At 47.3% G+C, this 101,505-nt stretch overlaps 2 protein-coding genes across 2 annotated transcripts in view; one reads left to right on the plus strand and one right to left on the minus strand.

Annotated features, from left to right (window-relative positions):
- LOC131207769 (T-box protein H15-like) overlaps positions 1 to 13,460 on the plus strand; it is a 51,666-nt gene extending 38,206 nt beyond the window's left edge. Inside the window, exon 6 of the mRNA XM_058200398.1 lies at positions 13,380 to 13,460. Coding sequence (XP_058056381.1) covers positions 13,380 to 13,460 — 81 coding nt within the window. The remainder of the gene's footprint in view (positions 1 to 13,379) is intronic.
- Positions 13,461 to 34,442: 20,982 nt separating this feature from the next.
- On the minus strand, positions 34,443 to 80,429 carry LOC131207771 (T-box protein H15-like). The gene is made up of 7 exons (XM_058200399.1): positions 80,270 to 80,429; positions 71,050 to 71,267; positions 70,855 to 70,985; positions 49,900 to 50,185; positions 40,675 to 40,919; positions 40,031 to 40,042; positions 34,443 to 35,004 (listed from the first exon to the last, which is right to left on the minus strand). The coding sequence occupies exons 1-7, from the start codon at positions 80,427 to 80,429 to the stop codon at positions 34,443 to 34,445; spliced, it is 1,614 nt and encodes a 537-aa protein (XP_058056382.1).
- Positions 80,430 to 101,505: the final 21,076 nt, after the last annotated feature.

Raw genomic sequence — 101,505 nt, forward strand, 5'->3', positions numbered from 1 at the left:
GGACAGACTGGCGCACGGGTCTCACCCGAAAGGTCGCAAATGTCCTCCAGATGACAGATCCTGCCACTGGAACACGTTTACGGTCCATTCATTCGGGGTACGGTAGTTGGTTTATGAGTTTCGGGGGGCACAAAATTCATCAACCAGATTTCGAGCAGCCGAGCGAATGATGAAAGGCACGATGCAAATTCGTACACCGAGCTGCACCTTCCTGCGGCTGGCTGCTGTCTTGCAAGATAGCAGAGGAACGCCCGAACGGGCCGTTGAAAGTCCCAACGGAGGGTATCGAGCGGAATAATTCGGCATTCTCGATGCGTCAACCTCAACGGCGCTGGATGTGCAATGAAAGCCCTGACAAGCATGACGAACAGCCCGACCGGAGCCATATCGTTCGAGCGTTCAGCGGATCGCCTATCGCCATCTGCCGGTTCAACGATGGGTGACATCCTTCTGGTGGTGGATGTCGCTGAGAGGAGTGCAGTTGGTTCATAAAATTATGACATCGGCAATTCTCATTAGTAGCGCGTGGTGTGACGGAAAATCCTGGGGCCCGCCTCGGAATCCGGAGCAGGGTACCCGGAACGGCCCGTGGCCGTTCAATAAACCCGACCCGAGAATCTGCTTGCGGGCGACGTGATTGGAATGCAGAACCATAAAGTTTTCCATCGGTCGTCCTCGGTGTCCTCGGTTTAGTTGGCAGGCTAATGACGACGATCGCCGGTTGTTGTCGGTTGATATGAAACCCGGATAATGTTATCCTCGCTGGAACTCGATGAGCCCCCGGTTTTAATCGCTTCCCTTTCCGGCCTAATACTTGATGGCCATCATCTCATCGCTGTTAGGCACAAGCGGTAGCTACCTCCCTCAGAAATCGGCATCTGGTTTCGCTTTCGTTACGATTCGGCTGAAGATCGTTATCAAACGATTGGTATGCAAATTGTTACGTGTATTGAAGATTATTGCCGTTTCGGTATAGAAACCGGCCGAGCCCCTTAATCAGGCGGGTTGGGCGTTAATCTAAGCAAAACACCCATATGTTTCAAATAAGCATACGTCTAAATGGGGCTGTAAATAGTGGGATTGCAGGCTGCGATATTGATTAAGTTTGACTGTTGCTTGTGGGAAACGATGATAGATAATGGTCAAGTTGTCTGATAAGATTGCCGTTCGTATTTGCGTATTAGGCATGCTTATATTTTTGTCGTAACAGTAGGAAAATTACATCAATTTACATGCTTTCTTAGAAGAGCTCGAAAACTTCGTTAGCCTTAAAATTGATTTTTGTACATTAAATCAAACGTTCATTACACCGAAAAGCGAACCCTAAAATAAAGCTAATAAGCAACTAGGAAGTCCGTTAATGTGCCACATCATACGAATCATACGGTCTGCGGACCTGCTCTACTGCCGAAACAAAACTGTTTAAATCACAAGCAACTTACGTAATCTTACAGTACTTAATTGTTTCAAAATTATTAAGTCGATTTCGTCCAACTTTTCTTGCGACAATAATCGCCAAACAAAATGTTAGCCAAACAAACCATAAGAAAAAGACGATAAAACATTGAACCTTTTGAACAGATAATTGAACCTTAAATTGGAAAATGGGTAAGTTTTATACAATGTAACGTTTTATAATAGTTGAAAAACGAAAATGCACGTATTGCAATGCATTTCAAAATACAATATATAAAGAGAACACGTATGATTAAAAAAAGGACATAACTAATAACATAGTGAAATGCTAGCAAAATAGTTGGAAAACCCAAAAAATACAGAAAACGGCTTGGCAACGGATAACAGAGATTGTCCACTGTCCATCTTAATACGATTTATAAAACGGTGGAAAAAATTTAAAACGATAGAAATAATAATAAATCCTTTCCATTCTACAGTTTTCCCATTCCATTCTACTCAATCTCGTGAGAATTTCACACGCAAATAAGCGTCACGTAGTCTTATTTTCTTCCGAACAATCCCACGCAAAGCAGCTGACCTAGGGCTTCGTTCCGGAAAACGAGCTTAATCAAGCAAAGTTCAGCAACGCCACCCAAAACCCGATCTCGGAGGACAGCCTTTCTGGTCAATCAGAAAATTCGAAGGCATTTCTCAACAGAAAAAAACGAGAACCTCGGCGCTGCCACAACACTCATCGGAAGCCGGCGTTCCGCCTGCCCCATCGAACGGGCCAAATCTGTTACTTTGTTTGTTTAAGGGTTGATTGGATACGCCATATTAGCCAAATAAATAAAGTCAACGACGAGACCAATCGGGGTTCAGCCGTACAAAGTGTCACATGCTCTTTTTCCGACAAGGCTCGCTATCTTTTTCCCTTCTCTCTCTCTCTCTCTCTCTGAAAGGACTTCATTCGCAATAACCTGGAATCGAACGGAAAAGACTGCGCGAAGGGAAACTGACCCGGCACGATGGCGGAACTGTTTTTGTTTGTGACGTTTCCGATTGTTTTTCACTTGCGGCGCTAAATTGGAACTGCGCCCCAAGGACCTGCGCACGGCGGTGAGGGTGAGCGATGACGGCGGGAACAGAGAAGGCTACCGGAACGAAACCATTCCTCTCGCAAAAGGACGAACGGAAAGAAAGTTCAGATCACTCAAGACGACACCGGAAAGACAATTCCTTTCCACCGAGCGAGCGGATTGGGAAAGAACGAAAAAGGACGAACGCTGGGCTGGGCTCGAATGCGGTGAAAGCACCACGTCCCGTGGTGCCGCCGAAGTGAAATCCGGGACCGGCGGTGGCGGATGGGGGTGCTATGCGAGCCACCGAGGCGGAAAAGCAACCCGGCCCGGCGTATGAAAAATGCTCCGGGACCGGGACACATGTGACGTATGTCAGGTTGATCTAATGGCTCTCTAATAAACCGTTCCGTTTGTCGAGATTGCAGTTTCCCTCCGACGGACGAAGCCACCCGGAAGGGACTTTTCGCTAGCAAAGCACAAACACAGCCACACGGTTTGACGGGCTTAGCGGGTTTGACATTCGACTCGGTTGTGTGGTCGGTGGTCGGCGTCGAGATGCGGGGTGTTTGTTTCATCTGGAGAGACAAACTGTCACCAGCGCGCGCAATGCACCCCAGGCGTGGCCGAGGAAGGGCCCGGGGACGGGACCACGGGTGGTCGCATCCTTCCTCCGGCGTGCTCACCATCCACCGAGAGGCTTCCCAATTGTCCTTTTTTTCTCACTTCTTCGCTCGGGGCCCGGGAAGGATAGAAAGGTCCTGATGGCGAAGGATCCCAAACACAGGGCAGGAAAATCAAAACTAACAAAGTCGAACGAAACACGCGGGTCGAGAAAAAAAGGACTCGCTGAAGCGGCCGCTCGCTCGGATGAAACGCTTGTTAACAATTGCCGGCTGACAGCAACAACAACAGCAGTGTGTGTGGGCTCCGGAGGTCCTCGCTCTGGTTGGCGTTAAATTTATGTTGCCCATTTGGGAATAGGTCCCCGGATCCTTCCTGCCCGATCCTTACGCTACGGATCGGGGCGTGATCGATATGCCTCCGGATGGCATTTGCCTACGCGAGGCGGCCTTAGTTTTCCTTTGCTTCGCACCTTCGGCAGGGAAGGTGCGGTCGTTTTTGGTCCCTCGTCGCTGTTGTCGTTAAAAAGGTGTTAGAAATGTAAATCTGTCACTGAAAAGAAAAGGCGAGACATGTTTGCAAATACACGGCCAGATAAGAGTGTTCCAAGAGCACGTTCCGCCTTTGACCCGCCGGCCCGGCCCGAGCTCGGAGCGGATGGAAAAGTTAATTACATGTTGATCCACACAACACAACGTGAAAGGTTCATTACTGAACAAAACGGAGGTGCCCCGGAGGGGGTGGTGCTCGGTTCAGGTGGATTTGGCCGTGATCCCTATCGAGCATTCGTAGGCGACAAGACGAGAGGTTTGAGCAACGATTCGAAAACAAAACCTTCAAATCATCTTTAATTTAGAGTTTTAAATATTTCCTGACTAAATTTATAGACATAGGCACTCCATTTCATAGAATTTTTCGGGAATAAAATAATGTCACGCCGATAGAAAGAGTAAAGATTTGGGAACTGTTCTAAGTTACTTGAAAGGATTTCATATAAATCAAACAATAAATTGCTGCCATTTTTTCCCAATACAAAATAGAAAGCGAAAAACATTTGGAATAAATCACGTGAAATGAACTTTAATGAGTGAACTAGATTTGGGAATTGGTTGAATAAAAATCACTGTAAAAAAGACTATATTGACAAAAACTCTGTTTATTATATCAGGAAATCTAAACGGTCAAGAATAAATCTAGACCGGCAAGAATCTATTACCCATTTTTTACGAAGAACCTATACGTATATCGTGTCTATTTTGGTAGCAGATGCTACAGCCTACTTGAAATTTAAATACCTATTGGTTTATAAGCTAAATAAGATGTTGGTTTAAACTATAATTCTTCCCTTACTTTAACAACAGATTACTTTTGTATCCTGTACATAGCGTCATTTAATGCAAACGAATTACGTTAAATGACAAACTGTTTTCGAATAGTTTTACGATTGACTTACTCAACATTATTTTGGCGCAGCTCAGAAACATTACGTCATTTCATAGTTTTTGTCTATAAACCAACATGAAATTATTGTTTCAATAAAACAACAGCTTAACAACGGTCACAAAATCAATTGAAACCGCCTGAATAAGGTGAAATATAAATAAATATAAATGGAAATTGAAGATACAATGCACTTATTTTGAATAGATAATATGATGAAAATTACCACAATTACTATGCGAAGGAAAGTAGAGATTTCACTGTGATGAGGATCAAATTCTAGCTTTATTCGATAACGTTTCCGTCGCATCGAATCAAACCAATCCATTGTAGAGAAAACGAAAGCATGGTTTAGACGTTTCATGAAATCTACTCCGGCCACTCTGGTTGAACGGAGCAATCGAAACGAAAATTGCAAAACTATACTGGGACATTCTGCCCTCTGACGGTACAGCCGTCATCCTGATCTATGGACGTACGTGAACCACTCGATCACGATCAATCTTCAAACAACGCTGCCCCCGAAGCGGGACGCTGCGAGGAAGCGAAGGTTCTTCGGGTCGGTGAATAGTTTAGGCACAAAATCGATCATTCGCCGGGCCGAAGATTGCCAATCAACCGGGGGCCACCATCTGCGCCACCTCGGTAGTCGTGATCCTCCGAGATTTCGGCCACTCCCGAAACTCCAGGTAGCGAAACGGGTTCCGAGGGCGCTACTCGAGGTGCCCAAATCCCGCGTTGCCCGTCGGACAGTTTCGGTTTCCTGTGACGAACGTGTCCAAAGAAACGCTGAGGCGTTTTAGAGAGGCTGTGGAAAAATGTCGCTCTCTCCACAACTGTCCGACATGGGCCCATCAGCCCGAAGGAATCATTCTCGCAGATTGATTTTCCTCCAAGAAACTCACCAGGCCCTTCCAGGCGGCGGTGCCCGCGGGGTTATTATTAATTCAGACCACCGTCGATGGCAACTGAGGCCTCTGGTGCGTGTGTCTGTGTGTGTTCGCGCTGAGAGATGCCCATGATTGATTAGGTATTTATCTCCACCTCGGACACCGGGGCTAAGCTTTACGCCAACCACATATGCCATCCATCGCACCCACAGCGCGCACGTCCTATAAGCCCACCTACTCCCGACAGCCATCGCGCGGAGCCCAAAATCCATCAGAACCGGGAACCGAAGGGGGGGATCAGCACGCCGGGACGAAGGCCTGACGACCGCCGCGATCGCGGAAACCACCCGGAATCCGCTGTCAGCTCGCGGGGACGAGACTTCATCTCCTTCTGGGCGTTGGAATTAATTGTTATCTGCGCTTCTCGATCGGCTCGGCGCGTCCCGACGTCTTGCAGCGCCAGTTGCGTGCGCAGTCGCGTTTGTCGCTTCCACCTTCCCCACGGCGAGCATCGAAAATTCTTCGGCACACCACGCCGAAAGGGCCCTGGCCAGCACAGAACAACACAATATTTGCCACTCTGCGCCACGCACGCGGCCGGACTGGCAGGAGTTACGGTATGCGCCACGAAGGTTGCCCGGTGATAAATCATGTTTTCATTGCACGAAACCAACTCCGGGAAAAGGGGTGGCGGTGGCAACCCCCGGCGGGTGGCGGTGAGGACTCACGTATCGGTAGAACAAACTGACGACCAACGATCCATAATCTAATGACAGGTTGGGGGTTTTTCGTTATTTTTTGAGCTACCGATGGTTGGCTCCCTGCCCGCCGGGGGCTCTCGATGGGACACTTGGAATGTCTCAACCCCCACCGATTCCACGCAAGGAACCTCGACGTGTGGTTGGCCCCATCGGCTTCCAGGAAACTCTCCATCTTGGATGGTCCCAACAGTGCCCGACCGACCACCTTGTTTTGCCTTCAGAGATTCATCACTCCGCTGACGATGGCTTCTGGTTTTGATTTGCCGGTTGATAGGAATTTCCAGCACCAAACGGGGCACCGTGAGGTAGAGGCCCTTTCTTCAGGACTTCTCAAGCTTTCTGGAACTAAACCCAGGCTCATGAAAACCGTTTTAGTATATTTCAATCGTTTTACAACGATTGGACGAATCAAGGTGAGCAATTTCGATAACAAGTTTAGATAATAGTAAGAAGACCAGGTTAATGTATCTATATCTTCGAATACCACAGTAGTAATATGAACAAAACCGGAAAACAAATTTGTTTGATTATCACGAATTCTGATGCCAAACTGTCAAAAAAGAATACTTTTTAAGTGTTTGATTATTTAGCACCACGTGACTTCTGGCTATTCGCTAACCGATTCGAGGCCATCACGAAGAATGTTTTGAAGGCTATTGCTAAAACGAACTTTTCGGATCGTTTCGAAAATTGAGACAAATGTATACTATAATGTGGGTAAATGTACTGCGTATAGTAAGAATGTTAATGATGACGACATAGATTTGGAAGAATTAACGAAGAATTTTTTATTTCTAACCGAATTCCCGGTATTGGAACGTATGGTTAAGCTGCTAAAGGATTCAGCTTCTGCAACAAAAATGCTGTCGATGTCCATAACGCAATTGAAGCATTTATTTAGAGACCAATATCTAACCTTGAATAAACTCATAGATTGTGGATTTTATGTACCACGGAAAGCAATTACTACAAGATTACTTAATTATGCTAACATAAGTTGTTTTTAACGTCACGTCAAGGAAACGCAACTCTTTACCTATATTATATTGACATTCATCAGCATGTGAATCGATTCATTGCATGTCGTATTCAGTGTAATCTATGGTGGAATTTCTCGCAAGATCGTACGTGAATCATACACAACAAGGCGATATACACAAGATCGTTTCGGTAGTAAACTAAAACAAGTAATGGCCAAGATCAGAAACAAAGCCCTTCCTAGACGAGCCACGCTAGATGTGCCATCCCTCATTTCTGCTCATCCTGCTGAGTGGTTAATCTGTTAATCTGTCTTAGCTTCATGGCCATAATCAACGCAGTCGAACCGTGAAAAAGAAACACATCAAAATCAATTTTAATAACTCCGCAGTCCGTACAGAACGGTCGTTCGGAACGGAGCTTCCTGTGGAAATAAATTCTCCGATTTTACACGCATTCGCGTTCTCCCATAACGGCTGATCGTTTCAACAAATCGAACCGAGCCAAGAAAGAGAAATACCGTCCAACTAGCCAACCCAGTCCCAGACCCAGCAGACAGCAGACAACTCATACTTCTGGAGACACTGAGGCCGAGCCGAGAAGCAGCGCATCTTACCGCACCGGTGAAATCACCGCTTTTTTTGGTATTTAAATTATTAACAAATTGCGGTCAATAAATTTGAATTTTACAAGCTCTTCACACAGAACCACGGATGTCCAGTGGATCCAGCGGAACGCCCGGGCGGCACCGGTAACGAAATGGCTGCGAAGAAAGCGCTCACAATAATTCAACCGAAAATTTATGATCTTCATAATCCACCGTGGAGATGTGAATCAGTGAACTCCGGGAGGCGAACCGATCTGGTCCCGGTCTGGCATTCCTCAACGACCCGTACCCCGTACCGTCTGGAGTCACATTCCCGGACCGACGACGAAGATCGGCCACGATCCGAAGGCCATGACCAGCAAGCAGAGCAATTGGAGGCAGAGTGCAGCTCTCTATTTTTGGGCGATACCCGAAACTTCTCTCCTAATCTCAAGTGCGGCTCAAAACCGCGAAGCCGCCATCTGTTGAATGTAGCGACGGAGAAAATGTAGTCACGGGAGAAAGTGGATCGTCTCGTTAGAAGACCACCGACAGCCAGGCACGCCACACGGAAGTGGCCTCTTCTGTCTGTCGGAAGCCCGGAATGCCTTCACGATTCGATTCAATCGATCCAGACCGACTTCCTGGCCGCAGTGCTTCCCCCGTTAGCAGACCTCGATTAGATACGGCCACAAATACGGGTTCTTTTGGGTTTCGTTGATGTTTTATGATGTTTTAGAAGCGAGCTGCGCACTTACACCGTAGGCACGCGCTCCGAACCGGGTGCGCCTGACTTATGGCCAGCAAACCTCCTCCAAATGCCGCCAGATAATGACAGGTCCTTTCCCCTTCGGCGCGTGTAGCGCGTGTGTTGAATAGTTTTCGATCGTGCCACACTCGGCCCGTCAATTTCCGTCTGGTTTCGGATTTGACTAATTCGAAAATTATCTTCCCTCCGCGCTTCCGGGAGCACATCCGGGAACATATCCCGTGGGTCGTCGGCGGACGCACTAAACGACGCCAAGCTGATGACGGTCCATCGGTCCATCCGGCGTAACTAGGGAATTGCGTGCCGGGGTCCTATCAGCGATAAACTTTACATAATTACTCGTTTGTTTATGAATGCTCTCTGGAGACCGATCCTGCCGGCGCCGGCCTTCGGTGGGCGGAATATCCTTCAATTAGCTGATGAACACGCGCACGGTAGCTAATCGGAATCAATTTGGTAATATTTCGGCTCGAGTTGAGTTTCGTCGTTGGAAGGCGTTGTTATTAATTTTGCGTTTGCGGGATGACTACACCGGGGACCGGAAGTCATTGAAGCACAATTTGGGAGAGCATTGAGGGAGGACAGGACCCATCGTGAGCTGCTCGTAGTGCGATAACCTTTGTCGCATAAATTTTCTCGAACGCTAACGGTGTTTTGTAACCTTCGTAAGCTTTGCACAGAATTTCTGTTTCCTTAATTACAGACAACAGTTTTCAATTAAATGTAAATGCTGGTCATAGGTCATAGGTCTAACAATAATAAGGTTAAACTACTGTCAACATACCCAATGTTGTAGCCGCCATTGTTCAGTAACTTTTACTTTGAAGCTGACTCCGCAATCCTGAGGCCTGCTTCGCTCATGTACCGAAAACAAACAGGAATAATCAAACACTTACTAAACCCCACCGACAAGGTTGAATTTAAGTCCATATTGTGTCACCGTAAGCTTATGACGTAGCAAACATTTCATTTCAACCATTTTTGGAAACTGTTAATGTTCGCATAAAAAATACTTTAAAAGGCACAGAAATGCGTAATATCTCCTCAATCCCGAACCGGTTCGTAGAACCGATCCATAGCCGGTTCATAATCAAAATTGTACTGGTTCGAAAACCTAACGGAATAGTGTGCCCTGAACGTTGCACAGTTTCGAGTTTAGATCAAACTTCAAAAAGGTGTTGCTGCCGGAAGAAGCCGCGAAGTTAACCCTTGGCTTAAGGTAAAGCAGTTTTCGTCTTTTTTTGTAGTGTCATAATTAAACCTATTAACAGGCTCAACGGAATGAAATTCCAATTCAATTTCTACAACGATTCGTTCCATTTTTCCTATAAACTACCTACGCTCGTGACAAGTGGTCAGAAGCCATCTGAGCCATCTGAGCCATCTGAGATTTAAATCCAATAGCAATTTTACGACGGCCGCGGCATCCGTAGTATCGCGTTAGAGTTTCATCCCAAAAGTCACCATAAGTCACAGAAATAACGACGTTCAGCGCGCGGCCGCACAGCATGTGACACGTCTATTAGTCCCGCTTCAGGCCGTTACTGGAGGGTGTGCCAGCACACAAACACCCTTTCGAGCGTGGCTCATCCCACTCCCATTATCATTCCAATCACTCGTCGATGCTGGCGATCCGCCGTTTTTCTTATTTAGAAAGTTGTACCAAAGTCTTACACTTCGCCCGTCGCGTTCATTCATAAAACTTAAGCCGCCATTTATGGGCATGAATGAAGCGCGCACGGAACGTGACTGAAGATGGTCAGATTTTTTCCTCGACCACCCCCCCCCCAACTTCTTCAATATGTTCCGTTTGTCAGGCTTTCAGGGTTAAAAAATCGAAGTCATTCAGCACCGCACGGCTCCGTTTTGTGGAAGTGTGAACCTAATCGCTTATCGATGGTCGTTATCGAGCGAGGCACCGATGATGGGCAAGGAAATTTAGTCATTTTCGTCCACAGCCGAAGAGGCTGCAGCACATTTTTCAAGGCGATCTACACCCGATCAGATCCGTTTGGTTGGTTGCTGACCGGTGGCTTTAATACACGTCGCACGTGGCTCAATAAGGGGAGAAGCAAACCCCGAAGGAAATCGATGTTTTTCGTTTGGATTTTCGAATGAAAACAAAAACATTGGAAACTTCCAAAATCTGCGTATTGAGAAAAATCCTAAAAATTGAGAACTATCCTTTTACTCGAAATAAGTATGATTAACCCAGTATTGTTCCGTTGGATGTGAAAATTCAGCCAGCCATATTCTGAAGACGTAAAAACATAGAAACTTGAAGATCCTAAAAACATAGAATTGAGTTAAAAATGCTGCTGGTGGCTAACGACCAAAGAAGTGGATATAGAAAAATTACCTCAGCTTGTGGTTTCACTTTACTACTTATCGGTCTCCTTGTTACTCCTGGGACAACGGCGGGCTGGCGGGCGATACTTTGGGGCCCCTGGGCCGCTCGTGTACCGTTTTGGGGCGTTTTCATGAATGGAGCTCCACGCGGGACTCGTGCGTTATTATTTATGAATGGATTAAAATATCCAAACAGAAAATGATCTCAACGATTTCTGGAGAATGATCAAGAATTCATAAGCCCCCGCGCGCCCACGATGATTCTTCCCCCCACCCGGGTTGGACTCCGGCTTGGCCGGACTCGCGGCCGATGCCCACCCGAGTAGCCGGAACCCGCGCCGCGAAGGGCATTTGCATTTTCGTTCGATTTTCGTCCCCACCCGAGACGGTGTTGATATTTTATTTTAATGTCATATTTTATAACAATTTCCATAATTTCTGGCTATTCGTTCGGGTAAAATATGTCTTCCGTTTTTGTCACGATCCACGACCGGTGTGTTTTATTTTTCTTTTTTTTCAACAGCTCTCCCGAATTGGCAATGTGCTCTCCGAGCGCAGAGCTTTCGCTGAAAGAGGGCTGAAAATTTCTTTTTAATAAACACCAAACACCCGAACGCCCCACCGGGCAGCGGGGCAAGTTATGGGCAACCGTTCCTTTGCCATAATTTTGTGACACACATTCCTGCCACCCCTCGTCGGACCCTCGACCAACCTCTCCGTAGAGCGCTCCCCGTTGCTGGTCGCATAAGTTATATTCTCGCACTATTTTTGGCACCTCTTCCTGGCTCCGTGTCCTCGCCGTGGGGGGGCGGGAGAGCTCTTCTGGCGCACCTCCTGGCAGCGGCCATGCGGGAATCGCTGGCAATCGAAATATCATATTACGGCACGATTATGATTATTAAATTATAATTCATATTTGCATCGCGTTTCGGGTCGAATTTCTTCTCGCTGGGAGTTTTCCTGTCTTTTCCTGGCCTTGCCAGAGACGCAGAGGTCTCTACTGTCCCGGGCATCGAGTATCCCGGGCAACCCCGCGGGGCAGACCAATGGCCGTTTGATTCATGGCGAGACTCGGGAGACTCCGAGCCGAACCCCCTTAAGAAGCTATTGGGACCGGACAGCAGGCGAGCCGGACTCCTGGGAGTAGGAAAGGTTCGAAGCATGCCGGGGGCCAAAGCTGTATAAAGATTGTTTGTTATTGTGCCGGAACATTCATTTTTAAGCATGTTTCAAACGAGTCTGGCTCAACGGACTCCATCGTGTACAGTTGGCTGATTAAGTATTTATTTCAGATTAAGGCAATGGGTCAAGCGATCTAGTTGACACAGGAAAAACTTGAAGCTAAAGTTTACAATAAAGACAGATCGGAGCCCAGAATCGGGATAGAAAACGTACAAACAAAACTAAAGTGCACGTCAGAAAGAGAAGAAATAGATAAAGTTTTTGCACTGGTTGAAGGACATGTCGAAGTTCAATACACATGAAACGCAATGATCTGGCTATATTTCATTGTTGGTGAGAACTGGTGGACGATTGACTAGATAACCCGCTCAGGTGCGCACAAGAGAACCTTGGCTAGTAAGAAGCTGCCAGCGATTTAAGGAGTTACAAGCTTGGTCGGTTAACATGGCCGGTTGTTATACTGGAAACAACAGGTCTTCGAGTTGGCGTCTCGAGTGAATCGTCTTCAAACTCAATCGCATCTTCCCAACAACGAATCAAACGATTTACACTAACTTTTTCAAGAATTGGGTGGACCAGATATCAAACGACGGTGGCACTGTTTTGGAGACACATTAACAAAAAACCACTACAAAACGTTGTCAATCTGAAGCCTTGTTTTAAAATGGCTTACAATCGGCGGGAAAGAGTTTCAAAATTGGGATCCAGCAGTAATCCCCACTGCAAGTCAACCAATAAATCCACCAGAAGATCATCCACGGCCCGTTTGCAGCCTTAAAATTATTACGACAGAAAAGTAACGGAGCTTTACGCAATTATTATAACTCGCCGTACTCGAAACGTCTGCTCCTGCTTATGGACAAACCCGTGGCTTCACGCTCCGCGGGTCGCCGAATTACGCCTTCCGAATTCTAATTACACATTCATCTCGCACAACACACAGGGGCTGGCTTTTCTCATAAACGACGGAGGATTCTCGCCTACGGCATACATCGGATCCTATGAGCAGTTCTGTTGCACACACCGGAAAATGGGGGCTCTTCGCTTTTCCGGCCCAGATGGAGGCTAATAACTCACCCAGCCAGCATCATTCGCCCGGCGCGCCCTTAATCTGCCGTCTTCTGAGAGTGTTGAATGGGAAATCTTCACCCGAAAAAGGAGAAAATTGTCAAAACGAAAACATTTAGATACGAATCTTTTCTTCGAGCTTGCGAATCCACCATCCTGACGGGATGGTTGGGCCCCGTTCCGACGCTGTGACTTACGTATTTCTCGGTTGTTAATCTTCACTAATCTGTGTAATTTATCTCTTGACTTTTACAGCCGGAAACCCTGTTCGGATGCCGGCGGAAGAAGTTGGGTTTGCGCCGCCGGGTGCCGGAGCCTTCGCCACTGCCGAAGTAGGAGAAGGCTTTGCTCCGCAAACTTTTCTGGCAAATAAAATTCCGTAACGATGAAAACATCGAACCAGAAGACCCGCTCGACTATCGAGGGCCTAGGCCCTCCGGGGGAAACCTAGTGAAACGCTGCACGATGGAAAGCTGCTGAGTTCGCAACCGCCCGGGTGTGCTGCCGATCAAGATTGGTGGAGGACGTCCTTTTCGAGGACAGTTTTGGGGGCATAAAACTTTCCGCCCATGCGATACGCTACGGACGGTTCCATTACCAGGGTCCGGTGTTGTAGTTCCCGAAGCCTTGCTCCGGGCGACCAAGACCAAGACGAAAGCTTCGCCCGAAATTAGATCCAGATTGGGGTGGAGTGTCTTCGAGTGTTCCTACTGGCTCAAGGTGGAGTTGGGTCCGTGTGGACCCAAAATACAAAAGTCCCGTTCGAAGGACTTACCATGTAGCAGCCTTACAGTGTGTCTGTGCTGGGTGGTAAGGCTTCCCCTGAGAAGGTGTAAAGTTCTTTGTTGCTGTCATTTAGATTCCTGACTGCCAAGAGAAAAAAAAACAGCGAAACAGCAACACTTCCGACGGGCTCTGGAGCAACCGGTTACCGATGTAACAAACGGCTCTGTGAATGTGTTAACAATTGTGACCCACAATTGGTCTTGGGAGATGTTTGAGGTGATCTTGTTTTGTAAGGACCTCGAATAAATGGATAACAAACGGAACCCAGAAGCTGAAAAAAGCGTTGAAACACAAGGCTCGTCTGCAAAAACATCTGGACCATAAAAAAGGGAGGCAGCCTTAATTATGTTCTAAACCAATAGTTTGACCCACAAACTGACCGAGCAGTGACACAGTTTTGATACACTTTATAGCACTGGCCACATGTGACTCAAAAAGCATTTGCGCACCTTGCGCCAGGCTGTAAACCTCGTCGAAAGGGCTTGTCTCACATACCGTTGTCCTACACGAGTTTATTGGCATCAGGACGTGATCCGATCCGATCCCGATGGATGTCCTAGTTTTAATTAATTCTTTACAACACCGCTTTATGGCGCAACCCTTTTCCGAACTGCCCGGGACCAGTTGAAAGTAGGACACGATTGGCCGCACGGCGGCCAAATCGGAACGTAAGGATATACGATCGATGGATGGCAACCCAATTGGCTAGCGAAGAAGCGCGGCGCCTCCTGTTTTGGGTAGGGCCGGCCGACATCCCGGCAGCTGTCCCGGCGTCGTCAAAAGCAACGCATGCCCAAATCAAGATCCTGGCCCTCGGTCCATAAATGTATTAAATGATTTTATTTGTTTAGCTACCATTCTAATTAAACTTAGACATTGGGGCTCCGTCCCGGTTCCCGGTCGGTCGTAAAATCCGGGGCCCCTTCCCACACTTCCGGGGACCACACCGAAACGTCCGAACGGAGGCGTTTCGGTCGCTCGAGTGATTTTCGAGCGCCGAGCGAATGCGAGATCTCCTTTCTGCGCCCCTGGCTCACCTGGAGCCTCCGGAGCCTACGGAGCGACACGGCTTCACGGTATAAAATGCAAATGATGCCGAATTTATGGCACTTCTTCGCATTCGACGCGTTTGGAAATTTATTATTCCGTATCGTAAAAGCCGTGTAAAGCCGGCCAGTCGCCGGTCGCCACTCGCGCGCGCAGGATTGCGAGCCTGCCAATTGCATCGGTTTATCGGGTTTATCCGAGCACCACATCTTCCTATGCTGAGCCCCTGGGCCGAGCGTCTCGAACGGCTAGACAAATGTCCGTGGCAAATTAAGCCACTTTATTTCTGTCTTTTTCCCTCTCTCACCCAAAGCCTCGTCGCCGTTGGTGGCATTTGACTCGCTGGGTGGAATGTTTCTGTTTTAGGGGATGGTGGTAGAGAAGGAGCCTCCAAAAAACCTACGGCTCCCTCCCGAACCGATAGTCGTCTGGTCAGGAAGTTTAATAAATTGGCTCTCATTAACCGCGTTGCATGCGATCGCCGCCGTCGGTTTTTGGGTCGGCTCTTCGGTCGCCACCTCCTAGACAAGCATAACCCCGACGAGAGCATAAAAAACGCACACCCACCGAATGGTTCGTAATTCAATAACGATTTCAAATGGCTGGCCCGAGCCCGGCGGCGCCCTTAATCAGCGGGTATCGCTTCCCGCGCATCTGCGTAATGCGCGCATGGCCCCGCAGGATCTCGACACCACGACCCTGCAAGACTGACTGACTAATGGCATTAATTTTTTTAGCTCTGTCAAAATATTTTCCATCGACCGTTGACTCGACGGGTTCGACGGTAGCTACCGATAGTTATTGGACCAGTTTGAGGACCTTCAGAGAATACTAACGCTGCTCACTCACGATCGTTCTAGTAGTGCGTAGTTCGGTGTAACTCCAGCCGAGTGTAGGCTCTTTTTCGGCTGATTCAAGGGAACGGTTTGGCCCAATTTAAATTATAGCCACCGATCTTGACCGTAACAAGTAGGACGTGCTACTGACTAAACGGATGATTGAGTGAGGTCGATTAACCCTAATCAGACGACTCACCAACCAGTTGCTACTCTGGCCGCTCCGATCTGCTCCATCCGTCGCACAGTTTGAAACTCCGTTTAATTTGGACAATCATACTGCGAGAAAACAATCAATCCTATTAACGAACAAAAAAAAACCTAAAAATCATCACCAGAAAAAGAGAAGAAAAACAGTTTGGCTTCATTTTGCTTTTTCTGTATGTTAGTTGGTTATTTTACATCGGTTGCGGTGGCTTTCGGAACGCAAATAAGCGTCGGTTATGCTCCTCATCGGGAGTCCCGCGCTCCGAGATTAGTGGCAAAGTTATTGTGAAGGTAAAAAACCAACATTGTCGAGTGCCACTTCGGTTGGCAATAAAAGTGAACGACATCGGCGAGGCGAAATAATCCCAATCCCAAGGACCCCAAGGTCCCCGTGCGCCCCTGCTGAGAGAAAGTTTGCCATTTTTTTTCTCGTTTGTGTCGAAAACTAATCGCCCCGCCAGCATGCTGACTCGGATAATTGCAAACGAATTTGATCGTCCGCCTCCGGCTCCGGGAGCGCGACCACATGCGTCACAACATAAAAAAGGGGACCGAACCTAATCGCCGGTGGGCGAATCACACCCAAACGTGTCCCTTTTTCGGAGCCGACCTGCTCGCCAGGCCAACGACTGCGCGGCGGCGGTCGCCGGAAAGGCAAACAATTTGCCGCTCCCTTTATGATGATCCTGTTAAAGTGATTATCATAAAAGTTATCATAATTCTATTATCTACGGAAGATTTGACTGCTCCGTTCGCCGTCCCGTTCGCGCTGCCCGCAGCCCGGAATCAGAAGGGAACGCACCGAGGACGACAAAAAATCGCGCAGGACCAAAACGCGCAGGACCACGGGCGCTGGGCTGGGCTGAGCTGGGCAATGTGATGAGAAATTACACCCTCTCGTTAAAGAGATAATAAAGAGCGGCGGCGGCAGCATAGGGACCCGGCTGGGACGGATTCGTTCTGTTACCCTTCATTAGTCATATCGTTTGGAACTGTTTTATGGTCGCTTCTGTGGCGGTGATTTCTGGGAATGTTTTCACGCAAGGGCAGCACGCAGTGGACAGGGCCAAAGCCATTCATTCCATACCGGTTGGCGTAATGTGCGGTCGTTGCGTTCAGGCGCCCTGGTTCGGGTGGGGAAAAGTTGAAAAAAAATCCCAATTTGTCGAGAAGCCGAATGTTTGTTTGTTGAAATATTGTCTATTAGATATTGTTCATAAATAGAGATTAGAGTGCATCGCAGTCCTTGGCTATGCTATAGGGCATATTTAGAGGCTTAGGTCAAGAGCTTAGATTACACCATCTCCTAATCCTATCGGAGTGTGTAATCAGTGGATGAGAGAGTGGTTTAACAACTGATGGAACCTAGTCCGCCTGATATATCAAACAGGATGAAATCATGAAAGGAAAATGGCTGCCGTCTGCCATCGTATCGGGAAGATTCTGCTGGTGGACAAAACATGACTGAAATTCCTTCGACCAAAAGACCGTGGACTTCGGTTGTACGTAATTGTTCGGAACATTTCACACATAATGTTTCATCCCTCCTGGCAGATACGGTACCGTTACGATCGCTTCACATCCTTCCCTCGAAGGCCGCCGTAAAATGTGCACTTTATGACTATTTAGTCAGTTCACTGTAAACATCAAATCTTGTAGAGTAATATCCTTTCCAACAGACTCGGGGGAGTATAAATAGCAAAACTCCTTTCATCTACTGCCGTGAACGGCGCCCGATGACGAAGGTGCACCGACCGCGCCCGGTACCATGAAGCACCACATAAACTGCATTTTATGGGTTCATTTTCATCATTAAAAAGGAAAAGCTTCGCCACCCACCCATCGGGCGCCATCGAGGACGCGAGATCAAAGGCGGAAAAGATGCGCGAATAAAACGCGGCAGCCATCGGCAACGCCACTAGAGAGAGACGCTGACGGTTCATTTATCGTTCGTTTATTCGTTTGCCGCTTTCCCGAAGACGTTTGGCCCCTTTCCGGCGGCCGAGCAGAGGTTCCGATTATTTGGCGTCCAAACGGCCACCGTTTGAAAATGTCGGCCGGTTTTACTGGCTTCGTGCGAGCACAATGTTCGCAACCCCCGACGGTGATTCCGTTTCGGCTAGTAAATATGCTACGGTTAAACTTTGTAGAAGTCGCTTAAAACGTTCCGAGGCTTACATGATTTGCTAACGAATTGGGCAAAAACAAACAACTGCTAAATCTGCTTAATTCGTGAACGATTTGCACGGTGAGCCGCGTATCTCACCGTTCGCAACTCACAACTCACTCACGTGTGAGATGATTTTGATTACATTTGTTCGAAAATATTTTTTTTTTTAGGACATCATTCCGTCATTTTCAAGTAGACAATTTTGGATCTGGGCAAACAACATTGATTCATGTTAAAAATAATTTAATTTAATTAAGTTTAAACGTTTATTATCTCGAAGCATTACTCAAAGAAACAAATGATTGCTCAATTTGGAGCTGATACTAGTCTAAAGAATGTAAACATAATAACCAGTTATAAGTATAACATTTAAGAAACTTCTTTGTTGATCGTCGATGAGTCAATTGCTAGTTGATTCTCTTCGCTTGTCTAACACTAACTATCCCGATTGTCGTTCAAGAAAAGGTTACTTCTTATTCAACATGTGTGATGGAAATGCTTGGCGACGAAGATCGATGGACGACGGCAAACGCTAATAACGGTAGCACTGCTGTAATTAAAACTCCATTTTCCGTACTGGAAGCCCCCATTGCAATTAAGAATCACATTGCAAAACTCTCCTGCGGGAGTTACGTGTGCGCGTTAGCTTAAGAGTCGGCTCAATTTAACGCACGTCACGTGAAATGACCAGTTTCTGAATGATCTTGTTGTGTTCGCTTGGCCGTTCGCCGTGTGTGGTCGCCGGGGAAGCATTATCCTTTGCGTAACAGGACAAATGTACCTCGCCACCTACGACGAGGTGAAAGAGCGAGAGAGCTCCCGTTTTAAGGCGGTTGTCACTCGGCTCGGCGTGATTCATAACAACTTGAGCTGACTCTGACGGCCCCGAGCGAAGGTCCCGTGTTTTTTTTAATCAGCCAGCGCGACCACCGATTGGCGAGGGAATTAATATCGCCGGACAAACAGACATGGCTCGGTGGCCACTCTCCTGGCGAGATACATGGGCGCGATACGCAGATTAACATCATTCAAAAAATCAGCCCAAGCAGAACTCCGTGCGCTGGTGGTGAGCATATATAATGAGGTGGGGCTGGTGTGAATGATTTCTGGCTGCCGGGACACACTCCCGGGTCCCCGGGTCAGATGGAATGTTCGAAAGTATAAATAAACTAACGCACAAATACGCCACCGCCACCAATCATCGTGACTGAAAAGCGTATCGAATCGAGCGACGAACCACAGCCCGCGGTGGGGGGAATTCGTGTCTTTCTTCTCCCGTTTTATGTTTCCAATGGGTCGGCTCAGAAGCACGATACGATTTCGTTGGCCACTTCAAACGAGCTTCAAATGGAACCACAACAACCAAAGCAACAGAACCGAATCAGTGTGCGGCCTTCAGTTTCATTCAACTCCACTCAAGCTTCAATCGTTCACGAGAGTTGCTTTCTTGTGTTTTGGGGCGACAACAACGAGGTCTTGAGTTTAGGAAAAATCGTTGCCACGTTGTAATCTTGAACATCCGTATGACGGATTCGGTTCCGTTCCCAGCTCACCGTTCACACCTCACGCCAAGGTGTGAAGGAACAAACGCGCTAACCAAACACCGTTTGCGGGGCTGCCCCAATTAAATCATAAACTATACTTCCCAGCACAGTGTGGCGTGTGGTCGGCTGTGGTATTATATGTTCCGGCCGGTCTGGGAAAAGAGTTAAGCCTCGCGATGGTGTCAACCACGGCCAGCCTGCTAAGCCGTCAACACGCGTAACGAATCCGAGACCTTGGCTCGATTTCCAGCGCCAAATGTTGGGTATGCCAGCATCCACATACACGCTGAAGGTGCCCTCGACACGCTAAAAACAAAACGCCACCCATTCCGGGGGCCGGTGCCAAGTGCCGGTGTTCGGTTTTTCGGAGGTGGCGGATGAAGGTTTCCGTCACGAACCAACACCAAAACTTCGAAGAAAAAACGAACCCTTCCGCCAAAAACGAGGCCAACGGGCTTGGTTTGATTGGTTGTTTCGTCACCCGCAAAACAACACCATAATTCGGCGTATCTGCTTTGATCTGTTGTTGGTCTGATTGTTGATGGAAGTAGCTCGAATTTGGCTATTTTGACTCAATTAGACACGCACGCGGTCTCGTAGCTCGGCTACACGTTTTCCAAACTGTTCTGAGGCGGTAACAGAGAATGGGTCAGAAATTCTGGCCTCTTTTTTCAGTTAAGTGACGAATCCCCACAAACTCTTCTTTGAAGAAAGCAGTGGAATTATTTGCATGCAAAGATGAAAGATGAGTTGATGAGTTTGTTTTATAGGATGGCTTTCTGACATCTCGACTATATTATAAAAATATTTAGAAAAGGCTCTATAATTTAAAGATGTCGAGTCCTCGTTTTCTTGTTGTTGCAAGCAGAATCACCAAAAATAGAAAAACTGTAGGCACCACATTTCGGACCAACAATGTTGGACTGTCATGGAAATGTTGTTCATTCATTGAAACCGTCCCTTTTCCGTGTTGGCTTGGGCACAATCAATTTCCAATAAAATCGTGATAAGAATCAGCCGATCGCAACGGTAACGATCAGGTGTAAGGGCTTGGCACTGAACAAAGTACTGATAGATAGACGATACTAGCGCACGGGGAAAGGATTTTCTCGTTGATGCCTGCCCGCTGAAGGACACACACGCGAGGACCTTAGGGAATGGAGCCGAGAATTCCACGAAATCGTTTGACCCTTCGAGGAACCCTTCGAGGAGACAATTTGTCTAGCATCGAACGAACGATTTTCCATCGCGGAGTCCTCGCCACGGGCAGACAACGAGTCGCCTCCGGTCGGTAACGTTGTACCTCGTGGGCCGAGATGAGACCTCGCGATAAAGATGTTAGGTCTTGCTGGGTGAGAGATTTTTGGAAGATTGATCGGATCCGTTCGATCATCCAATTCGCTCCGTTCGGTCCTCGGCCGTATTGCAAAGTCATGCGGGGTGTTCCGATCGCGGACCGATCGGAGCGATGAGAAATAAAACTATTATTGAACCATCAGAGATTCACGCGATATCTACCTCCGGACCCTTCCATCACGCGTAACGAATCACGGCTTCGGGTTCGGCCACCAAAAAAAAAGCAAGGAAACAAAACAACGCCATCACGAAATCTAACTCAAACTGGTGTGAAAATTGAAATTTAAATATATGCATTAAGATTAGTGCCGAGCGCACGTCAATCATTGCCCAAGATGGGACCGGGAGCGTGAAAAATGCTCCGCGGAGCACTTCGGGATCTCGTCTCCGATGCTCGGCGCTGTCGAAGGATGTGCCCACGGAATGGATCGGACTCGTCGTCGATCGGGCGATGATGTGGCTACTTTTGCTTTTACGCCTCTGATGGCTGCATTTATGAATGAATTTGTTTCAGCCCGTTGGTGGCCATTCATTAAGAACGTTTAGTATTGGGCGTTGGAAGGCAACAAAACAGGATTTCAGGTGATTGAATCTATTTCTGCGGTACAAAACAGGATACCTCAGATGGTCGAAGGTATGCAAAGTTATTCCGGAACTCTGTTCTATCTTTAGCTTCAAATACGCAAATGTTCTCGTTCGGTTTTTAATACTTTTTGCAGCTGCCGGAATCTAACAAATCTAGGTCTAGGGCAAAGCACAAGAAACAGAACAAGACAGACACTTCCTCGAATGGAGTTTCCAAAAAGGACATTCGCATCACGAGATCCGCTTCAAAAGACACAGTAAATGACACGTTTACCCCAAGAGTTACCGAAGCCGACTTGGCACCGCCCAAACTGCCTTGCTAAACTCAACAATCCGCGAATCTCCGTTCGCGTTGGGTCGCAAATCCCAAAACATCTTTCGCTCCCTCTCATTCATTCGGCCAATTCGGTGATGTCGGCCGCTATCATTACCAAGCGGGCCTGATCCCTGAACCAAGCCTGAAACGGTGCGATGAAAACATCATTAACCTGGTAGCCACTAACTACCGTCTTCGGTTGGTCTGGATTTGTTTTGGTGGTCCGTCCGTCGTTTCTTTCCGCTTTCCAAGACCCACCGTTCTGTCTGGCCTCCACACACTTTAGTCGCCTCTTGGCTACCTCACATCAACACGGCCGACAAAAAAAGGACCAACTGCAGAAGTGTCATGTCGCTCAAATCACCAAACCGCAACGGAAACCACTCGCAGCGCTGAGTCAGCGGAATTGCGCTCATTTACATGATTTGGCCAGCCCATTTGATTAATCCGCACCACTCCGGTCCGAGCAACCCCCCTACGCCTTCCTCCAGTTGTTTGGATTTATTTGGGGCTGCCTTTGGAGAAACGGGAAGAAGCAGAAAAAAATACTGAAGGTCGATTAAAAATTCAAATTCTTGTCAATTTTTTTCTCTCCCAACTGTCAAGACAGCGGCCAGCAACACCGGCGGCCGAGTGGCGATCGCGGGATGTCTGCGTCCAAGTCAGATCGGTTCGTTCGGACCATTCCCGTCCCCGCGTGCATGGTGAATCATTTCACGGTAGTCATACCCACATCAGCGACAGGATTCTCGATCGACCCCAGAACCTGATCGTTCCCCAGGGCATCGGGAAATCGCGTCAAATCAAGCCCGGCCGTCAGCGGGGTGACTTGTGATAGACAAAAATTAGCCCAAACCCGAAGGCAACCCGGGTCCGGGCAGGGCCGTTTAGGGAGGACCACTTTCCGGGAGGTTTCGGTGATGGTGTTGAAAATATTAAAAATATGGCCCGCATTCCCGGGACCCGCGCCGCCACAGTCCAGAAGCTCCGGTGGCTCGTCCGTTGCTAGCTTCTCCGTGAGTTGGCTTTTATTAGTTTCATCAACCGAGCAGTTATGTCAATCTACGGTTCGTTGACGTTCAACTGACTTGTGGCACAAGAAGCATGCTACTTTTTATCGGCCTGTCAGCCGCTGGAATGCGATCGTTGGTTTGATCGTACGTCGACATACGGCAGCGCTGGATGTCCGTTGGTCGGGATGGTTTGGTTTTGGCCCGGTTCGACGATGTTTCGACTAGCCTACACGTAACGAATCGAGAATACACCCATTTCGGATACTGCAGAACTAGACACGATCCCGACGGATTTAAGGCTAGAGTTAGTGGCCTCCTTTGGAGCCACGAATTACGCAATTGCTTAGGAGCTTTTGTGTTATTCAAAGCACAACGCCTTTCACAATTGTTATGAATATTTCAGGAAATTGAAAGCTTATCTTCAAACGATAAGTTAACAGAATGTTAATAACTTTAATGACAGTTAATCTTAATAACTTTATTTGATTTTGTGCGATACACCAACAAACTACTGTTAAAATAGAATCAGGAATTTATTTGAAAACCAAAAAATCCTCATTTATTCTCCTAAATCTTTCTTATTACGTTTAAAATAATCTTCACTATATGCAATACACCTTGGTCTACATTTGTTAGAAAGTTCGAAAAGGTCCAAAAAGTTCTTTTTGAAATAGCTTTCATCACATTCTTCCTTTCGAATTCTATCACAACTATTGACTGTAGAAGCTGTTCTCGGAGCAGCCTCTTGAGTTTAGCGAATACCCAGAAGTCACTTGATTCTAAGTCAGGTGAATACGCTGGTTGCGGAACGATATGAGTCGATCTTGTGGAGCTTGTGGATCACGAAGACGTGATGCAAAAACATCACCAGGAAGATGAATCAAAAACCGTAAATCACTAAAAAAGAAAACTGTTTCCCGTTGGTTTTTGGTAACAGTAGTATGTTTCGAAAACACCAGCACATTGTTTCACGATTCAATATACGAGCTAATATCATAAATTGTTTTGTATATTTATTTCAAACCAAACCTCATTTACTTTAATTAATCTTAATAACTCAATTACCTGAAACAAAAACAGTGATTCGTGCTCAAAACGATTGATTTCCTTTGGCATCTCTTCCAATCTTTAATACGACTACAGATGTTACAGTATTCAATAAGTCTCTCTACAATTGGTCATGATTCAAACTTTAACGGGCTTAAACTAAAAATCCCATAGACGAATAACGGTGCATAATTTCCTATGCTTATTTCTAACGTTCTCTTCGTTTCTAAGCTCTCCTTAGACCAACCTAGCGCACTGACGAAACCACACGACTCCTGGGGCGGTCACTTAGTCCTACGAAGACAAAGCCGTCGGTTCCAAGTGGTTGGCTCACGCGGTGTATAATTAGCATCGTTCAACATATTGCGCCACGTGGTCGCGGCCCCGTCCACGTTCCAGCGCAGATTCTCACGCCATCAAACGCACCTCACACGCAAGGACGAGCGATTCATTGTCTACCTCCGATGTCTTCACCGGCACGAAAGCGATGGCCAAAGCCGATCATAGGCGATCGGTGTGAACCGACGCGAAAGGTGCCAAACGGTTTCGATTAACCGTTCAGTTTTAACCGTTTGACTTTGTTTCGACCATCGCCAGGCGCCAGGCCTCTGCCTTCGATCGGTGTGGCAAAGTCGCGGAAGGCAAAATTCCCACAGTCATCAAACCTTTTACGTGCACCGAAACCAAACAATCGACCGGCGCGATGGCGCTTCTTTCGAAAGTGTAGGAGGAGAAAAGCTGGCCCCAAATGTGGAACACACACCAATACTAATTCGCTGGCTTCGGAATCGGCTTCGTGTGCCAATTTTCGCACCCATTCCGGGCCGTTTTGTGATTTCTTAATTAATTGTGCTCTATAATTATTTATTAAAGGGGTCCTCCTTCTTCATTAAAATCGAACATGTGTTTCCTTTTACGAGCTCATTGGCAACTTGAATCGCCCAAGTCCTGGGGCTGGCGCTCTGGCGCACGGAAATGGTCTATGAGAAGGAGGGCCGTGTGAAGCCCAAGATGAATCGCGCACTCCGTTCCGGATCGTTGCGTGAAGCCGAAAACGGAGCTGAGCTCATCAGGGAGCAGCTGTCGACATTCGCCAGTTGATACTCCTTGGAGATGATTTTCCTCCCGGAGTAGCGTCCCAGTCTCGTGCGTTTCTCAGTCCTGCTTCATTCCAGTTGCCAGCCGAGCCAACCGTTGGAGCAATTTCGGTCGCACAGATGTGAACGGCTTGGTCTACGAATTTCGGGCCAGTCAGCCAAGTCGGCCCCTGAAGGGAGGGTGGCAGATCCAAAAATAATGGACACACGCTTTGTGTTGAGGAAAGATGACGACAAGATGATGGTTCGTGGATGGTTTTTCTGCTCCACACTTTGAACCCTCGCCAGTCCGGAGGCCGCTGTTTGCTGATGATGGAGCATTAGGCTGAGCTGGGGTGGTCTTGGGTGGTGAGAACTTTAAATTCGCCCAAAACGCTCGGTGTGATAAAAGAAAAAAAGTTGGTGCATAATGTGGCAGGAAGTCAGCCAGAAAGAATAGCAAAGTCTTAGTAAAGAAAACAGCATCGAGTTTGCTTGTTGTTGGTAGAATATTCTATGCTTCAATTCTAATGGTTTGGAGCGATGCGTAACCTTTAAAATGTTGGCACTAGATTTACCACAGCACTTTCTAACAGATCTTTTTGACTGATCGTTCAGCTTCAATTCATAGTTCCCATGCAACGTTTGCTATCCGAAATGATGTCATATGTTCTAATAGCAAAGATCTAATAAGTAGAGAATACATTTTATGAACAGGTAATGTATTTAAAATTGATTTTATGATAGCAATAGTGAGTTTTAAGGTAGACAAATGATCCCCAAGGCAGTGATGACAAGAGTGATGATCCGCAAGGCAGAGTTTGAAGTTTCCCGAGGTTTGGGGAAGAACTAGACAATCTTGTAGTTTTGTGTTTGCAATCTTGTGGCGTCTAATGTAGAGACGAAATATGCGGCACATGGCTTTCCGTCAACACCCCTAAGCGAAAGTGCCATAATGAAACTATTTTAACCATGAAAATAAGCATTCCTTTGCCGTTAAAATGAAGATTTACTAAAATTACTTCGTTGCTTGGAACGATACGGGCAAAAAGGAGCGAACTTCTGAAGGGAACTTTTTCCATGGAGAAGGGAAGGGAAAGGAAACGGGAAGGGGTTTCAGTTAAAATTGTATCGATAGAATTATCAATGTCAATGCGTCTATGACACTGACAGTTCGAAAATACACAGTAAAAGATTTCAGAAGGTGCCCTCTTTCAGTGTTTATTAATATTTTCGATATAGCCAGAATAAATAACTCATTTCTGTATGATTCTGATTTCAGAGGAACAGAAATTCAAACTTCATGGCGAAAACGACATGAAGCTGAAGTGCCACGGTTTCTCGGTACGCAAATGGTGTCGTCAAATGGGTTGTTCCAATAGCAATAAGACTACAAACACTTGGAATACACACCAGAAAATGTAGCGATGCCACTGTGTAGAAATGGTGACAAACTGTAAACAATTCAATGTTTAATTACTTAACAATGTCTGCAGATCAATTTAACTATTACAATTAATATTGTTCAACTTTTTGTCATTGTTAGGGATTGCAAGGAATAAAGAATGGAAGTCATAAGCAGTAAGCCACTTTTCCTTACGCACCAGTCATTTTGAATGGTTTCGGTAGAAATAGGAATATTTAAATAGCTCTAGCGTCATATATCAACAATGGAAACAAAACAGTAAGTAAGTAACATGGTCATTTTGTGACTTGTCCATCTGAACATTCATGCACCTGAGCGAGTCATTCGCAGGCGTGTTACACATGAGTTGTATGTCTTCTCTAGTCATTTCTCCTCTCGGATTGACCGTTAAACAATAGCGTTAGAGCTTACCATAACTGTGCATCACCTATGCTGAACTTCAACATGTCCATGAGCCAGTGCAAAAACAATATTTATTTCTTTCCTTTTGAAGCATGAATAAATGATAATATTAAATTTAACCCAAAGTTTTCGCTAGAAGGTGTATTGAAACTAGCATACAAATTCAAATTCCGCTGTTGGTTAAGAAGTTCGTTTATTTTGTCATTTAAACTTAAACTGAAAGCCCGCTAGGAAAGGAACATTATTTAAAAAACTTTAATTCGGTTAGTCTGATTAATTTGAAACCTTCAAAGTGTTATTTTAAATGAAAAGCCATTCCGTAGCATTTCACAATTTGTCCGGAACTCCTGGTCACACCACCACACCTACAGAGTCCCACCCATTCACGGCTGGCCGTAGTAAACGCACTGCTAACCCAATTTAGGGCCCGATTACGTGAAGCGTGAACCATCATCACATGTGCACGGCTCCGGGTTGCGCCACAAACTTCACACCTCGGCCACCCTCGAATCCCCGCGAATCGTTTCCGGGCCTTTCGATCCCAGATTGGATCAGATCAGGACCCTCCATGAGTGTGTTTGTGTGTTGTGATGATTTTCGCACTTTCTCACTCCAATTGACACATTTCCCGGCGAACTGCGTGCGTCTGTGCGGACGAAAGGGCAAAATGCCGCAAAAAGGGGTTACCCGGTTTCCGGTCCCACCGGTGAGCGAGATCCGGGTTTCCCCGCGGCCAGCGCGTTAAAGTGCAAAGCACGGCGACGGCGCAACGCAAATTGCGTTCCGGCGACAAAAAAAGGTGGACCGGAAAAAGGATTTTCTTGACTCCACGGTACCACAACCCTTTCGGCCCTCGGGCGAGGCCGTGAAACTGGCTGCGCAACCATTTAACGGTCGCGGTACTGATTGCTATCACACGGCCCGAAAGGATGGCCCGCCTGGGCACGGAGAGATCCGGCGAGGGTGTGAAGCCATCTCCTCGGGGGACCGGAGTCCTGATTTATCTAGCGGAACATCTTATTTTCAACCCCTTTTTTCGCTCTCATCATCAACGGGATTGGTATCGAGTTCATTTCGTAGCCTCCAGCCTCCGGGAGACGGTAACCGACCGAAGGAGGCCAGCCTGAAGGATGCGTGAATTTATGGCACCCTTTGGCCTCTGGTGGTCGCTAGACGTTAGGTCACGCAAAACTTCGGTGACCCAACGAAGAATGGAGCTCAAGCCTTTCTAGTGGACCGAAGAATTGTTGGAAAATGTTCCGAAAAACTCACATTCCAAAAACCGTGAGATCGCTGCTCCTTAGTCCCTTCAACAGTTTCGGTTCATTTCGGCCAACCCGACGCATTTGACGGTCGCTGCGTATCCGTTTTACGCTTGCAAAGTTTTCCCATCAACAGAAAAGGACACCGAGGACACCGTGGTAAATTAGAGCAATCCCAGCGAAGTGGTAACCTCTAGGCTCTAGAGTCGCGTGTGCCCCGCACGCCGGCAGTTCCGGAACCCGGCGCAGTAATTTAAATGATAATTTCATCCCCATTTACCGATTCGATTCGCCAACCTTCAGCGAAGCTTCGAACCCTTTCCGGGTTGTCTGACGGTTCCGCTGTCCCGTCCCTCGGGAGACTCGTTACATCCCGCTCGGCAGTGGCCTGGGTGCGTTGAAAAGTGGAAACCCAAATATCCTTCGCCCCCTTCGCCTGGTTGCGACCCATCCGCCGGCGACTCGGGTCACGTCAATCGAACGCTCCTAATCGTGACAGGTTGGACTCAAAACACCTACCAGCCGAGCCAGCCCGCCCCTGTGCCTGGACCCCGGACCTCTACCGACATTCTGGAGGATCGCATTAAAACTGTCACATTATTTGGATAATGAAGCTGACAAAAAACGCATCGCCGACGAACGTCGAGTGTGTCCCGATGGCAGGCAAGCCGTCTGGCCGGGTCTGGCAGGGCGCAGGGACGGAACCACTTAAATGTCTATCGGGCCGATCCGGGCTTTTAATCTATATCAATTAATCCTAACGGACATCGGGATCGGTCTGACACTACGTCCACTCCAGCCCGGGCTGTCCCGGAAAGTTGAGGCGCAACATTTTAGATCGGTTTAATCGAAGCAACTCAAATCTCCGCACCTGTCGGTCCCTGTGTCCCCGTGACACTGCCAGGCGGAACGGACGAAAAAAGGCCGTTAGGAGCACCCTGACGTTGATGCATTCAGGTTGCAGCAAGGTGCATGTTGTTGTGATCCCGTGGCCACCTCCAGTGACGGCCCAAAATGAGGCTCCCCACGAGCTTCGAAGTGGTGTAAGGTGGATTTTTGTTGTTCTAATTCCAACGCTGCTGGGGCGGAAAAAAGTAAAACCAGAACCCGGAAAGCCGCTGGCCAAAGGGAAGATGTGAAATAAAAATGAAGAACGCCCACATCGGCCATAAATACCTACGGGCCCGGCGGCCATGCACTCAATTAACAATCTCATCGGGCAGCCCGAATTTAGCAACCCGTCCGACAGGAATTGACGCGAGAGAGAGAGAGAGGGACCTAAATGGCATCCGGAGTGGCTCGTCCTGAAAATCGCCCACACGGCACCCGGGCTCGGTGTCAATCCGTTAAGTGCGACGGGATGAAATGTCAATCGAATTTAGGACTCCGGGTTGGCTGCAATTTTCGGCCGCCTCGGAGCCGACCCGGATGCCGTTGTGACAGTTTATGAGCTGCGCCGTGAGATGCGTTCGGAGCGGGCCCGAAATGCACCGGATTTGACGGTTGCCATTTTGTCAAGAATATTGACGGCAACAATTGAGTCTCGGTTGGACGCGTCGAGCCGAGTCGGGCCTTTGGATGGGTTTGATTGGTTTTGAAACAAATCTGGCCGCCTAATGTAGAGGTGGCAGACCTGGCAAAATGGATGGACCCGTGAGCATAATTTAGGCCGTTTGTTAATGTATGTTTTTTTTCTCGCTCCCGTGCTCTGTGCATCACTTGTCGGCGTTAAGCCTGCCAAATATGCCGCCCGGACGTGGTGCAAAACGAGTGATTGTCTTTGGCACCGAGAACTTCGCTGGTGACATTGCTGAAGGGTGACATTTTGATTCCGGTTTGAAGGTATTCTTCCTGCTATAACACGACCTGACACCGTCATAATGAATGTGCTCAATGCATCATCAAGTTCGTCTGTTAATTTGTGGATTCTCGGAATGTTTTCAATTACCTTTAGAAAAAATACCAAATTCAACGATTAAAACTATAAAGTTAATACAATTTCAATTATTTACGGCTTACCACCTTAATCAAGAAGCTCCCGGAATGATCATCGTGATGCACTTGGCTGTCACTGATACTTTTAAAAGTTGCCAGAAAAGATCGGGAGTCGATCGACATCGAAAACTGAAGAAACATTGACAAACTGAAGGAAACAATGACTTACAACCGCAAGTTGAAGCCATCAGAAAGCTGGCAGAGGACTTGAACCATAGCTTTAGGATCCGTTCAAAGTATTTTACATTGAGGAAGGATGATGTCACCCCGTGTTGACATCGCCAAAGACATGATTTTCATGGCTGATTCTCACCCAACATTCATCATACGCATACATACTGGAGACGAGATGACCACACAAAAATCCGTGTCGTTTCCCACCGAAAAAGAAGGTAATGCTCACGGCACTTTCGTGGTGTTTCGGCATTTCCACGGTGTGGTGCATAGTGAATTCTTGCCACAAGGTAAAAGCGGTTAACAAGGAATACTATTTGAGAGTTTTGAGACACGTAAATTAATTCGCCGAAAACGCAAGGATTTGTGGGCTAATGATTCGTGAATCTTGCGTTTCTGTTCTTCCTGTTTAATCGAATAAAAAAACAACTGAGAGGAATGCGTTTAAATAACCGAGATGAGATGTCGAAAAAATCGAATAAGGCCCTAGTGTAAATATCGAAAGTTGAGTTTCAAAAACGTTTTAAGAATCGTACAGGGTGCCTCATCATGGTGCATACTATTTAAACGTTGCATAACTCCCCCATTTTTTAGTCGATTTAAGAAATGAACAAGATTTAAGAAGAAATTCGGCAACATTAAGCACGCACAACTTTCACAGTTGAACGATTAATTTTATGTGGAACACAACAATTTAAGATTGCTGTTTTGCTGTAAATTGATTTATGACTAAAACGGCAGAAACTGATATTTTAGAACCAGGCTGTTTTCTTAAAATCGACTAACAAACAGCGGAGTTATTTCACATTTAAATTGTATGGGTCATGATGAGGCACCCTTTAACATACGTGCGTTGAAATCAATGGGGAGTCTACTATGAAGGAGAATATATCGATTTAGAGCAATAAACAGGCGTCGTCTATTTTTTAAATAATTTACGGGAATTTTTTAAAATTTAAAACCGTGTTAAATTCTCAACAACCGTTTGCCTACAATAGATCAAAGTCCATCCCCGTTCCAACGTGTCTCTGGGACAGAGTGTTACACTAATGACGACGGACGAGATGGTATGGTTTGATGCTAACCATTTCGCTCATTATCAGCCAATTAGCTGTTGCTCGCAATTAATTTCGAGTACACCACACCGCTTCTGCCGTGCCGTGGCCGATGGCTTAATTTTTGGCGTTTAATCGTAAATAGTGCGTCCCGGACAAAATAGTGCCCGGACAAAGAACAAAAGCATTCCCGACAACTGCAACGAAACATAAAAACACACGCATCGCGAATCCGCGAACTGCTGGCGGGCAATAATTGCTCCGCCCAGACCCAGACCCCAAATGTGCGCATTTTAATTGAGTTCTCAAGTGTGTGCAAATGCACGCGGTCCGGTGCACCAAGACCGCCGGTTTGGGCACGCTGGCCCCGGTTGCGGTCAATTGAAATGGTAAATGGACGAGAAAAAATGATAAATTGAGCCATTGAGCCTCGCGAGCAACGAAAAAACAACGAAACGAAACCCTTCGCCGTGGTGGTTTCGCGAGTGCACAATGCACTCGCAAAGTGCAGCCGCAGCGATGCATTTTATGTTTCTGTTGTACGCTTTTGTTTTTACGCCACACCAGGGGCCCTTCGCGCACAACGCGGTGTTAATGGGGCCGTGAGTCGTGATTGCCCGCCGGATATGACGTCCCATAAAGGAACATTTCGGCCTCTCGGCCCGTGCCTGACTGTCACGCATTGTCACGCTGCAGCCGTTTTTGCCATTTGGGCAAAAGCGAGAGTGTCGACGGGTTGAAGGCCACCGGGAGTCCTAAGGACGAAGTGTAGGCCACCGAAATCGTGAAGAACCTTGCGCCCAGTTTGAGTTGCACTGCTCGGTGATTTTAGAGCACGAACTGGGCACGTGACGAGTAATGAGCGAAGCGAGACCGTCCCGGGGATCGAATCGAAAATCCCTTAAGACGGCCAAATTGAATTCGAAACCCCCAAAAAAATAGAAGGACTAAGGACAGCTCGCTGCAAGGTATCGTAAACCATGTCGAATGATATTTATAGGCTCCGGGCCGGTTCCTGCCCATCCGATTAATTTATCCAAAGAGGGCGCATCTCCGGGACGTGTGAAACGGCGTACGTGTGGCTCACGAGGGAGATAGTCTCGCACCCAGGGCGATTATGGGTCGCGTGTCCGAGATGATGCGCGTCATTTGATGCGTTCTGGGTGCGCCTGGACGGAGAGGCAAATAAGTTACTCAGCGGAGAAACGTGCGAAAATCCGTCGCAAAAATCGTCCAGAAGGAGTCGAGATCGTCCGAGTGACTTTCGCAATGTAGTTGCAACGTTGGGCGTACGAAATGATGATTTATGGACGAAGGAACAAGTCCGCATAAGTGAATTACTCACCGGGAACCAGAGTTGCGTCGATTTTTCTTGCCTACTAATTCCCTGGACGCGACAGCTAGACAATCCAGAGGCCAGAGCAAGGAGCCAATCGGAAGACGGCCCTGCGTTGGCAACTCATCAATAGGTAAAGCTAATAAATCAACAATAACGGCGACACGGCCGTTTTGGGTGTGATTTGATGCACTCAGACGATGAAGTGAGCGAACGAATTTACATTCGTCGGGAGAATTTTCGTAATGGAATTAGATTGCTTCTCGATTGCTGAAGACACCGGAGATCTACCCTTCTGTGCATGTGGCATGTGGCCCAGTGGCAGGCAGCATAACTCTGCCTCACGGACAATTACAAAACCATCCAACGAATTTCGAGTTGTCTCGAAAATTCTAAAGGAGCTGAGGCAACTCTGGGAACAGCTGTAGAAAAATCACGTTTGGATTATGTGAACAGTAACTCGTAATGGAACACGGCAAAAGCTATTAAATACCAGGCTGTTCAATATGTTTTGAGCTTCAATGACAAGGGACGCTGCTGCTGACCTAATTTTTTGTTCTGTTGTTACACTCTTCATATGAACGTATGAGAAGTTTCGTTTCAATCTGTCTCTTAATTTTTTTTACAAGCCATTTTTATCGACATGTCACAGTATTTATACAACGGAAAAAAATCAAGTATCGTGCAGTGATTAAATTTTTTGTTGGAGTATAAAAGCAAAAGAAATTTATGGACGAATTCTGAAAGTATATAAAAACCCTTCGTCTTCAATTAGTACAGTAGAAAGATTGCCTGTTGAATTTAAACGTATTCGACGATCGATTCACGTCAAAGACGCCCAAAAGCAGTAACATCACCTGAAATCGTAGGAAAAATACAGAATATCGTATTGGAAAATCGTCTTATGACCAAAAAAGATTTAGTACAAGGCTTAGGCATCTCATTTAGCATTATTATCATTATTTAGACTGAAGTATTGGGTTTCAGAAAGCTGATTTGGCCCCTAGCGACTTCCATCTGTTTCCAGACCTAATACAATTCATTCGGGAAAAGCGTTTTTCATCAAACGATGAGGACATAACCGATGTGGAAACATATTTTGCAGCACTTCCAGGTTCTCGAATTTCAGTTTCTGGGATGGGATTCATAAATTAGAATCTCGTTGGAATAAGTGCATTGATGTTCAGGGAGACTATACTGAATAATAAGGTGTATTCCAAATCCATTCCGTTTCAAAAATTCTGTTTTTTATCGATGCACAACACTTTTGGAACAACCCAGTACATTATCAAAGTAATTTCGGAGCGAACAGATTTCGGTGTCAAAGATTGTAGAACACATTGGCCGGGGTCTGGCAACATTCTAACGTCTAGCCATTATTGTTTATTTCCAATCACGATTCGCACTCGTTTACAGCTGTTACTAACCTTTGTTTATCGATCTTTCGACACCTTTGCTCTATTTTACAACGAAACTGCGCCCTCTTCGATACACTGGGTGGCCCAAAGTAAATCCCAACCTAATCGTGCCAACAAACTGGCCAACGAAACGTAGCCAACGCATCTATGCTCTATGACCGTACGGTAATTATGCTCGGACTCGGATGAAATAAATAGAACCTGAGCTCAAGCTCGAGTTTATGTACACCGCGTTCCGCGTATCTACACTGGGTCGTCCGCCTCGGGTTAGTTGGAGGGACTCCTCGACGTCGAGGCCGGTGCTGAGCCGGCAGCCGGCGGTGAGAGCTGCTGCGGATGCTGCGAGTGCTGTGGCGGAATCTGGTACGGACTGTAGCGGCTCAGGTGGCGGGTCCGCAGGTCGTTGGGTGAGGGTGATCCGGCCCCGGGCGACGGCGTCGAACTGGTGGGTGGTGGGTGATGGTGTGCCGATGCTGGAGGTGGCGTTCGCGAGGTCCCGACGGAGGTGGCAGCCGCCAGCGATGCCGTTTGCTGTAGAAATCCGTGCGGAAGTTGAGGTGGCCACTGACCACCGGTCGCTTGCCAGAGGCCCAGGTTGAGGGCGCCAAGGCCGGCCGGAGGCCGTTGGTACATCTGAGGCAGCAGCAACTCACTGTACGGCGAACGGCCCCACAGCTGCAGGTGTTGGCGGGCCTTCTCGATGAGCGCCGCTTGCGACCCGTCCGGATCCTGGTGGTTGGACGCGAACTGGGCCATCGCAATCGGATCCGGAAAGAGGCGCATCGGGGAGCGAAGGTGCTGCTCCAGCAGCATCGCATCCATTGGATCCCTGCGTACGATACGGAAAACATAAAGCAACGACCGAAATTTTTTGAGCAAGTCTTGAAATAGTTGAGAACAGGAATCGTATTTGAAATTCCGGCTTTCGAACCTTTTTATTATATTGTTTTTTCTTTAAACTTTAAGCCGTTTATCCCAAGAATTGTATTCTTTTCGACATCGATCCTTTGGAACGCCCAACCCGTCTGGCACATAGTCAGCAGCATGATCATCATCAGCGTCATCATCATTATGGTTGCCAGCTAATCTCCGCCTCCGCTGCCTACAAACTGTGGCCACTCTCCTCCTGGCGGCCAAAAATGTGGGCTGCCACCTTCGCCCCACATCGGCACAAGGATCGGCCGGGTCCCGATCGGGGAAACGATCGGTTATTAAATAACTATAAACTTCGCTTCATTTTCAATTTCACACGACCATAAACCAATTCACGTGATCGCTTCGTACCCGCGTGCTCGGTCCCCACATTTCCCACCAAACCTGGAATCGCGGTGCCAGATGAAAGGAAGCCCTCGACGGTGATGGCAAAACCGAAAACACGGCGCCGGCGGAGCCTGCGCGAAGATTGGCTGCTTGGAAGGGAACCCAAAGGAGGCAAAGCTAAAGAAAACAATACATTCACGTCACGAGTCGCGTAGAGGGTAGCATCGATGCTTCTCCAGCAGCTTCTTCCAGCCAGGAGGCTCCAAAGAGGCTCGCAATGATCGCAAGTGACCCACCCACCAACCAACCGGTTGGCCGATTCCGCGTTGGCCAAAGAGAAACTCCCGTGCTGCTGCAGTCGGCGGTCACGAAATGGGATCGATTCCCTGAAACCGGCCAGCGAGAGAGGGAGCGAGAAGGAGAGCAGTCTGTGGGTCCTCGGGGCTTCGGTGTGCCGCCCTGTAATTTTCGTTTGCCGCCCTGGTGATGATATTAGCCCGAAGGGCTGTTCGCTCCTTTTTGATTGTCCGTCGCGTTCCGGGACAGGGACCTGGAGTCCCAGCACTCCGACCAGTCTCGGCCACGGACTGCAGCCCGCGACGGGACTCCGGACAGAAGGAGCAACTGCGGGGTCCCGGGCCCCGAAAAGATTCCTTCACACCTCGCGCACAACAAATTAGAGCCTTCAATTATTAGCTGCTATCATCGGGTGTAATTATGAAAAATCTGACCACGAGGTGAGGGATTCGTTTTGTTTTTGCTCTTCTGCTTCTTCTTCTTCTTCTTGGTTTTTTTGCTCCTTTCTTCATCGATCATTCCGCTGGCTGTGTGAGCGAATGGCCACAAAAAGCGAAGATGATGGACAGGTTTCGGATTTCTCGTCGAACGCACCGAATCGGCGTTCGGCGGGCCCTTTTGCCGACCGGGTGCTGCCGGACTGCCAAAGTGATTCTTGACCCCCCATCCCAGCCCCACGCAAGCCCCCTTTTACCGATTCTTTTCACTTTCCCTTATCACGATGCACTTTAACTGCTAATCAACTGCAACCGCGCCGACTTGCCCCGGCACTCGACTGCGCGACGGCAAAAAGGAAGCAATTCCCGGGGCCCAGGTTGAGTGTTGGCGTGCGGTCTTTAATTTCGTCGATTTTACCGATTTGTTGCCGCCCTTTGGAGTCGCGATTTGGCAAAAAACCGCGCCTTCAGCAGCAACCGGAGTAGCTGGCCTTATGCAACGTTACCCATTACGACATGAAAGGTAATTTAATTGGTTCAATTACGGATCGGACGGGGGCTGAAATGGAGTGCCAGCCTCCAACGGTGTGAGTCATCCGGTGGGGAACTCGTAGCAAAACGGACCTGGACAATTGTTGGACGTTTGTTACGCGCGTGACTAAGCCGCGAAGTGGTGACGTGTCAATCCGTAAACAATTGGCTTTAAAATAATCGATTGGATCGTGAGGAGAAAGTAACTTCAGTTTCTGCTGTTTTACAGAATAAGTTTAAACAATTCAATAGGATCAACTTTTTTTGAAAAAATATTGAGTGTATAAAATATCGGTTAGTGTTTTATATGTTTTGTGATCTATTTAACAGTCTCTCGCACGATCACCGGTAAGAGCATAAATTCATAGCTTCAAACTAACATCGGAACCGATTTAAACGCATTTATCATTTTTGTTCTATTTATTTTTAACGAAACAAAGCTTATCATTTAAACATTTGAACTACATGTGAAAATATGGCTGTATCTGTTTTTGAAATCGCACTTTTAAGCTGCTGAATGTTAGTTGAACATTTTGAGAGTTAAACTATGACGAAGTGTCGTTTTTTGATTGAATGCCGTGTACTGGCGCAGCCATAGGTGAATTTGAGTGGAGCGAACCAAAGTTTATTTTGAAGATATTTAGCCTTTATTTTCTACATCATTTTCCATCACTTTGCTTGGTACAAAATGTATCTCGATAACGTGACATCAATCAAAAGATGTCAGGTCCCTTCGGTGCCCTACCTTGTTTTCAAAAAATATTTTTAAAGCGATTTGCTTAAAAAAAACATAGTTTTGGGAAAAATTACTCTTGTTAAATGAATTGTTAAAAGGACTTAACTCAATAGGACTATGAAAAGTTAAACTCAGCAATAAAAAAATGCAACTATATTATGATCCAGAGATGCAGAAAGAGTTTCCATGAAATTTGCGAGTGAGCGTCGTGTTGAATAGAAAGTTGGTCAAAACTTGATGCAAGAAGTAATCATTCGGCGTCTCTTTGGTTAAGATTTTATCCTACTACAGGATATTGCATCATTCCACAAGTCCCAAAATAATGATACTGAGGTGTTGGACTATACACATTACATTTACATACATTAAAAAATGAATCAACGGAAAACTAAATTAAAATAATGTTATAAAATTTTGAACTCTGTGCATTTACCAGATAACTTGTTGTTCTAATTTAAATTTGACTGTATCATTAATAATATAAACTAGCCATCGCTTAAGTTAATCACTTTACCATTTGGGTTCTTCCAATCATTGATAAACGCAGAAAGATTGTGAGCAAGACTTCAAAAATGTCACTACAATATAAGCGATTGATGTACCGTGCCCCACCTAGCACCGCCAATCGCAGGACGAAAATATGTCTCCCGACTGCAACCGTCAATCGGCGTGTGGTGGATGCATTAATATGCATTTAAGGTAAGGAAATGGGAATTCCTTCCCCCGCGGCGAGAACGGCGTGGAGAACAAGAGTGAAAAATATGATCGATGTTCGCGGTGCACAGGTTGATCGGCGACATTAGAATGGTGGCCACCGGCGGCCGACGATTGGCAGGTGAATGGCGAGGCCAAAAAGGTGGCAGTCCCGCTCCGGAGGAGTCCTGTGGGCCCTGCGCATCAATCTTCTTAACGGAAACAATGCAGCGTCGTCGTCCTGGATGTTGCCAGGGCCACGGTTCAAGAATCGAAGGTGACGCGAAACGGCACCACCTTCGGCTTAAAGAAATCGCTCGGGGGCAAGTTCGCCGGGACGATCTGCGACTCAATGTCTGGCGCAGCTCAACGGGGCGACAGCGAGACTGACCGTGAAGAGGTTCCGTGACAAACGAAGGAGCGGCCCTTCCCCGGACCAACCGCCCGGGAGTCATAAATTACCCAGCCGCACGGCATGTTACGCTTTGCGTCTCTCGAAGTTCATCAATTTCGTGTAAATTACTACGCAACGTGCCGCGCGTCCGAGGCAACCGAAATGCGCCCAGTTCATCCTCATTCTGCCCCCCCGAAAAAGGGCCTCCGGCGGCCGTGTTCTCCCGTCTCCCGACGATGGTCACCCGGCCGGGCCTTCCGCCGGAGGTGTTGTAAGGATTTTATCAATCATTACGACCGGACGACGGACGGGCGCATCGCTACGGTTTTTATGCTTCGTTTTATGCTGGGCCGCAGCACCAGAGCAGAGTGCAGAAAGGCTTCAAAGGCGGTTTCGCAAAAGGCGGCAATCAGCGGCCACTCCGGCGGCGCAGGATTTCCTGTGCGACGCGCGAGAAGGAGATTGAAACGGCTCCGGACCGGACCGGGCTCCGGAGCCCGGAGGCTGGTCCGGTGCGCAGTTGTCGGAATAATTACGACCACTTTTAACAGTCATTTAGCTCCGTTTGCGCTTGCGCAACGCCGCGGCTTTGCGAAGGTGCCGAATGTTGCCGCTCTGTAATCAACACTTTAGTGAAACGAAAACGCGGAATCCTTCGGTCGTCTCGGTCGTGGCGGGGTCTCATGCGGTCGGCGGGATCTGGGCGTCCGGTGTCTTGCCATTTTTCCATCTCAATCTCGTACCGTCGGAAGATGGTGCTGAGCTGCTACTAGGAAGTAGCCCTTCCGTCGTGGCGCGCAGTTTCTCATTGTGCACGAGATGATTGTATATTTCTTGCACTAAATAATGTTCCGTCAGCCTTTTTTAAAAGATTGTTTTGTTAAAATAGTAGAAAAATTGATAACAGTGTGCTGAACCCTTATTCTCTATTTAATCTTCAACTTTCGTAATGTTTTTATCAAAACTTTAGTATGCGGGGAATCGGTAAAAAACTTGTTTTTTTTTTAGTTTTTCTTCATGTTACAACTTTTACAATGCAACCCAGTTGTAATTCTAACTAATTTTAATAAAAACTGCGAGATTTGTTTAAAACAGCTGTCTATCATCATCAACCAGGAACTTAGCGAAAAATTTGCCGAGATGAAATATCGTGGAGTTATTTTGGATGCTAGAATGAACAAGTTGAACAAGTCGAAAAAGAATAGTAATAGTCTTACGACACTTCTATTGTTGTGCCTCTTTTTTTCCTTGGAAACCAAACACAGCTTCAGAGGTTACAGAGGCTGCAAACCCGAATTATGAAACTAAATCTGACTTGTGGCCAGTCCACTTCATCGATTGTCATCTTGTCCTTCAAAAACTGACGCATTTGTCACAGTATTCAAAGCATAATAGATAAGTAATACTATTTCAGGTGCTTTATAATCATTACACCTGGAATTTGCATATTTACGATTTACGTCATCTTGGCATCGGTTTGGTTCAGCGTCGGCACCGAAATACTTACATGCCCGAATAGCTGAAACGTAGATAGAATTACATTTTTTAAATTTTTTCCATGAATAGGAACACAGCGAGCGGATAGATCAATGGTTGAGTTAGAACGTTGGGAACTAACCGAGGCTCACGTATTACAATATGAATTATAAGACGAACAATGTGTGAATCAAACATACTCGATAGAAACTTGAAGGATACCCTTTGTACTATGTGCGCAACAAAGTCAGAGAACCTTGGCAGGGTTTTGAAAATGTGAGAAAACCCCGATCGAAATCGATTATTAACGATCGGGCAGGAACGCCACCGATCGGAGTAATTAAGTTAACATTTCAGTGCGTCATAAATCATTCGAAATCGAACCGGGGCCGGACGAGGTCCGTGCTCGTATCTCCAGGCGTTACCTCTTATACCGTTTGTTAATTCAAAAACTTGAGGGAAAAAATCGTCCGTCGAGACCGAAAACGTCCGTAGGTTTGGGTGTCTTTGGCGCCGCCTAATGAAATGGATACGGCGAGGGTCAGCATTCTAGCTTCGCTCTCAGCAACATAAATCATTAAATTAACACCATCCGAAAGTCAACACCAGCGAAAAAGGAAAGCAGGGCCCAGTAAGGGGCCGTGTGGCCGAAGAATCGGAGACCGGGGAGCTTACCTATCGAAGTCGGTCAACCGCGACGAATCCCGGAATCCTTTGGCGAACGGGTTGGAATCGATTTTCAGCTTCGTGATCAGCTGATTCTGGTACGCCGTCACCGCGGTGAAGACGGTCTCCGGAAAGACGTACGTTTTGTGGTCCACCTCCTGCAGCTCCTTGGGCGAGCAGGGAGCGGTCTGTCCCGGCCCTAGTCGGACCAGATGAATCCGAGGTTGGTAGCGATGCATCGAGTTGAGTACAATCTGCAGCGAAAGGTTTTGAGGTATTATTATCGTTATTTTAATATAAAGTGCCGAAATCACATTCATGGAAACTTTTCCAATTTCTGATTACTTTCGCCGTTCGCCAATCAGGTAGTGAGAGGAAAAGTTTTACATTTTCTCAATTTTCCACCTTAAGGCGACTTCCTGTAAATTGCGGCTCGAGTCCGGACCAACACCCAGCGTCCAGATATTCACAGCGTGGCCATAATTTTCACGGAGCCCCCCAAAAGTTGCGAGGCGCATCACTCCATTCACGCAGAGTGGATCCGGAATCCTGAAAGTTTAATGCGCAGTAAACAACTCAACACAAACGCCAGCAGCAGAGGAACCGGAAAGGTGGTCGTGTGTCTGTGTGGGTTTCGCACTCGCGGGTGGTGGTGGGGCTCGGTACACCCGTTCGAGAAGGAGTGCACAATATTTCACCGACCCCGCAACCGGGGCAAAAGCGAACTGGGAAGAAGCGAGCCCGCCCTATACAGCATCCGCAGGCATCTCGGCCCCAGATACACCAACACGCCAAACGGTCACGGTTGCACAAACACGACGAAAGGCGAAAATATTATATTCCGGAGACGAAAGGGCCATGAATTTGACATCCCCGGACCCGGGCAGCATTCCCGGGCCGCACTCCGAACGCAGCCCTGGGCAGCGGAACCCCGACGACGATGATGACGACGACGACGACGGCCGGAGAATAAACCATTTGCAAGAGGAATGGCAATCCATAAATTATGATTTGATGAAATTGATATCGTTCCCACGAGAGAGAGAGAGTAGGACGATGGATCCGATCGAAAGGCTGCTCGAAACACCGCCGAGTGTGGCGAAAAATGGCGGATGACGCGCCGAGACCAAGACCGACTCCTTCCAATTCCCGGTCGCTTCAGAAGCACTTTCCGTGCACGACACGACCGAAGATATCAATAATAAAGATATGGCCACGAAAAATCAATATCTGAGGCTGGCACCGAGCACCGACCGAGGCCGAGTCGGTCGATGAAAGTGTTTAACCGGAAAGCAACCGGGTCCGCTTTTAAAGACTGGTGCCGATACGGGCTACGGACATCTTGGGCGAAAGCGATCGGAATCGATTCCGCTTTCCGTCGTCGTCGGCAAACAACAAAATTCCGGGCGAGATGGCAAAAAGACGGACACTGAAATCCTGGTGGTCGCGTGGAAGACACGCTCCAATAGACTCACTGCGCCGTTGCAACAGCCATTCCACGTTCGGCGGAGGGGAACGGGGGGACACTCCAGCTCCCGCTCGGCACTCGGAGCTCGACAGCGGAGATAACCCACATAATTTATGGAGGATGTTTTATGGAGACATTTACCCGGTAATTAGTTGCGAGGCGCGACCGGTGTAGCTGCCAGCCAGCCAGCAACGGTAGCAGTGTTTGCAAATGGCCTGGACGCAAGTGTTGGAGATCTACCGATCTACCCCAGCGACAGCACTAATCAACGTAATTTATCGACACGTTCGAATCCACGGCACTCCACGGAAGTGCTTACAGCATGGACCTGGCCCGTAGGTTCAGGTTTGCCATGGAAGCGCCATCTGGGGGTCCGGGAGAACATTAGTAAAACTGGAGTCGATTGCTCCAACCGGGCTGGGGAGCCGTGAGGACGCAGCTGGGGAGCCGTAACTGGGGATAGTTTTGGATACCGACCCATACAAATCAATCAGTCCAGGTCGCTCTCGGATAATTCTTCAAATATTAAGGAGTTCTACCCAAGCCCAGCAGGTCGTAGCGGCAAAGGGGTACTGCAGGCCACTCCATCGAACGCCCCTCGTGCCCCAAGTACTTCCTGGTGGGCGAAGAAAAACTGCTCACCAGCAGCAGGAACAGGAAACCCATCACACTTCAACAGCTTTCCAGCGTTCGCCGAGGCTGGCCGAGGTCGGCAGCAGCAGTGATGTTTCGTACCTAATTTATCAAGCTAACACCTCGCCACCATCACGCCCGGGCCCGGTGGGTGGGTGGGTGGGTAGGTTGCCATTTTTATGCTAAGCACCCTACCCAGCACATCCGGCCATGCGCGTCCTGGTTCACTACGGACACGAAACGCACACCACCACCATCGAGCTTCGGCCGAAGACATGCGCGTTTTATCAGGTCTTTCAAATTTACGCCTCCATTACACCCACCCCAGGAGGGTGGCCAGGAGTCCTGGAGTCCTTCACCAACACCACAGCCGGGTGGCCGGGAGCGCACACCACTACACGCGCGGAGACTTGCTGCGTGTTGGTGGTGCCGCCATGTTGCCAGGACAACCGCCCCACATCGCACAACGACGACGACCAGGATTAGTTTCCGTCGCTCGTCCTGACGTCGTCGGCTGGTAGTGGTAGTGGCCGAGTGCCCGAGCACTACCACCAGCGCCAGGACCCGTGGTCCGGCGGGCAGGCCACGGGAGCCAGGGACTCAAGTCGACGACAAATCGATTCTTCTAACAGCTTTTCACAGCTCGTCTCGCCTTCGCTCGTTCGTTTTCGGCACGGTTCAGTGGCTCGGAACGCCATCACCGGGTTTTCTGCTGCCTTTCCGCACGCCACGCTCGTTCCCGGGTCACGTACCAACGGGGGAGGGGGAAGGTGGTGCCCCACCCCACCGGTGGGGGATAAACCGCAAGGGTGGGCCACGCGGAGCAGATGCTCGGGATTTGGGATCGATGCTCCTAGCTCGAGCTATCTTTCGCAGACAATATTTAACTTTATCCCCTTCGCCGAGGTCCTTCCCGTTATCCGAAAATTGGCCACACGCAGGGGCACCTACCCGGTGGGGGTGGTCCCACCCGGTTGGCGTGTGCAGAACTTGTCAGCATATAGAGCGGTTCATTTTCAACATTCTTAATTACAAGTTTTATCTTATCGTCGCTCCGAGGCGGTCCGCAGGCGTCGGAGGACCTCGGAAGTTTGGTCTCGGTCGGCGAGAGACCAAACTTTGCACCACCGAGGACACTTATCAGCAGACGGGAATCCTGGGGTGGCTTTCGACCTGTCAGCCTTGCCCGAGCCCGAGCAAACGGGAGTATTCAGCACTTCACCCGGGCGTAGAGGTTTCGCAACTAATAATTCGACACGCTCTGGGGAGGCTCGGCGTGTTAACGGGGCGCTTAGAGATAAAACTGGTGTCGAGGATTTTTCTTCCAGAAACGACAGTAAGTTCGACAAGTTATGGCGCCAACCACCAGGCCACTTCTTGTTGGTCGGGCAACTTTCTGGGGGTGTTAAAAATGAGAGTTTAGTTGCAGTGTGCAATCGATGAGAAGTTCAAAAGATGTTAGAAAGCAAGCGTTCAGCATTATTTTAATGAGTCGAGGATGTGATTAGCGGCATTACAACAACATGATTGTGTATAGGAATCTTAGTACGATACGATTGAAGAAAACTAATAATGTAAAATTGTACAAATAATACAAAAATACAGATTCGATGACTTCAACATTTGATGAAAAACGCTTTCCACAAATGAAATTTTTTAGGTCTTGAAACAGGAAACAGTAAGAAGACTCAGATTGAGATGCCTAGGGCTTCTACTAAAACTCGACGATGTTCCAATATCCTGTATTTTTTCTACTAATTCAGCTGTTGCTACTGTTTTTGGACATCGTTGACATGGATCATCTTCACGGCCGATAAGACCTCGTTTGAATTCAGCAACCCATATTTTTGAACAGCCTCGTAATTTAAAAATATCTGAGTATTTCAAGCAGACAAAGTGAATTCTATGACATCTCCATTAACTCCCGAAAGAAATCTCTATAATGAAACAGTTCTTGTAATAGGGATGAACTAACAATACATTGGTTCAATGTAAATAAGTTCTTTACAAATGTGTTGAAAATCCACAATCATAGTGAGTTAGCAAAATCACGTAGAATTCCTCGCTCGCTGATTTGTTGCATTCTCAAACACTTTCGCCATCGTTTTACTGATAATCAATCAAAATGCAGTGCTTAACATAAGAAGAGCCGTAGCTCGAAATGGTCAGAATGTCGCCACAAAGGTAAAAATATCCCAGTCTTGTGTATAAATAGTGACAAAACAACAGAATATAGACGAAAAAATAAGTAAGGGAAAATAACATATAAACCAACAGATAAGAGAAATAAAGCTCGCTAAAAGTTATGTGATTCGGCCAAAGCTATGCAGAGTAATCAAATAAGTCAACAGTTCATATCTCCAAGTTCGAGAAATCAATAAGGTTACGTCCAAAATTGCTAACAATAATAACTATTTTAAGTGTTGTTCTGGTTTTGCTTAGCCACTTGCGATTATGTAAAGGTACCTCAGAAGCAGTATGCAGACATCAACAAACATGCTGCTGAAAGACTGTAGTTCTCCAAACGACCCAAAACTTAAAACAGTTTAAAAGATATTGAACCATCGGGAATCTCAGTCTTAGATAATCTATAGGCCAAGTAAATATTGAATTAGTTTTCTTCAAAGTGTGTGATAAAGCTTCGAAACAAGTGACCGCAGTGCTTAGTGCAAAAGCTGTTAGAAGAACGTGATGCGAATATGACGCCAAATTGTCCCTTTCCATGATGAATTGGTCTTGGTTTGAACATTATTTTTAAATTAAATACATGGGTTCTTTTCTCGCAATTGCTTTACAAAGTACCTCGGCGCTACCAATAACTCCATATGGAAATATGGTTTCTGTTTCGCTGTCCGAAAAACGACCCACAAACGGTCGGAATGCTCTCGCTGTCCGCCGACTTCGCCGATATGAGGCCGCCCAAGTCCAAAAAGACACACACGCGCACACCCATGGTGCGGTTTTCGGTTACTTCGGACAAGCTCCCCACCGGGCCAACCCCACTTCCCGGTCTCGGTCGCCCCTGTGGACCGCGGCTATTTTAAGCAAAAGCAAGGCCAGGCCACGGACCAGCCGCGGACTGAACGCGAAATGGAACGCTGGAGCGCCACGGGCGGTCCTGAATGCGACCCCGGGCTCCATCGGTGGCAGCTCCTGGCCGTCTCTCGCGACACCTGGACCGTGACACAAACGCGTAAGCAACGCGGCCACGTTCGATGAAGCTGCACACGGGGTAGCAGTATCAAATGTCTTTCGCTTTCTACCCCCGGGTCGGGTTCTAGACACTATGCTCTGGGCTCGTTCGGTGGTCATTTTAAGCCCCACGCACCCAGTTTTGGCGAGGTCACGCCGGCTGAGCTTTGCAATAGGTAAAATGGTGACACCACATCTTAAAGCTTTTTATTGAAACTATCCGACGGATCCGATCGTCTCGAGCAAGACTCTGTCACGGGGCCCTTTCTTCGGTAGCCTCACTCGTCAGAAAGTTGTCCTCACTCCTGGCGTCCACAGTGCGCCCGGCGTGGTCATTAAAAGCCTTGCGCAGATCGCAAGTAATCATAATACTTTATTATTTCATAATTTAATAAGCAATATTTCACTGTCCCAATGGAACTGGTTTGCACTAGGCACTTCACAAGCCACGTTCACTTCCAACCCCGGCACCCCGGGACGCTGGTCGGTAGCAATCCGAGTATCCGAGCGTCTCAACTGCAGCCTGCGCTGGGCGAGATTAATTAAGTGTTTCCGATAACGATCTGCAAATTATGCAACTCCGACTCTCCGGTCTTCGGTGTCCACGGCCGGACACCGGGCTGTAATGGTTCTTTTTGTTCCGTTTCTATACCGGGTCGAGCCAATCGAGCATCGACACCTCACGAGACATCGACACTTGTGCGGACGTCGATCAATTGCGCGGTCGCGCGGATGTACGGCTGTCAACGCGCCCGCCCAAGACCGGATTTCGAATGGAGTCATAATTTTCCATCGATTGCGTAGCTCGCCAGATTAGTTCTGGGATCCCGGCCCTTGCCGGAATGTCATTCCGCTGGCCGGTTAGAGGGCTAATTGAGAGAGCTCGCTCGATAATCAACTCGCGACCGCCGGTACACCTGGGTCGGTGGGTAATTAATGTGCAGCCGGTTTTCTGTCCCCACCGCGGGTTGCCCAACGAGGCCAGGATGGTGGGCCGCAGACCTCAAGAGGAACTTTAGCTCTCGCTCCCCGGCGCGCGTGAATTGGCGTTTTGGTATTCCGAACCTCACCACCTCAATTTGGCTGAAGGCGAAATTATTCAAATCAGCGGCCTATTTGCACTTCTTTTCGACCGACCGACCGGTCCCATCAGCCGTGAATTCGTGAAAGTGATAAGGTGTCAAAATATCACACTCAACTCGACTATCAATACCTACCGGGCGCGGCCACCGACTCCGGCCAATATGGCCGTCCGCCATTAATAATTCATCCAACCGACGAAATAATAGTAAATTATGTACCGTCCGCCGTGGCCGTGGGCCGACCGAAAACATAAAACTGGGGGGCTAGTGTGGGGCTCGTAAAAAAAGCGGCGGAAATACAGCACAAACTACCGAAGGTCCTGGTCCCGAAGTCCAACCTGCAGAGGACTTGCGGCCGAGAGGCACTACATGGGTTCACGCGAGGCGAAAGGTGCGAATGTGTTAGGTCGACGAAATAATCACGAAATTAGGATTATGCAAATCCTCTCCGTTGTGGTTCGTGCTCCGCTTCGTGCTTGCTCCTTCGTCCGTCCGTCCGTCCCTCTGCCCAATGTCCAATGGCACTCATGCGTCCTTTGCCGACTTTGATCGCTTGATCCTTCAGAAAGTTCGAAGGAAGAAGCCAACGGCCACCAAGAACATGGGAAAAGCGATACTCCATTACGCGCGTCAGGATTATGAACCCCCGGGCCATTTGCGGGGCACGTGTACGGCAACTCGGCGGGACCGGGCAGCCATCTAGCGGCGGCCTCCTCTGGAGCAATGAAGGTGTCAAATGGAAAAGCGTCGTAAAGTGTTCGAGTTACGATCATTGACACTTTCCTGGCCACACCGGGGAAGGGTCTTAGCACCAAGAGGCAGGAGCGCTCCAGGAGAAACCCTCACGAAAATGTATTAATTAGGTATAACTTATGGGCAGCCCGCTTTAATTGTCTCCATAATTTCTACGGAGCTTTTCCTTCGCGCCATTCGTTCTCGGCGGGTCTCGCTTTTTTTTCGGGTCGCCCAATTGGCTAGCGATTGGCGGACCACCGCTGGCTTTTCCCCGGCTCACGTGCCGTGAATCGGGCGGGTCGTGGCCACAAAACGGGAAGGTATCCCCTCGACAGCCACACACGCTGGCGAGCTGGCCACGTGAGGAGTGGGAAAAATTACGATTATTGGAAAATTATGGAAATGGGCTAGCGACGACGGCACGGGGCCACAGCCAGTTTGGCGCTTGGCTCCCGATGGCCGGGCTTAGGCTTTCGGGCGAAGGGCACACTTTAACGTTGGCGTTGGGACTTGCACTTGAGACGCTTGGCGCTTTGGCAGTTGGTTAAAAACTTACTTCCATGCTCAATTTAAAGTTAAACGTTGGGAGGGACAAGCGAGAACAAGATTCGGTTGATAATGGTTCTTAAGGTTCTGCCACAAAGCAGTGAGTCGAGGTCAAACAAGCATATTATTATTATTTGGGGATTTGCATTGTTAAATGTTTCTGGAACTGTTCGCCACATTCAATTGATAATTGTTTGTGAGATTTCAAGTTCAGCATTATGGTTCTGAGACATAGCGGAACATAACACTACTTTTGGCGCAAAAGGCAATGGAGATAGTTATGGAAGGTTCTACTTTACAACACCATATCCTTTATTGGAATAGATCAAGTGTAGGGATTTTAAACTTCATTCTGTAAATTGTAAATATTTAGCAAAAACTTTGACATTTACGAAATGGGACGCTTTACTCTTGCAGAAAATGGGGAAATAATAAAAAATTATTTTCAAAGTAGTGCAGACGTCGTGCAAGAGAAGCCAATGCACCCACAATGAATGACTATTGGTCGGGTAGCATCATCGGCTCATTTTTCTTCGAAAATGAAGAAGAAACCATCCATGGCCTTGGCTACCAAGAAATATTATCTGATTGGTTCTTCGGTGAAATTCAAAAATTGGACGACATTTAGTTTCAAATTCAAACACTAGATGGAACACCCTAATTAAATTCAATCTTCATCAATTTTAATTTTAATTTTCAACATATAACCATTTTTCATCATTTATTGATTTTAATATGACCCTTAGTCGGTGTCGTGATGTTTTTGCTTTCATGCCTTCTTAGTAAATGTTTCGTCCTTGTTACTGTTTTCTATGTCTTTCCTTTAAATACAGGTTACCAGCTTCTGGGTTGCCATTCGTCAGTTGTGATTAGTTTTCGTAATAAGTGCTAAGTTAAGTTGTTTATTGTCAATTAGGCTAAGTTCCCCGTTGACTGTTTTGTATAATTAAATAAATAAATGAATAAATAAATGAACAATAATTCCGTCATGATAGTAATTCCTGCACTTGACGCTCGCCACATCAAAAAACTCTGGAACTCCTTAACTTCAACAAGAAGAACTTAGAGATTTCCTTCGATTCGAGTTTAATTTTTCAAAAGATTTAACGATTTTAAGACTTAAGATTGGGAGAAAATATATTTCCATCTGCTTTGAGGGTATAGTTCCGTAGACAAAAGTTTGAATAAGGTGTCAAAGCTTAAAATATGACAATGGAACTCAAACTACTATTCAGATAAGCATGTTGAATGCTATCTCGCTGTGGCCACCCAGTTGACTGCCGAAGTCCCAAAGTGTCAAATGGATGATTAAAATATTGTTTTCGATTGTCGAACATCATCACAGCGCCATCGCGGCCATCCCCAACGTCCGGATCATGTTACGTCCCCCCAAAAAAGAAACGGTCCCGCGAACCTTCGGACCCTTCTCTTCGAGGGCTGATCGTGTAAGATTAATACAACAACCTTCTCGCTCGTCATCGAACGGATCGTTAGCGCAGCAGGCGCCGGTATTAGGTTTTCCGTTGGGCACGGACGACCCACAGAACCGCAGCTCAGATTACACCCCCGTATACTTACTTGGCCATTCTTGTCCATCTCGTTGTTGGTGAGCTTCACCTTCTCGAACGAGATGACCTGCTTGCGGAGCGCGTCCGGCCCGATCGGGGTGTCCGGGTGGGCGTACAGCCGGGCCGGGGGTGGTGGGTCCGCCTTGCCGGCCACCAGCCAGGACGAGCGGTGGTAGGCGTACCGGTAGCGCCGGCTATCCATCGGCACGACGTCCAGCAGCACCACGTACCGGTCGGCCGGCGTCGTCTGTCGAAGCGGCCCCGAAAAGGACACGCGCACCGTCGGAAACATGCGCCTGGGAGGAGAAACGAGAGCATGAAACATTTCAAACACTTCCGACGTGGTTCTTCTGCTTCATGATCACCATCTGCTTTAATGCACTTTTTCTCCCCATTCATTCAATAACGATTGCATTTAATTATCGCCCAACTAATGGGATAATGGTACACCATCCGAAGGATGCTTCTTTTGCACTTCAAAACCAAAACCGACATACCTTTTGTTGACCGCCGGCCACTGGTGGCTTACCATCAACTCCAGTGTCGGTCAACGCGCACAAAGGCCCGACCATTACAACAAGACCCATTAGCATAAGTAATTAGATTGGCTAATGATAAGTATTTGAAGTGGCGTGCTGCAGCCCCGTTTTGAGGTTCCGAAAAGGAGGCTCCTGATCCGCGCCAGTGGAACCAGTTAGCTACGCACGGCAGCTGTTCCGGACCACCCCATTGGCCGGCTTCACGTTTTGACATCTGTCATTAGCGCAAATGATCGATCCTCGGGGAGGATCCTTTTCGGTTAGCGAACCTCGGGATGATGATGGTGGCACCCTCATCAGTTCGTTTACTTTGCCCTGGTGAGAACGATCACTGTCCGATCACAGCATAACAGCGCGAATAGCGGTGGATGGAACGTGAGCAAAACCTACTTCTTTTTTATGTCCGATCCCTGGGACACGTCGAGCGGTCCAATAGGAGAAACGTTTCAATCAACGTCTCTAATCGGCCTCCCTAAGACCATTTCAAGCAACGAGCCACCGGTTACGCAGCCGGTTACGGTCTCACGATTAATGCATATGCCACACCGCCACCAACTTGTGAGGGGCACAATGTAACGAAGGCAGAGATAAATTTCCATTAAAAGTCCCCATTGAGGCCTCGCTCTCGTACTTTGCAATTACAGTGGCCCGCGTCGCGAAACCCGGCCGAAGAATAGCAAAAAGGGCCCAGGTTAAGGAAAGGGCAAGAAACTGCCCGGTGGTGATGGCCACAAAGGCGGCACAGAAAAAAGCGGGGCCCACATTGTGTGGCCACGGAAATTGAGCTATATCATAATATTTAAGAGCGCAAGCCTTGGTCCAAAGTCCTTCTTGATGAAGCAAAAGGTGGGAACAGAAATTAATAACATCTGTCATTACTTAGGCGGTGGATGATCCAACAGAAATTGAACTACGCGAAGTCCCAAGACAAGACTTATTTGGAACGGACCGATCAGCGATCCCACCTCGGGAAGCCTGCACAGGAAGTGCATTTTCTCGATCGGCGGCAGGTTGTGACAGTTGGGAAAATGGAAAGCCGGGTCTTGCGTGGGTCTCCCTCGGCGCAACTATTACGCGCTCGTTACGTGTAGGGCCGTAAGACCTCCACAGGTGATCCCCAACTCGGCGCATGAATTAATGGTCACTGCTGCCTAATGGGGTGTACGAAATGAGGTGGAAAATTGAAATCCCTTTATTCGTTTCTTCTCGGGCCTCGCCTCGGCCTCTTCAACGATCGTTGCCCATTTTTCATGCCATACTTCTCGGTGTAACGGTGCGATTTAACGCCCTTTTGCTCGCCATTAAGGGCTGGCCGGGGCCCTACTTCGGGGCTCGGGGAATCGATTAGCCGGATGCAGTCAGCGGAAGCGAGTTTGTTTTGGAGCAGAGCGGTTGCTGCTTACCGGCTGTAATTTGCTAATCATTACCAAGCTTGTTTCCAAGGCGCCCCGGCCTAGCGGAGCGAGCCGGACTCAAACGGTCGATAAGTTATGGGCAGACCATCCATTTTGCCGCTGATCTGGCCACGTCCGGCCGCGGGTTACATTATTCCGCCCAATCACTACAGCTCACGGGGGTAATATGTTTCGCGCAAAACAATCGGAAACAAGCCAGCTCCTGATCCTGAGGGTGTATAATTTGCTCCGCTCCGCTCGGGACGTTACCATTGTTGCAGCATTGTTTGAAGGATGGCCAGCGCGCAACAATTAAGATGTGAAATGCTGTTGCATCATACGTTGGGGGTTTTTATCGTCAAATGGTCATGTTTGAAAAGAGAGGAGAATTCTCGGACATCTCACCGTCGCGTGCAAATGGCTGCGGTTTAGGTGCGGCCACTCGCATAAGTGAATTATGATGTGCAAAGAGAATTTATTTTGATGATCCTTTATTTGACTTCTGTGCTGTCAGTGTTCGGTGCTGGCCGGTGCAGCATAACACGCAGCCCCGCGACGGACAGTGATGAAGCGCTCAACACCATCGTAGACAACGCGATATGTTGCCGGCCAACGGCAGCAGCATCGACCCCGGCCTGTTTTATGTTCGTTTCCTCGTTTTCGCATTTTATCATCGTGTCAATGTGTTTATATTTTGCCGTACTCCGCCGTATTTACCTTGTGCGAGTTTTTTTCTGTATCTGCCCGTATTTTCAGTCCGTTCCATTCATTCGACCAATGAGTTTCACCGTTTATCGCGCTCTCTTCGCGCATTGTTTGCTTCGCGCTGGCTGCGGGTTTTTACTTCCATTCAGCATTATTGCGCCGATGTGATTGATGCCCGCCGATTAATCATGAAACGGTGAAACGCATAAACAGATACTTTTGCCATTTCTTTGCCCCCTTATGCTGTGTGCACCAATGAGAGGTACTCTGTTCCAGATCAACGACACCATTTATGCTGGCTTTGGCACAGTTAGGTGTTCCGGTGTTCCGGCGTTAAAGCTGCTTCCCTTACAATCCAGGATCATGTTTGCCGTGCTTCAGGGGCCCCCCGGGGACGTTGTTTCTATCTCCGGTCCAGTGTGTCCAGACTGTCTGTCTGTCTGAGTACATCGATGGTTGTGGTTGGCCCGCCGAAAATGATTGATGAGCGTTTGATTTAGCCTCCGGTTGCTCTTTTTTCTCTGTTAAATTGTCCGCTTCCCACCCGTTGCAACCCGTTCCGTTCGGGCCAAATTAGGGAACGGAGAGCTGAACTTCAACCACGCCGGACGATTAATCGCTGTTTGCAAGTGTAACGAATGCCCATGCGCAAATGCACCGCAGCGGCGACTTAGGCGAGTGTTTGCGTTTGCTTAAACACGATCATTAACTGTGTTTCACTTTTCTCGCTCGTTTTGGCGCACAAAAGGAGCGAATTTGAATTTTTGATTAAATGCTAACCTGCTCTCTGTGAGGACCTTACGCGCGACCGCCACTGGACAGCCGCTGGACATGTTGATTAAATTAATGCGATAATTTACGGCGCATCCCGACGAGAAGCCGGTCAGTTTTTTGGGGACCGTCCCAGCTCAAAGCAAGCCGCCGTCGCCGAGCCCGACCCATTCCCGGGTTCCATCGGTGACCCCGAAAACGATGGGCTAATAAATTATAATTTAACCACAATTAAACAAACTTCTGTGTATGATGTAGATCGATCGGTTTGTTGGTTTTTGCCGCAAGGAGGTGACCACAGGATTGTTCTAGCATCGCTGCTGCCAGAAAAATGTTGGTAAAGACTGGTAATGCAAAGAAAGTGAAGGGTGTCCAAATGAATACACCTTTCAAAATATCTTCAATGTGCAGCTGATTCGTCTTGATCGACGGATCCACTGCAAGCGCAAATTCTTTTTCATCCCTGCCTAAAGCTGCTAAGTATCTTTAAGATCCTCTAATCGTATCCATTCAAACCGTGCGCATATCACAACATTAGCTGCCTGTTAGCCTTTGTAAATTATGGTAATTTCGTCTTTCTTTCTCAGGTTGACTGGCCACAGTTCGAGGCAAGATCGTCTCAGGTCAACTGCCACCGAACGACGTGTTTCTTGTTACGAGTTTTTTTTCCCGAATCTTCACAATATTTGAGGTGATTATTTGAATGAATTTCGTTTTTGGTCAGTGATGTTCCTTTAAGTGCAACCTCAAAGAGCAACAACAAAAGCATAAATGTTTATGATGAAAACATCAATGAACATATGTCTGCTACGGCGCAGATCATCCGCTCCGATCGATTGCATTAGGCTCTATTGTCGTGTTTTCTAACCTTGACTTCCATCAACGGCGCCTCGGTCTTCGGGACCTCTTGGGCTGCGTTTTCGAAGCCGGCCCTATCGCCGTTCATTAATTTATTACGAAACAGGTGCGGGCCAGGGGTTAACGCCGGGACCTTTGGGTCCTGCGCACACGGCTCCGGCTCCACCTGGCTCGGCACTCGTCCCGTCCCGCGCGGGGACACGCTGGGCAGCGAAAAATGAATTATGCTAAGGTCACCGTCACCCGTGTAGGCAGTTTTTCAGCTCATTATACGATCTCTCGGAAAGCACGTTATTTTATGATCGGGTTTATGTTAATTAAGACGGCACCGGGGCCGCACCAAAAAGCAGCCGCTAATTCTCGTTCGAACAGTTGCCGCCTCGCCGCCGCCGGGTCCTATTCATCTTCGTTTCGTTTCCGCGTTACCCCCAGAGAGCCGATAGTTAGTATGCGTAAAAATGTGTAAATCATTCCGGCGGTTCCGGCGGGGCACTTAAAACCCCCGAACGCCAGTTTTCGGCCGAAAGCTACTTAGCCAAGCCGAGCCGATCACACGGTGCAGCCAGAACGTTGCTGCATTGTGGCGTTAGCCTAACTCCTAGAACTGGGTCCACTGGGGTATTAATAAAGCAAAAAAAATATAAATTCATACCCCAACAAGGTAACGAAACATAGAAAAACCCCACGGGAATAAACCGTCGAAAGGAAAGCCAATGACACCAATGGCCGGCCTGAAGATCCTCGCCCAACGGACGGTGGATATCGCGCGATCAGCAAACCACCGCAGCGACTGCCGATAATTAGCACCCTATTTTCAAGTCAGCACTCGTCGATCGCAGCCCGGCCGACGGTCCATCTTATCACTGACCGACCATCACTGTGGCCGGCGAAATTAGCAATCGTTGGCATTATGTAAATAAATATTGAAGTCGAAAGGTGAGCGAACAAAAACAACAGTCGGCCGGGGCCTGGTCCTTCGTGGAAAAGCCAGCCAACCCATGATCGACTTCATCGCTTTTAATGAATCATGGCCCGAGCTCCCCACCGAGCCCCAAACCTGATGGTTGTGAGTTGGCACTTTTCTACACGCCATTACCATCGGAATTACATTTTATGTAAACCGTTTGCTTCACCCCCGGTAAAACCTAAAGGGTTCGCAAACGCCACCGAAACAAACTACTGAAACAAAGAAGTCTCGAAACAATGTCTCGAGAGCGAGACAGAGAGAGAGAGAGAGAGTTCGTGTAAAAATTCAGTTATGACTTCAGTTCAAAAACAAGCAACAAATGGAACGTGTTACGTGGAATGGAGGCCGCGGGCCACAAATGGGAAAACGAACTGGGCCCCGAACTGGGCCAGTCTCAGCGGCCTGGAAGGCATGGAATTCAATTTCACGATGAATGAATATACGTTTCGGGCTTCGGGTTTTCTTCCTTGCGAGGAGTTTTTCTCTCAACTCGATCGCAGGCGACGGTAATGTCCGCTAATTTATTTCACCACACATTTCACTTGGCCACCGGCGGCAAAAAGTAGGGCTTTTCCCGTTCACCACTGGCCGCCGGGGAAATGGACTTCGGGCCGCGGTTGGTGGGTTTGGTTTTAATGAAAATGATACAACATTATTTTGATCGCCTTGTCCGCGGGTCGCGGACCCGGCGCTGACTGGCCGGCGGTTTTCCACGCAGGCACGTCGTTCCGGTAGGCAAGCAGGAAACGTTTCGCCAACTCATGCCCCACACAATAGTTCCGAAGAAAAAACTATACGTCCACCGTACTGAAACGATCGTTATCGCAGTTCTCCGAATTTCAAATGCAAAACTTCCATCACTTGAGTTGAGGGTGTAAATGGAGAACGCAAATGCTTTTCATCAACTCGGGGTTGGAAATAAAACTAGAAACCCAAAACTGTGGGCTGATGGCAACGGGAGCACGTAAATTGATAATTAAAGTGTTGCTTCGGACGGAACGCGCTGAAAACATGAAACGGTTTCGGTTCGGTTTGCTGGAAGTCGTAAAACTTATGACATAAAGTTTTGAATGCCTTTGCCTCGATTCGATCGCATCGTAACATAAATTTCGACAACCAAAAAACCTCGCTTCATAAACATCTCTTAATTAGGCTGCCCTTCTCCCCGATTAATTATTCCCGGGAAGCCGCCACGCATGTAACGGTGATAAATAAACATTTCTGCTCCGTTATTAGAATGTCCCAAAAGTGCACCATAAAATCGGTTCAATTCGGTCGGACTCACGGCCATAACTCAATCGGGGCCATTTGATGGACAAATAATAGTTTTCAAATAAACGACAACCGAAACCGATCAACCGTACCGATCAGGAAACGGACACGAAAATTTGGTCGCGCAACGGCCCATTAATCTGCTCACCCGGGCATCGACCGCGTTTTCAATTAACATAATTTTTACATTCGCGCCCAGCGCGTAACCGGAAACTGCGATCCGGAATCGAACGGCGGGGGGGACCAGGGGTGGGATTTGATTGCTGACCCCGCACAACGTACCGACTGTCGCTTAACAATTCATCAAATTCATCACCGAACCCAAAAGCGAACGGAAAAAAACGACTCTTCGGCGGCCATTTTGGTGCGGTCCCCGAGAAACAATCGCGCAATTAATTAAAGTCCGATAAAAGCTCGGGACGATGGCCCACCCCGCGGGGTGCGCCGCGTTGTGGTGATAAATCTCACGGTTCGTCACGTCGGCCTTCACATCCACCGGACACGGATTTGTCACCGAGCTGTGAATTGCGCAAAGCGAGCGGCTCGCTTCAACAATCAACCCAATCATCCAGCATCCGGAACCGGAATTATGAGCTTCTTCCTTCGACTCCTGCCCTTTTTTATCTCAACTTGTGTAGTGTCAAAAAGGACCACCGAGCATCACCGAGCTCCCGGAGATCCTTGGTGAGCCAACGGCAATGGAAGAAGAATCTGCAGGGCCACGAAAGGTCGGCTTCGGACGGTGTCTCTTCCTGTGCATCAATCGGTGTTGTAACCGCGCTGTCACTTTTGACACAAGCACCCGGGATGACTTCCCTTTCCGCGGGATGATCCGGATCCGGAGGGGTGCAAATGCTTTGATTGACAGATTAGCGCTCAATGCTCAACGGTGGACCAGCGTGAGGCGAAGTGACACCAGCAATTGCCGCTGTCATGTTTTTCCGGTACCGGATCGAAACGAAGATCCGAATGGGAAAGGAAAAAAAAGGAAGCATCAACCAATTTTCCGCCGCTGGTTGTGGGGTGCCATTTTTCTCACCTTTCTAGGATTTCATGCACTTCCTCCGGCGCAACAATCGGCGCGCAAGCTGGCGCATTTCGCATGCCAATCCGGTGTCACTGCCGGGTTTTTGACATTTGGCTTAATCAATTTAATTTGGCCCAACCCAATAAAAGCCACAGCTTTGTGGGAAAAACCCGCAGCTGGGTGTTGGGTGCGTCCGAAAAACTGGGCGTTTGTTTAGCGTTCCGCAAGCACGCGGCGTGTCGTGAATGTTTTGACACAAAACACTGGCGGGTGCCCACTTCGGGGGTCCGGGTTCGATTGAATGATTCGCCATTACAGGTTGTGGCGTGCCATCACTTCCTGTCCGTCACGGAAGTCACGGAAAAAAGCCGGCCCCACACAAGCTGCTGAATAATTCCTCCAAAGCGGCCATTTTCTGGGATCGGATCGGGGCGATTTGCGAAATGTCGAAAATTCTGACAACTTGCAATGTGTAGTGATGCTAATTTTCTCATCATTTAGCAACCCGTCAGGCGGTCGCCGAGGCACACGACGCCTCCCAGTCGACTAATATTATCAACTTCAACGACTCTGTCGATTTGGTGTCTCCGGGTTTTTTTGTCCCACCGACGCATCGATGTTTTATGAGGCAAATTTGGAAATATCTCATTTGGGTCGCGCACACCGAACGGATCATTAATTTCGAAAATTATGATTACTCAAAGAACGGAAAAAGAAACAAAAACCGGGACGGTCACGGTGAGTGAATTCGTTTGGTGCCATTTGTCGTTCGATCGGTTCGATACGTCCTTTTTTCTTTGCTTACCCATCCATCCATACATTATGCATCGCACCGACGCAGGAGTGGCACACCGCGGTGTATTGATTGAGCGGTAACTTGTGAAACGGAACGCGATGGGTCGAAAAATGTACAAAGTACCGTAATAAAAATGTAACACCAGTTTTTCCGTCCCCGATCCGCCGTCGGGCTTGGGCTGGCCTGACCTGAGTGACAGTAACATAAAGGGAAATTATGGATGGCACGGACACAGACAGACGAAAAAAAACCCTTTTCGAGCCCGACGCTAATGATCGATTTGCATGTTGTTGGCCACGCTGCCAATCGCCCATCTGCAGCCCGGGAACATCCGGAAAGGCTGGCTGGCTTGGCGTTGCTGCCGGGACACGTGACGTAATTGACAATGAGGTGCTTATGTGTGAAAAATGCGCCACCATCGAATCATCCCGTAAAAGAGATTGTAATCCTTCTTGATTTGACTCATTTGGGTGCCATACCCAGGGTAGATTTTCTTAAATAAACTAAATGAGTCTTTTGGCGAACCGTCAACATCAAATATTTCTTGTATTTCATTAACACCAATTTCTCCGATCGGGGAGAAGATCACACTCCGATCGTTGACCTGCGGCAAACCTTGAACTACTGCGGGCTACGAACCGTTCCGGAGCTCAACAAACATTTACTGCACCCGGAATACGGGCATACGAGGCGCATTTTTGTCCAATTAGTATTTTACACGCCCTGGTCCGAGAATCCGCAACGATCCCAGCGGGGTGCCCCTCATCCCTGGCGCATCGGCCCCGCGACCGATCATAAAAATCAAATTAAACAGCGAAAAATTAAACACTTTTTCTTGGTCTTCGCTTCGTGGAAGCGAAATATTGGGAGAAATAAACTAAAAATCCCCATCCTCGACGATCGCACATGGCGCAGGGTAAACAAAATCGGGGAAGGAACACAAAAGAAAACGCCAACCACATCGACACTCGCACCGACCATAATCGCATTATTTATGAACGGGCGAAACATAAATCGTGCACCAGCGAGTCCGTCCGGGCAGCATCCCCAGCGCTGGTATATTTATTTCGCACGGAAACGGAATCTTTTATCACTCACCGTGCACACACCTTCACGGCGCAACCTGCCGAGGCGCAGCCGGAGAGCCACAAAAATGCGCATAATGTGACACCGCAGCATAAATATCATCACCTTCAACAGGGGTGTAAAGCAGGACCGCAAGATTTACGATCACGATCCCCACACGGCCCGGGCGGTTGGGCGAAAACCAATTTTTGTCGAGCTCCCGATTTGGTCAGTGTTTTACGATCGCGATCCTTTTTAACAGCTCATCCAGCCCATCCCAAGAAGCAGAAGCCTCCGAACACAGAGACCGCGTGGTGTTAAGGCGCCACGGTGAGCTTCCTTCGGGAAGCAGCGGGTGCAACATATGGAAGCATTACGAAACATCGTCTGTCGGACATTCAATTTTCCGCTGCCGCCGTCAAGGGAACGATCAATCGTCACGGAAGCGGTACTCTGGTCCGCTGAACTCATTTGAGGCACACCTCAGGTTTTTTTTCGAAAATTGAGTTAAACTAGAATAATATGAACAAAATACAGGAGTAAGAACCCAGTCCGTATGTGTAAAATCGAGTCTTGATATTAACCCGGCCATTAAACTAGGTCTTAAAGAAATCGAGAAATTAAAGAGCCGTTTCTGGAACCGGTGTTACTTTCAACACTTAATCCACGACGAGGACGACGATGCCGTTTTCCGTGCCTTAAAGCAGTAGCAGTTAAGGCAGGGCCATAACCATACTAATTTAAATGCCAGAATGGTCGAGCAGTGCATGTTCAGCGATAGCAATCTACTGGCCCCGGTCTCGGTGCCCCATGCTCCGCGCTCCGTGCGTTAAATATGAAACAAATGCTCCCGATATCAAAACCGATATGGCCGCAAATTGCCAGGTATCATGCGCGAAGGAGTAAGCAAAAACAAAAGGAAAACACTTAAGCGCAGGATAAGAACCATAAAACCATCGGGATAAGAAACCAGAACACCGCCACCTTGCAACACCTGGCGGGTGCACCGAAACCGGAAGCTAGCTACGGTCGGCAAACCGGTTCCGTCTCCCAAGACGCCGCTGCAGAAGCGTGTAATGATCATGTTTTCCCGCCAGCCAGTCAGCGATAAGATAAGATATTGTTCGAAGGTGTTTGGCGGTGCTCGCATCGGACCAAAGGCACAACGCGCTAACCTGGCCTGGGTGGATTGGTTCATGTAAAGCAGCAAAAGAGGTGTTGAGAGGGCATTCTAGAGCCGGGCGAGCGAGCTTCCAGGTCGGACTCGAGGGTTCGCGCGCGCTGTCCGTGCCTATTTATCGTGCCTGATTTACATACCATCGGACCATCGATTCACCCCTTCGGACCGGTCTGTGGTGTGGTTCCTAACGGATTTGACCATTTCGACTCTTGAGTCGAATACGCGTGAACAAGAGATTCAATAGAGGAGTAACGTACTTTTTCAACTTTTCAACAACTTTGTTAATGTCCGTGTCATGTATCCACCACATGGCGTGGTGAATAAAAGGCGACGCTCCAAGTGACGTTTCGGGATCTGTCAGTTGCAGCAGAGCCAGAACAAAAGAAGCTTGTGTGATTCAGCGTCGCTCCATGTAAAAACCCTATTTATGTGCAGAATTTAACAGTCTGGGACCTAGACTCCAAAGTGTTTTGAATTCTCAAAAGGGAGGAACGACTTTTCTTGTATCATTAAACACGTTACGGACTTGTGGACTAATTGAATTTCGGTTGACTAAGTGCCTAATGAAAACCACAACATCTCCATCGCGAAGAAAAACTAAACTGTTTCCCAGCGTCGCAGGTCCCAAACGCTAAGGTCACTGCCTCCGAGCCGAGTCACTAGCTTCTCTAGGCAGAGGTACAAAAACAAGTCACACGTCATCTACTTGTTACCAGAACGCAACGAGAGATTGTTCGACGGGAGAGAAAAAAACTCGTTTCTTTTCCATCTGGCCAAACGAAAACTTCCCAAAAAAACCCGAGACCACTCATGGGAAGTCCGTCCGGCTAGCGGAGACCCGGACCGGAAAACAACCGGACACGGCCCAAAACGGCACCCGGTCCGGTGACAGGGTCCATTTGGCGGAATCTAGTTTCTCGACCTGTGGGTTCGCGCGGAGGGCTGGGAAAAATTCAATCAAACGTAACGAGGCCGCCGAGTCGTTGGCTTGTCGCTGCCCTTGTTGCTGGGCGGTGTAGTTAGTAACACTCGAGCAACCCGCCTTGGACGAAGAAGAGTGGGAAGAATGGGAAAGAAAGATTTGGCTGAAAGCCACTTCCGGAGACCGCCGCCGCCTGTGGGAAGCCACGGTAACACGGTTCTTTACGGATTCGTTTCGAGTACGCTTCTGGTGGTGGCCGGAAACCATGGATCACCCCCGAACCCGCGGAACCAAACGGATCATAATTTGATTGGCAGTCTAAGGGAAGAGTTTTAGGCGCGGAAGGCAGACACAGAGTAAGGTGTGTGATTGTAAATCACTTCGGACCGCCTTGCTAATCAGCTGTAAGCTCCTCGCTTCGCCGATGGCTCGGCGGCTCGACCATGAAACGCGAAAACGCAAATGGGTTTCGATATTTCGCGCGTTATTTAAAGTAGCTTTAGACGGGCTGGTACCTTTATTTCTAACCTTCGAATGACTTCCAGCATCGAGTACCGTGAGTACAGCGATGGTGAATTTATTTTATTAAATTAAAACAGATCATTTTTGGGAGGAAATTTGTCCCAAGTTTTTCCAACAAGCGAATTGGCCGAATATTATGGTACAAACTAATCATGAAATTATTCATCAATTCTTTCAAAATCTTTTCAGATATTATTGAGACCCACTTTGGTTTGATGAATTAAATAAGTTTTTTCTTTTAAATTGTATGGAATCTATTCAGATTCTCCAAAGTTCAATAATGGCCACATGTTCCAAATGGTTCGCTGGTCTGGACAACGATGCGAATAGCCCAAAACCTTAATACCTTCATCTAATACCGACGTACTACTTGACTTCTACTTGTGAAACCTTCACTTTTCATGATTCACGACCAGCTTCACGACGATGAAATTTCAGTCAACTGTAAGTCGTAAGTTTCCTGTATTTATTTATTAATTTTTTTTTATTATTGTTTTTTTTTAATTTTTTTTTATTTATTTGTTTATACAATGCATTCCTGGACCGTATTGCCTATACCATAAAGGAGAACAGTTCAACCCCTCATAAGGTTAGTCATATCAAGAATTTATCAGCACAGAACACATCCCTACAAAATTAGAGAAGTTTCTGAGTATCTGTTGCGATTCCAAAAGTAGACATGCTTATATTTTCACATATTATTCAAATATTCAGTTGCTTAACTTCTTTATGCTAGTGACTGTATACAGATCTATTAATCTTCCACTTTCAATACTGCGGCGTATCTATACCAAATATCGATGAAATTGCCCAATAGTTTTAGGGCGTTCTCTCTTCAGACTATCGCATTAGAGATAGCAAAAATGCGTTCCTATTGAATTTTACCTTCAAAGAAGCACCATTAAGAGAAAAAAAGATGTTTTTTATATTGGCACCAGGAAACTGTAGCAAAGTTCGTGATCATTGGCTCTTCCTTTTGGCTATCGTGTTGCGTCATCAAACGCGAGCGCGAGTCGCTAATCGTAATGCAATTTCTTCGATGAGGAATAAAATTAACCTTAAGCGGTGCTCGAGCGGCACTTACGCACCCCCTTCCGGACGGCCACTAATCCCATCGACCGACCGGCGAGGATGCATCATGCACCGGCCGTAGTCGGCTGGCATCCGAACCGTAACCCGGAGTGTCCGTAAAACGGTTACAAAACGGCCGCTCGGTTCGTTCGTTATCACTTGCCGCGCGGCTTCACTCAGCCGGAAATTGGAAACAGCCCGGATAAGCCGCTTGATCGATCGTGAGTGCATTTTTCAACGCAAATAATGACACATTGGCCAGGCAGCCGGCCACGTTCCAGCAGCCGGCGATCGATTTGTCTTTTCCGCAAAGCGGCGGGAATCCTTTAATCGGCCGCGACAGGTGAGAGCGGCGCCGAGTATCGGCTTGGCAGCATTTTAGAATTTCCAAAGCGATATCCGGCAGCGAGAGATTTCCTGGTGCGCGCAAAGGAAACGGATTGTCGTCATTTCGCCAACCGAAAGGTGTGTCCGTGGCCGCATTGTACTGCAGTGCAAATATTTACCACGAACCGGCACGCCACTTTATAACCGAGCCGGGCAGCCGGGGCGAAAGGAATAAAAAAGGCTTGTAATAACTTCTGTCTTTCGATACGGCGGGTTGGCCAACCCGGCCGCGACCATTTGATTCTGGTTCGCAGCTGCAGCCCGTCGCGCTGCCTTCACGAAATCTTCTGGCCACGTGGAAGGGGCTGTGCGGTGTGCTTTGGCCGGGCTTTGAGGCAGGCAAAACATAAATCGCGATGAAGAAGCTGTTGCCACCGGAAGATAAATCAAACTAAATGACTGTTTATTTATTTAATGCATAGGCCGGCCATTTTCGCTTACGACGCGACAGACGGCCACCTGAGGGGAAGGGTGGCTTAGGGCGGGAACGGGGAAGGGATAAAACGGATGCGCAATCGTTCCTTTTCTTGATTTTGTTTTGTTTTGCCCCGGCCTCAAGAAAGAACTCAACCCCCCGCCGGAACCACACGCCGGTGGTGCGTCGGTTTTCTTATGCGTCGTCCTTTTTTTTCACCCCATTCGTACAACTCGACTCTCGTCTCGCTACCCGGTCCCCGGCCGTTCCCGGGTTGGTAGCGCATAAATTGTTTATGTGGCGTAATTTTGCGGTCCATTCATATGATCGGAAATTTATCTTATGAAATCATAATCACGCCCGGGGATCGGAGGGGACGGCTACGGTGGTAAAGTGACACATCTCACGCGGAAACGTGAGAGCCTTGGAAGCTGCCTCTCGTACGAGGCGTTCCTCGACCGACCCGACGCCATTTGCGCTAAAAATAAGGGTCTTAATTAGAAACTAGACAGCAATTTGCGCAATGCACCATGTGACCATTTATTCCCGGGCACGGGGAGAGGCAGCCTCCCCGCGGGAGCAAGGTCTGGATGGTCCGGACAACCGGATCCAACCGACGGGTGCGACGCGGTTTCAACGATCTTTAACGATTTTTCGGATCAAATTTCATGTCGTTTGGCGCGATCGTTTCACGGTGCCCTGGGCCGGATGAAGCGGATAAACGGTTCTGCCTTCCTGCCGTGCTTCCCGACGGCAATCAAATGAAGGTGTTTATTCGCAGACAGTCGCCTGGGGGCGTGTGGTGGGGGTGCCTCAACTCCAGAGGTGGAACAGAAAAGTTCCACGTCAAACTAAAGAGGCAACGCGACTCGATCGTGAGCGATCAGAAAATTAAGGAAATTAAACTAATAAAATTAACGGCAAAACAACGACTAAACCTGTCATCGAACTGATTATCGCTCGAGCCGGCCGGGCCAGTCGGGAAGCTGGACAGCCGGATGACCCAACCGGCCTCGAGAGGAGAACGAGCCACATAAGTGTCCCATAAAATCGCCCGGCCTCCCGATCGGGCGAAGAAGACCCGTGTCCCTTTGACTGCTGCTCCGGCCTCTTATCTAAACGGTGCCGCCTGCAACGTCTTCTGGTTCCTCGCTGGAAAAAGGAAAGACTTTATCTGCGGCCTGGGATCGTTCGGGAGGAAACGAAATTCTTTTATTATCTTGTTTTGTCACTTTCGAACGACACGGACGATCGGTGATAATGCTCGTGTTCGGTGTTCCTTTATGCTCGCACACGCGGCGGCCGTCCAGCAGTAATTTGATACATAAATTTAATTTTAATTACATGCTGATCGACGGAGCGGCTTATCGGTTTACCGATTTTCTTGGGCTCCAGATTGCCTACCGATCGGTGTTTGGGACTTTAACGAATGGTGTCGATGTGGCCGGATCGATCCGAAGTTCCCAGATTTACTTTTGAAAACGAAGCCAAACCAATTAGGGATATTTTATGTATGGAAAGATATCGAAATAAATTTGCCTTAAGTAGACTTTTGGGTTGTGGAACAGTATCGTGTCCTCAATAAAAATACAATACACCAACTTAACTAACTATAACTACATTTGTACTACTAATTTGTGCATGGCGTACATACAAGAAGATGCCAAAATATCATAATTAACAACCAGGAAAAGTCTTAATTGTTTACAAAATTCGCACACCGGATGTCCAATCACTGCTTCCAATGATAATCGTTGCAAACTTGTGGAAGATTTGATTCAAAATGATCGACCAATCACTCAACAGCGGGCAAATCGCAAACCAAACTGGAAAATTCAAGGATTGTGTTGACTTCACTATTGATTGAGAATTGGGCAACACGATGACGCTCGTTCGCACTTTTCGTGTGCAACTTAAGGGTCTGAAGTTTGAGCCGATTCCATACCCTTTTGTCAACCTTTCGATTTTCAGTTTGATCCTCAAGAGAGACATTAAGAATAATAATATAATAATCGAAGAATAATCGCACAGCTTCGACAAGAAGGTTGCTAAAGGCTAGATAAAGGCTTCTACAACGTCCTGGGTTCGAGAAAAAATAGAAGAATTTTTCAGTGAAGAAATGAAAAATCTTGTGATACGTTGGAAAAATGTGTAATGGTTAAAGGAGATGTATGGGTTACATATTAATTAAATTAAATTTATTCCTTTCATTCAATGTTGATCTCAAATTGAATAGTGGCCAAACTTAGATATGCCAGTTACTCCGACAGATATTTAGCGCATAAACACGGTCTCAAATTAATTTATCAATTTCCATGTTTTCTACTTAACCGCTGAGTTTTTGGTTTGTTGCGTCTCTGTTCGCGATTCTCTGCTCCGTTTTGCCCAACGGCCGACCGACAACTATTAGTGGTCAGCATCCGTCCCTCGTACATATACATTTCTCACATAAAAATACACATTGGCAAGCATATGTAAAAAGCGTAAGCATAATTGAAGTCAGTCAATGTTCAATCAAACGATACCGTACTGTGATAAACCGAAGCGATTACACCTTGAGTAGGGCTGTGGTGGGATACTCTTACTTCGTTCATTTCGATCGCAAAAAGAAACCCAATCTTCCCAATATTAGACGCATTTCACTGAAACAGACAATCGTTTGTCTTGTGTTTGGAAAGACAAGCGAAAAGCGATATAGACACTTATAGACTATCCCGAGCAACTCTCCTTTACTTCTGAACTAGACATCATCATACGTTCGGTGATGGCGATGCCTACCAAGCAGCAGTTCTTCGAATACAACAACTTGACCATACTGCCGGCGTGTCTTGTTACCCCTCGAAGCCCTGGTGCCCTTCTAGCCGGTGCCCAACTCACTAACAACGACCGCAACAAGGACTTAAGATCGCCGGGTGACCGCCACACGTTCGCAGTCTATAAATTCGCGGATCATCAGCACCACCGCGCGGATCCACCCGGAGAGGCCGGAGGCCAACGCCGGATTGCCGGTCGTAAGCCTCGCGGTTCGCCCTCTCAGCACCGGTGCTCGGTGCGAACAAAGCCTTAGCAGGGGTCGGTCCCGCCGAGAGCCTATAAACTGGGGCTACGTGTTAAACTCGTAAACCTCGACTCGAGTCCCCGACTCCGAAGGGCTGAGAGGGCGACCGGTGGCCCGTTGGCGGGGGCCGAGAACAAATCGAACTGAGAAAAATCTATAAGCGTAAATCTCACGTTTATGCTTATTGATTTATTCCGTTTGGCCCGGCCGCCGCGATGTTTATGGTGCAAAACGAGGCAGCCCACAACACACGGAGCGGAGCATCGGGCAGACAGGACACCCGTTGACAGGAAGGCGTCCCCACCTTGCCACCGCCAGCACGCGGTGACGGTTGGGTCGTAAATTATGAATTTATTTGAAGAAATTGAAAAGCAAAACCCGTAAAGCCGGGGTCCGCGATCGCCCGATCGTCCGATCGGTGCGGTGAGTCCGGCCACCAACCTGACACCTCAAGAGAGCATCCGACATTCCATCAGTCGCTCCTGGGTATGTGCTGGGCACCGGTTCGCACCGCTGGCCTTCAGAAGGCGAAACGGGGACACCGTGACATGCGCCGGTCACGGAAACCATGCATTGACACACGCTGGGAAATTTATCACTTTCATCAGCACGGATTAGCGATTTTATTGCTTTATTGCAGCGTCGAAAAGTTGTAAAAAAAAAACAAGCAAATAAGCTCCCACCGTGTGCCCATCCTGCTCACTACGTCCAGGAACCGCGGCTCAGAAGCGGCAGAAGGCACCGGATCCAATCAGACCTGATTATGATCGAACAGCGCAGCGCAGCCCGGGAAGGTGCTACAAACCTCACACGAACCCCGGGCCGCGCTTGTTTTTCACACATTTTAACAACCGGATCACGATCTCTCCGTAGACCCTGGCTGGACCCTGGCTAGAGCCCCACGGCACTTTTCCGACCCGTGTTCCCGTGTGCGGCCGGCACCGCGGAACACCGGTAACGAGCTGACACCCTGGGTGTAAATGGGGGGCCTCTAGGCCGGGGACGTGACGTGACGTGACAAGCCCTAACTGTCCGCGATGAGGAACCAGAGACCCGAGCGATCGTAAAGCAATAAAAGCAGGCTCGATGCGCATGTTGAGCCGGTTGAGAAATTTCGAACCTCGGCGTGAGAAGGGGCCATCCGGGCCGGGGGATTAGGTGGTGGTGGGGGTCGTTCCAGGGTCATCCAGGGGAGTGCCTTGTGCCCGCCAAGGTTATGTTCTATTGCTCAGGGCCCAGGGCCACCCTGGCCTTGGGCCGTGGCTCTTGAGATGCTTGAACTGGTTCACAAAAGATTTACTACTTGCGGTCCATGGCCGCACGAGCTTTACGGCATCTGCTTCCTGACTAGCCAGCCCGGGTACCGCGCGATGGCTAGGGGAGGTGAGAAAATTCAAACAAACCCGGACATAGAGGGACATTCCTCAAAGCTCCAGTGTCGCATTCGCTGCATCAGTCCAAAGGTGCTTGCAGTTCTTGGAACGGCACTTTTGTTACATTAATCCATTCAGAGTCGGAGTCGGAGTTGCCCATAATTTATCTGTTCAATGAGAAAAAGGAACTACAATAGGATCATCTTTAACATTTACATCACTACTCTTAGCCAACGACGATCGTTCCGTTTAGCAACTGTTCCATCCTGGCACAATCTGTCAAACTAAGCACAATCTTGCTGAGTTGGAGGTCAACTAGTTCAATGATTAAACTCCAGCCAGCTTAGTTCATGTAGCTTTCTAATCAATAGTCAATAGTTATTAATAGTCTCACCAAACATTTTGTTGCTGTGCCTTTTATTTAGAAAAGGTTGATTCATAATTTTTTTCATGTAAAACAACTTTGGTCAAATGTTTTCCACAATTAGCTTGGCAGTAGCTCATTCGGTGGACCTATTTTTAAGTACATTTTCGATTGCATCTGGCCCTATCTCGGCAATGGCAATGTGAATTTGGGTCTTGAGATCGTCAATAGTTGCTGGTTTGTTCGCATAAATATCGATCGTAGCTGTCGCTGTATGGCAAGTCCTGTTGAAACCAAATGCCGTCCAAGTTCTCAGCATCAATTTCGCCGAAGAACCAATTAGACTAAATCCGCACCAAATAGTCATTCGTTGTACGACGTTCTCGATTCGTTGTATAGTTCTTTTGTACGACGTGTAGATTTTCCGAACCACAAACATGACAATTCTGCTTACAGCCACTGAGGTGAAAACGAGCTACAATGATATTTTACAACATAGCACAGTTTTAATTGAAGTCCTACCACTTTGGCAAAAAAAAATCAGATTTCCCAATGTTCTGCTACCAACATTGTATATTATACATAAACTTGAAGAAATAACATTTCAAGTCAAAGTTCAAGAATGGAAAAGTATTAAGCCGTTCTTGTTTTATAACCAAATGAAAAAGAGAACGCTTTTTGACCACCCTATACTTAAGAGAACGGATAGTCCTGGGGTCAAACGATCCACTACTGTGCTCACAGAGTAGGACTTTCAAACTATCTGTCTCTTTGTCTTGAGACTATCAAACAATTCCACAGAAAACCCCTTGAAAAGTCCTTGTTATTCAAGGGGATTCAATGGTACAATAAGATGCCGAGTAACTTCACCCAAACCGCAAATCTGAGGGACTTCAAAGGTCTGTATTCGGCATACATAAAAGGAGTCGTTTAACTCGCAACAAAAACAGATGTTACCTCAAATGTTACATGTTGTGTTTGTCAAATGTTGGATCTTGTGGAGCAATAGAAGTCGAGACTGTGCTTGTCATCATAAGCTTTGATTATGATGTTGACAATTAATTGATAAAAAGCAAATACAAAACATAAATATAAATTAAAAAATGATCAGATTTCATGTTTGATAATGCCATCACACTATCAATCAATGGTAACTGAAGGTTTGAACTACAATCAGAGCAAGAGGAGCTTTCTGCTTTCGTTATTATTGTTATAATTATCTATAGATAAATCCGTCCTTCTCCAACCTATGCAAGGGTAAGAAGTGGGACTTATCATCATGATCACCATATTCGGCACAACAACCGCCAGGTGCGGTCTTTGGCTGCGCCAGAGACAAAGTTGATCACTGTTGCTTTCTGTAACGTTGCATTTTTGCACTGTCACGTCGACTGCTCTATCAACGACGGTAAGTTCACGCAAGTTCCATATGACCAAATACGACTGCAATTGAGCTAGGCTCTCATTCTGATAAGCTAGGAGACTGCGTAGTATTGATAAGACATGAGTAGCTGTCAAACCCGAATCGTCTGGACTAACTCCTTCGCATTGTCAATGCACTAAGCTCAAAGCCCAACAATGTTGCCCAGTGTGACTATCGAAAGAGGGCTTTACTAAGAGTTTGGCAAAGAACCTGTAGCCCTCACATCAAAGCCATCAATCCGGTTACGCTCAGTCCCGGTGACGTGACATGCCAGACCTGACGCGGGTTCCCTTGGCCCGACGCTGACCCCACCAGAGTAACTGTGTGTCTTATCATGTGTGTAAACGCACAAAGTGAGCACATCTGGCACACCCGGCGCTGTAAGTTAATCATCTGAAAGTGAATTGTAAAAATAAACTCCCGCTGAAGTCGGCCGGTAGGTGGCTATCGAGCCGTTCCATCAGTAGCCCACCGTCGACACGTGTCACCGTGTAGGTTGGCTCGGTTTAGCAACAGCGTGGTGGTAGCTACCGGGCACAACCCTCTACGGCGCAATCCACTCCGGGCGGGCGCTGTGCTAATTGCCCCACGATTACGAACTCATTTGGGGCGCGCAATTACGGTGGGCCGCGCTTTGTCAGGTCAGGAACACTGGCCCGCGCTGCCGATTGCCACTTTGACACCCCGGCCACGGGTGTGACCCAGCTCCCCGCCGGGTGCCCGTTGACAGATTGTCGGCTCGGCGGCAGACTGTGTAAAAATTAAAAGCGCCCGCCAGACGACGAATATGATTGACACACGCTGTCAGTGGCGTACCCGGCAGCCAGCAGCGCCACCTGCAGGCGGTTCGACCTACCTGCCCGTCTTGGTGATGATCATCTCGGTGCCGAGATCGTGGAACTTGTCCCACAGCTCCTTGGTCTCCAGGTGACACTGCACTGGCCGCAGCTCGTCGCAGTTACAAGACCCCACGATCGTGGACTTGCTCTGTGGAAGGAAAGGACAATGTTAAGCACCAGGCACGCACGCCCCGGGCACACCCCGGACATACCTGTGCCGGTTCCGGTGTAAGCCTTTCCTCGTCCGAGGCACTGGCGGTGGTGCGGGCCGGAGAACTCGCCGTGGTGCGTGATTTCGGGCCACGGTTTGGTCGCAGCGTTCGGCTGTTGGAACTGGAGGTCTCTCGGGTCTCGGAATCGCTGCACTGTTCCACGTCCACATCCACGTCATCATCGGGCTCTCCGGGGAACCGATCGACCGACAGCGGACCTGTTGGGGAGAATGGACATGTGGTTGAGGGGGGCTGGGGGCTTTCAGGTTTAATTTCAGGGCGCAACAGCCTGCATAATGGAGAACAAATATTCAAATCGGTTCCTAAACTCTCTCGCCGTCTAACCAACAACGCGCTCCACGCGCTCCGTAAATATGATCTAATTAAATTTGCATACAAATTAGCCGTGAAACAATTGGCCACACAACACCACACTCCGGTGCGTCTCTCTCTCTCGCTCGCTCTGCTTCGTGGGGAATTATTCAAATTCCGTTAAATTTATTCTAATTAGATGTTAGACAATGTTCGCCTCGCCCGCCACGATATTGGCCAGAAATTGCTGGCCGATTCCGGGGGCCAAGGTAGGCGGGCATGGTTTACTTTCTCGCGCCCACTCGCGGTAGCCAATTTAACTGAAGTACCCAATCCCTCCCCGAAAAAAGAGGACCAAAACATCACAACAGATAAGAGACCGGAACGGGGACATGGAACGAACCGGGCCACACTTGGTGCCCGTAAATCATCGTTAAATTTCTGATGATTTATTGAGTTCCCGCGCGAGTTTTCCCAGCGCCCTGTCCACGGGGGAACCGGAGAGTGGCTTCGTCAAACTTTGTTTTTCGGAACAGCATCCAAGTTCCAGGCTAGGCGCGCTCAGTGGTTGCAGTCGTTACTATTTGTCAGCTTCGCGGTGATAACGGTGGCGTTGAGGCGTCCACTTTTTTGTGGGCTGTTTTCAGACGACCCCGGTTCGGTTCAGTGAATTATGGGGCAGTGCCTAGGTCTAGGTCAATACAGCGTACAGCATAATCCCAACAAATTGGGCTGTATGAGGGTATCAGGGTTTGACATCCTTCGGGAGAGAGAGCCTGAGCTTAAACTTATTTACAATTCATTTGCATACGTAAAGTTACTGGTTTTTCGGGAGAATAAATATAGGAACGAGATGGCAGATTGGTGTATGAAGCACCGTAGAAGCCAAGCCTCTATCCCTATTTAGTGATTCGTTTAGTCACGAATCAAAGTGCAGCATGATCCGTGGCGATGAAATTATCAGAAGGCCCTTTGGAGTTGCTTGGGCGCATTTGAAGGTGTCTGCGCTCAGGGACAATTGATCCAACAAATAGTGTAAAATTTGATCATCGATAGCGGAGCGGTTAAATCCGGATATGAATCGTTGAACAATATGCAAAAAACTGTGCTCCAGGAACGAAGAGGGTAAACTGACTTAATATATGTGAGTAAACATTTGTGATCATGCACAATTTTCATTTATTATTAATGAAACGGGCAGACCCTAATTAAGTTGGATATAAAGATGCATTTATTTAAATGTTACAGAAGGCATCCAGAGATTAACATTGTATTTGGTGTAGGATAAGACCGCTCAGCGGTTGTTCCCGTGGAAGAAGAAGAAAGATGCATTTAAATTCATATTATTAACCTAGATCATACTTTAGACCGATTGAACTATTGCCCAATAAGATGTGTGTTTTGCCTCAACCAAGAACAGCTTGTTGCCGCAGTAAAATAGAATTCAATTAAACAATTTTGGAAGAAGTAATATTTACGCTTCGCTTTAGAAAAAATCGAAACGCTTTTTACCTTCGAAACGCACGAACACCTCACACAGCACAATGGTGCTAAGTGGCGGAAAAAGATCATTGATTTTTTTTTCTTCATACTATACACCCGGAAACCCTTTTTGACAATTGCCGGTCGCGCCGGTGTCAAATGGATAGGTTTAACGCTCGAAGGCCCTTCACGGTGTTACGTGCCACCGAGAAACTTACGTCTTTCAAACCGTACCTGACCATCTGCTCTGAAAGCTCAGATACCTCCGATTTATGACCCCTCCAAGGGCCGCTCAAATTATAAAGGAGTGTTAAAAAACGGACGCGTCTTCGATGTCCTTTCCGGAGGAAAACCACGAACCACGAACCACGAAAGCGACGGGTTTTCGATGCCTCGGCACCGGGGCACCGCAACGGATCGATTGGAAATGACCCTTTAATTACACAATTTATCAAAATTAGACAGAAAATCTCGAGGAAGGACGAACGACACGCATACACCGCGGCAACAGGGGTTCTGATCGATTGCGCGCCACCCGGAGGTCCTGAGCGGTGCGTAACACATGGGTAATGGTGAAATAATAACCTACTTGAAGCATAATAACAGTGCGGATCCTGTCCATCCCCTACACAGCGGAGATCGCTTCTCAGTCGACACTTCCTAACGGCACTTCATGGCCGGCAGTACCAGATGTCGTTATGGTGTGTGTTTTTTGTGTATAACCGCGCTATTCAGCCGTAGGCAGCGAAGGACTGGTCGGACACGGATTTTCAAAATAACCTCCAAAATAGGCCAAAATGAGCTGTCATTTCATCAACGCCAAAACCACAAACCGCGCGGAACTCCAAAGTCCCCAACGCGTCCGTCCAAGGTCGCTCCAAGCCCTCGATCGCGGTAATAGAAAATTAGACAAGCCGACAGGTTGGCGTGGCCGTTGCGGTTGCCTTTAATCGACCTAATGTTGGTGTGCTGCACATACACAGGAGTGCGATTATGTTGATTTTTCGATAATGCACGCGCTGCCAGCGATTGTCTAAATGCAACGTTGGAGGGTGCATTGGTTCGATTACAGCTTCGCAAAATGGTTGACGAAATTAGGGTAAAAAATGAGAAAAACCACACATGTGTTTAGATTAACGGAGCGAATGTGTCACTCGGCGTTTCGACAGCACGGGACGGCTTTTGTGGTTTTCTGAGCCTTCGACAGCCATCCAGTCGACTGTGTGTAGGATGTCGTTTGATGTCGAAACATTATTTTACCATGACGCCAGTCTTGATTGAACACCCATTAAAGCAAAATGCCAAGGTTAAAGCTATTTTGTAATTTTATTTTCAATCACCAGGGTTAATTATAAAGCAAGAAGCAAATATTCGTGTGAATGAAAGGGCACCGTCACCAGTTGTTTTCATCGTAACGTTTTGTTTCTGAAACTTGGCCGTTTTCAGCACTGTTGTTGATTCTTGTAAACAAAAATACTTCTATGTATAACCTTTTAACAAATCCATTTGTTTGCATATTCTGCAGGTTAACGGTTCACTGAACGTTGCATTGAATTCGTCATGTTTTTTGGAGGATAATACCAATTACATTCGAATGGCGCCGTCCTACATCATCCAGACAGTCAAACTTTCATGTCGTAATCTATGAAATCGGATAGACATGTTTATCATTGAAATGAAAAACTCTATTTTATTCAAAGTATATGCCATTTCTCCCATCTCTCTGATAAATCAGGGATTGAACATCGAAAGAATTCTTCGTCTTTTGCAGCAAACCAAAAAGTCAGTCAACTTTCGACATCCTCGTAGGAATGGAATTGTCTTTTTGCCGAATCGATCTGGTTTTGGAATCGAAGTTGATGGTTTTCGCGGATTGAGCCATGATTTTTTTCTTGTTAAGATTCTCGAAATTAATAAATTTCAAATTCCTAGTTTTTCAATTTCAACAGCAACCCAATGGCCACATCGCATAACTTGAACCACAACAGTTAGCCACCCAAGACACTTGTGAGACTCCACATAATGATACATGGCCGTTTGGCAATAATATAATTATTTGTCACCATTACCCGAACCCAATTACTTTATTATTAGACAGGTGAAAGGTTCGCTTTGGGTTGCATTGAATTCAAGATTATCTGTACCAATCTCTTTTGTCTGGCGTGGTCCAAGTCTTCCACAGATCTAGTCAAACGATTGCCAAAATGTTTTAAAGAACTCCAGGTTTCCAAGAAATTCACGATTGACAAAATTACTCAGGAAGACACACGTTGTTAGTGTAAAAAGATAGTTAAACTTGTGCGAAACATATTGTTTGAGACAGTGGCTCAAACTTTACTGCACGTCAATTCATAGCACGCATCGCTATCTGTAGCATATCGGAAAATAATCACTCATTAATCCGTCTTCTACGAAAAGGTTGATTAAAACATGCGAAAACGTGGTGCTTTCTCTCCCTTTCTCGCTCGATCTTACGCTCTCTAACAGTAGTCAGCCAGTCACCAGAACAACCTCATACAGAACACGTTGGGGATGCGTTTGAATTGGAGCAAATTTATGCTTCATTATGATATGCCACTAGCGTACCCGGCCGTGGCGGGGTTGCGTGAGATGCAGTTGCATCTTGCCCGCCTCAGTCAATCCCCCAATCCACCCTTCCCCCCTACCTACGGGGACCGCAATCAACGAACCACCATCATACGGCACTATCAACCCTAATTACTGTCTGACGCACTAATGAAGGCGATAATCTATTTTAAATTAATTTATGCATTTGTTGCGCCGAACCATCAGCACGCAGCGCGCATGCACGCATGCAACTCAACCGAGCGCCTTTTTGCAAACCCCGGCAACACCCCTCTACTTTCCCCCCATCCGTGGGGCCTCAGTGTGGCGGAAGCTTTCAACGGCAGCTGAGGGGTGGCTGCGGAGCTCTGCCAACACTTTCTTATCTCGCCCGGCCCAGCGGTCGTTGGGGCAAAGGGTTGTTGTCTTTGCTAATATCGCCCACCGATTACACATCACCCAACCCAGGTCCGGAAGGTCCCGGTCCCGACCGGATTAGTTCGTTGCCTGCATATTTCGTCACTCGGTGCGCTCGGAAGTCGCCAGACGAAATGATCGGTTATTAATCTCCTTGTCACTCCGTGACGTTGGCCGCTCTGAAGAAGGAGCCACGCCACTCGGAGTCACCACAGTTCGGGGGCACCTTTCATCCCACGCGCGACATCAACGCGTCAACGCGACGGAATTCAATTCCGTCTTGTGGCGGCGGCGGCGGCGGCTTGTGGCCACCCTTTGGCCCCCTTCCGCACCCCGCCACCCGGGGGCCACCGCAAACGCCGCTCACCGGATCGTCACGGATGGTGGCCGGAAATTTATGACAACTAACGGATTAACTCCGGGCTTCTGTCGTAAATTATAGCCAGCAGCCGCCGCCGCTGCCGCCAGCGAGCGGCTGATTGAAGAGGGAAATCACGGGGTAGAGACAGGGGGAGAGAGAGAGAGGGAGAGAAACCAACTCCATTACGACTCCCCACCGCAAGGGACTAACTGCCGAAATCTCATGTCTGCGTGTCGTGAGCGATCCGTCAGCGAGGCAAGAGTTCAACGAGACGGAATCGGGCTCCAAGGTGGGTGCGCCACCGGGACCCATTGTCAGCTCGCCTCTTTGGAACCCCTTTGGAACGAGTTTTGGGGGTGCGACTCAAAAAACATGGCCGCTGGTGACAGACAAGCCCCAACCCGGTCGTATTTTGGTGATGAATAGGTGATAGATGTGGCTGAATAATTTGCCAACGCCATAAGTCGCCAGAAAGTTGGCCGATCGTCGATCGCGAGGAAGATGTTCAATCGGAATCCGCAATCTGAGCCGGCGGGTGTCTCTTGAAATGGGCGACCATTTAGCATTTTATGGCCCGGAGCTACGAGGCACGAGAGTCCACATGTCGGTTAGTCTAGTCGCTGGCACTGTAAACTACAGTCAAATATTCTTACACTTATTTTAAAAATCGTAGTTGAAACGAAACGAATGCCTAGTTTGTTATAAATCGATAAATAATTATTAGTGGCACGGCTAAATTAATAGAAAACGGTTTAAATCTTTTAGGTATGAATGATTTAATCTAAACTTATCTATTGTTTATCTGAACTACATACACTGGCTTTGTCGGGAACAATATACGTTCCGGGAACAGTATCGTCCAAAAATACAAGCTGGTCAATTTAACGTTCAATTTTTTATTTGGTTATCAAAAGGCGTAATATTTTTCGATCCTGAAACATTTTTTGGAAGTTTTTTTTATCTTAGAAGAATGGATCGGGCCGTATTTATATGTGAAAGGTTGGTTCATTAATTTTTTTATGAAAACCAATTTTGGTCAAATGTCTCACTACTTGTCCCTCTGATCGTGAGTTGGTTATGCCAGGCTTAAGTATTAAATTTAATTTTTTTAATTTTCAAGTTTATATGTTCAGTCTTGACTAGTCTTTTTAGCCCGTTGACGGTCGGTAGCTGACGGTTGATTTCTCGGTAGCGTACCCCATCGACGGTTATAGATCCTTCTTCATTTTCGAGGAAAAATTGGCCGATGATGCCGACAGACAAAAATCCATATCAAACAGTTACTCGTTTTGGGTGCATTGGCTTCTCTTGCACGATTTATGGGTTTTCAGAACCCTAAATACAAAAACGATGCTTAACGCTTAAATGAAATGAGCTTTTCACATTTCGCACAGTTTGAGTTAAAGACCTACCACTTTGTAAATAAGTTTTAAATATTTCCTAATTTACTGCAAGCGTAAAGCGTCCCATTTCGTGAATTTCAAAGTTTTTACTATACATTTACAATTTCCTGGATGAAGTTTAACGTTTTTAAAGTCAATTAATCGGTAGTTCAAAAAGTGAGCGCTGAATTGACCACCCTGAAGAAACGGAATACCTATTGGCAATAAAAAGACCCATATTCAGCAATCTGGTACTGAAAACAAAACTACAACTACAACCCGACAACAACAATAATATATCAGCTGATACACCCAATACATGGTCGACATCTTACAGCCAAGCTAGCCCGTTATAAGGCTATCTCAAAGTGGTCGAAATGCCACATGTTTCTTAAGCTAATCTTGTTAAGTTAGGTTACGTTAAATATTAGGTAAATGTAATAAATACATCTCGGTCCGTTCTTCTAAGATTAAAAAAATCTTTTAGGTACCTATTGAGGCTTCAGTAAAAATGTTACACTTAAATGCTAACCTTACAAATACCTTCAACATCTTTCTAGATACTAACAACTCACCGATATTAGTTTAATTATTTCATCATCACTTATTGCGAGCTTTTCCTTCTAACGTTTTTCTCACCTCAATTGTTCAGTGTTGTCGCTCCGCTTGTCTTAACATTTCTTTGAAAGTCCAACCACACTTGCGATTTGCAATATGAATGGCCAAGTGTCTTGACACCTGCTATTCGTCTTGTCGAATAGACGTACACTATTCTTAGAGAAGCAGCATAAAAGTCAGTCACAGCACAGTGCTGAGCCGCAAGCTGCGGGCTCCCACCGAACCCCGTCACAAATCAAACCTCTCCCGCGCTTTCGACAACGGAACCGCCGACGAGCGGATTCTCTCCACTCGAAAAGTACCTCATTTTCACCCAGTTTCTGCTGTCGCCATTTACGCGCCAGCTGACCGTAAATCAAGATCTTATTCAAATCGCACGTCGGCGCACCAGAACGGACACCCCGAGAAAAACCATTCCCCTAACAGCCACGACTGGCTGGTTTATAGCGCTGGGAGTGAGCGAGAGATGGGAAAATGTTTTTAAAAACAAACGGCGTTGCGTAGGTGAAAACGCTCAACTGCCACCGACGGCCACGGCGGGGTCTTATCACTCCCCGATGGGTGCTTCCGGATGGGGCGGAAGAGAAATATTACACTCTACTTCTTTGCCCAGTTTTTCCCAGCCAGCCAGCGCTCCCCAAATCACCCGTGGTCTTTTATGCGCGGTTTCTTAAATCTCCCCGAGTTTCTACGATGGCGCAGGGCTCAGGCTCATAACTCTTGCACCACTCAGCCATTGCGGATTTTTCGGTGAGTAAGTAATGCTACTGTCCGCCACCGGCTGGGAACGGCAGCAGGTGGTGGAAATTATGCTAAAATCGCCCAACAAACCTTTAGTTCGCTGGCATTTGTTGATGGCTTCAGCCAAGAGCGAGTAAGCAAGCTACTGAAGTTTGCAAAACATTTATATTATTCCAATTCCAATCGTGTTCGCTAATTATCAAAAGTAAACTTTAAAAATATAAAATGTACAGAACTCTACCGCGCTCTTGATTAAACCTACGGGCTGCTTCCCTGTTCGACCCTTTCATCTGCCGCTTGGAGTTCTGCTCCCAACACGTGTTTGCTACTTGATGGGAAGCATAATTGGCTGGAAAACCCAATCTATTCCTCTCCCAGGGTCCCACAATTCCTTCCAGCTTCGTTCCACCACAAAAGCCCACACGCCACACGTGTCACGGAAAACGATACCACGACATGACACCTCCGAGACACCCGTCTGCGATGGGGTCTCTCACATTTCAACCCGCAACATTTCTCTCTGTGTAACGACGAGTGGTGATGAATATTTCGACACCATTTCGAAACCAGTCTCGAATGCATTATTCGCCATTATTTGAATCAATAAAACAATTGTATTGTATTATTTCTTACTCAAGTTGTATAAAGAATGCAACATCAATTACTGCTTCGTGCCGATTCCGTACTTATCAACACGATGTAGCCCAACATGCCATCCAAATCCTACAGCGCATTACGATGTGTTAATTAATTGTGCTAAATGTTAATCAATTAGCTAGCAATGCTAGTCTTTTCTTGCTTTGGAACAAAATCCGAACCCATCACCTGAACTATGTTTCTACACGAATTAAAAAAACATATATCATGAACGCCCGGCCACATAGGAAATCATGTTAATCCCACCGGGGAACAACGATCAAACAACCACCTCGAGTCACGAACGGAACATGCCGTTTGCGGTGCGCTTTTACGGCTTTCCTTCGCCCGGCCGGTTGGGATTTTCGCAAGTTATCATAATAACGGGTGGCGGCGCTTTTCATCGTGGCCCCCCGCGCGCCCGTTTGGTGCATGTACCGGAAACGGGATCAAACACACCGGCCGACGAAACGCTTTCCGGTAATTGGCAGTCGGAACGGCCCGAAAGCGGTGAAAGATGGGGGTTTTGTTTTTTGAAGAAAATTTGTATTTATATTTCGAATCAAAGCGGTGGAACTTCATCGTCCAAATGTCCATGCTCATAGAAAAGGGATGTCACGGGATGTCACCGATGCCATCCGCCCATCTAATCAATCGCTTCCGGGAATGAAATATAGCACCCCGGAGGGCGAACGTTTCAACTTACTGATGCTTCGCTCCGATGGTTCCCGGCTGGAGCTGCTGCCACTGCGTGCCATGATGGCAGCGATTGAAAAATCCGTCCCATTGCCATTTGTTTTCTGGGACGCGACCAACGCGGCCGCGGCCGCAGCAGCCGCACAGTGGCTCGGTGTTCCCAGGAGCATGGTCCCGGTTCCGGTTTTTTTTCGACTCTCTCTCGCACTCACAAAACACACGTCGTCGGGTCCGATCCGGTGCAACAATTCCACACCGACCGGCGCGTTGAAAGATGACGATTGTGACGTTTGGCGCCGATTGGTTTTGCCCCTGGGGCCGCTTCACACACGCATACACGTAGGGGTTTTGGACAATTCAATGCACTTCAATTTCCGTGGTTCCGTAGCGAAGGACATGACGCCCGATAATCTGAGCAGCGACTGGCCATTCAACCCGTTTTCATCGACTTCACCGGGCCGGGGGAAAAACCGGAAGCGAACCAAAGGATACGCGGCGAATCTACTCACGCAAGGCCGTCCGTCCGTTTGGCGTACGTGCGCGCCGGTAGCAAACTGCACGCGAACTGCATATAACCGCCATTCGCTCGGCGCAGAAAAGTGTGGCACCACCCCAAGCCACCCACCGGCCCCACGCGCGAGCGTCTCTTCGTCTTTGTGGTGGTTGTTGTTGTGGTTGTGGTGGAGAGCAGCGAAGAGAAGAAAAGGCGCTTCGCTCGAAGAAGAACCCGTTCGTCTTAGTGAGAGCGGGTGAATCGAAGGGGGTAAAAGGGAAAACTGCGAAATCGGAGTGTTGAAGTGCAGAGAATCAGCTCGCGAGCGGACGTCAGCAGCAACCATATTTTATGATATTTTCTGATATTTTCGGTTTTTTGCGTTCGTTGGACGAATCAACCGAAAATTTTCAAATCATCCGCCATTCCGAAGAATTCCGAGAATTGGAAGCAACAAAATGTGCAAAAAAAAAATGCCGGAATGTCGCCGAAGCTCCGCCCCCTTTTCGGGATTGGTAATGAAACTCACACACACACTCACACACTGGTGGGCACTCACCACCCAGTGAACAATTTTGAGAGCCCGAGCCACCCCCTCTGCCTGCGACGCGGCGGAGGAAGGCTGAGGCGAGTGAGATCGAACGCCCCTCTGCCTGCGACGAGGACGAGAGAGGGCGATCTCGCAGCGTACGAAGTGAGAATGAGACGCGTTCGTTGGTTGCCGGGGAAAGAACGGAAGGAATCCCCGTGAGTTTGAAATCGCCGTGAGTTTGCTGGTGGAAGACGAACGTTGGAGAGAAAGAAAAAGGAATAGAAATAACAGAGACAGCGAGATCGTGGCAAACTCCCGAAGTACCGAGGGTCCGACAGTCTCTCTTTAAGTTTTGGTGAATCGGGACGAAAACTCTGCCTCTGTTTTTTCTAAGTGCCAAGTGTAAAGTACCAAGTGCTTGTGCTTCTCTGTCGATCACGGGTGATCCTGATAGAAATAATCCAGGTAAGTTTATTGGACAGTATTCAGTGACAACCAAATAATGTTGAAATGTTTTCGCTTTGCTCGTTTCAGATGTCCAATCAGATGTCCAGATGGGATGCAAAGGATTCGATGCAATGCGTTTTACAACGAAGGCAGCTACGCACCAAATTGTGAACCGCTAGTGCAGAGTGAAGAGTGTATGCCAAAAAAGAGAGAGAAAATATATCGAAATGTACCGCCCAAATACGAACTGTTTCATTTTGGTTAGGGGGAATATGGGAGAAAGAAAACGAAAAAAGCGAGAGAACACACAGGTGAGAGACAGGGGGCCGCTCGGTGAGAGAATTCAAACCACTGCTCGCTCCATGGACCTTTCGGCTGCTCGGAGCGATTCCCCCATATAACGCTATATGGGGGAAAGTATTCGAGACAGCCGTTCAGAAGCTTATGGGCTGTGGTTCAGCCGTCGATTTTAAAGAGAGAAGGGCGAAATTGTTCACTGGGCACAAATTCACCACGCGATGGTGCGCGGCTCATGCTTCCAGTGAGGAAACTACCCGAACAAAAAAATCACTCATATTTTCCATACTGAGACGAAATATCTGAGCGTCGATTCGTTTCTCACCAAATGCCAGAAAGAAAGCGCAACACCGAATAATTTTTTTGTCTCTGTCACGCTAATGTAGCATCCACCCAGTGAACAATTTCGCTCTTCTCACCAAAAAATCCAGTCCTCAACCACTTCCCATTCTCTTCTCATCGGCTACTTCAAATATTTTCTGCCATATAGCTTTATATGGGGGAATCGCTGTGAGGAGTCGATAGGTCCAAGGAGTGAGCAGTCGTTTAAATTCTCTCACCGAGCGGCCCCCTGTCTCTCACCTGTGTGTTCCCTCGCTTTTTTCGTCTTCTTTCTCCCATATTCCCCCTAACCAAAATGAAACAGTTCGTATTTGGTCGGTACATTTCAGTATATTTTCTCTCTCTTTTTTCGGTTCGCGTAAACTCTTCACTCTGCACTAGCGGTTCGTTCTTCACAATTTGGTGCGTAGCTGCGTAGACGCGTTGTAAAATGCATTTCATTGCATTTGCATTCGCATCCTTCGAATCCAGTTTAGTTGGACATCTGAAACGAGCAAAGCGAAAACATTTCAACATTATTTGATATTCACTGAATACTGTCCAATAAACTTACCTGGATTATTTCTATCAGGATCACCCGTGATCGAAAGAGAAGCACAAGCACTTGGTACTTTACACTTGGCACTTAGAAAAAACAGAGGCAGAGTTTTCGTCCCGATTCGCCTAAGTCCACACCAAAACTTAAAGAGAGACTGTCGGACCCTCGGAACTTCGGGACTTTGCCCCGATCTCGCTGCCTCTGTTATTTCTATTCCTTTCTCTTTCTCTCCAACGTTCGTCTTCGACCTGCAAACTCACGGCGATTCCACAACTCACGGGGATTCCTTCCGTTCTTTCCCCGGCAACAAACGAACGCGTCTCATTCTCACTTCGTGCGCTGCGAGATCGCCCTCCCCCGGCCTCGTCGCAGGCAGAGGGGCGTTCGATCTCACTCGTCTCAGCCTTCCTCCGCCGCGTCGCAGGCAGAGGGGCAGCCTCGGGCTCTCAAAATTGTTCACTGGGAATTGTTGTACACTCATCTTGTCATCTCGTTCATTTACGCCACTTTTCATGCCGATTTTGGAGGAAAATTTCAACGAAATCGGTCCCCTTTTTTTGACGAGCTTGTGATTAGATTCTTTCCCTTCCCGTGTGTGCCGCGTTTTCCGGAACGATATATTTATTCCTGTGTGCCTGTGTTAGTGCTGCTGACAACACACGTCATCTCCCGCTCGTTCCACGGAACCGTGGGTTGGGAATAAAAATGTCACCGGAAGCGGAAAACTCACCCCACCGAAGGGTTCGATTCTCGGAAGCGCCAGCTTTCAGCGCCACGATACCACGCGACGGTGGCTAGCTAGGTGGCAAGGTCTGGCACCTAATTATTCTGACGATACGTCGCCGTCGTCCGCGTCCTGGGCTTCGCCATTTGGTTTAGCGACACCCGAAACGATACCGTTCATTAACCGCCCGTGACACGGCACACGGTCACGAAACGCCAAGTGGTTCCATTTTACACTTTTTAACGGCGGCCGAGTCGGGAACACGTGCTATCGGCGCCGCCGGAACGGAACGGAAGGCAGCAATATTAATGGTCGGCATTTTCATTCGCAGCCGTGCGCTAAATATTTTCACGTCACGCCGCGATTAGACGGCGTCCAAGGCATTGGACCGACAACAGGTTTTTTGGCAGGTTTCGGCGGCAGGACGTTATTAAATGAAAAGTCGGTAGCAAGGCGACGGGCGGGCCATTGGCAAATAAACACCAAAGTGAACAAGATTCTTGGGATAAATTTGGGCGCCCACATGGCAAGGAGTTAATGTCGTGGGTGCCTGTGGTGGAATGATGTAGAGGTCTTAACGGTCTTTCGACCGAACACACCACACTTTTCCGTTAGTGGTTATAAGATTTGATATCATTAGAAGCCCTCGTGAGTGTATTTTGTTAGCTCGGTATTTGGTTGACAGCAGACTTCTTGAACATTTCTTTCTCTAGATAAGTTAGAATTTGGAACTATCAAGAGGCTCAAGAACTGTCGTGTGACTGAAAGACTTCTCAATTCAAACGAAATCGGTTCCAGAACTAGTTGAACATTTAAGGCAAACAGAACTGTCGGGAAATCATTCCTAGAAATTGCGGTGAAGGATTTGCGAGATAGAAAGGGATACTTCCGAAGGACAATCCCAGTAAGGCTCACCGTTTGGCAGCTTGAAGCAGCGTCTGAAGACTGCGACTCATTAATAACCGTCAACGGGATGAGGCCTCGTTAGCCACGACAGCCGCTAGACGTCACATTTAGCACAAATCGTGAACTGACAACTTACCAAGCCCATTTTCATCAAATTAACAATCCTTTGCTGAGCCCGGCCCAGTCCACACAGTCGGGCCACCGACCGGGCGTCTTGGAAACCCGTCGTCTGGATGGAACAAAAGAGGCCCACTCTCATGCCACAGGATGCCGCAGCGTGCGGTATCGCCCGGAGCCCCGGGAGGACATGCCGATTTCCGTGTAAGACCCCTTGAAGAGGTTGTAGTTTCTTTCCCTCCCTATCTCTCAGTCTGAAAGCAAGACCATAAAAACGAGCACCGAAACCGAAAAGGTGTGATCTTCTTCGGCTGCCGGGTTGCCATTGTTTTGCCACCGATCACCGGGGCGCTCACAGGGTCTTTATTTACACTTCAGACCATAAACCACTCCGGTCGGTAAGATTTACGACCACTTCCTCTCTCGGCCCGGTCCTCCATAGCCTCCGTGCGCAGGTTTTCGGCAACAGGCAGCGGCCTAGAACTCCCAGCTTTCGTCATGTTTTCGGTCGGTCGGACGGATTTGTTTGCCTCTGCTCGGCGACCGGGTTCCATCTTGTCCACAACGCAGCGGTTTCCAGGCGCAGGCACGACAAAAATGGCTCCCGTAAGCGGTGCGTCGTGTTCTTAAAGGAGAACCCACTGCCCCGTCCGAATGGGTCCGAAGGCAAATAAATGTATAACAATAAACGGCTGAATTGAAGCTATTTATGATTTTATGCATCCTTTCCGGTGCGGAGCGGCGGAAAACGTGAGCAAACGCAACTAGAGCCCGACTAGGGACTTACGGTGTGCGCCATTGTTTCGTCATACAGTCGTCGTCAGATATAAAATGGAAAGTCAACGGAACACTGTGTTCAGTTCCACCGCAATGGGATTTGCGCACGGAACGCGAACCTAACGAAGAAAACCTTTGCTACTTCCTTCAATCAAGTCCATTCACACCGATGAAGGTTCCGAATTCATTATGCATTCCGTTATTGAAATAAAAAATGGTAAAAATTACGTGCGGGCTGAAAAAATAACATAACTTTGTTTTGAAATGTATATTTTATTGGATCGGACGGCAAATTTTCGTAAAATCAAAAGTTTTGCCTAGATTATGTGCTACAAGCGGTGGATCTTGCAGTGTTGTTGCCCACACAACTCCAACGGTTTTGTCCAACCAATTGTCTAAGGAACTGGGACACTGTGGATGGTGCCAGAAGCAATAGAAAGTCTTATGGATCTCTCCAGCAAATCTGAGACATGCCGTTAGAAGGCTGAGTTCTCGGATACTACGAATGATTTTCCACGTAAATATATCCAAATAAATAATTCTAAATACAGATGTCGCTTGTAGTCCGTAGGATAAACTCCCAAATGGGAGTCCATATAATAAGGTAAATGGATAATGAGTAGTTTCTCACGTCTATATTTTCGCCAGTAGTTGCAGTTTTTGGACATCCTGAACCCTCATACAGAGAGCCCAATCCATCATTGATGTATCAAATTGCCTTCCAAAAAGTAATATTGAATGTCTGTCCGATGTTCGTTTTTTTCCATTCTTGCCACTAACCCAAACTGTTTGATAGTGTTGATTATTTGAGGAAAGGTGCCAATTATTCTGACCTGTAAATGATACTACCGATTATGCGCCTGTTTCACATAAAACAATGATCTTACAACATGAACAATTCACGTATGCACCGATGATCGTTGTCTTTCCTCTTCCCCTGAAACATAATAAAGAACGCTTATTGGTAGTCTTTCGAGGACCATTATTGCTGGCACATTGTTCAGTTTATTCGAAGCTTTAAACCAATAAATTTTACTGTTTCATGGCCTGGGACAGTGAATTTCCAAAGGATCTCCACACGCAGATGTTGATGAATACCTGGCAATGCTCTCGGCAACGGTTTGGTTCGTCAAAATTCTTGGCAGTAAAATAATCTGCCCTTACCGTCCCGTTTTACGAACTGTTCTGATGGAGGGATTGTGATGGAACGAGTGTCACCACATGTTCCAGAATATTCGCTAAATTTAAAACACATCTCAAAAATTCCTTCGGTGCATTTTTTTCATATTTTTATATTCAATCCCTGAACCAAAGGTTTTAAATTATTTGGCAAAGAGTAGAAAATTTGGTTGCTGCAAACGGCCTGGAGCTGGCCGTGCGTTCCTACAGAGAGAGAGAGCACTCCAGCAGGTCGTTTGTTTGAAAAATTTGTTCAACTAAAACAACCCAAACGACCACGGCCCCGCCATCGCTTATCTTTTTTCACATAATTTATAAATCTTCTTGCAAGGAACACCCATACAGACCCAGCCAGGAAAACCCTCCCTGGCCATTACGTTGTCGCTTGTGGGAGTCATGATAATCGGTCGTTATGGACAGCGCCGGGCGAAAAGGGTTCTCTCGCTCACTCGGCACATCGGCCGCGAAGAGGTTCGAGTGCAAAATCAAAACCAGATCCCAGATTGCGCCATTGCCCCGGTATGGTAACAGTATGTTTTAAGCCGCAACATAAAAAAACCCTCTCACGATCACAACAAATACGCCCATCACGGCAGCACTGTGGCTGGCTGGCCGGCGCTGGAGGAGCTCGCATTTCCGGTTCTTGTGGCCGAATTGGTGAAGGCTTGCTTTCATTTTGACTCGCGCTCCGTTGCTGGCTCCGGGGCGCCCACTGAAACCGATGCCGATGATGCCGCCCTTGAGATTGCGGCCAAACACAGCGCTGGTGGGCACTGCAATGCACTTTGGTGCAATATCAATAAACAGCCGCCCGAAAACCCGAGGCCGCCCGAGAAGGAAAAAGGACCTCTCCCCAAGCTGCTTATCGGAAACGACACCGGCCTCCGCCTCCGGATGACGTGATTCTTTTCGGTCTTAGCGGTGCCAGACCTTCGTGTGCCGCGGTCACTTCGGGTCTTTATCTTTAAAAGCTCACCACCAATCACCCGGCAGCGAAGCCACAGCGAATCCCGTCAGCGACCATTTCTCAAGAAAGTTGGCCGCGGTGGCCACTTAAGCCGAGCCACGGTTTGTTTTTCCCAATTACCGCCCGGCCCGTGGTCAGCGTGCTCTCGGGCGGCGTGAAAAGCAATCTCCAGATGATTATCCCCGACGCAAAGCAGACCGCCGTTTTCCTGGGGGCCGCCACTTTCCTTCGAGGCGCACGCTTCCGCGCGGCTCCGAATTGATCCCGGTGGGCAAAAACCGCCTGTCCCACGTAAAATACATTTTCCTCTCGAACGGCTTATCGATGGAACATAAACACCGAACCCCGGCGCGAACGGTAAACATGCTGTGGGCGCAATTGCGCCTCGTAACCGCCATCTTTGTGGCGATCCTCGTCCGGAAAACACCCTGGGACCGGCCGGCGCGTAATGATTTCCGGCCCCAATAGCGGCCTGCGTGGCCATTTCCTTATCGTCGGCACGTCAGGCGTTGTTTATGCGTAACCAGCTTATATCACTCTTTTTTTGGGATGAGTTAACGAACGTTCGCAGTTTGTTTGCAGTATGGCACATTGCGGCGAGAGGCCGGTGGAAGTTGTTGAGGTCACGGGATCGCTGGCAAAGGGTGAGTGTTTGTGACGGTGATTGACTTTCGACTAGAATTTCCTACTAAACTGAGCCTTACATATTCAAATGAACTATTTTCTGTGTCTTTGAAATTAGAGGAATTTGAACGATAGCTTTTCCGCTGAACTCATCTTCAGGATGATAAAAGAGTTTTTGTCGTGTTTGAGCCTTATGTAAAAGGATTTCCTTTCAAACGAACGAAACGGCATTGAAACAAATTACAGTATTTAATAACGTTTTAAATAAACTTAAATAAAATCATTATTTATTTATTTACTCATTACACAGGACTGGCACTTTACATTTTATGAATATATCTGTCAACTCAAGTGTTCAACTATTTGTGTATATGTTTTGCTGTCACTTAGGTATCTTGCTCGTCTTTGTATTCCGTTTTGCTCTCCTTTCCCTCTGCTTTTTCCTCTTCTCTTTCTGCTCCTTTCCATAGATGTGTAAGCTCTTACCTGTATAGCTTTAAGCAACCAGGGAATAAATATTATTATTATTATTATTATTATTATTATTATTATTAGTCTGCCATTTTAGAAAATGAATATCCTAACAGCACAACGTGTAAAAATTATTAAAACATACTACAAAAGTAAAGATTCAAAGGTGCATACGTTTCCAGATTGAGAAGACGACTGAAGAGAGGCCGTTATATCAAGAAAAGGTTACTGTATGGTGCGCATTAACATATGGACTAAGAAGATCTTCATCATGATCATGCGATTTGACATCGTTGGAATTTTTCTTGGAGGTCTAAGCACACGATCGTGGCATACAAGATGCTGGCAACCAGCCACTTTGGAGCATTTGAAAAATAATATTCGCCCAGTTATAGCCGAGACAACATCCGAAATGTGCGAAAAAAGAAATTGAAAGTTATCATATCAGAATCGACTATTGCCATTGATACCGAGGCGGCAATTTGAGTGATGTTGTGTTAATAGTGTTGTGTGCACTTTAATTAAATTAATACAATAATTTAAGAACTTAAGTTGTCAATTTACTTTATTGACAATTTATTGACAATTGACTTAAGAACTAAATTTTTTGTTGTTTTTAGTTCGTTTTTGAAAATAGACAATAAATAATCCTGTACACATAGTCAACAGACCACAAGGCCTAGTTGACACTTACTACTAGACTTAATAGTAAACAGAGGGGAAACTTAAAAGTAGATACAAGAGGGTCACTCAAGACAGAAAATGAACCATAATAAGAACAAACAGTTGTGACGAAATAACTGCAAAGGAAAAGTAATAAATAGCTTTTGCACTGATTAATGGTCATTTTGAGATCGTTGATATGGTTTAGCCAAGGATAACGAAATTAAACATACAACTTAGACAGAGTGCAGTAAACATTGATCAAGAAGGAAAAAACCAATGGCTTATTTCAATCGTAAATGGCAATACCCTAGCTTCTTATTTTCCTAGGAAATGTTACCGCTTTCTGCAAAATACCTTCCCATGATTCGCGAAAAATCTCTATGGATATGAAAAACAGTCATAATTTTAATTTCAATGTATTTATCGTTATGCTAGGCTTAAGGGCAAACACGGCGTTGCTCTGTCATCAATCAGCTTGCGGCTCATCATCTTTACCAACCGCTTTGGGCTCCCGTATTTCAACCACCGCCAAGCATCGCTGAAGCTGAATCGCTCAATCTGCGCGTTAATTTAAAATCGCGGCAATCAAAGGGAGGGAGAGATCTCGCACATGTGATTGTAATGAGGCCAGGTCCTTCAGAGCCGCGCCGCCGCCGCCAATAATGACAATCGATTAGGTCGCAAGGCGCAAAATTGAAACCGAAACGCTTCTCATCGGCCGCTCGGGGCGTGTTAGGAGAGTTGACCGCGGATCGGTGGAGTTGACTGGCCACGTGAAATGGCCTCGCGAAATTGGTGACCCGCGGGCTCGACGCGGCCACGGCCCACTAATTACGACCGGCGGGCAATCGATGACTTATGATGAAAGTAATGAGCTCGGCCCGCCGGCCCGCCACAGGAAGTGCGCAAACGAAGCGAATTCCGATGCGGCGGCGGCCGTATGGGCTGTGAATGCGTGAACGTGGAAAACGGCGACGGTCACAGCCTTTTTCTGTTGCCGATCGATCGATCGATCGACTGCGAAAGATGCAATCGCCTGTGAAAACGGGGTAATTTATCATGTTTTCGCATTTAACCTTCATTAGGCCGGGCCCGATGGCACAACCCGCGACTCTCCGATTGACCGCGCCACGGCCCGGCGGTGAAGGTTTTGATGATAAGCTTTGCGCCACGTTCTTTCATCGCTGCCGCCACTTCCAGGCGATGCCCGTCGTCCTGTGCGGTCGCCCGACCGTATCCTAATCAATCGGTGTGATGGAAGTGTTTCCGTCGCCCGAAGCCCTGGGCTGTAGTTTGCGCCATGCTGTAGCAGCTAATTGACCAAATTACTCTTTTTCACATTCTCCAATGGCGAGCAACGAGGATCAGTGGTGGTGTGAAGAGATCATGCATTCTTTTAATAATTATAGGAAGTATACTATAACATTAAGCAAGTCCAATCAAAAATAAACCATACATTCCAAGCACCTTTGGACTCAGATTAAACATTCCGAGCGGAACGGACTGCAACTACTTAATAAATGGGTTCACCGGATTACGACCCGAGCATCACAGAACAGGCCATTTTCTCGACACTGTCGAAATTCTTCCACCAAATTATGCCGCTTCCAATTTGCCACAATTTACGAAGTCCTTCAATTTCACTCCGCGATGCGTGCGGTCCCCGAATCCGGAAGCGATGCCGTCGAAGGCAAACCGCAACGGCGATTCTTTGTCGGTCAGCCTCGTGTCAATTTCTCCGCCAGCTCGACAAACAACCAAAAGCCCACCGAAAACACCTGGATGTGGGAAAAATAACGGAATAATGTCCTCACAAGGCGCACAGCAAATTACAGGGCCCAAGATTGCCGCAGTGTAGGGTGTCGCCGGAACCGGAACAAGATCCGATCCGATTTCATTTCCTCGCCAACGGAAACCGCCCCGGAGATCACGGCCCGCGCCATTGATGAGGCCTTTTTAATTATTTAATTCTTTTCAAACGCTTTCACTGGGCCAATTGTGTTGGCCTCTTGTTGGGACGGGACCCGAAAAGTAGATGATCCTTTTCATATTAAGCCTAACTGCCGACGGACTGGACAGTGGGTATAAAGAAAAGAAACTACCTCACGCCCGGAAGCGAGGAGCACTCGGGACACGCGGTCCGTTTTCTTTCTGAAACCGCTCTCTGTTTGACAATTTGGCTAAATCACAATGGACCCGTCCCGAGAACCGAACGTGGAACGAATAAATAAACGCCGCTTCTTTTTTGTAATTATTTTGCGACATTTCCGTGTCGATTTTGGTGTCCTTTCGAGATCTGCCGGGGTCGGCTCGCCCTGCACGGGTCAGTCTGCAACAGAAGGCACGGCACGAGGATTCAGCTGTCCGTCCAACGGAGGACACCTTTTTGTGTAGGTCATAGAAAATGAGTAAAAAAAACGGGCGGCAAAATTACGATAGGACCAAAACCACAGCGCGACAGTCCTCTCAATTTCGCCGGCCATTGTGTCGCGTAAGTTGGGAAAATAATGTTATTATCCTATTCGATGGTTTTGACTTTTCGGTCCCTTTCTGGGCATTAGGCTTTTTTTTCGTGTTCACGAGTGCCGCAAAATGAAATGCCGTTATCTAATTTTGGGGCCCCATTTGGACCGTCCCCTCGGGAGCGTCTGTAGCGGGTTTGTTTCCGCTAGCCTGCGCCTAAATAATGATGCTAGAATGATTAGGGCTTCGGCTCGTCATCAGGGTGGTCTCTCCAACCGAATGTTCGACTATCTGGGCGATAATGGTGAGCAAAGTTTTGTATCTGCGAGAAGCATGGGCCAAGTGTAATTTTGATTGCAACAACACTTCATGAGTTCAACACTTCAGACGACTGTAACAACACCTTTCAAGTGCATCGTTTAATTGTCTCGTATCAAAAAGAACACCCGAAAAGCATGCCAAACTTTTTTTTCTTTAATTACCTAGCCTACCTAAATTTAATTACCTAACAAAAACGCGTTTGAAAACGAAATCGATCAATCATACACTACAATTGTTGTAAATATTCATTCAACTCTTCTTCGATCGTCTGTTTGATGTTTCTTTTGTAATATCTTAGCCTTGGTTGACCTTTTCGGGTTGGTCTTCTACGCAAATTTCTCTTCATATCGTGCTGAAATTTGAGAGAATTGCAAAATAACGGCAAAATAGTTTCAAACGTACCGGGAATGGATCCTTAACATCATACTTATCTAACGCGAATTGTGAGCGAGATCCAAATTTTTATTTAAAATGTTTTAGATGTTCCGATCGGCGTCAAATATGTACCGTTTTGTTGCATAATTTGTTGCTATTTAAAAGATAGCTTTATAACGCTCTTTTTAAAGATATCTTAGTCGCTATTGGCGAAAAACACGAGCAATCTATTTTCTCCATTTTCTTTTGATCTCAATTTCTTGTCACTCAGGAATTTTTACAAAAAGGTGATAATCGCTTTGTCCTGATTATACGGTGGAAGCATTACAATTTCCCAACCAAGCTCTCAGATTTTCTGGCGATTCACTACAGGCGATGCTGAAAGTAAAAGCATTTTTTGAAGTGGTGAGTGTTAGCTGAAAAACGAGCATAAACTTGAAATTGTTTGATCGATACTTTATTTGAAATCGATCACTAAAGCCTCTAACGAGAAAATAATGGATTAATTTCTAGCAAAGCAAAGTTTCATATTAAGAACCAATAGGCAAGGCAAGTTACTTTTTAAATGCACTTGAAAAAACTTAACGAAACGCTCTGTGATTACTCATAAATTATGTCAATGTAGAAGAGCGAAACATTGAGTGGCACGAGCTGGAATAAAATCCCAACAACATAAAAAAAGGAATTCTTTTCCAGTCAGTTCATATGTTCCACGTGCGACTTCATCGTACACATTCAAATTAATTGCAGTCCACAGCAGCTTTTATGAATAGTTTAAACTCAACACCCATTTTACTGCCTGGTTTTTGTCCGCACACAAGAAGTGACCATTAAAGTTGCATTATTTTTTGTTGTCTAAGCCAAGCAAATGTGGAGCACGAAGGGTTGAGCTGTCGGGGAAAAGGATTGAACTAAGCCACCAGACACACACGGAGACACGCGCACTTCGAATCGACTGCATTTATCTGCTCAATCGAAACCATTTCCATCGCGTGGGCCTAACGTTGATTGGTTCATTTTCGCAACAATCTATTTACCGCCCCTTCATCCCGACCGCGGGTCGTCTCGACCTGGCCACACGAAAACGCATAAATAATGCACTCGCCAAACTATTAATTACGAATAATTTATCGAAATTATAAACCTTCGGCGGTGGCGGCCGCGGCAGCGTCTGGCAGGCGGCCGGGACCGGCCTCCGCATATAAGAGGGGGCCTTTAACACATTAACCACGCTTAAGACGGTCGGCCTCCAAACGGGTAACCGGCCTCGGCCAGACTAATGGATCGCGAGAAGGCATCATTCGGGGCTTTGCGGGCTGGAGGAGTCGCAGTGCTTTTTGCCACCCATCGCCACCACCGCCCATCGTTCGCCCGTCATCAGATCGGCGCCATTTTGAAGACACACGCAACTGCACGTTGCGTTTGATGGGCTTTCCTCCACTCTGCTCGTTGCCGCTGCTACTGTTCGTTTGCCAATTTAAGTGCATCGTTTGTGCAGACATTTGCCAGACCTAACCAAAGGGCATACAAAATGGCTAATGGCTGTGAGAAAACCACACACAAAAACGTTCGCGTTTTGAAATTATCAAGATGTTTTAAAGCGGCTTCAGGTATGTGGCTAACCGCGAGTGGATCACCCTAATTGACACACTCCGGACGAACGAGCCCACTTAATAGCGATCATCGGATTAAGGCGTTCCAGACCCCATGTTGCATGTGGCTTATCGATTGGGGAATGAAATGAGAAATGATCCACTTACGTGTGCCACACGAACAGCAGTATCGGAAGCGACGTGACCACTTCCACTTACTTCCAAGCTGACCAGTGTCAATAGGGCCAAGCGAACGATCATTCCAATCGAGAGCTTCCAGATCCAGCAAGCATACCCCCAAAAACCAGTCCGCCGTTCGGACTATGCTGATCGATTGGCCAGTCGTTGGAGCTGGTTGGCCCCCCAAAAGTAAAGGTCAAGAATGGGAAGCACCGTATGTAAATCTCAGTCTCAACGTCTACGTACTGACGGACCCGAAAGCGAGACATCTTAATGGGTGGGCACCTCAGCGTCCTCCTGGAGGTCCCAAAATGGGTGAAAATTTATCATTTCGCGCGTGGACTTGTCGCGATCACCGGCCCTCGCCATCCGGCCGCTCGCACAGCTCGGCAGCTCGGTTGATTAATGGTTGGCCAATGGCTCCGGCACCTCTGCTCACCCTTCGACCAACCGTCCGCTGACAGACGCCTTCGGAGTCGGGCCGATGTTTGCTTCGAAGCGATATTAATAAGAAATCTCCATCGGACGGGCTGCGATCGGCCCAACGTAGGTGGGCTCCATTTTGTTGATGTTGTGTATACATTTGAGACACAGGGCTCGGGGTTTTCGTAACATACGGCCGGAACGGTTTGGGGGTACACATGTGGACGGAGTGTGGAGCAATCAAACCGCCCGTGCTCGGCAAGGCTCCAGTAAGTGCGTTGCGTGTTAATATCATTACGTTACACCTTTAGAACCTAGCTCATGGCGAGTCGTTCTGTGGCCATTGAAAGGCTTTGTAGGTTAACTATCAATTATCAATGCACTTACTATTAGAATAGAATAAATATTTTTATTAAAGTAGAGAGAACGCTTGGACCAAACCATATTTTAATTACATTAAACGTAATCAGGAGACAGTAAAGCCCCTAGTCATAAGAATGACTCTTTTTAATACTCTTATGTTATTCAAAATAATTTTAACTCCAAGGAGTCCATTTTATTTCCACCTAAATCGATACATCATAGGCATTCATATATATTTTGTACACATTAGAACAAGCTCATATAAATCATGCTAATCGTCGAAATAAATAAATATTAGCGAAAATAAAATATCAGGTCCGATCAGTCCGAGATCAGGTTTCTTCGTTATCAGCATGACAGGGATACAGAACATGAGCAATCCTTTGTCAGTTGTTGCACTACTGCGGCCAAAAAATAACGAGAATTTTTTCATTACTCAAAAGCTGTTCATTTATTCTTCCAAATCTCTGCCATTGCCTTTAAAATAATCCTTCCAATTGTTGCAATTGTTCCAATTTTTTAAACAGTCCGAAAAGTTAGTTTTCGAAACTCACAACACATTCTTCGTTTCGGCTCATATATAGAGCCATTGATTGTAGAAGATATCCTCGGAGCAACCTCTTGAGCGAATAGCTAGAAGTCACATGGTCAGGTGGCACATAGAAGTCAGGTGAATATGTTCGTTGCGGAATTGAATTTACGTCGAAATGATCACGAAACTGTGATGCGAAAACATCACGTTTTTGGCACCAAACGACATTTCACTTTTCTGAGGCCCAAATGGTCTCTTAAGATGGTTTCCACTGATCCTTTCGATATTTCAACAAGGTCAAAAAGGTCTGTAAGTTTTCATCAGTCGTATTGAACCACTAATTCTTTGATTTTATTGACGTGTAGTTTTATTGGTCAGTTGATCAGTTGATTTTGGACCACTTATGAACTCTTGTTTCATAGAGCTAGCTCCCCAGAAGGCCTTTTGCAATATTTTCAACGATTTTCGCAGCAGAATTTGTTGGTGACAGTGACTCCAACTTAGAAATAAACTCATTTGTCCCTATGGGAAAGTTAAAGAAAACAATCCTTCACACATTTTGGCCACAGTGTTATATCGTTGTAATCAATGAGCTATATGTTTTGCTGTTAGATTTCGAATTCTTGTTACATGCTGGTAATATTAAACTGTTCTTTGTGTTCTGCTATCAAAAAGATTCCTTTCGGCATGCTAATATAATGTTTTACAGCTAATTCTTCCACATTTTGACAAAAGTTCTCTTTCAGTATTTATCTTCAGGTTTTTCACGGACCCTTCAGTCAGAGTTCTCTAGTACCAACCGGATGCACCTCTGCCACGTAACCGAAACCTTTGGCTGCGTGATCTCTCAAATTGGTCTCAATTTCTGCTCAACCAACCCACAGGGAGGGCGCGATCGCAAACCCATCCTAGAGCGATCGGGATCGGGTGCCATTGGGCGGCCATTACACGAGAACGGAGCAAATGGCGTCCTCGGAGTCCACCTCCGGCCCTCCGATTAAGTTATTAGACCGCCGGGGTCCCTGCCCCTGGGGGCTCTGTTCGACGGAGGGGTAGGAAAATTACTGTGTCACACTGTTGATTTGCCCCGTTCCGCATCTTTTGGGCTCCACCCCAGAAACGGAAGAACCCGTCGGTGGTCAAACCCAGAAATCGCCTCCCGCCGGTGGCCAGCACCTGAACCAGGTCTCATAGCACACCGTTTCCGGCCCGGCCCGTCCCGGCCCGGGGTTCTACGGTTGTTTGTTTTGGGGACCGATCTTCGTCTAACGTGTTATTACGCCGTGCGTCAAGACGGCCGGAGTTTCTGTGGGGCCGAAGCGCTCCGAGGAAATTATCATGTCTGCCAACCCTAATGACAGTGTGGCCCCTTGCTAAAGAGGCAAAATTGAGTCTTCAAGCTGTGGGCCACCCGTGGGCCGATTCAAATGCGACCACCCGTGCGAACGCCATTTGCAAGCTCTCTCATCGACCGGCCACGCGAATGTGCAGCAAACCGGTGCGTTATCAGCTCAATTATTGAGTGACATCCGCCCGTAACAAGCAGCCTGACGTGAGAAGCGTAACAGTAGGGCCCACTCAGGACCACTTTACGCTGTGTCAAGTGTTACAGTTGGCCGGCTTCGTTTCGTCATTTTGATCAACTGGCCTATCAGCGGTCTGTCGGCGTTAATCTCGTTTGACGTGGACTTCTCACAGTTACCAGTATTTTAATGGTCCAAGAGGAGAATTGTTTCCCAAAATGATTGCTCCAATCACACTCCGATTCCGTTGATTGCTCCATTGATAGAGAAAAAAAATGCATGACACTTTCACGCTTATCAACGGAATACCCTCACGGAATTGACCGTTAAATTGTGGCCGCCATTGGATTGCCCGACCCAGAATTAGAGCGACCCTTCGTGTGTAATATTGTTACGGACCTTTACTCTCTACAGCCTGCAGAGCCCTATTCCTGCAGAACCACAAAAACGGTCTGATGGAGGTCATTCCGGAGGAAACCGAAAATAAACAATGAAAGTCATAAATAAAGCATCTTGAAGAAAAGGACCCCACGAAGGAGAGTGAGCGAAAGTTAACACAAGAAAGCGGCCAGAAGTCTGCTAAATACGTTCTTAATTACGCAAAAGTTCGATGTCTGCTGGCCGTTGCTGGCTGGCATGATCCCTGCTTGCCGTGACCCTTTGGCCCCGCTCGCAGTACGATCCGCAGTCGATCCTTTCGGGTTCGTTCGGGGACGAGGCAAGGTCTTCGTCCTCGTCCCGTCATCCGTCATCTGGAATGTCAAAACAACGAACCCAATCTGGGTCATGTTGCTGAGAGACACTTCCATTAGCCCTATTGTTCCGCCGGCGATCTGTTTCACCGGGCGATCCAACGGCCAGCCAGAGTGAAGAAACGTTGGCACGTTAACAATGTCTCAAGTTAACAATTCATCACGCATCGCAGGGACCTCTGTGCGTGCGTGTGGCCCGATGTTTGACGCGCAATTAAAGGCTGGGACTGCAGGCAGGCAGGCAGGACGCAGGACCCCGGCGGTAAGTATACGATGCTGGCCACAAATGTTTGACGTCTGTCATCTGGGTATCGATCGGAGGTTTCGGAGGTGCTTTTTAATCCCGCCGTAAGACCGCCTCCCAAAAAGGATCTCCCGGGTTGAGTGTGAAATTTACGACCACGGCCACGTTAATTAAACAACCACCAGAAGGGCACGGGTTTGGCGAACGCCTTTTTGTGGTTGAAGAAAATGTAATGTGTGCCGGTCTTTGGTGTGCCGTTCGTCGGTGACTTTTAACCGCCAGTCAGTGTTGATTCAATTTATTTGCTAACGAAACCACGAGAAAGGTGGACTTTTTGCAAATCACCGCACAAAAAGCTAATTTGGAGAGCCGAATGAAAGGGAATTAAATTGCAAAATTTCTTCCATTGGCGAAACATCGTCGATGTCCTCGAAACAATACAAAATTAGGCTCAAATTAGAAATTCGAAAAGACTTGATCAGCATCATAGGAGAAATTAGATAAATCGGAACGCAACGTGGATGTTTGATCAAATTAAAATAAGAACAAAACAAAACCATTATCTCGTTGGCGCAAGAAGCGCGTTTCGTAATGATTTATTCATAAATGTTGCTCGAATTGTTTTCCGATTCGCCGAGCGACGATCGTCAACTTTTCCTTGTTAGCAATATTTATCATCGCTATCCATACGCATATCAAATACCGCAAGGAAACTAATTAATCTCATCTACATACCGGGCGTGTGTTGGTGGGCACCCATCGACGTGTGGCAAAGTTCGGCCAGGGAACGGCGAACCAACATAAATCACCTTCGTGTGCCATTTTATATTTTACCGTTGGACCCGTTCCACAGGCCGGCGAGAATGGTTTTATTTCTTCCCGTGTGCTTTTTTTTGCTGTTCCCCTTCGCCCATGCCCGGGCGAAAAACATTGGCATCGGTAGTTTTTGGGAGATAATTTATTAAATATAAAATTTCCCCGTCCAGCGTAGTGGCCAACAACAACACAGCACAACTTTGGCCAATTCCCATTTAAAACACCTTCCATGCCATCGGGCGACCATTTCGCTCATTGGAATGCATGTTGCTTAGTGTTGCGGGTTAACGGGTGGCAAGCGGACGGCAGAACACGCAACAACACACCGCCAACAACCTGGCCCAAGCCCTCCCTCCCCTCTTCCGGCCAAAAGGTGTCGTTGGAAGAAGAAAGTTCGCGCGACGTGGTGGCAGGAATTAAAATGTAACCGAAACACCCCCGGGATGGCGACACATGAACGATTTATACACCACTTCCACCGACCGCCGGGCCTCCGTCAGGATGCAGGACCACCCCCGACACGGCTCGGCACCTTGCGCCTGCCCGGCAAAATGCACTTCTTGTTAGGTTCTGCGCTAAAGAGACCCTGTGGCCACGGCTGAGGCCATGCAAAGGTAAGAAAAGTTTTATGATTTACGAGCCTCCGGGCGAATTTATGTTTCACGCGCATCCGCGCCATTCGCCACACCGGAGTCGCTCCGGGGGAGCAAACGGTTCCTTTTTTTTTTTTTGCTCTCACTCACTGCACAAACTTGCGTTTAGATGGTCGCCACGTGGTTTGGAAGCCACGGAAAGAATAAAAACAAATAGTTCGCCGCCGAAAGGGCGAAAAGTTCCGAGTTTCGAATGCTCCGAAAGCCGAGGGAAAAGTTTTGGGTATTTAAAATGCTCACCAAATGGTGAGCTTGTCAAAACAAACATTTTTCATTCATTCACCCAATATTGGAGACCTCTAGAGGAGTCAACGGACAATGGTCGACGAATTTGCCAGCTAAACATATTTTTATGTTAGGTGTGTGTTAGGTCTCTATGGTCGCATTGCTCTAAAACTAACTTCCAATCAATCCAAATCAGACTGAATAAAATTCTCAAAATGATCCTCAATGTACACTGGAGAACACCAACAAATCTCGTCCTAAGCCTCGCTGGCACACAAAGACTATCGTTTGAAATTAACAAACTAAAAGAAGGCCTAATCAATAAATGCAATAATTCTATCCACCCTACAATACAAGACCTAATTAACTGAATTTTTTAAAGTTAACTAGTTGTAAGATGTTTTTAGTTATTAGTTATAAGTATGATAAAATGACTCAATGCCACGTGGCATAACATGTAATTTAAATAGATTTTAATCGAAATATTTTCATTTCAATCATTTTGATACCTTAGAATTATTAAATAGCTGCAATCCCAATGTGGAATATCTCTGTACTCTTATGTAACCAAGCATTTATGTATTTATGTAGCAAAAAATCCTTAAACAAAAACGGGTTTCTTGTCGATATAACTCCTCGTCTTTAGAAGTGATCCAATCAAAAAACCATTTTTCGATATTTTCATGGGATGGGACAACAGTTCCCATTTGACATTTTTGAAACAAGATTTGACCGGCTTAGCGATGTGTGGTCGAGTGTTATCATATTGAAAAAAAACAGGTTATCATGTCTTTTATCCCATTCTGCTCTTTTTATTGCCCAAGCTGGCTTGAAACGAATTGTTATCGATAGGTCAATAAAAGCTCAAAGTACACCAGCTCAAAGTACAAAGCTCAAGCCTCTCGTATCCCACCATATGCCCTTAATAACCTTTGCGCACTGAATATTTCGCTTTGGTTGTGATGGATCTGATTCTCCAGGCTGTATCCAGGGTTTTTTGCATTTAGGATTATCGTAATAACTCCCATTTTCATCACCTGTGACGATTCAGTACAAAAACTACTTTCTTTTTCGCCCTGGCAGCAGTAATTCGCAAATGGTTTTTCTTCTTTCAATGTCTCTTTCTTCTTCTGGAACCCATAAGACATTTTACTAATTTTTCCCCTTAACACTCAAGAATTTGAATAATGTAGTGCGGTCTACGCCTAACACTCCAAAATTTCCTACAGCATTTCCATTCCATCATTTGAAGAATGTAACTCCTAACATTTCTGCAAGTTTTTTTGCGTCTGACATGCACTACGATGGACCAATGCTGGCAATTCTTCATAATCAACCTTTTTGGGGTCTCCAGATCTTGCAAGGCAAAACCACCATTTTAACAACGCAAACTACATTTGATACGTTCTCTCAAAAACACTTTACCAGGAACAAAACTCGACGTTTTCAGATGCTTATAAAAGGAGTTGTTCACACTTTAACCATAAGATCTACACTTGGTTAGATGCGACATAGATAGAGAGTAGCTATCAAACAAATCTTTCATTTACAAAAATTTTGACATTTAGAGCCTAATGTGTCATCTATTCTAAAACCCCTGAATTAATTCAAAGGTCTTATATAATGTATCAATCAATCACGATCATGATTACGCTCAATCTATAAAAAGGAATAAATTAAATGTTTATGTTCTCAATTTCACCA

This window comes from Anopheles bellator, chromosome 2, assembly GCF_943735745.2.
Source record: "Anopheles bellator chromosome 2, idAnoBellAS_SP24_06.2, whole genome shotgun sequence".
Taxonomy (NCBI): Eukaryota; Metazoa; Arthropoda; class Insecta; order Diptera; family Culicidae; genus Anopheles; species Anopheles bellator.

Bases quoted from the DNA above. Each gene is read 5' to 3' on its own strand.
- LOC131207771 (XM_058200399.1), bottom strand. From the start codon at position 80,429: ATGCTCCTGGGAACACCGAGCCACTGTGCGGCTGCTGCGGCCGCGGCC. The intron at 71,268-80,269 runs GTAAGTTGAAAC...TCTCCCCAACAG, and splicing joins ACCATCGGAGCGAAGCATCA to GTCCGCTGTCGGTCGATCGG. The intron at 50,186-70,854 runs GTAGGTCGAACC...TTCTCCTCCCAG, and splicing joins ATCATCACCAAGACGGGCAG to GCGCATGTTTCCGACGGTGC.